Here is a 144,179-nt window from a genome sequence, read left to right as displayed (position 1 = left end):
ATCTACCTCTAGGTCTATAATTATTATAGTTAGTTACTCCATATTGATCTATATCTATCTCCTGAAAAGTTTCTACTTCCCGAAAAACTCCTATCTCTGTACCTATCCCTTGAAAAATCACAATTCCTTTCTCCCAAAATATTTCTAATCTATCCCCTGAAAAGTTCCGACTTCCCGAAAAATTCTTATACCTATCACCTGAATAATTTCTATTATGAATACTATTTCTATTTACAAAATTAAAATTAGGATTCTCTGATGAATCTCTCCTATCATTATAAACATCTCTATAATTACCCCTATAACTATCTCTATTACCCGAAAAATTCCTAACTCTGTCCTCAGTTTTTTCATATCCTGTATCTACACTATTAACATCTTGATAACATAAATAGATGTCTACTGTATGTTCACTTGAAGAGGTATGTTTACTGTTATCCTCAATTCATCGACATAGCTGAATTAAGTGTTCAATAGAATGTATATCAACAAGCCAATTGATTCTGATGAAAAGGTTAAATAACTACAGTTAGTTAGTCTGCCAAATAAGTTGTGCATATATGCTACATATATCGCAATTCTTTCCCTATCACCCTGTGTTCCAGATTTCACTTGTTCCCATATTTTTTAATTATAGTCTCTAGGAAGAATCTTAAAAACACCACATATGGTAATCCAATAATAAATCCTACCTTTCAGAGACCTGTAATATATTAAAGCTTCACCCTCAAAGACGGTACTGAAGAGTGCTACTGAATAATTGTTGGTTTGTTAACCCTCTGTATTATCTGAGTTCATTTACTCTTTCAAGAAAAGCACCAAGTCCTAGTGGATCAGATCCTCCAGTAAATTTCAAACCCCCATCAGAAATTTTAACTTTTGAGACACTATCAGTTAAATCAGTAATCTGATTAGATGTCTGAGGAAATGTATTATTGACAGAAGTAGGAGTGGAAGTATTTAGTTTCTCACCCTGTACTAGACTAGTTTGAAATATAATATCTTGCTTCTTTAAGTCATCCTTGAAACTAATATGTTTTTTCTCAAATCCATCTGAACATTCCAGTGTTAATGACAATGATTTTGAACGTTCTTCAATCTCGAATTGAAGAAATATTCTCTACTCTCCCTAACACATAAGAAAGTCGAGCTCGTAGTTTTTCAAGCAGAGAATGCATAAAATTTCCAATTAAAGCTTGTTTTATGTCAATATAATTTTTATTGTACAATCATCTAGTTCATCCCTTACTTTATAATTTATGTTAATTTAAAACTATGGTCTTAATTTTATAATTCAATCAGCTGTCGGAGTTTAGCAATAAGTTCTTAACAGTACCTTGAGTTTAGCACCCCTTATACTCATTTCATACTCTAGCTCCTCTTTATTGAGCCTATCAGGTATTATTTTGACTAGTGCTATTATTTATTGTTTTTGGAAAGAGGATATGAGATTTCAGGAGAGTGCGAAAATTGCCTCAACTGTGTAAGTTTTGAAATTGAATTAAGAACCCTGAATTAACATTAATAAGTTAAGTATTGAAAAAAGAAATAAATAAAATTAGGAGTTCAGTTACGTTTGTGCGCCAAAAATATGCTACGTCCCTGTGGGTATTATCAAACCTATTAATCTAGAAGACTCTCCGGCTAACTCAATCTCCACAAGGAACGAATATACCTGTATCGAAATATCAATTCAGCAGACCTTTCTATCCTATATTCGGTAACTTAAACAAGGATGGAGATGTCAAGAGTTTCTCACCTTCCCGATTAGGGATGGCTTATGGGGGGAAGAATAAATATCCCACTAGACTACATTTATAGTGAAAATTACCTTACTAGCTGAAAATAAAGTTCTATTGTATGTGCGAGAAGGCCAAAGAAGAATTAAGAAAAACGGCTCAAGTGATAAGAAGTTTATTTGTTACCTAGGCCGGAGCTTGATGGCTTGTCACCATTAAATAAAATTGAAATTTTAATAGTGTACACAAAAATGAACTCAAAAGTTATAAATTGAAAAAAAAGTCGAATCTTGTATCTATACTATACATTACATTACATTAAACTTGACTAGATTCTCAATCCTTTCGTGTGAATTTTGAGATACTCATCCGGTATCTATGTCAATACTAGACTGAGTAGAGACTTTAAGCAATTGCTGAAAGCGTACAGTTAGTCTTGGGGAAAAACTGATATATATTAAACACTCTCTTAATATCCAAGAACAATTGATTGTGAATCACTCTAATGTTGAATACTCCAAATAGGCATATTTAACACTGTAAAAAGGTTACCTTGACAATGGATACTTAGCTAGTTCTCATGATCCCATGCCGATTTTTCTATCTAAATGACTGAAAATGCAATTTTCCATAAAATTTACCTTTTTCCTGTTTGAAAATTGGCGAATGCTACTAATCTTGCAAAAGATTTTTCTAACGCTTAGGAAACGATATTTCACATTTTAATTTTCGAAACTAAGACTGAAATATCCTGAAAAAACCAACGTCTTTCCGTATTTTCTCGATGTTTACTCTGAGTGGGCGGTCCTTGTACTGGAGCTCTCGGAATTCAAAAACAGTTTTATTTTGCGACATAACCTCAATGCGTTTCCGTAAGCACACCTAGGTGTTTACCTGGTCATTTGACATGACTTGCGCTGGATTTCTAGTGATACGCTGTTTGCATCATCTAGGTGACTTAGCCAAAATATTTGAATGGGACGAATCTTTAGCTACTAATCTTCATAATGAATAAAAAAGCTACTGTGGTCAACTACCAGCTCTGAATTTGATATCCTTTCCACACACCATTGTTACTTTGGATGTAAGGGAAATGCAATTACGTGGATTTGCCGATGCAAGTGAGAAAGCGTATGGAGCCTGTATCCACTTACGTACCGTTGATGTAAAGGATAATGTCAGAACAAAAATCTCATGTCGCGCCTATCAAAACCGTAAATATACCAAGCTTAGAACTTTGTGGAGATCAGCTATTGAGTAAACTAATAAAGATCGTGAAGAATGCTCTTCAGGAAGAAATGGAAACTTTCTTTTGAACTGACCATTGTATTACGTTGGATCCAAACTTGCCCGCAATAGTTGAAAACCTTTGTTGCCCACAGAGTAGCCGAAATACAAATTAACTTCCCGATAAAATATTGGCGGAATGTATCGACACACGACAATTCCGCGTACCTTGTATCGAGAGGAGTATCATCACCCATAGACTTCCTAACCTCAAAATTATGAGTAAACGACCTGTTTGGTTGTCTGAACCCATAGCCCTGTGGCCAAGTGATTCACCTGAAGAAAGGGGATCTTTTGAATTACCTGAGCGACGAATACCGTTCACCATATTGCTAAGATTTTCTAGTTTTGAAAGAATGATACGTGCATTACCGTACTGTTTTCGTTTCACAAGACGAACATTTCTAACCAAGTATTTAACCCTAGATAAATTACGTCTGGAAGAAAGTCGCGTAATCGAATGCATACAATTGCAATCCTTCCTTGAAGATATTAAAAATCTACAATCCGGAGATCCACAGCGGACTATTAGATCAAACAATATCCTTTCTTGGAGAAAGAAGGCATATTGAGAGTCGGTTGGTGTCTGAAACTTTCCAATTTGCCGTGTTACGCTGAACACCCTATCACATTTCCAAAAAATAACCATGTAATCAATCATTCATTATATATCTTCATTGAAAAACACTTGCAATCTGGCGTTCAGCAAACTCTGTATACCATACGTCATAAATATTGGATCATTGACGGGCGTCAATAATATCATAAGGCAATGTTGCAAGTGTTTCTGAGCCAATCATCCAGCTACTAATTATATCATCGGTAAACTTCCACATGCTCGTGTTTATATTGCGAAGCTGCTGTCAAAAGTTTTGAAAGACATCAATCAATCAATCAATCAAAATATGCTTTATTATCAAAGAATAACATCTTGTTGACAAATCCTGTATAAATAAAATAAATTAAATTGAATTATATGAATAACATTTAATTATTCACTTAGTATACATAGTATACGTAGTGACTACTTTATAAAATTGAATTGTTAACAAGCAATCAGTCACTCATTTCAAATTTGAAATATAACAAACAATAGTAGGTATGTGATATCAAAATGTAAAGTTTTGGTATATTTATTATTAGTCTATTATATCTGCATAATATTCTTCCAAACTATAATAGGTTCTATTGGAAAGAACTGTTTTTACAGCGTTTCTGAAGCCAGTGTTGGACTGTATATTTTTGATATGATTTGGAAGGTGGTTGTACATCTTGCAGCCGTTATATATAATGGAGTCCTCAACTAGAGTGGAATATGGTAAAGGTAGTTTGATATTGTCACTTTGGCGGGTGACATATCTACTATCTGTAATGATATTTTGTTTATGTTTATAAAGACACACTGTTTTAAGTATAAATATACACACTACCGTTAGAAGGTTATGTTGCTTGAAGTGAACTCTACACGAATCGCGAAATTTTAATTTACAGAGGTATCTCAGTGCTCTTTTATGTAAAACAAAAACACTTTGAAGAACATTTCCACCGCACACTCCCCAGAATGGGATACCATATCGCAAATGTGACTCTATCAAGGAGTAGTATACTGACTTTGCGATTGTGTAACCTAGTTTGTTTGCAGCAATTTTTACAGCGTAACAACCAGAGGACAATTTTTCATTCAGGTTTTTGACATGTTCATTAAATTTGAGACCGTTATCAATGTATAGTCCTAAAAATTTATAAAACACTCTGTTTTCAATGATCTGGTGGTTGATAGAAATATCAGATACTGCGCATTTGAAAGACACTATCTTGGTTTTTATTATATTGAAGGATAAAAGGTTTGAGTCGCACCACTCTTTAACCTTTATTATATCTGAATTGATCACCTGTTGAAGACCGGCTTTCTTATCTTTATGTCATTGTATGGTGGTATCATCGGCGAATAGTGTGAAATTTCCTGAAATGTCAAGCATAGTCAAGTCATTGACATATAGTGAAAACAGAATCGGACCTAAGACTGATCCTTGCGGAACACCACATTGTATATTACGTAAGCTTGACATTGTTTTCGTTTTTACTACTTGTAAATATGTCGTAAACCATAAATGTGCCTTATTTCCAAATCCGTAATGCAGAAGCTTTCGCAGCAGTATCTCATGATTCACACAGTCAAAAGCTTTCGATAAATCACAAAACACAGCCGCCTCAACTTCCCCATCATTGATTCCATTATATATTTCATATAAAAGTGAAAAAATTGCACCATTTGTGTTCTTATTGCACTGAAATCCAAACTGTTTGATGCTCAATATATCACACGCCTGCAAAAAGTCAAACATTCTTTTCTTAACGAGTCTTCCGATGATTTTGGCTAACGTAGGAATGAGTGAAATGGGCCTTAAATTCCTAGGAGAGCTCACTTCACCACCTTTATAGATCGGTATGACAATTGATGTTTTGAGAAACTGTGGAAATATGCCTTCTTTGAAGGATCCATTTATCAGAGATACTAGATGGTTCAGAGCATTATCTGGAAGATTTTCAAAGATCCTAACAGAAATGTCATCAAATCCTGATGCGGTTTTATTTTTAATTGTATGTAACGTTTCTTTCAATTCATCAATATTAGTGTCACACAAGATTACTTTTTCATTAACATTGAAGTTTGCTAGATTTATTAGTGGATCATAAGCTACGGGTATATTTTTTGTCAATTCATCTGCAACTGAAGTATAATACTGATTTAATGTGTTCGGATTCAACTTTAAATCTACTTTCTTTTTGGGTTTTTTTCCTACAAGATCATTTACTATCTTCCATCTCTCCTTTGATTTGTTGGTGGAACTATCAATGCGATTTTCATAATAATAATTTATACAAGGTCGCAAGGCATGAGAGGTTGTTCACATCTGAGTAATTCAATACCTATATTATTGAGATAGAAGGTATATAAATTCTCGACCATTGACCGCTATTTCCTCTGACCCTAACGATCCTATCGCTATTTCTCCTTAGTAGGTGGCTTTTTGACTTGCCGAGTTATGACTATTGGAAAAACCCTATCAACCAACCTATCTCATTGGGAACATCTCGAAAAAGGTTACACAACACTTTTGGACCCGGTGGAGTAATGAATACTGGAATGTATTAATTGTTCGTACTAAATGGAACAAACGCGGGTACAAAATTGTGCAGGACTCTGTCGTTTTATTAGGTGAAGATGATGTACCACTGAATGGGTATTGGGCAGAATCATCGAGTGTTATCTTGGCGTAGATGGTGTTGTGTGTACCGTGTTGGTGAAAACCGCTGAATCCACATTCGTAAGGAATGTCAAACGTATCGCGATATTACCTATGGCAACTCTTCATTGTTCAACAAAAAATTGAAGAAATTGAGTTATTGATCTTAGATTCTCAACGGGGGGAGTATGTTCAAACGTATCAGTCTCTTTTACATAATTTCAAGGATTCTATAATTTTTTTATTTAACATTTTTGACCCTTGGCTCAATTTGGGTGCAACTCAACTCTCAATTAAAAGCCTATATTTCTATAGTAAACTTTCTCAAGGCCGTCCATTGTTAATTTGTTCATGACTATATTATTTGGGTTCAAATATTGAGATTTATAACGTTAACGTGACGTTTTTCTGCATTCATATCTTTTTGAAATTATGGCAACTAATATCTACAATCCTTACTAATTACAATCCTGCCAAATTTCGCCCAAGATGTTCGGGAACTACGTGACTTGACAATAATCCAGCCCATCCTAATAAATAACAAATGAATTTGGGGGATAGGACCAAGTAAAAATAAAAATTCAGTCTGCATCCGAGAGTACTTGTAACAAGGGTATCACAAAATACAGTTCATCGTTTGCAAGTATCGTAGAAACATCTTGTTGCAAGACATACCGTCTCACCAGATACCATTAACAATACCAATCTCGTCTAAGTTTTTCACCACACATTTTTTGTTTTTATACATTGAGGCTTATATAGTGAATAAAATATTGATCAGATATTAATTTATCTGGTCAAAAATTATTGTCAAATTGTAAAATTTGGATAAAATCAATAATTAAAAAACAGTAATTATTATATCATTTCTTGCAATCTTGAAATAAGAGACACTTGGGATGCTATGCTACACATCACTACCAAATTCCTGTAAATGATTTAATTCCATTAATTTTGTGAAGACAGATTTCAAGTATACATCTGGAAAATTCATTTCAGAGATAATTATTTTCAATGAGCCTCAGCTGGCAGTTCAAAACTCCCATGGTCAGTGCTTTCTTGTGAAACAAGTAAATAGCTGTAGAAAATAAGGATTTTCACAGGTAATTCGATAGACCACAAAATTGTTTTTCCAAATAAATGTCCAAATGTTCAACCCTACATGTTATATCGAATTCGTACATGATATTCTCCATTGGCAATGTATTTTCTGATTCTGTATAACGACACATATTTCATTGAATATATTTGTGATTCAGAAATATGATTCTAGGTTTCTATTCAAAATAATTTTTCGTTTATATCACATGTGGAAAACAATGCACTTATTGAAAAAATATGCATCCACGTGTTTTGTTCTATCTGTCGATTTTTTGTGAAAATGGTGTTTTCATTCTCTATTGCACATACCAGACCATCACCAGAGGCAAGATTAACCGAAAGTTCTCGTTTATTGAAAAATTTCAATGAATACACAAAATTATCTCGACATATCCACCTACCTGCCATGCTTCGTAATTTATGGATGTTAGTCACTAGTGGAATGCGATCAACAACAAAACTTATTATACAGTCCACTTTATTCCAGCTAATGTCTGATCAAAGGATGTGCAATCCGTAATACTTTACTCCAGATGACTTGTTTCTAATCGACAGATATCTTTTTTCAGCTCTGTTACGCCAGCGACGCAAAGTAGGAAAATCGCATTTACAAAATGGCAAAATCAGGTACTTTACAGGTGCTTTTTAGGTACTCAAAGTTGCGTTGCTAGCATTATGCGTTGATAGCATTATGTAATGCTAGCAACGCAATGAAAATAATAATGAAATAATAAATGTTGAGGAAACACTATGAGGTGCTTATTAGGTGCTAAACGGTGAGGATCATAACATTTTCTAATTGATAAACAAAAGCTTCCAATTTCGGTTAATAACAGATTTAAGAATCAGGTCTTTTGAAAACGAGGACGAATGCTCAATAAGGTATAAGCGTGGTAATAAAGTGCTAATTAGGTGTTTGCAAGAAATAAAGATGGAAACGACCGTAAATAAGCGAAAAAAAATTCGGGATAACTGATTTGAGAAAAAAATTTAACAATATACAATAATGTCTCAAAATACTCGTGAACTCATACACAGACAATCAGAATAAAGTGCTAATCAAGTGCTCACTAGATATTTATAGTAAACCTAGATTCCATAATGGCTATGGGGCTCATGGCTCTGAAAACCACCATGATTGATTCAAATATTACTTTAGATGAATTCATTGAAGAATTGTCAATTTCATATATTAAGAAAAATGAGAAATTATTGTCAGTTGAGCAAGTTGCATTAATAGAAGCAAAATATGTCAAAATGAACATCTCATTACAGCTGCAATGGATCAGTATTTTTTAAGTTTTTTTCACTATTTATAATTGAAAAAAGTTCTATCACACAAATTTATTGAAAAAAATGTAATTATAACTTTTTGAGTCCTGCAAAAGAAATTGAAAAATTTAAACAAAATTGACATATCTTAGTTCAAATATATTAGGACTCGAGAGTTTGATTCAATTTTTTTCAATCAATTCTGATTCTTAGATCTGTTGTTTAGCGAAATTTGAAGCTTTCGTTTATTAATAAAAAAATGTCACGATTCTCACCGTTCAGCAGTTAATAAGCACCCAATAGTGTTTCCTTAACATTCATTGTTTCATCATTATTTTCATAAGCATTATGTAATGCTAGCAACGCAACTTTGAGTACTGAGTTGCGGTGTAAGTTACAGAGCACCTATTTTGACTTCGGTACCTAAAAAGTACCTAATTTTGGCATTTTGTAAATACGATTTTCGTACTTTGCGTCGCTGGCGTAACAGAGTTGGTTTTTTCAGTGCTACAATAAGCACTTCATAGTGCTAGTAATCCCCACTTCATAGTGGGTACTTATTACTAGGTATCTATGATTCAGATGTGGGATAATCATTTTTCATTATGCATTTTTCAGTTTCATGGAACAATTGTTATCTGGTTATCAAAAACACGTTGGGAAGGAAATGATCATAATATAAAAGCTCGACAAAAATATCAGTGGAACTTTTCTCAGCCAACGTATTTAAAAAGTGGATTTTATTTTATGAGTATCATATTCTGAACCCGTCATTTATACATCCGGATTGGGTTGATAGAGTGTAAGTTACACACATCACCATTTATCAAACCTTTTGAGTTTTATCTTTCTATGGCATTCATTTATCAAAACGAAAACTCGGATTCTCTAGCGAAAGTGGAGATATTTATGATTGACTTTATTAGACCAGAAGAGAACACTTGGGGATTTCGATCGACATTAGATGTGTCAACTAATGATTAACGAGCCTCAGCAGGACTGTATCTTATACGTTTTATGTGGAAATCAAGTATCTGAATCTGGAAATCGATAGTTGCAATGGTGGTTAGAAAATTCCACTAGTATTATTAGCATAATAATGTAACTTTCTTATTAGTCAATGGGCTATGCTTGAAGACTGGCAGTAAACAAATCTGAAGAAATGAACTTTAAACGTTCAAGCCCGTCTCGAATATACCTACACAGTAGGTTGAATTGACTAACGCCTATCAGAAAACAACTATTCCCCTTGCCAATACCACGAAAGGCGTTGGATTATATCCGACAGGCGTCAGTGCAGGAATCTTCACAGAAAATTTCCTGCATATGCAATTGGCAATTCAACTGGAAGAGCCGACCTTCAATTTTGGAATGAGCACACCTGATGCAGACAACTAAGACTGCTACACTACTCACCTCCAAAAATATAATTGAAAAAGAGCTAAAACCGAAATTTGAAGGGACTTTCACGACGTACCTTCAAGCTACTCCATCGGCAACTTCAGATTTAGTCATCTAAAATGGGCTTGATAATGGTGATGAGGTACAAAAGCACATACAAAAGTAACTATCAGGAAATCCTTCATATGATACCATCTTTGGAGTACACAGAACACTGACACAGGAAATTTACAAATGGTGTAGCTGATTTGGAGTTCATCGATGAGAAAATTGTGTTCAAGAAAAATGGTAAAACTATTGCCACTTATCAGGGTACTCCAGAACTATATAAGTTGATATTCATTAAAGTATCATCGGGAAATATCCCCATTTCCGATATGACCACTTATGGTGATATACTCAAATTAACGAAGGCAGCATATAAGTACAATTAGAGAAAACAGGGTCTACTGTCAAATAATTGGAAGAGTTATCGAGAAATAATCCTACCAATGGAAACTCACTGCAGAAATTCAGTAGAGAAGGTGCCGGCATAATCAAAATACCCACTCAGGAAAATATATCAGAAACAAGAACATTTATAGATTATGTTCATTGGAATAAACTCGAAAGACTGAATGATCGCTTTCGATTGCTTTGGAGTTCACGAATGGCTGGACATACCGGGCACGATAATGAAATATTGGCCATATTTGAGGAATTACGTGAAGAAGAATTAGTCTATCGACCGTAATATAATGAACACACGATGTGTGAGCTGACTCAGTTACTCACAGATGATCTAACTATGCATACCACAATTGATAAATTTGGGCATAACTGAAAGTTATGTTGACGATCACATAAAAGGAGGAGTTGACCCTGAAGCATTTCCAAGAATTCATTGCGCCAGCGCTACGATGCGTGAGAAAAAATATTGATACAAAAAATACCGAACTGTCAATCATCATTGACTAGAATCCACTCATCACTTCTGCATTAGCTGATCGATCAGTAATGTGGAAAAGCGAATTGGTGTTATAACCGAATTGGTTAACACTTCTACTGAGCGAGTCATTGGAGTTGAACAGTCAGTTGTTAAACCTGCACGTGAACAGTAGCGAACTGAAACCTCAACTTCATCACTTCGAAGAAGCCATATAGGAGTAATATGAGTGATGCAAAATGACAGGTTGTGAAGGAAATACGTAAGCCGACGCCTCGAAATTTTCCCCGTCGATAGACAATAATAAAGGGTCGGTGAACCTCACTCGTGCGTAAGGGCCGCCGTAAACGCTCCAAGATATGTAACGAATAGGTATATATTCCGGGATCTTCCGGGAAGATTTCTGCATTATTGCTGAATGTATAAAAACCTTAGCTTATTCATTTCAATGTGTACCATCAAACGATACGGACGTATTGAAAGTGATCGTAAAATTAAAAGAGGTTGTGGTTTTGTTAATGATTCAATAAACAACTTCCTTTCGAATTACATATACCCGGAGGTTATCAATACTGTGGACCGGGTACATAACTGAAACAACGTTCAGCTCGCAACGATCCTGGAATCAATGAATTAGATATTGAATGCAAAAACACGATATTCAATAATCTAAGCATCCATTCGATCTTGCAGCAAGACATTTAGCCAACAAAGAACTTGAATAGAGCGCTTGGGATAGGGTTAAATCGAAGGACGCGAGTATTGGGGAAAGAGCAGCTGAATTAATTGTCACCAACATTATGAAAGCAATAAGACATGGGCATGGGTTGTAGCACCAATAGGAAAAAAAGTAAGAGGAAACAAACGAAGAAAAATAAAATTAGAAAAGTTGCATTTGGTGCTGGGATAGTCCATAAAGTGCGAAATGTATTGAAGAGAGCTGGCGGGGATCATTTTGTGACGAATAATAGCAAAAAAGCTATCACTGTGGCATTGCAGGCGGCACGTAAATTCCTCAAAGCTGCCGGTGGAAAGAAGAAAATCGGCACACCACGCATAATTGTTGTTTCCAAGATCGGTGGACTTTTGCCATTGATACCATTGAAACCGCTGCTGGTATTACCAAGGCCGTGAATTCAGCAAAAGCCAGCAAGCAGCTTTATGGAAGCCAATCGCCACCATAAAACCATGGAGACTGTAGCATTAAACGCGGAAGTGGAATATACTTTAAACCGTACCGTAAAGGTTGAGGACTACATTCAAAACCATACAAACCCACAAACAAAACAAAAAACTGATTGATCCCCTACCGCAGATGCCTCTCACCGATATCGATCTCAGTTATTATGTACAAAAAATGAAAATTCCACATTTTCGTGGTGTTTTTATGCGTGACAGATTACTCTATTCAGGTCCAAGACGAAACGAGACAGCTATTGTCAATTTAGATGGAATAAGTGGACCAGGAACACATTGGGTGACATAAAAAAAATGTGGGAAAGAAGTTGCATATTTCGATAGTTTTGGAGATCTACCCCCACCATTGAAATTGACTCGATTCTTTCGAAAATGTTCGAATGTAAAAATCAAATATAACTATGATCGTCAGCAGAAATTTAATACAAGTCTCTGTGCTCACTTGTGCTCTGAATAATTTTCCAAATAGAAATGGATACAACACCAAAACTGGATCGAAATTGGAATGGGGTTTTCACTTAGGATGTTATCAAAATATGGTACCTTGAGAAAAATGGATGAAGTGATGCTTGCAAATATGCACAAGGAAGTGGTACTTGTATGTGTTGTGGTTGTTCCAATATGGCTGCCGTCGGTAGTGGTAGTGGATTAGATAAAGTGAAGGAACTATGCAAATACTGTAAAAAAATGCAAATACTGGCTTAACGTGCGTTGGCTGTGACGCAGTTTACCATAATGCATGTGCTAACAGAACAAAAACTTGTTGTGGAGAGACAATTCAAGAAAAATTCATGTTGGACATCTACATGACAGAAGAAGCCTACCTGACTGAAGAAAATAACCTTCTGAAGCAAATTATCTCGGACAAAAACACCATAACTAATGACAAAGATGAACTCATTTGACTACTAAATGAGAAAATTGCATTTCTAGAAGATAAACTGAAACACATAAAAGTACAAAATCTTGAATCACAACAAACTGAGAGTGCAATAAAAAGTATGGAGCTCATTGATAAAGTAAATGTTACAAAAAATGTCAAGGAAAATGATACGTCCAAAAACATACCAACTAAAACAGTGGATAAGCCAACAGATAAAAACATCGCTGATCTAAAAACTACAAATGAACTTGTTATACAGAGTGATCCACCTCTCAAACTGAAGGAAGTGGCAGATGAAATCTTGAAAGTTCAGAGTCAACTGAAATTTGATGAAGTTATCAAATTGCAAACTGACTCAGAAGCAGGTCCATCAGAATCTTCCCATGGTGGAAACTGCAAAGACACCTCAGCTATCTCAAGAATTTCACTGTGAACTTGCTGCATTATTTTCAAAGAAATTCAATTCACTTTTATTATCTGTATACCGATCACCCTGTAGTAACTCTGATTTTACTAAGTTTCCAAAACTAATGACAAAAGCCCTCATCTATATAGAAAAGCGATTTCAATGTGAATTTCCTAAATCCGGAAAAGAAAACGAACTCAGTCGTTGGCTTGTTTCAGCAGTTTAATATGAACAAAAAAATTCATTCAGTCACCAGAGCGATGGGAAAGTCTAAAGCATGCCCTGATAACATATTCTCAAATATAGAGAGTTCAAATGCAGAAGTTCTTAGTGTTCCACTGGCAGATCATGATCCTCAAATCTTCACATACAAAATCAGGTGTGACAGAAATACTAATAAGAAATATGAGCTAAACTTTTCCAACAAAAATCTAAGTGTATTGAAATCTCGTCTCACTGGAGAATCATGGTCTGACGTGTATAGTAAATACACATCTGAGAAAATGGCGCTGAAATTTCACGAAATATTCATGACACATTTTGAAATTTCTTTTTCTATCATTGAATCAAGATCACTGAAAAAAAACCCACAATGTCGATTATTGGAGAAATAATGCCATTGAACAGCAAAAACTAAATTTCCAATTAGCATATGACATGAGTAAAAAATCTCCCAGCGATTTCAATAAATTGCAATACGAGCTGAGTAAAAAAAATACAATGGAATGCTGCTTGAAGCAAAACAAAATTATAACTCGAATCAAATATTCCTCTCCAGCAATAAAAATAAGACAATCTGGAAAATTATAAACTCTGAAAGAAGCAATGACGTGTTCGATGCATCATCTGTTTATGAATGTGATGTGGATCTTTTTAATGAATTCTTTACTGACAATGCGAAGAGTATTGTTAATAATATTGCGACACCCAAAAATGTTTCAATTACTCTCAACTCCTGTACATCATTTAAATCCTTTTACCTACGTCCCTTCATCGAAGAGGAAATTATCATCATTATTAAGAGTCTGAAAACAAAAAAAAGCAAGATGTATATGTTATCAGCACTTATTTGCTCAAACAATGCGCATCGTTAATGGTTGAACTACTTATCATCATAATAAATAAATGTCTTTCTGATGGTTTTTTTCCATCAGTGTTCAAACCAGCCAAAGTTCTAGCTATATTCAAGAAGGGAGACGAAAAATTACCTGAGAATTACAGACAAATTCACATATTGCCCACCCTATCCAAAGTAATGGAAAAAGCTATTTTAATACAGTTTAGTAACTACATGGAAAGCAATAATTTCTTACATAATTATCAGTTTGGGTTTAGGAAAGGTAAAAGAGCCATAGACGCTATAAACAAATTAGCTAATAACATTATTGAAGCTTTTGAAAATAAACAATCCTGTTTAACTATGTTCACAGATCAGTCAAAGGCCTTCGATTGTGTCAGCCACGATAAACTGTTGGAGAAATTAGAATGGTATGGCATAAGAGGAATTCCCAATAAAATAATTGAATCATATTTAGCTAACAGAACACAAAAAGTTTACAATAACAATATGATAAGTCAAGAACGTATTATCAAAAGAGGAGTCCCACAAGGATCCATACTGGGGCCTTTCCTGTTCCTAATTTATGCTAGTGACTTACCTTCATATATGCATCTCAAACTAGAATCACTGACAATATTATACGCTGACAACACGTCATTTTCTGTACACATAGATAGAACCTGTGATGTTGATAACATATCGGCAAATATTTGTGCTTCTGCTAAACAGTGGTTTGACTCTAATGAACTGTATATGAATGAAACATAAACAGAAATTTGTGTATTTTCAAACTATCGCACTGATGCCATTTCTACATCAGAAAGTATAAAATTTTTGGGAGTTCATCTTGACTCGTCTCTTGCCTGGACCATGCAATCAGTAATCTTTGCAACAAACTAGCAAAACCTGTTTATGCCATTAGGCGAATAGCTACAACAGCTGGTCAGAAAGCAGCTCTAATGACATATTACACCTTGTTCCACTCAGCAATGAGTTATGGGTGCTGTGCTGGGGTAATGCAAGCTACACCCATCTTCAAAGAGTATTTATCTTGCAAAAAGCTGCTGTACGTAGCATTGTTAAAGCTGAATATAATGAACACTGTAAGCATTTGTTTGAGAATACATGAATCATGACTCTATTCTCACAAATTATCTTTGACAATGTTCTGCATGACAAAGAAAATTATCACACACTCACAACATACTTGGATATTCACTCCTACAGAACACGCAATGGAAATAATAGTGTGCCCCTCTTAAGAAGATTGTATAAAAGCAAATCAATTGGCATCACTTGCTTCAATTTACTTCCTGAAAAAATCAAACATCTGCCACACAGACTTTTCAGAAGTACAGTGAAAAAACTTCTCACCAAAATGAGCCTGTATACTCTGAGTGAGTTCAATGTTACTCTTGAGGATTCGCTTGGAGGTACCTAGTGCATCTTTTCCACTTTTTATTCCTGTTTTTTTATATATTAGGAATTTTTAAAATGCATTTTATACTCTACATTTAATTTTATTGTTACATTTACAGCTTTTTTATGTAACTGTGCAATGTAATAGGTGACTTGTCCAAAATATTTGTATTTTTTATGGGCGCAATAAATGTCTTTTCTATTCTATTCTATGAGATTGCATATGTTTGGGAAAAGTTACCCAAACATCTATCTACAAGATGACATCCACATAATGAAATATAGATATTTTTATGAACACCACCCCGATGAAAATTCAGATTCGGATGTGAATGATGGTCCTATACCTCGAAAATCTGTATGTTGTATTTGTGATATTGGGGATATGAATATCGGTATCAATGAAAATGATATTTATTACAATACAACACCTTCGAAAAAGTGTAAATTGTCTCAAATGTGCTGTTGCTGTGCACAACAATAATTCGAAATGTGTTTCAAAATATTCATCAGTCATGTCACGAAAGTTCGAGCTACAAGCTGTCGGGACAAGTGTCTTGTGTGCGGATTTTTTCCACCTACTGAATTGGATAGGAGCAGCCGTTATGGATTAGGACTTTTGGGATTCTATGGATGCAATACAATCAATAATATATGTACATGATATATGTACAGGTTGTTTCATGATAAAAAACCAATTGATACCGTTGCAGATGACATTTTCTATCTACACGCCAATAATAATACATTCAAATGTGAAATGCGATCCAAATATGAAATTGATCTGACACATCCAAATTCTATAGCAGAAATGATGGGGTTCGCTCATGGCATATTTCCACCAAATCAGATACATGAATCCTCATTACTAATAAACATTACAACCGTGAGACTTATCCGCTTAGATTGCAAAATAATATCTGGTTCATATATACATGGTGTAGAATCCAATATTATTTTATCATTCGATATTGATGTTGAACCTGGATACAATCTTACTGAAGAACCACACAGTATTATATATATGCCTGTCAGTCCAGAAGGTCGTCAATTGATTCACAACATTACAGTGCGTATTTTGGATGAAAAAAATAACCGTATCGATTTTGGAAGTGAAGAAGAGATTTTCATTATTTTGGAATTGAAGAAAATCGAATAAGTATTGTTATGGGATTCATTTATGATAGACAAAATCGTATTGAACAATCCCAAACCAAAACGAGCTGCAGCGTTAAAAAGAAAAGTGTGCATAAAAAGAAAAGTGTGCATAAAAAGAAAAGTGTGCATAAAAAGAAAAGTGTGCATAAAAAAAGTGTGCATAAAAAAAAGATGTGTGCATAAAAAGAGGCTCATTCCACAAGTGTATGCTAAACAGTTAGCACATAACGCTCTGTCTGTGAGTGATCTTAAATTTTTCAAATCGATTGGATTGAAAGTGAGAAAATAACAATGGTGCTCGGAATAAACAGTGAAAAGTTGAACATATTCGATGGACCACTGCTTGATCATTCTCTCATAAGCATGAGCATACATATAGGCCCTATGAATCACCGCTATTCAGGAATTCAGATGAAATTAGATTTGCAATCAATAATCAAGATGTTATACTAGATATTGCCGAGAGCTTCATTTACATAGAAGGTAAATTCACTCCCAAAGACGAAGCGAAAGCATGCTATCTCTCGAATGATGCAATTGATTTTCTCTTTGATGAAATTCGTTAAGAAATGGGTGGTGAACAAGTGGCTGGGGACTTTCACAATTAAAACAAGATATCTTGGATATCATGTATTTAGTGGAGAACTACCACTGAAATATTTGATGGGTTTTGCTGACGATTACAACAAAAGTATCTTGAATGCTAAACAGGAGTTGATTTTGGTGATCGCTCGATCATTCAAAAACTCATATATAGGTGAGGTTGAAGCTGATTTGGAAATGAATAAAATCGAATGGAAAATAAGACATATTGTACCCGATGATAAACACACTGTAAAAAGCTCAAGAAATATAGAGTTATAAACAATAGTAAGATGATTGATGTAATTATTGGATGGGAAACAAAAATTTTATTCAAAGAAATACAGTTTTTTGCCCAAATTTTTCCGTTTTACTAATTTTAAGTACCTACTGTCTTTTTTTCCATATTTATATTGTTTTAAATGAACCAGTTTAAAAAAAACACAGCCTTTTAACAAACTGCATTATAAAAGTTTAATGGAATCACCGAGTATTCACAGCGGTCATTTTGACCGCCAGCGATCACTTATGAATGAATTCTTCTAGCGACCATTGAAGGGTTAAGAAAATACTCTATTTTTTCTGACAGGTAATATGGGTTAGACAGGCCAAGTCAACGCAAGATGTAAAAAATACATTCAATGAGAAGAATAAATATGTGGAAGGTAACAAATACCCAAAAAGAAAGGTCGATAAAAAACTGGTTTTTTTCCTCCACAAAAAATGACTTTCGTTGAATAAATATGATGTTATGTTATGGTAAACCGAGTTTATGTATCTTTGTTGACTTGGCCAAAGCATTTGATACAGTTTCCCATAAAAAACTGCTGAGAACTATTGGCTTTTGACTTTAGAGGAATCTCTCATGAACTCAAAAACAGTTTATATTTCCAATTGGTGACAATTTGTAAAAATGAATAGTTCAATGAGCAAGGATAGAATAATTGAATATGGAGTACCACAAGGATCAATTTCGGGTCCAATTGTGTCCAATATATACGTGAATGACCTGTTTAAGGTGACTTCGGAAGGTAATATTGTCTAGCCTGAAAAACAATGCAGCTGCAGACTCCCTCGCAAAGTAGGGTGCTGCAAGCAGCTTCATCGGACCAGAACCTGTCATTAGCATCGCTTCAAGTTTTGCCAAACAAACATTGAACACCTGGATGGCTATAATATCTATGGACTTTTGGCAGAATTTTTCAGGATTGGCTTACTCCAAAGCGTTTATTCACTCTTCGAAGTTTGATACCAAACAGTCGTTGAACTATAGTAATGATGAACTACGATGTCTAACAGGCCTTCTCACAGGTCATTGTCAATTGGATCATCATGTGCAAAGTCTCGAACTATAGAAAGACAGTGTGTGTCGCCTCTGTTTGAAAAATGATGAAACAGCAGAGTACATACTTCGTGCCTGCCCCGCTGGGTACCAAATCAGGTTTTCAGGGTTTGACGGAGCCGTACCCTCACCATCTGACCTGAAAGAGTACTCACCATACATACTAGTCGGTTTCGTTAAAAATCTGGGTTTATTTGGTCGAGTGTAAATAGGTGTGAGCTACAGTGAACCCTTGTGGTTTGCGGTGGAGAATAAAATAGACCTACCCACTTTCAACTTAACCTAACCCAACCTAACCAAAAGGATCAATATTGGGTCCAATTCTATTCAATATATACGTGAATGACCTGTTCAAGATAAGTTCAGAAGGAAATATTGTCAGCTTTGCAGATGATACTGCCATTATATATCAGGAAGATAATTGGAAAGATATTAACCACAAAGCAGAAAGGGACTTTGCTAAAAAAGCATACACTGGTTTGAGAGCGCACTTCTCACAATTAACACCCAGATTAGGAGATTATACTTGACGATTGTTAAAAAAATATGTTCTGTCCGTTAAACAGTTATCGCACCCCTACGAACTATAACCCTCAGAAGTAGAAAATTGAGCGAGCAAAGGACTAACGAGGTCTTACCTTTCAACGTGTGATTTCTAACACGGATTGGACGATAGCAAGTAAAAATCGAACGTTCAGCCTGCGGCTTGAACCATCAATTCATACATCGGTCGATTGACTGAGTGAACAAGACACCCACGTCGAACCGTCCGGCTATCGTCATATCACTTATGGAATAATTGTTCGGGCAGGAATAACTAATAAATACCTCAATACATTAGAATTCACTCAAACATGGCCCATTATAGGCATTAAAAACAAAGAATTCAATTACTCGTCCGAAAATCTTCATGCAGAATTACAAGTTTCAACCTGAAAGCAACTGTAACTACAAAGTCTTCTGATATTTCATTTCGAACTGATAACTGATTTCCCCTTGTCGACCACTCACAGAACACAAGATTCCGTTATAAAACCTCTAAAACACCTAAGGTCAATACAATCAAAAACCAAAGATTTTTTGTCTACCTCTGTCCAGTAGTATATACTACTTCTCCACTTCCGACTTCCCCAAGAAATGAAAGGTTTACTGACATATAAATTCAAGAGGGTTTTGAGAACTTGGCTCTCAACCATTTCAACCGATGATGTGGAAAAATTATTATAAAGAAGAAATCATAGATGATTGTACTACTTTTCTTTCAAATTTTCTAACGTTCCATCAATACATTGAACATTTCTTTGATTTTTCATATTTTCATTATTATACTTTCAATATAATATAATTTCTATTTATATTTTTATAAATCGATCAATTATATCGTTTTCTCACTACATACAAACATCTGATGCTTCCGTGAGCAGCCCCATATTTATTTGTATATATTTCCATTTCTTTATGAATATGTGTTGAATATTTATTGACAAATAAATATATTATCATTATCATATTCATTAAGTTAATTTTGACATACTGAATCTAAACTATGACATGTTTCATCAGATGGTTGATTGGGAATATCCTAAGAAATTTCATTTAGAATATCACCTTAGTATAAATTGAAAGTTCGGAAAGTTGGGAAATATTCTGATGATATATAATTTTTTATGATTTCATATACATGGTTTCTGCCATAAGTTTCGAAATTTCTGTACGAAAATTTCCACTCGCAAATATACAGTAGTCAAATTGGTTTGAAACTGATATTTCAACTTCGAAGGTACTCCGCCAATAGAGAAAAAAAATCAACTTTCTTACTTTTTCGAAAGATTTCGGCATTTTGACATAAAGAAAGCCTAGAAAGTCCAATAATCACCACGTTAGAAATAACTGAGCATAGATTAACAAACAAACAAATATAAAAAATTATTTGAAAGTGATTGACAATGTTTCATGATGAATTTCACTAATTCGGACTTCCATTGTCTACTATATAAAATGATTTGAAATCCCTGAAACATCTAAAAAAAGGAGAATCAAAAACATTTATATTAACAATTATATTAAGCAAAAAAAAAGACTGAAATGAAATAATAGTGAGATAAAATACGAGTAAAATAGAACAATTGAACAAAAATAAATAAAAATAAAGGAATGAAAAAAGAAAATAAAAATAAAAAGTTGAGAGATTCCAAGTCACGTTAGTTCACGACGTTTCGATTGTTGGTATCTACAATCGCCTTCGGGTGATGACTGTCATCACTGTCATTATCAAGTAACACCTTTCATTGAAATAAAGTTGAACGTGTTTGTGCTCATTAGTTACATTAATTCGAGAATAGGTAGCAAAAGTCGGAATACTGAAAAACATGACATTTTCAAAGTGAGTAGGAAAATAGTATGTTCAATGACCACTGATCAGGTTTGACCGGTGTTGCTAATTTTGAGAATAAAAAAACGGAGTTTCAATATGTTTCACCAAGACACTGGTATGAATATGAATGGAATATTTTTTCGAATTTTTAAAAGTCAGTGTTTTACCTGGATGTCGAGATATTCCACGTGAGAAAACCGAGAAGAATAAACAAATTGGGATTTTAATTTTTTCAACCTAGATGCTTGAAACAAATAAATGAAAGAATTCACAGGATAATTCATTGAAGAGTAAACTATTGTAGCTACGTCTTTATCTATAATTTCCAAATATGTGAATTTGAATTTTTTTCCTTCAGAATATTATGCTATTAATTCAGTACCTCAAATTTTGGATTCAATTGGAAAATGTCAGAGTTATAATTTTTGAAAGAACGTACACAGAACATACACAGAACAATTTTCTTCATCGTGAACCCTATGCTTTTGTTATGATATTATTGCTAGTGGAAGAGACTACGATAGTACAAGCTCTTAATTTTTTCAGAAGTCTGAAGTGTGCTATGAACCCACAATAGTAGCGAAAGAACAATTTGAAATCAAAACAAAATGCTGAGATACATTTCTCAGAGGTGCATTGAGTGAACTAGGCACGGATTCAGGGTACCGGAAATCAGTGTAACATTTGTTTTCCCCTGAGGTGGAAGTCCAGAAAGAAAATCAGTGAGGTACAGGTCAGGACGAAGTATATCAAACTAACATAGAATGAAGAGAAAACTATAGCATTAATTCAACGGTTAGCTACATGCGGTATTTTTTCCCAGAACGACGCGACATGCTGTTGAATAGAAAGAGTCAGGATCTAATTGAGGATCCATGCTTTTGCTGAGCTAATGAGAAAAAATTTTTGTTGACGATCGTCAAGATATATGTGGTGTTTGTTTTCGCGATTTTTATTTCCTGTTATGGAATCGAACTGGAGTAATAGGTACTTGCGTTTCCAAAGTATCACAGGAAAAGGAAAGCATTCAACTTTGGTCTTCCTTGTCAGCATAGGTTGAACATATACGAACTATAAAATTTGAAGACCCTCCGATTATGAAAACTATATTTGCATTCGAGTAAGTGAAATCTAAAAATGTATTTCAGAAAGTCATTGAGGTTTTCCGTATTCGAAAATGATATTATTTTAGAATAACCATATACACCTAATTGTAATAAAAAACACTCCTCGATAATACTGATGATAGGAGAAACAATGGTGAATTCATCAAAAATAAACTCAAAAATTTAATGAGTGACAGTCACAATTATATTTGGATTATTAACTGAAAAATATTTGTAAACGACAGTTTCCATAATCACTTGTTATTTGAAAGCTTCCTTAGTCAAATATTTTGAATATTCAGATTGATGTATACGAAAAAAGTGGAAAAACTGCTGAAAAATATCGATTATGTTTCAACATAATGTTTATACATTCCATGTATTATTATTTGTTTGTACTTCAGTTATATACGAGTCTACTAGTTAACGGAATTATTCGTAAATTGTTGTCATCTTTCTACTTTCCTTTCGAATCACAAGTTGTTCAATTTCCATTCCATGTTTTATTAATAAAGTTTCAGTATTTCTTTTCTTGATGAAATTGATTTTTATGATCAATGAAGTACATTTCGGAGTATCAAACACCAAACAATTTCCTGAACTATATTGAACTTCTAACGATCCCTTGATTTAATAACTGTCTTTATTGAGCCCTAAATTCAGTTTCTAAATTCAATTAAACTGAATACTAACCCTTTGATTCGTCTTGAAATACTTTCAGATGATTATTATCGATTTTGCACCACTTGAAGTTTATATGAACTATCATTATAATTAGATAAACTTCTAAACTAGGACTTTGAACATAATAATTGATCAACATATCATCATAACCCTGAGTCTTTTATCAATCCCTTAGAAAAAGTCTTCGTAAGTTGATGTGTCATAATTTTTATTTTTAAATAGGCGAAGGATCATGCATGGCTCTTGTTATTATTATTAGTTGATGATGATGATTTTCTGCACTCATAAACAAGCTCTAACATAATGAAAAAAATGCATCTGGGTACAAAATGCAATTAAAGAAATTGTTGATGAAAAAACTTGATTTCAACTTGTTTGCGAAGCTATAGTGGAAATAACATCTCTCCATTATTTTGTTAACAATTTATGACAATACATAATGAAAAAAACAGTAGTTCACTTGATTGAATGATTGGCAAAGTTCATAATTCTACTTCTCCATCTACATACTCTTTCAAAGAAAGAAAGGAAGTAATTGTTTCCAAAAAAAGTTACTGCATTCAAAGATGTATACATTATATATACAAAGAAGTATTTTTCAGACACACACTGGAAGAAAAAGCCCTCTCTTTCATAACTTATTTGTATAGAGTTAACTTTCTTGAAATCGATTTCTACTTTCCGTTCTTTGAAAGATTCCCACATTTTTTACCAAAAATTTGATTACCCCTAAAGATATACCCCTTTCAATTCATACCAGATTATGTTCCACTTAAAGCTGAAAGGACTGTGTTCTACCTTATAAGAAAATAGAGGACAAAATAAAACAAATAGAAATCAAACTGAATGAGTTTTCTGTTTTCTCATTTGATAATTCCAAGGTTTCAATACCCCCGTTCTGTAAGTAATACAAGTTGCTTTACATAGAACACATTCTTCAGCTGTATTGGGTCACCTGAAGAATGCGATGTTGGTTAACGAATATAATTAGGCCGAAATTAACTGAATCAATTTTATGACCTATTCAGAAACACTCGACGGTGACATTGGAGTGGACGGCCAATGGAAGAAATTTTTTACCCTACATAAATGATGTGACATACCGAATTTGAGTGATACTCAAAAAACATGGAATTAGGCAAATTGTGTTGAAGTTTACCCTGTTAAATCTGAAATGAAACCATTTCTGGAGTAAGGAATTAGTGTTCTTAATCTCCTGGACACTTCAATTGCACGTCGTTAATTCATTAAAATTTTTGAATGTTCCGTTATCCAATACGCTATTTCGTGCGGAGACGGATCCAACAAATCAAAAATCATGAAATTTCGTCCAGTCATCCTTTTCATAATTTGATTTTTATAATTATAAATCGTGATACTGACATGATTTATAGGTTTGGTACACGGAAAGTGTACCGAACCTATCAAAAGCTTGAAGTCGATGTAAGTGGGTTTTTTCACCAAGATTTTGAGGGTCACAAGGCAATGGGGAGGCAGATGTTCTAGCCCATGAAGGCGCATCCAGAGCTATGATTGGCCCAGAACCCTTCTGCGGGGTAGCGAAAGCATGTATAAAGACATCCATAAACTCATGGATGCAAGCTGAATCGATAGATTGGTGGAATAAGCTCCCAGGAATGAGGCAGGCGAAAAAATTCATAAAGAAACCATCGCCCAGATTCACAGAAGACCTGCTAAACCATAACCGTAATGTTGTAAGGGTCTACCAACAGGGCATAGTCGGCTCAGGAAACATATGAGCAACATGGGGCTGACAGAAGAAATCCAATTTAGGTTCTGTCAAGAAAAGGAAGAAACCGCACTGCATGTGCTCTGTGAATGCGAAGCGATAGCAAGGCTGAGACACGCGGAGAATAGAAACCAGAGCCTGCTAGCTATACGGTGTCAAGGCTATGGAGTCTCATCAAAGAGATCAAGCTAGAAATGAGCTCTAACAACCAAGGAGCATCACAATAGATCTATAAAGTCGCAGTGAATCAGGCAATGGGCTAGCTCCCCGACAATCTAATCTAATGTAATCTAAGGTTTTCAAGCGTCGTTATTTCAAGGTTAACTCTCCCGGGTTTTTCATCGGGTAATTTTCACAATGAATCTGGGGATCACAATGGCTTTGTGAGATAGAAGAATGAAATGGAGTTTGATTGAATGATTGATTAGGTGAAAATCAATATATTTTTTTTCTAGAAGAAATTCAAAGAACCCTTTCATTTTTTCATATATATATATATATATATATATATATATATATATATATATATATATATATATATATATACAGGGTCCTGCAACAGTGGCGCGGTGTTCCATATCTCTATATAGGAAACAGATAGGAATCTAATTTTCTATAATATTACCTTATTGCTCGAGCTCGACAAAATAAAAATATTGGCGGTCACACAGGGTGTTCGATTATTTCTGGGCGGATCCCAACTGTGTCTTTTTAAATGGCAACCTATATTTTTTATCGCTTTTTCGGTTTCTTCATAGAAAATAAAATAAACTTTATGTATATCTGCACTTCGAAAATATTGATGGTTTTCGAGATATCTAGCATGACAGGGTTTTTTTCCAATATTCGTCACTCAGAATATTTGAAATTATAAAGTGGTGCCAAGTCCAGTTGAAATTTTTTTTTGGTCGAATATTCTACATTGGTAACTCTCTCAAACGATATATCTGAAATCGACCTGTGATATACAGGGTATGAAAAACCGCTTGCCAAATATTGTAAATGAAAATTTGCAAAATCTTCCTTATATTAAATGGAACACCCTGTATATTATTGATCCATAAGAAGCGCCAACGAAACCTCTACAAATTTCATTAAGTATTCCCTATGGCTAAGTTCAATAGTTTTTCTTAAATGAGCATTTCTTTCGAAAAATGGTCATTTTTTCAAAGCGAAATCCATTTGACGACTGATAAGAATATACAAAAAATACCCTTTCCTTAAAATATCGCCCATTCCTAAAATTACCTGTTGCTAGATAAACAAGTTGCGAATTACACCACAAAATGGACGTTCTTGAATAGTTACAATAATTTCAAAAATCTCGGAATTTGTGCCATATTCTTTCGGTCTAAAACAACCTTTCAGCGAATGAAATATTTATTGGAAATCAAGTAGTCTGGCAAATGACAGAACAAAATATTTGGCTGCAAATGAATATTGAAATTTTTAGTCAATCGTGAAGTTGAACTGTCGGTATAATTTCATCAGAATGTTGTTATCAAAAAGTGATTTGATTGATATGATTTTCATATTAGGTGAATCAGACAGGAATTGTTTATTGGCAAGTAGAATTTATTCTCAACGGTATCCAGATAGAAGGCATCCAGATGAAAGATCTTTCCGAAAGGTCTTGGGACGATTCGTTGAAACTGGATCTATTAATTATTCCAAACATGAGCGCATCAAGCCAGCTACTAATGAAGATAATGAATTGCAAGTTCTTCTTGCTGTTGAAGAAGATCCTAGTAGGAGTCAACGACAAATTGGGGAAATAGTGGATATAAGTGAGAGATCAGGGCAACGAGTATTGAAGAAACATCGCTTGCATCCATACCACGTTCAGTTACATCAAGAACTACTGTATGCTGATTTCGAGAAAAGAGTGAGATTTTGCAATTGGGCCATGAACAAAATTCGTCGAAACGAATATTTTTTCAATAATATTTTATGGTCGGATGAATCGACATTCCATAAAAATGGATTTGTAAATCGACATAATTACCATTATTATGCGACAGAAAATCCTCACTTATTGAGACAGGTGGATTATCAACATAGGTGGTCGATAAATGTCTGGGGAGGCATCATTGGAGAATATGTAATTGGTCCATACTTTTTTGAGGGACATATGAATGGTGCAATGTATCTCAATTTCTTACGAAATGATTTACCAGGTTTGTTAGATGATATTCCTCTTGACCTCCGCAATAGAATGTGGTTACAACATGATGGTGCACCTGCTCACTATTCGGCAGAAGTGAGAGATCATCTAAATGAAGTATTTCCCAATAAATGGATAGGACGGAATGGGCCTGTACGGTGGCCTGTACGGTGGCCCAAATCACCAGATTTGACGAAACTAGATTTTTTCTTATGGGGATACATAAAAAATATGGTTTACGTTGAGCCACCAACTTCTCCCGAAAATATGCGACTTAGAATAACGAATGCTTTTCGCAGCATTACACCAGCTGTCTTGCGCAGGGTAGAACAGTCTTTCAAACATAGACTTCAGCTCTGCATTCAAGAAAATGGAAGACATGTTGAACATATTTTATAAAAGTTTCATTATCAATCTTAATTAAACTCTCCCTTTTGTAGTTTTGTAATTTGCCAGTTGACAAATTTGAATATCTAGAACTCAAGCTCTGAATGAATATAATAACATGAAAAAAATAGTTATTTATAATGTTTTTTTCTTTTAACTTGTTTGGTTTGATATTGCACGATTTATGAGTGAAATTCTGCATCCAATGAAAAAATAATTTTCCATTTAGCAAAAAGTGATAGGTACATACATTTATTTCGTTAAAAAATATTTGTTTGGATACCTTCTAATGTACAAAATTGAAACAAGATATCTTTCGTATATTTTTATCAGTCGTCAAATGGATTTCGCTTTGAAAAAATGACCATTTTTCGAAAGAAATGCTCATTTAAGAAAAACTATTGAACTTAGCCATAGGGAATACTCAATGAAATTTGTAGAGGTTTCGTTGGCGCTTCTTATGGATCAATAATATACAGGGTGTTCCATTTAATATAAGGAAAATTTTGCAAATTTTCATTTACAATATTTGGCAAGCGGTTTTTCATACCCTGTATATCACAGGTCGATTTCAGATATATCGTTTGAGAGAGTTACCAATGTAGAATATTCGACCAAAAAAAAATTTCAACTGGACTTGGCACCACTTTATAATTTCAAATATTCTGAGTGACGAATATTAGAAAAAAAAACCTGTCATGCTAGATATCTCGAAAACCATCAATATTTTCGAAGTGCAGATATACATAAAGTTTATTTTATTTTCTATGAAGAAACCGAAAAAGCGATAAAAAATATAGGTTGCCATTTAAAAAGACACAGTTGGGATCCGCCCAGAAAAAATCGAACACCCTGTGTGACCGCCAATATTTTTATTTTGTCGAGCTCGAGCAATAAGGTAATATTATAGAAAATTAGATTCCTATCTGCTTCCTATATAGAGATATGGAACACCGCGCCACTGTTGCAGGACCCTGTATATATATATATATATATATATATATATATATATATACGGTTATACGGTTGAAGTGAGAAAGTGAGGTCCGCAACAAAGTGAGGACCAATATACGGACCTCACTTTGTTTAGTGAATCAAATATTTCTAATGATTGTCTCACGACAAGATATTGTCATTTAACAAAAAAAAATTGGACCTCATTTGGTATGAAAACCCGTTCACCGCATATATTTCAGTTCAGTGGTTGGGCGCTTGAGGTCGCTGTTCCTCCCGTATATTTTCATTCGTGTATTCCAGTAGGAGATTTGAGCCGGTTCTAAGCCTCCCCCCACCACTATGACGTATTAATTGCTTTTTTATTGGTTGTTGTTTGGTGAAGTCACTGTGATGTGACCTTGAAGGGTGTGGTGTATGGATCGTTCAGAAATTTTTTCCCGGTTCTAATCCTCCCCCCACCAATATGACGTGTTATTTGCTTTTTTTTGTTGTGCAGTGAAGTCAAGGCGTTGTGACCTTGAAGTGTCTGGTGCATGGATCGTTCAGATTTTTTTTTTCATATGAGATTTTGTGTGTGTATGTGTGTGTGTGTGTTAGAGAATGCACGGTACAGGGTTTCATCATGTGCTTGTTTGTCTATGTACAAACATACGTCTGCATACTTCGAAGATCCTCCAAGTAATGAATGCTCCATCGGTGTGAGGGCACCAAGTTAGTAGTGGAGTGACGTCACAGCAATAACCGTTCAACGGCTAGAGAGCGACATGTTCACTCCACGACGTGTGGCAGAGTAATGCGTATTCATCGGTCTGCTCTCACCTCCCTCGATGTAGTGAAGGATGTGACGTAACGCCCCAGACTCGCCATCAATGGTGACACGCAGGCGGGCGAGGACTGTGCTAACGTCTGTCTTCTCCGAGAGCGCAACGACAATTGCTTGTTCGGCTATCGCTCTCGAAGCAGTGAATGATGTGACGTAACGCATCACCCTACCCTCGCTATTGATGGTGACACGCAGGCGGGCGAGGACTGTGCAAACGTCTGCCCTCTCCGAGAGCGCAACGATCACTGCTTGCTCGTGCCGGCAACTGTTATCGCATCAAATTGGGAGATGGGCTTGGCTGTGACGTCAGGCATCTCTAGCGGATGCATCGATGTGTCCTTACCTACCCTCACTCTCTACGGTGATGCGCAGGCGACGTGGATTATGGTATTTAAGAAGCGGGCGAGTGTTGGTTATGTCAGTTTCCATCGAGTGAGTTAGTGAGAACATATCATAGAAAATGTATTCTTGTGAATGTGGTAAATCTTTTACCCGTAGTGACAACCTTCGTCGTCATCAGCTCCAGAGTTGCCAAGGAGGGCCATCAGTGAAACGAGTGAGATTAGATGACGCTGCAGCACCTATGTACACATGTAATTGTTGTAATGTGATGATTCCATTGACTCAAGTGAATTCTCACAATAGAACTCTACAACATAAGAATAATACATGTGTTCAATTCAGTGATGGTGTTCAAATTATAAAGAGCGCCTTCAAACGTCGGATTGCGACATACAGGGTGCAGAGTTCCATTGTTTCCACCGATTACATGTTATTCTTTAATGAAATCAGGCAGAAAGTTATAGAATTATTGGAATCGGCCATCAGGGTTCACAAAATCATCAAAGTGAATATGGAAGTATTTGGGAGTTATATTCTACAAACACAAGACCTGAAGGAAACCAAATCATTTAATTCACAGAATAGAACAGTTGATCAATCTACTGATTTGAATTCCTTATTTGATGGATTTCGAAATGGGATTATCGCTCAAACTACAGAATTCCAGGAACGTGATTCAGGTAAACATTTCTACCAAGTTCCAATTGGATGGATTAGTAATATTGTTCTGTATTTGAGGTTGGACTTGTGAAAAAATCATGTTTCTGGAGTTGAACATTAATAAATACAGCCCGCTCAGTGGATGTTCATATGTGAAGCTGCCTGAATGTATTGAGCGTAGGAAGGCCGTGGTTAATGTCCGTAATGAAGATCAGCATTGTTTTGCATGGGCTATCACTTCAGCACTACATCCTGCAATCGATAGAACATCAGAAGTTTCATCGTATCCACATTTCAGTACAGTCATAGATGTAACAGGTATGAATTTTCCGGTAAAGTTGAAAGATATTGTGAAATTTGAAGACAAGAATGATATTTCAGTTAATGTGTACGGTTTAGAAAGTAAATTCGAGAAGGGTAAAATAATGTATGAAATAATTGGACCATTACGTTACTCTCAGAGAAGACTTAGAAGACATGTCAATTTGTTACTTATCACAGATGATTTCGGTAATAATCATTATTGTTGGATCAAAGATCTTTCAAGATTAGTTTCAAGCCAATTATCGGCTCATGAACATAAGAAATATTTTTGTGATGGCTGTTTATTATATTTTTCTAATGAACAATTACTATTACGTCATGAGATAAATGATTGTAATCACTTGAGTACTACAACACCATCAACTAATTTCAAAGTCAATAAATATGGGAAAACGGTACCTGAAAATATACTAACTTTCGAAAACTTTGAGAAACAAATGAAGGTACCATTTGTAGTGTATGCAGATTTTGAATCAGTACTGAAGCCGATTCAAACCACTAAACCAAATCCTGAATACTCGTATTCGATCAAGACATTCAAACATGAGCCTTATTCATTTGCTTATTTGATTAAATGTTCATACAATGATGATTTATCAAAATTTGTTTCGTATAGGGGTGTGGATGCAGCCCAAAAATTCGTTAGCAAAATCGAAGATGATTTGAAAAATATTTATGAAAATCATCTCAGGTTTCCTATTCCTATGGATGTACAAACTCCTGAGGAAGAGGAACAGTTTGCTTCTGCCACAAATTGTGGCATTTGTTCCAAACAATTTAATGATGGCGAAGTCAAAGTGAGGGATCATTGTCACCTCACAGGAAAAAAAAGGTCCCCTGCTGCTCATTCATCTTGTAATTTGAATTTTAAATTGCCAAATTTCATTCCTATAATTTTTCACAATCTCAGTGGATATGATTGTCATTTATTCATAAAGGAATTGTATAAAAACAAAGATAAAGTGGATGTCATCCCACAAACTAATGAAAAATATATATCTTTCACAAAACATCTCTTTACACACTCCTATACGGATAAAGATGGTAGGGTGAAGAAGAATTATTTGAAAATGAGATTCATTGATAGTTTCAGATTCATGCCTAGTTCTTTGGAGAATTTAGGTGCAAATTTAACATCTGATCAGTGTATCGAGATGCGCAAACATTTCCCACAAATTGAAAATTTCAATTTGATGAGAAAAAAAGGTGTATTTCCCTATAGTTTTGTTGATGACATCGAAAAACTGAATCATCCAAGACTTCCAACCAAAAATCAATTTTATGATAAACTCAATTGTGAACATATATCAGATAATGATTATGGGAGAGCTCAACTTGTTTGGAATTTATTCGAATGTCAGGATTTGGGTGAATACTCTGATTTATATTTAAAGTCAGATGTGTTACTATTATGTGACATTTTTGAAAACTTTAGAAATATATCTGTTGATAAATATAAATTGGATCCGGCACAATACTTCACTGCACCCGGATTATCGTGGGATGCCATGTTGAAATATACTAATATTGAATTGGAATTACTAACTGATATTGATATGGTTCACTTCTTTCAAAAAGGTATTCGTGGTGGAATAAGTCAATGTAGTGAAAGGAAACATAAAGCAAACAATACATTTTTACCGGATTATAATCCAAATGAACCATCTTCATTCATTTCATATTCGGATGCAACAAATCTATATGGTCACAGCATGTCGCAACCATTACCAACAGGTGAATTTTCATGGTTAGCACCTCATGAAATTCTCAATCTTGATATAATGAATGTGGATATTGATAGTCCTTATGGATATGTATTGGAAGTGGATATACATTATCCCCAAGAACTTCATGATAAACATTCCGATTTACCATTCTTAGTTGAACGTTTGATACCTCCATATGCAAAATCGAAAGTTCCCAAATTAATTCCAAATTTAAACGACAAAAGAAAATATATTGTTCACTATAGAAACTTACAGCAAGCTGTCAATCATGGTTTGATAGTGATGAACACACATAGAGTATTGAGGTTTAAGCAATCATGTTGGATGAAGCCTTATATAGATTTGAATACTGAAATGCGTAATAGGTCTAATAACAAATCTGAAAAAGATTTCTACAAACTAATGAATAATGCAGTCTATGGAGAAACAATGGTAAACGTAGACAATAGAATTGATGTTAGACTCATTACACATTGGGAAAATATAAAAAGAACTATAGGTGCTAGTTGTCTCATATCTCGACCAAATTTTAAAAAATGCTCTATTTTTACAGAAAATTTTGTTGCCATTCAATTGGCTAGAGTAAAAGTTCATTATGATAAACCACTATATTTAGGATTTTCCATTCTAGAATTATCTAAAACAGTTATGTATGATTTTTTCTATGGATGTATCAAACAACAGTTTGGAGAAGATGCGTCCTTACTCTACACTGATACCGACTCCCTTATTCTCAAAGTAAATACAGACAATTTCTATGAATTTATCAAAAATAATATAAATTAGTTCGATACATCTAATTATAAAATAGGAAACCAATTCAATATTCCAGTGACAAAGTCAGTTCTGAGTAATTTCAAAGATGAATTTCCAAATGATCCAATAATCAGCTTTTACGGTACAGGTGCTAAAGCGTATTACGTGAAATCTGTTGATGGTGAACTGAAGAAGGCCAAAGGTGTGAAACGATCTGTTATAAAGAATGAATTGACATGTGAAGACTATGAAAAAATCATTGAAGAGGGAGGTATGATATTCAGGAAGATGAACTCGTTCAGAAGCGTATTGCATGATATTTACACTGAATTGAAAAATAAAGTCGCTTTATCGTATCATGACGACAAGAGATTCATCATTCCGAATACCACTCGAACTCTTCCATGGGGTCATAGCGATATAGAATTTTATCGAAATGATCCTAATGATAACATTCGTTGGGTGTCTGAAATCGTTCATTCTTTTTCTCAAGAGAGCGCCTTAGACCAACTAATCAATTTGTTGACTGTAGAGATGAATAATTGAATTATAATTCGAAGTATTATTGCTTATTCCTTCAAACCGGAACATTCTTATTTGTGATTATTTGTGATTATTGTATTATGTATTGTATATGTATCACTTTTACCAAGTTACTTAGATGAATAAAAAATGATAAAAATATTATTTGTTTCATTTCTATTTTCCTAACCAATTACTGTAAAGTATATAGCATAATGTAAATGAAAGAAATATCAGTTTGAAAAGAATCATCGTAGAGTGCACAATGTCTAAAACAATCGATAAGTTTGGTAGAAAAAGAAAATTGGGTGGTAATGTCATTCGAGGTCCTCCCGGGATTGGTTTTAAATTAACAAAAGATGGTCATTATGACATGCAAAGAAAAATATTGAAAAATATAAGCGAACCAATTGACAAGAGTGATTGTGTAACTGTATCATATCTTGAGGGGGAAATTAACGGAACAAAGGAGGTTATACTTCTAGCCCTACAAGCTGCAATACAATCCACAATAGGTAATATTGCTCGCGATGCCCGTCAAGCATTTGACGATAAAATTGCAGAGGCTCGGATAACTTTCACTCGTAAATTTGACAAACTTACAAATGATGTGGCCATAAAAATGTCTGACATAACAGCGTCTACAAATAAAAAATTTGATGCTATGTCAAACATAACAGGGACTACAATGAAAAAGTATGATGTACTAGAAGAGAGAGTTGAAGTTTTGGAGAAAAGCCATAAAGTCAGGCCATCAGGTGGACTGGGATATCCAGGACTGGACATTGATCCAAATGTTAGAATAATAGAACCAAAACCAAAACCAACAGATGACGTATTAATTGAACCAACATGGTGAATTTACTCCCGCGTTAGGTTAGATTAGATTAATACATACTGTAGGTTAGGGTCATGCATACGTTAGGTTAGGTTAATACTTACGATAGGTTAGGTTAGATTAGGTTAGGTTAGGTTATTACATACTGTAGGTTAGGGTCATACATACGTTAAGTTAGGTGTTAGGTTAGGTTAGGTTTCACGGCGCGCGAAGCGCGCGGGTGGGGGTGGGGGGCCACCACGCCGGCGCGCGAAGCGCGCTGGCGCGGTGGCCCCATTACGTAGCGTAGCGAATTGGGGCGTAAGCCGCGTGGAGCGCGGCCCGCTTTCTTCCCACCATTGCTCACTCCGCCCACTTCCTACCATTTCTCGCCCCACCATATTCCAACTATTGCGCATGCACGCCCCCACCTCATTCCCTCCACTCCCAATGATGTTGATACCCCGAGGAGCACGTTCTTCTACATTCAGTACGACAACTCCAGTCATCCAGAGCAGTCCAGCCATACTCAACCAGAAGCAGTGTACTATACGACGAGGAGCTAAGTTTGAGTAAGTTAACAATGTACTTTAATTTTTTACATCTACTAACTTTGTATTATTTTACATTTTCAGAATGGCATCCAACACTCAGGAATTAAATAACGCTGTGGCATCCATCATGCCTATGACAGAGCAGGAGAAGGCATCCACTTCGCGAGTTAGGTGCAGATCTACCAGCCCTGACTTATTCGAGGAGGAGGAGGAGGAAGTCAGGCCTGTAAAGAAGGTTTGCCAACGACCTGCAGCGAAGGTTGGTCTTATTTCTAAGTACCGAGCTACTTGCAATAGGACTAATCCTTATGCAGGTAGTTGGTCGACCGCTCCAAACAGCTCAAGGCCCTCCACACCACCCGCAGCAGTAGTGGAACAACCTAGGGCGTCTTCTCCGGAGGAGCCACCAGTTGTATTGTCCCCATCGGAGGAGGTTCCCATCGTATTCACTCCGTCGGTGGTGCCGCTTTCGCCGATGCTGGCAACACCGGTGACGAATCCTGAAGTGTTAGTGCCACAAGTGCGACAGCCTATCGGAGAGGTTAGTGAAATGTTGGACAGTTTTCTACAGAGATGTAAGGAAGCAGAACATGCTTCTCGAGCTAGTGAGGCCGCGTTGGTTAAAAGGAAGCGCGAAATGGCTGAAATTGTTAACCGACGGAGGGAAGCAGAAAAAGAAATAGCCGAACTAGATCGGAAGTATGCATCTCTGGAGAAAAAGTGTGAAGCAGATACCTCTTCGATAGAGACTTATAAAAAGTTAGTGACTTTTATAAAAACTTTCCCATAGATTAAGTGTAAGTGTAGTAAGATTAGTTTTAGGTTAGTTAGGAATATTTAATTAAGATAGTTTTAAGTTTATGTTTGTAATTTTAGGAAATAAAAATAAAATAAAAAAAAAAAGAAGTGAAATTAAGGGTGTACATTGTTTTGGTTTGGTACACATTGAACAATGCGATGGTTGGAGCATTTTTCTTCACTTCGTCTCATTATTATTTCCTTTTTTTTATTTCAATTACAAGTTCTTCTATGCAAATACCTCACATCAATTTTTGTGTTCTCTAATCTATTGTAAATAATCTCTTGGGAAGAAAATATGTTTCATAATGAAATCAATAAGTATATTTCATATAATTCATATAGTATTTTCAATTTTCTCTTTCATGGAATATAGCTCATGTCATTTTTGAAATTCATTCCCACTTAATCCCCTCTCCTCCCCACTCCTCCCCCACTCCCTTTCAAAAGTATAAAAGTAGGAATTATCTGTTGGAATATTCAGTTGATCAGCCACCTTCAACATGGAACCTGATTCAACTACTGAGCCGTACAGTGACCCAGCGCATCAACATCCTTACTGGGCTTCTATCCATGAAGGTTTCGTTACCTCCACGACGGCACCTCACTCGATGAATTATGATGACATAATTTATGATGATCGGATACAAGTGCTTCACGTTACTGGAACCGATCAAGCGGACCTGTCTGATGGGGATTATCCAGATCCCTATGATTGGCGGAATGATTACGAATGGGATACACAGTCCGGAAACACAGACGACGACGACAGCGATGACGATGATGACGGTGACGCTGACAATGAGTCCGATGATAGTCCTCCACCATCCCCTATCCTGATTGATGAAGTCCTGAATTCAGACGATGATATGTAATCGTTTCCTCGTTTCTCCCATCCTTTCTATTCCTTTCCTTTCCTCCCACGGAGTACACACTTTTTGGTTGGTGTACACGAGGCACTGCGAGGTTGGGGCAGTGTCTTTTTCCCTCTCCCTTATTAGTTTTTTTTATAATAATCACTCAGAGTTTCTCATAATAATAATCACTTAGAATTTCAAGAAAATTTTCATTCTTATTGCTTTCGGATTTCAAACACTGAATTGTTCTACATTTACACTTCACCCCCTCCTTTTTTTTCCAATATAAATAAAGCATCAATCCCAGTTCTATATCATTCTTCCACAATGTCGAGTGCTGATTCCACCACCGAACCGATGAGTGTACCAGAGTATTCTATGACGAGTACAGGCCCCATCCAGGTACATGGAATAGATTCAACGTTCGATCATTTCAGTACAAATTTTGCACAAATGCTGCAACGTATCTATGATCTACCTGATGATTTCCCGGCACGTATGGAAGAAGGTATGCAAGAGGAAGTAGAGGCAGAGTTAGAGATGGATGTCAATGAGTTAGACGATCTAGAGGATAACGAGCTAGATAATTATGCTAATGATGATGCCATTAGTATATCGTCTGATTCAGATGATTATGAGGATGACATCATCAGTATATCATCAGATACAGATGATGATACAATCATCATTGTTTCTGATGATGATGAGGAGCGTTAGTCCATACCATTGCATGGAATAATAAAAAAAACAGCCCTTTTCAGGGCTATCATTATACTTTCAAACAGAAACAGGTTCATACCATTGTTAACATTATAGTCTCAAACAAAATGTATGTATGTAAAAGTATTCATCATTATATGCATACAATGATTGACAAAATGCCAACTTCAACTTTCATTTAAAGTAGTACTCATCATATGCATAGATATGACTATCAAATTCCAAATATCGACTTTTCAGTCAAAGTAGTAATTTATTTGTCATATAATGTATAGATATTCAAAGACTAACAAATTTCCAACTTAGACTTTTTATTAGTCAAAGTATTCATTTGTCAAATAATCTATGAATACTAATACAACTAACTACTGTTTGTGTGAATAATGTAGCCCTGAAAAGGGCTGTTGTTTTTTTTTTGACCAATAGGTCCAGGGTTATTCTGCCACAGGTTTCACATTATTGCATATTACGCAAGCTGATACTCTCGTGAAATTCGTAAGCGGTCTTTCACATGCCTCACACCAATATTGACCCATCTCCATCATAGAGACCGTATCGTGGATATTAACGTGTTGATACCAGCCACCGTTATTGTTCCTTATTGAATAAAATCGGAAACAGCACCAACATAACTTTTTTATGCTGCCATCAATCGTTTCGATCTGCACATGCGCATTCATCACGCAATATAAATCGGCAGGATCTTCTAAGGTATCGGTGATGTTGAGCATTCGGTGACCGATTCTCAAAGCGCTATCACCTTCAGATGAGTCTGCTACAACCCCTTCATCTTCACCTTCACCATCCACGACTAGCTCAACGACCATGTCTTCATCTTCATCGCTCTCAGCCTCAATTTCAACTTCGTTGACTTCAAGGTCAATCTCCACTTCATCGACTCCAACACCTTCTTCAACTCCAACACCTTCTTCAAGTATCACTTCCTCTAGCGGAATGTTGACATCCTCATCATCTGTCTCTTCTATCCAATTATTTGTATCAATAGCAGATATTCTGTTTAATGCAGCAACTATTTTTTGAGTATTCATCTTAACGTTTTCTCACAGTTGCAGAGTGAATGAATGAACTCTAGGTTTGCAAGTCGACTTATATAGGTAGTGATGCGACTCCCACTTGACTCGTTTAGGGTGGAAGAGTAGGAGAAGTTATCCCACTATACTTTCACATGATGTTGATTTGTATAAATAGAGATCGTAGGTATAGGAGAGAGCATTCAGAGTTTCTGTAAGTCATCTCTTAATATTTCTAATCGAATTAGTAAAATGCCGTTTCCAAAAGAGTGGAATGAAAAACCAAAAGTGTGTGTCTACCCAATGATGATTGCAGGGGCTATTGTGTGCTACTTTTGTCAAATAAGTAGACCTAAGGATTCAATCAATCCATGTACTGGTATGTGTAGTGATTGCGTGTTGCGGATTCAACTATCGCCTCCTTCTCATCCACCGAAGCGAACAAAATCGGATTATCGTCAACAACAGTTACAGTGTCTGAAGTGTTCCGAACCTATAATATTTAACAATATAGGTATCTGTAGAAATATTTGTGGTACCTGTGCTGCCGTTCCAACTCCACTGCAACGTTGTTTGCGTTGTGATACATATTCCATGAATTGTTGGAATCATGTATGCAATGCATGTAGAAGTACTTGGGATCTGTGTGAGAAGGTTGGTCAACTCTACCCCAATAGGAGAATCCATTTTTTTCAATGTTGGTGTTTGACGCACGAGCAACAACTATTGAGGAAAGAGTCAAAGAACGTTCCACATCCACAGAGACATATTAACATTTTTCATTTTATATTTTTTATTATCGTTATTGTCCTCTATTATTAATAAATATATATGTATTTTGAATTTATTTGTATTATTTTCTAACATTAAAAAATACATGCATGCAACACAAAGTTTTCCTCTTAAATGACAAAGATTGTTACATGCGTGAATAGTTTAGTGAGAGAGCGCATGTGCTAGTTGATGAAAGAGCGCATGCGCTAGTTTATTTTCTTCTATAAATGGTGAGGTCTCAGTAACAGCATCACCTTTCCTATCCACATTCTATTGCTATCACATATCATTCCTCAGACCTTAATAATCATGAGCTCTATGCCGCTATTGATTGCTGAAGATGGTTCACCACTTGTTGATATCGATCAGACTGATTTTGAAAATATTCCAGTATTACATTTATCGAGTCAAGATTCGATAAATGATTTTGATATTAACGACTTCGTTAACTTTGCAGATGTGCCAGAACCAAATGAGCAAATTATTATTGAAAATCCGATCGTTTCGCAATTATCATCACTCAAACACTCTTCATCTACCCTTCCTCTTGGTGTTGATAAGAAATCTAGAACAATCAAGAGGAAGGTTACTAAGGCATCTTCATCGATTGTCACTGACTTTAAAGAAAAGAAAGAATCCAAAAGTGTTGTGCGACAGAAAAAACCCGCAACGAAAAGTGACAAATCGAAGAGGAAGCCAAAAGGTACTCCTAAAGAAATGAAGAGTGATTTGAAAGCTGAACCGCTATCTTCTTTCAGTCCCCTCCATCGGTTTGGGGAAATGAAAAGGAAAGCAAAATGCCGTCTTGTAAAGGCACAGATGACTATTGCTGAACTTGAAAAGAGTAAGCGAGCTATTAATGCTAATAATAAAACTCTTGAAGCATTAGATGCCAAGATTGCATTAGCGAAGGTTGAATTGGCTAGAATGTCTAAAGATGCTGATGAACTCCGTTCAAAAATTGGTAAAGATAAGCAATTCCATCAACGTTCGAGAATGCAAGCTCAGGCTGAGCTTGAGGAGTCGACTAAGCTTTATGAGACGGCATTATCAGTGAGAGATAATTGGCAAAAAGAGTTGGATACTGCATTTCAAAGTGACGGCGATTAGTTTTGGGAATGATAATGTGTTTTCAATATCGTGAGTTGAAAAATATAAGCGGGAATGGAGTATACAATTAATTTGGTTTGGTATACACAGAACATTGCGAATGGCTGGGGCAATGTTTACCGCTGCAATATTTTGCAATTCACATACTTATAATTGAAATGAAAACAATAATGAACTTTAATATTACTTTATTCATAAAAGTCACTATTAGATACATTTAAACCATATTTGATTCATCAATCCAAGAATTTTGTTCGCTAGGATGACCTAACCACTTTACATATACTTTATTTTTTCTTCTCTTCAACACCTTCTCAATCAGATATACGTCAGGATTCTCGGTTCGTAATAACTCTTCTTCGTAAAAACATCCTCTAATCGGCTGTTCATTCATATCTTCAAGATTATAAGTCGTTGGGATGGTTTTATTAATTTTAACAATCTTGAATAGCTCCGTGGTAAAATTCGCAGTGTAAGACTTTTCAAAAATATTTTTGTATTTACTTATACGTACAATATCATTCAATTGGAATTTGGGTTAACTTTGTCTTCCTCCAATTCCATTGATACCCTTGAATTTCAATTTTGTTGTTGAATCAACATTGATGGGTGCCATACCTATTGTACGATGAACTTTATTATTATATCTACTAGTTATAATTGGAAGAATATCAAGCCATTTGTGGTGACCTCTCATCGAAAATTCCTTGTAGAGCCATGCCTTTATTGTACGAATCACTCTTTCTGCTATAGCTGCCTTCTTTGTGCTGAATGTTGAATAATGATTGATATTATATTCTCGCATGAGAGATGAGAAGCTTCTATTAAAAAATTCTTTCCCTTGATCGCTTTGTATATGTTTAGGGGAAAATTTGGCTTTCTTCAGTACATATTTCATTGCATTAGTTATTGTACTACCTGTTTTATCTTTAACTGGCACAGTCCATAGATATTTTGAGTAACAATCAATTACTACAAGTATATATCGGTATCCTTCATTACTTTTTGCATAAGGTTGTAGTTCAGCTAGATCTATTTGCCATAGATCTTCAAAAACTTTGATGGTAGTTATTCTTCTACGAAAATTACGTCTTGCAGGTCTATGTAATTCATTAACAACTTGTCGTTTGATATCACTTACTTCATTAGTCATTCTATTTCAATATGATTAAAGAGAAAAAAAGTGATAATGTTACTGCATTGAATGATGATGTGACAGTGATCATTACTTGTGGATATATATTAATATATTATACCTTCTTCACGTAATTCTTCAATTATTGAAATTATTTCATTATCATGTCCGGTATGTCCAGCTGACTTTGATGCTACCAATAGTCGTAGGCGAGCAACTAACTCTTTCGGTGAATTCCAGTACACATAATTCGCAGGTTTAGAATTATATGTTTTCTCCATTTTCACCCGTTTGAGTGCTCCACCAATTTTACTTCTACTCCTAATTGGATATTGTCGTGAGTCTAATAGTGGTTTGATGACTTCACGAAATTTTTTAGAATTTGTATTTTTAAAACCATTCTTCAGATGATATTGTTTATATGGAGCATTCGTTATTTTCAATATTTTGGAATATACTTGACGAGTTTCTTCATTATCAACATCATGTGGATTCTTCAAAAAGATCATATCATATTATTCTGGACTACCTGCGCATTCATATTTTTTCACTTTACTAGCATCCCAAAATGAAATGTTTCCATCTTTGAAATGTACCACTAGACTTCCCATTTTCAGCTTTTGTGTAATTGGATCCATACGTACGCCAAATGTTCCATCATATGCTGGATTTCTAGATTTTACATTATTCAAATGTTTCATCAAAACATCTTCACCACTTTCATTCATAACAGGTGAGATGTCAGGATCCGAGGAATCGATGTGGGACGATGATGGTGTTTCGAATAGAGTTGTTCTCATATCGTCTTGAAGTGTGCTCGTGTCACTATTCACAGATGATACACCATCAAAAGATTGTTTTCTTCCTATTGGAGTACTCATGGGATAATTTGAAGTAGATTGAACAGATCCACGATTTGCTGATAACACTGCTGATTTAGAAGTAGCGTTTGATGATAAAACATTCAATGGTTTCATTATGGGCTCATACAATCTTTCAAGTGTCGAACGATTTTCAATATTATCATTTTTGATAGAGTTGAATTTCTGTCTGACAGCTTCTGTTGTCTCTACTAGTTGACGTTTCAAATTCATTTCATTGTTTTTATGTTCAGAATCGTTTTTTGTATCCATAATGCCCTTTTTAAATTATAGCTCAATTCGTTGATGAAGTGACCTCTACAATATTCAGTGATCGAATAAGTTTCAAAAACAAGATCATGGGTATATAAAACTATCGAATCCTTTGCGATATCTACCTTCATCTATTTTTCTATCCTTATCAATTACTAAAAATCCATATTGATCCTCCCAGCATTTAACACACATCAATTGGAATTGTTTGAATGTTACATCGGGTGAAACATGATCTGAATAAATGTGATGTAAATTCGTCTCATCTTGTTTGAACATTATAATGAAATTGGTATTGTCACGCACTAACTGTTTGGGTACCCGTGAATATGTCTGTGCTAGATAAAAACAATCAACATCCTTATGACGTCCCATACAGATATATGATCTAATAATATCTTGCTTTTCACATATCACATCATCGAAAATGAAAACAGAATTAGGCTTAGCGTCGGAGGGTTCCACTATTTCTGCATTATTGCTGAATGTATAAAAACCTAATTTTTTTATAGGTTCCAAAACACTTCGCAAGTACTGATATTTAGGTTGATTGAGTGATTTCGAATAGAGATACACATTTCTAAATCTCAATCCTTGTGGATGTGTTAATAGTGATATCATTGCATTCGTCTTTCCACAATTTGAAGGTCCTATAATGAGTCCTCGAACTGATGATGGAAGTAGTGGACCATGTCTGAATACTCTTTGTCCATTCAATCCACACCCAAATTTCCCATCTAGATTATCAACAGCAAACTTTTCTTTCTGTTTTACAATGCGCATCGTGCCGTGGTTGGAGACTATATAAATGTTATTAGCTTATTCATTTCAATGTGTACCATCAAACGATACGGACGTATTGAAAGTGATCGTAAAATTAAAAGAGGTTGTGGTTTTGTTAATGATTTAATAAACAAACTTCCTTTCGAATTACATCTACCCGGAGGATATCAATACTGTGGACCGGGTACAAAATTGAAACAACGTTTAGCTCGTAACGATCCTGGAATCAATAAATTAGATATTGAATGCAAAAAACACGATATTCAATATTCTAAGCATCCATCTGATCTTGTAGCAAGACATTTAGCCGACAAAGAACTTGAATGCAGCGCTTGGGATAGGGTTAAATCAAAGGACGCGAGTATTGGGGAAAGAGCAGCTGCATTACTTGTCACCAACATTATGAAAGCGAAAAGACATATGGGCATGGGTTGTAGTACCAATAAGAAAAAATGTAAGAGGAAACAATCGAAGAAAAATAATATTAAAAAAGTTGCATTTGGTGCTGGGATAGTCCATAAAGTAAGAAATGTATTGAAGAAAGCTGGTGGGAATCAATTTGTGACGAATAATAGCAAAAAAGCTATCACTGTGGCATTGCAGGCGGCACGTAAATACCTTAAAGCTGCCGGTGGAAAGAAGAAAATCCGCACACCACGCATAATTCCTGTTCCCAAGATCGGTGGACTTTTACCATTGATACCAATTTTTGCTGGACTATCCGCACTAGGAACTTTGGCGGGAGCCGCTGCTGGTATTGCCAAGGCCGTGAATTCGGCAAAAGCCAGCAGAGCGGCTTTAATGGAAGCCAATCGTCACAATAAAACCATGGAGGCTGTAGCATTAGGCGAACGCGGAAGTGGAATATATCTCAAACCATACCGTAAAGGTTTAGGACTATATTTGAAACCATACAAAGCCACAAACAAAACAAAAAACTGATTGAACCCCTACCTCAGAGGCCTCTTACTGATCTCGATCTCAGTTATTATGCACAAAAAATGAAAATTCCACATTTTCGTGGTGTTTTTATGCGTGATAGATTACCATCTTCAGGTCCAAAACAAAACGAGACAGCTATTGTTAATTTAGATGGAATAAGTGGACCAGGAACACATTGGGTGGCATATAAAAAATGTGGGAAAGAAGTCACATATTTCGATAGTTTTGGAGATCTACCCCCACCATTGGAATTGACTCGATTCTTTCGAAAATGTTCGAATGTAAAAATCAAATATAACTATGATCGACAACAGAAATTTAATACAGTTCTCTGTGGTCACTTGTGCTTGCAGTTTCTCTCTAAATAATTTTCCAAATAAAAATGGATTCAACACCGAGACTGGATCGGGAGGCTATCAAGGGAATGGGGTTTTCACTTAGAATGTTTTCAAAATATGGTACCTTGAAAAAAATGGATAAAGTGATGCTTGCAAATATGCCTAAGGAAGTGATACTTGCATGTGTTGCACATGAGATTGCATATGTTTGGGAAAAGTTGCCTAAGCATCTGCAAGATGACATCGATATAATGAAACATAGATATTGTTATGAGCACCACCACGATCAAAATTCAGATTCGGATGTTAATGATGGTCCTATACCTCGAAAATCTATGTGTTGTATTTGTAATATAGAGGATGTGAATATTGGTATCAATAAAAATGATACTTATTACAATACAACACCTTCCAAAAAGTGTAAATTGTCTCAAATGTGCTGTTGCTGTGTACAATAATAAATTGAAATGTGTTTCAAAATATTCATCAGTCATGTCACGAAAGTTCGAGCTACAAGCTGTCGGGACAAGTGTCTTGAGTGCGGATTTTTTTCCACCAATTGAATTGGATAGGAACAGTCGTTATGGATTAGGACTTTTGGGATTCTATGGATGCAATACAATCAATAATATAACTGAAGCTAATAACTTAGTTAGTTTTAGAATCAGTAATGACAACTCATCGATACCCCAAAAGTTGACAATTGAAATTCCATGTGGTGCTTACGAAATAGAAGAGATCAATGCCGTCATACAGAAACATATCATGTTCAGATTGTTTCATGATAAAAAACCAAATGATGTCGTTGCAGATGATATTTTCTATCTACACGCCGATAATAATACATTCAAATGTGAAATGCGATCCAAATATGAAATTGATCTGACACATCCAAATTCTATAGCAGAAATGATGGGGTTCGCTCATGGAATATTTCCACCAAATCAGATACATGAATCATCATTACCAATAAACATTACAACTGTGAGACTTATCCGCTTAGATTGCAATATAATATCAGGTTCATATATAAATGGTGAAGAATCTCACATTTTTTGGGAAAGAAAGTTTTTGGCTTTCTACTACTCCATCTGATACAAAAAAATGGATGAGAGAATCTTCCAAAGAAAGGAAGGATTAATCAATTTGAAAATAAGTAACTTTATACATGGATGTGTAGATCATGCAAAGAAGTAACTTTCAGACACAAATTGAAAGAAAGTTCTCCTGAAACAGCTACTTTCATATAAACATTGAATTACACGAAAGAAAAAATTCTTTCGAAACAAATACTTCTATATGAACACTGAATTATACAGAAGATACTTTTCTCTATTCAGTTTGTATATCGAACATTCGTGGAGGAATAAGAATCAGATATCATTCACATGAGTTCTACTTTGAATGAATGGTAATAAATTGTACTCACATGGAACACTGTCACCCTAACTGGTATACACGTGTTTCGCCTTAAGACACTTGCCCTAAGTACTCTTCTGTATACCAGTTAGGGTGACAGTGTTCCATGTGAGTACAATTTATTACCATTCATTCAAAGTAGAACTCATGTGAATGATATCTGATTCTTATTCCTCCACGAATGTTCGATATACAAACTGAATAGAGAAAAGTATCTTCTGTATAATTCAGTGTTCATATAGAAGTATTTGTTTCGAAAGAATTTTTTCTTTCGTGTAATTCAATGTTTATATGAAAGTAGCTGTTTCAGGAGAACTTTCTTTCAATTTGTGTCTGAAAGTTACTTCTTTGCATGATCTACACATCCATGTATAAAGTTACTTATTTTCAAATTGATTAATCCTTCCTTTCTTTGGAAGATTCTCTCATCCATTTTTTTGTATCAGATGGAGTAGTAGAAAGCCAAAAACTTTCTTTCCCAAAAAATTAATCACTCCTAAAAATATAACCCTTTCAAATCAATCTCACATTCTTTTCTCATTCGATATTGATGTTGAACCTGGCTACAATCTTACTAAAGAACCACACAGTATTATATATATGCCTGTCAGTCCAGAAGGTCGTCAATTGATTCACAACATTACAGTGCGTATTTTGGATGAAAAAAATAACCTTATCGATTTTGGAAGTGAAGAAGAGATTTTCATTATTTTGGAATTGAAGAAAATCGAATAACTGTTGTTATGGGTTTCATTTACAATAGACAAAATCGCATTGAACAATCCCAAACGAGTTGCACTATCAAAAAGAAAGGTGTGCATAAAAAGAAAAGTGTGCATAAAAAAAAGATCATTCCACAAGTGTATGCTAAACAGTTAGCACATAACGCTCTGTCTGTGAGTGATCTTAAATTTTTGAAATCGATTGGATTGAAAGTGAGAAAATAACAATGGTGCTCGAAACAAACAGTGAAAAGTTGAATATATTCAATGAACCAGTGCTCGATCATTCTCTCATAAGTTCACATGAGCACACATATAAGCCCTATGGATCACCGCTATTCAGGAATTCGGATGAAATCAGAATTGCAATCAATAATCAAGATGTTATACTAGATATTGTCGACAGCTTCATTTACATAGAAGGTAAATTCACCCCCAAAGATGTAGCGAAAACATGCTATCTCTCGAATAATGCAATTGCATTTCTCTTTGACGAAATTCGTTATGAAATGGGTGGTGAACAAGTGGCTGTTGTTAGAAAACCTGGGATAACATCTACAATGAAAACCATGATATCATTTGGACAATCTCATGCTAACACATTATTGACATCTGGTTGGGGACTTTCACAATTGAAGCAAGATATCTTGGATACAAACAGTCATGTTTTTAGTGGAAAACTACCACTGAAATATTTGATGGGTTTTGCTGAAGATTACAACAAAAGTATCTTGAATGCCAAACAGGAATTGATTTTGATTATCGCTCGATCATTCAAAAACTCGTATATAGGTGAGGTTGATGCTGATTTGGAAATAAATAAAATCGAATGGAAAATAAGACATATTGTACCAGATGATAAACACAAGCTAAAACTTTTGAGTAGAATAAACAAAAGCGGTCTGAATGCCAAAATCAAGTTGGCGTATCGTATGTGGGACCTCTATGAACTACCATCATTACGTGGGACTTCTTCAGACATATGGGCCATCAAAACAACTAATGCATTGGAAACTCCTCGTTTTGTCATCATCGCATTCCAAAGTACTACCACATCTGAAGATAGAACACAGGATATTACAAAATTCACAACTGCTGATATCAATAGTATTCGAGTATACTTGAATTCTGAAGTTTATCCATATGAGCGTTGGAATTTGAATTTCGATAAAAAACTTGATGCTCCTGCTTATTATGCTTCTGAGAGTTCCCAGCGAAGTTATTATGATAAAGATATGAGTGAACCTCTGATGGACATTGGGCAATTTAGAGAGAATCCACTATTCGTCATCGATTGTTCCCATCAACCGAATGCAACAAAATCATCAACTATTGATATAAAGATTGAGTTTGAGACGAGGAAGACCAAGTTTCCAGACAACACTAAAGTATATGCATTAATTTTGCATGATACAGTTTTAACATACAATGCATTGGATGGTTCAGTTCATAGCAGATATTGACACTTTTTTTCACTCTATCATATACTGTTTTATGATCTTTTTTTTATTTGTAACTGACTTATATCATGTATTGTATTTTATATCATATTTATTGTTTTGTAATCATTTTCTATTGTATTTCATGAGATTCAAATAAATAAAACATGAAAATAATACAAAGTTTTTAATTTGACATTATTTATGATTTACAGGAACATACAGACTATCTAAAATAACTTCTTCCTCATAATCATCATTTTCGCGACCATCTTCAATTTCCTCTCGATTTTCATCATTCAATTCAAAGTGATGAATACTCCATTCTGGCAAGTATGGTTGGAGGCTATACAGGAATCTTCTTAGGTTCAGTTCAATCATAACCTCACAAAGTTGCCACAATTCCAATTCATTATCCAAAAATTTGTTACAAACTTCTGCACCACTCCAATAGTTCTCAGCATCACGAAGGCATAATTCGATTTGTTTTTCATCATAGCATACACTCATATCATAATTGCTTGCATGTTCGGCTCCATCACCCAACACCTTCAATTTAGACGACAAATGTTGAACCGATGATTTGAGATCTACAACATCGACCCAATCTTGACTTGCGTACTGCATCCACATCTTTAAATGGTGGAACTGAAATCGAATAAAAAAAAACAATAAGCAACCTCCAATTTTTCAGTGATATAATACTCACATTCCCATTTTACTTGTAGTTACAAAGTGGGTGTATTCAACTAAGTTAGTAATGTTTATATTCCCATATAATTATCATCTAATATATGAATATTAATAAAACAATAAGAAATTCATTATAATTACTATTATTATTCAATCATATTGAATTTGACTAGAGTTAGCGTTTTCACACCAAAAAACTTTGTAAGCTATGACCTAAAGAAATTCGCTATAAATTATTACAATTATTATTCAATCATATTGAATTTAACTAGAGATCGTGTTTTCATGCCAGCAAAACTTTGTTGGCTCTGTCCTAAATACACCATCGAATATTTACCACCTGATGAGTTGATACAAGATATATCGTCATCACTGAATTGCAACGAAATACGTTTTGGTAGCCATGTTTTAAATAATTTATCATTGCTCACATCTTGCAAAGTTAATAAAATTGATTTACCAAATCGTGTAGAATAAGTTGACACATTTTTAATTATGTACACTTCATCAATTGGCAATGATGATAAGGCCTTTTGCTCTAGTATTTCAACCTCCTGTACAATCAAATTATTAATTTTATTCAAGTCTACTTTTGAAACGGACATGATGATAATATATATGAAAATATAAACAATTTCCAACAGACAAATACACTCACCGTCTTCTTTCTATTACGAACTGAATAACACTCTACCAATTGCTAACTGCTGCAGATATATTCGTCTACTGATTTCATAGTGTGCCAGGCATTTCTTTTATATTAAACAGTGCGAGTCACCCCCACCATGAAACCGTGAAAGGTTCACATTGCTAGTTGCTATCGACTAGAGATGCCTGACGTCACAGCCAAGCCCATCTCCCAATTTGATGTGATAACAGTTGCCGGCACGAGCAAGCAGTGATCGTTGCGCTCTCGGAGAGGGCAGACGTTTGCACAGTCCTCGCCCGCCTGCGTGTCACCATCAATAGCGAGGGTAGGGTGATGCGTTACGTCACATCCTTCACTACATCGAGGGAGGTGAGAGCAGACCGATGAATACGCATTACTCTGCCACACGTCGTGGAGTGAACATGTCGCTCTCTAGCCGTTGAACGGTTATTGCTGTGACGTCACTCCACTACTAACTTGGTGCCCTCACACCGATGGAGCATTCATTACTTGGAGGATCTTCGAAGTATGCAGACGTATGTTTGTACATAGACAAACAAGCACATGATGAAACCCTGTACCGTGCATTCTCTAACACACACACACACATACACACACAAAATCTCATATGAAAAAAAAAATCTGAACGATCCATGCACCAGACACTTCAAGGTCACAACGCCTTGACTTCACTGCACAACAAAAAAAAGCAAATAACACGTCATATTGGTGGGGGGAGGATTAGAACCGGGAAAAAATTTCTGAACGATCCATACACCACACCCTTCAAGGTCACATCACAGTGACTTCACCAAACAACAACCAATAAAAAAGCAATTAATACGTCATAGTGGTGGGGGGAGGTTTAGAACCGGCTCAAATCTCCTACTTATTCCAAAGGTGCCTTCGATTTAATTGCTGCGTGCAAAGTGAGACCCGAAGATGTCGCAACATAGCGCTGTCCTCTCTTTGTCGGTGACTTTGTTAGTATATGAGTTCACAAATTCAGAAATACATTTGTATGAATTAGTCTGGGCTTTAAGTTTAGATTTGTGTTGAATAGACATACTTTTTGTAAAATTGAGTGGTTAGGCTCATTCGATCCGGAATATTGTCTATATCATTGTGGAAAAAGTAAATTTGTTCATACAAAATTCTGAAAGTTATAAATAATTAAAGACCCTAGAAAGCAGTGTTCGGTTTTGTTGTTTATAGTTCGTAAACTATAAATATTTTTGAATTTTGGAAAAAGATCCTTGAATAGAAGGAAATTTACTAAAAAAGAGTTTCGACTCACGAAACGGTATCTCCATTACATATAATTTTGATTTAACGCTGAAAATAGCCGCCCGCATGCCACTTTCAGGTTGCGCGCATGGCCTCTAAGCGAGTTCGTGACTTGAAAATAATTTTTTGAGGTACTTGAAGTAAATAGAAAAATTTTAAAAATTCATGATATGATCTAAACACCTAAGAGAACTGATTCCCGTTGGAATTTTTCATCGAAGTTAATTTTTCAATAATCTAGACAATTGTTAATTAACAAAATACTTCGTTTATAATAACTTTTTGAAGTTATTATAAACGAAGAAGAAACAATAATAGAAAAAACACTATAATGTTGTAAAAAAATGTATCTTCATTCATCATTATTTTATCGTTTTTATTTCAATAACAGATATTTATAAACTGAAACAAATAATTTCTATCTCCATTTGTTTATAATTTTAACTGTCAATTATGATTGAAAAAAATTCTCAATAATAATATTTTTTTGTTTATTATAGTTTTTTAATTATTTATGAATTGAATTATTAGTTAAGACATTTTTTTCTTTTCTGTTTAAAAAAAATCTGTTTTCCGGTAACCAGCTGTCGCACACCTACGAACGACAACCCTCAGAAGTCGAAACTTGTGCGAGCTAAGGATCAACGAGGTCTTACCTTTTAAATTGTGATTCCTAACACTGGAACCTAAATTCATAATTAATAGTTCTCTATAAAATAACAGAATGAAATTCATTAACAATTCCATTGTTTATTGACTTAACAATTAGTACCTCTTAGCTCAATTTTTTTCTTGAAAGTTATATAAATTACAAAAACAACTACGAGCATAAAAATGCCGAAAACAATTTTTTTTTCCATTATATATTCAATTTTGAAAATACACTTGCTGCAAAAGTTGCAGCAGCTGATTTGTTGACTTCAATACTCGTATAACTTTTGAACTATTAGAGATACGACAATAAACATTCAGATCATTTTTGTAGATAATTGAATCATCTTTTCTTGCATATATTTTTTTGTTATTGTTTATTTGTTGTTTCAGGCATTTGTTTATGAAAATTAACGATTTCCTCGAGTTTTTTCAACTTTTCAGGCTTACAGCTCAGTAAATAATGCGAATTCGGATATTGAAATCCAAAGCAATTTCGTTAAACTATAAATTATTTCACAGTTGCAGTTGATTATCTGTTTATTTGTTCATTTTTTCATAAGCTATTAATGAATTTCGATAAATTTTGGGAGTAGATATGATATTTATATAACTGAAAGCAGTTTATTTCTTTCAAATACAGAATTCCAATCGTTATTTCACAATTAGCGTCGAAAATAGACGTTATTATCATATCAAGAATAATAAAGCAGTCAATTTATTTTATTAATTTCGTCTTTTCCTCTGTTTTTTGGGGGGGAAGTTTTTGAAGTATGTACTTGCAATATCTAGGTTTGGAAGTGAACGTGCTATTCTTTTTCATTTGTTACTCGGGAGTTTTTCGATTTTTTGCTCTTCTTTCTCTTTTGCTTCATCTTCTGAATCGTCTGAATCTGCTCCGAAGATTCCGTTAATAATTTTTTGATAAGCTGACTTTTTTCGTTTTGTTGATCAGTGACCATGCCGTATTCGAAATCCTCATCTCCATCATCAGAGTCATTATTTTCATCTTCATCTCGATAACAAAATTGCTCTGAAGTTCAATATCCGAATTTGCATTATTTACTGAGCTGTGAGCCTGAAAATTTGTAGAAAAATGTTTATAAACGAATGCCTAAAACAACAAGTTAACAATTACTAAAAAATATATGCAAGATGGCTTTTGAAAGATAATTTAATTATCTACAAAAATGATCGGATGGTTTATTGTCGTATCTCTAATAGTTTAAAAGTTATATAAGCATTAAAGTCAACAAATGGATCAGCTGGTGCAACTTTTGCAGCACGTGTATTTTCAAAATTGAATAAATAATGGAAAAAAATTGTCTTAGATTTCTGTATGCTCTTGGTTGTTTTTATAATTTTTATAACTTTTGTAAAAAAAAGCCAAGTTGCGTATTTGTTTACAACAAATTATTGAGTAGATAAACAATGAAATTGTTAATCGAATGTTTTTTGTTATTTTGTAGAGAACTGTTAATTATGATTTTAAAAAAAAGTCTCAACTAATAATTTGAACAGTAGATATATATAAAAAAACGATTAAAGCAATTATTATTACTATTAATTGACAATTCTCTATATAGTTACAATTTGTTTTTCAAATATTGAAATAGGCCATTTTTTTATAAAAAATTTATAAACAAATTATTTATTTCAGTTTATAAACGTCTTTTATCGACATAAGAACGATAAAATAATGATAAATGGAAAAAAAATTCACAACATTATTGTGGTTTTTCTTCCTTTGTTTATTAAAAAAAATCATTATAAACAAAGTATTAAAATTTTCAGAACTTTTATCATGCAATCTTCTTTTGTATGGATCTAAGAAGATCTCCACGGAGCGAAATAATTGCACGGTAATTATTTGAATATTTATTTCACTTTGAACAATAAAGGAAGTTCTAAAAAATTTTGTATTAACAAATTTTTGTCCAAATTATTGAAAAATTAACTTCAATAAAAAATTCCATCGTGAATCATTTCTCTATTTGGATTGTATCATAAATATTTTTGAATTTTTCTATTCACTTAAGTACCTCAAAAAAAATATTTTCAAGTTACGTACTCGCTTAGAGGCCGTGCGCGCAACCTAAAAATGGCGGGCGGACGGCTATTTTCAGCGTTAAATTAAAATTATAAATTTTGGAGATACCGTTTCGGAAGTCGCTACTTTTTTTCAGTAAATTTCCTCCTCTTCAAGGATCTTTTTTCAAAATTCAAAAATATTGATAGCTTACGAATTATAAACAACAAAACCGAACACTGCTTTGTAGAGTATTCATTTGTTTATAACTTTTAGAATTTGTATGAACTAATTTCTTTTCATTTCACGATGATCTAGACAATATTCCGGATCGAATGAGCCTAACCACTTAATTTTACTGAAAGTATGTCCATTCAATACGAATCTAAACTTAAAGCCCAGACTAAATAATTGATTACAGTTGATACCAATGGTTGTGAAATTAAAGAGACAACAAAATGGTCCTGTATTCGAATGTGAAATTACTGATTCAACTCATTCTATTCCATTTGTTGTTTTCGTTTTGGCATCAGCGACGTTCGAGAAAAATATGTAGTCATAGGCAGATACGAATTCAAGATCTGCTGGCACACTATTGCTGTGCCGTTTCATCACTTGTATTAGCTGTCATTTTTGATAATCACATCAGTTGAGTATGTTGAATTTCCCACTTCAAAGAACGGTTGAGTTTTGAATAAGTAATCGAATATATTTTTACTGGTTTTATCGCTCTTGATGAAGAGCTAAATGAAATTAAAATCTCCTTCGACTTTTACATTGATTTTTGAAAATATTCAATTTCATCCACAAAACTGTTTCTCACACAAAGAAATATTGTCAAACTCGATGTAGGATGTTAACGTCGGAGTACGGAAGCGCAGAAAGGCCACATATTTTTATAATTTGTTTCTTGGAAATTACGACTTCAATCTCGAAATTTCGACTTTAATCTCAAAATTTCAACTCTCTCTCTCTCTCTCTCGAAATTTCGAGAAATCTCGTAATTTCGAAATTACGACTTCAAACACGAAATTTCGACTTTCGAGATTCAAAGTCGTAATTTCCAAGAAATACGCTTCCGTATCAAAGTTTGCTTGGTTTTTGAATGAAAGTTTGAAAATTCAAGTTTTTAACTCACACACGTATTTTTTATCAATTTTTTTTAAACGCCATTGTTAACATCATTTATCTCGAAAATCTAAATAGAAATTAGTAGTTTTTGAACTTTGACTTCGAAATAACTCTCTTATACTATAAAAACCTGTCGCAGATAATAATCTGTTTATTTTTCTCTGCCAATAAAAAAGTGGAAGTGTCAAAGCTCTCATTCATAAAAATGACACTTTTCATTGGTACAGATAAATGTACAGCACAGTATCATTTTTTTATAGTAAAAAAGGTACATTTCGATGTCGAAGTTAAGAAAATACCACTTCTTATTTAGATTTTTGATATCAATGAAGTGAAAATTGACATATAATAAAAGTCAGTGAAGAGTGAAAAATTTCAATTATTTACTTTCATTTAGAAACTGAAAAAATTTCGTCATTAGTTTCTCTTTATATAGAGTTGTTTGACGTCCTAGTACCACCATATTCAAATGAAAATGTCCATATGTGCTATATCGTTGAAAAGAAAATTTTATCTATTTTATTTATTCCAGTCCTATTGGAAATTCTTGACTTGTGAAGATTTTCACGAGGTTTATTATAAAAAATATCAGCTTCGAAGAACTCCGAATTTCAAATTTTTTACTACATACACAATTGAATGGCGCCGTGTGTAATGATTTCGTTGTCAACTGGTATAGCAACTTCACAAGGGAAATCGACACGCCCACTTTCTATTCATAGTCTAGTTCACATGTACCTTTTCTTTTAAAATAGGAAAATTAAAATTGTGCATTGAAAAGAAAAGGATTTTTTTCAATAACAACAATAAAAATGAATAATAAAGCTAGAACTCAAATGAAAAGGTGAAATTGTTAATGAATAAATAATAAATAAAAAAGACTTGGAGCATTATTGTCATATCTGTAATACTTTAAAGAGTTATTATGGTTTTATATACAAAAAAGCGGATGAAAAAGACAAATTCCAAGGAAAATTATATTAAAAGCAATAAAAAAAATAGAAAAAACATTTTAAAAATAAAACATATATGGCTACTTCTAGTGCGCAATTGAGTATCAAAAAAAAATAAATGGAAAAGGTTTTTAGTTAGTTATTTAACAGTTATTTATCAACTAACAAATGCATAATTGATGAAAAAATTGGGATGCAATTTTTTTTATCGCGAATTATTGTTCATTGATGTATTCCAAAAATACATGAATTTTTTCATTCCTTAATTTTCATATTCATTATCTTGAAAATAATTTTGTTGCTGTGTCAGATTGACGCCCCGCGCGCGAAAGCCAGGCTACCCATTTTTTGCTCTAGTTTCAGGGCTCTGTAAAAATGGCAACTAGTAGAGGTACTGCTCCGGGAGTCAAAACTTTTTTTTCAACATATTCAATGATCTTTTTCATCTATCTGTTTTTAAAATTCGAAAATTTTGAGTTCTGTTCGAGATATTCAGAAAAAACCAAACCTCAATTTTTTTAACTAATTTGTTTATGACTTTCGTAATTTATTTCAGTGCCTTTTCAAACTTATCCTCAAACTTTCTGCGTGACAATGTGAATCGAATGACACCTTGATCGTAATTTTCGGAGACTATATAAAAATTTCAGAAGAAAATGGTACATGTGGACTGAACTAGGCCTCTTAAGCCTCTAAGCCTCCTCCCGCCACTATGACGGATCATTTACTTTTTTTTGTTGTTGCTTAGTGAAGTCAAGGCGATGTGACCTTGAAGTGTCTGGTGCATGGATCGTTCAGATTTTTATTCATATTAGATTTTGTGTGTGTGTGTGTATATCTCATCATGTGCTTGTCTATGTACAAACATACGTCTGCATACTTCGAAGATCCTCCAAGTAATGGATGCTCCATTGGTGTGAGTCTACCAAGTTAGTAGTGGTGTGACGTCACAGCAGCAGCAACCGTTCAACGGTAAGCGAGCAAGATGTTCACTCCACGACGTGTGGTTGAGTAATGCGTATTCATCGGTCTGCCCTCACCTCTCTCGATGTGGTGAAGGCTGTGACGTAACGCATCGCTCTATCCCCAGCAGCAACGGTAGGAGAGCAAGATGTGCACTCCACGGCGTTTGGCTGAGTGATGCGTATTCATCGATGTGCCCTTACCTTCCTCGATGTGGCAATAGCTATGACGTAACGCATGGCTCTACCCTCACTCTCGATGGTGACGTGCAGGTGGCAGTGAAACGAGTGAGATTAGATGACGCTGCAACACCTATGTTTACATGTAATTGTTGTAATGTGATGATTCCATTGACTCAAGTGAATTCTCACAATAGAAGTCTGCAACATAAGAATAATGCATGTGTACAATTGAGTGATGGTGTTCAAATTATAAAGAGTGCCTTCAAGCGTCGGATTGCTACATAAAGGGTGCAGAGTTACATTGTTTTCACCGATTACATGCTATTTTTAATAAAATCAGCCAGAAAGTTATAGAATTATTGGAATCAGCCATCAGGGTTCACAAAATCATCAAAGTGAATATGAAAGTATTTGGGAGTTATATTCTGCAAACACAAGACCTGAAATAAACCAACTCATTTAACTCTCAGAATAGAACAGTTGACCAATCTACCGATTTGAATTCCTTATTTGCTGGATTTCGAAATGGGATTATCGCTCAAACTACAGAATTCCAGGAACGTGATTCAGGTAAGCATTTCTACCAAGTTTTAATTGGATGGATCAGTAATTTTGATTCGTATTTAAGGTTGGACTTGTGAAAAAATCATGTTTCTGGAGGTGAACATCAATAAATACAGCCCGCTCAGTGGATGTTCATATGTGAAGCTGCCTGAATGTATAGAGCGTAGGAAGGCCGTGGTTAATGTCCGTAATGAAGATCAGCATTGTTTTGTATGGGCTATCACTTCAGCATTAGTTCCTGCAATCAATAGAACGTCGGAAGTTTCATCATATCCACATTTCAATACAGTCATAGATGTAACAGATATGAATTTTTCGGTAAATTTGAAGAATATTGTGAAATTTGAAGACAAAAATGATATTTCAGTTAATGTGTACGGTTCAGAAAGTAAATTCGAGAAGGGTAGAATAATGTATGGAATAATTGGACCATTACGTTACTCTCAGAGAAGACTTAGGAGACATGTCAATTTGTTGTTTGAAGGTGATTGACAATGTTTCGTGATGAATTTCACTAGTTCGGACTTCCATTGTCTACTATATAAAATGATTTGAAATCCCTGAAACAAGTAAAAAATGTCAATTTGTTATTTATCACAGATGATTTCGGTAGTAGTCATTATTGTTGAATCAAAGATCTTTCAAGATTAGTTTCAAGCCAATTATCGGCTCATGAACATAAGAAATATTTTTGTGATGGCTGTTTATTATATTTTTCTGATGAAAAATTATCATCACGTCATAAGATAAATGATTGTAATCACTTGAGTACTACAACACCATCAACCAATTTCAAAGTCGATAAATATGGGAAAATGGTGCCTGAAAATATACTTACTTTTGAAAACTTTGAGAAACAAATGAAGTTACCATCTTTAGTGTATGCCGATTTTGAATCAGTACTTAAGTCGATTCAAACCACTAAACCAAATCCAGAATACTCGTACTCGATCAAGACATTTAAACATGAGCCTTATTCATTTGCTTATTTGATTAAATGTTCATAAAATGATGATTTGTTAAAATTTGTTCCGTATAGGGGTGTAGATGCAGCCCAGAAATTCGTCAGCAGAATCGAAGATGATTTGAAAAATATTTATGAAAATCATCACAGGTTTCCTATTCCTATGGATGCACAAACTCCTGAGGAAGAGGAACAGTTTGCTTCTGCCACAAATTGTGGCATTTTCTCTAAACAATTCTATGATGGTGAATTTGAAGTGAAAGATCATTGTCATCGATTCCCGCTTCGACCAGATCTTTTTCTCGAGAGAATTTATCTGGTTGAAGCTGGAATGATTCTGCAACCGTGTTAGGAATCACACGTTGAAAGGTAAGACCTCGTTAGTCCTTAGCTCGCACAAGTTTCTCAACTTCTGAGAGTTGACGTTCGTATGGGGGCGACAGCTGATTAACGGAAAAACAGATTTTAAAAAGATTTTTTTTTTAAACAGATCTCACAGGAAAAAAAAGTCCCCTGCTGCTCATTCATCATGTAATTTGAATTTTAAACTACCAAATTTCATTCCTATAATTTTTCACAATCTGAGTATATATGATTGTCACTTATTCATAAAGGAATTGTATAAAAACAAAGATGAAGTGGATGTTATCCCACAAACTGATAAGAAATATATATCTTCCACAGAACATCCCTTCACACACTCCTATACGGATAAAGATGGTAGAGTAAAGAAGAATTATTTGAAAATGAGATTCACTGATAGTTTCAGATTGATGCCTAATTCTTTGGAGAATTTAGTTGCAAATTAAATATCTGATCAGTGTATCGAGATGCGCAAACATTTCTCACATATTGAAAATTTCAATTTGATGGGAAAGAAAGGTGTATTTCCCTATAGTTTTGTTGATGACATCGATAAACTGAATCATCCAAGACTTCCAACAAAAAATCAATTTTACGATAAACTCAATCGTGAACATATATCAGATAATGATTATGGGAGAGCTGAACTTGTTTGGAATTCGTTCGAATGTCAGGATTTGTGTGGATAGTCTGATTTATATTTGAAGTCAAATGTGTTACTATTATGTGACATTTTTGAAAACTTTAGAAATATATCTGTTGATAAATATAAATTGGATCCGGCACAATACTTCACTGCACCCGGATTATCGTGGGATGCCATGTTGAAATATACTAATATTGAATTGGAATTACTAACTGACATTGATATGGTTCACTTCTTTCAAAAAGATATTCCTGGTGGAATCAGTCAATGTAGTGAAAGGAAACATAAAGCAAACAATAAATTTTTATCGAATTATTATTCAAATGAACCATCTTCATTCATTCCATATTTGGATGCAACAAATCTATCTACATGGTCACAGCATGTCACAACCATTACCAACAGGTGAATTTTCATTGTTAGCACCTCATGAAATTCTCAATCTTGATATAATGAATGTGGATGTGGATAGTCCTTATGGATATACATTATCCCCAAGAAGTGGATATACATTATCCCCAAGAACTTCACGATAAACATTTCGATTTTCCATTCTTAGTTGAACGTTCGATACCTCCATATGCAAAATCGAAAGTTCCGAAATCAATTCCAAATTTAAACGATGAAACAAAATATATTGTAAACTATAAAAACTTACAGCAAGCTGTCATACATGGTTTGAGAGTGATGAACACATATAGAGTATTGAGGTTCAAACAATCATGTTGGATGGAGCCCTTTATAGATTTGAATACTGAAATGCGTGATAACTCCAATAACAAATCTGAAAAAGATTTCTACAAACTAATGAATAATGCAGTCTATGGAAAAACAATGGAAAACTTAGACAATAGAATTGATGCTAGACTCATTACACATTGGGAAAATATAAAAAGAACTATAGGTGCTAGTTGTCTCATTTCGCGACTGAATTTAAAAAAATGCTCCATTTTTACAGAAAATTTTGTTGCCATTCAATTGGCTAGAGTAGAAGTTTATTATGATAAACCACTATATTTGGGATTTTCCATTCTGGAATTATCTAAAACAGTTATGTATGATTTCTTCTATCGATGTATCAAACAAATGTTTGGAGAAGATGCGTCCTTACTCTACACTGATACCGACTCCCTCATTCTCAAAGTAAATACAGAAAATTTCTATGAATTTATCAAAAATAATATGAATGAGTTCGATACATCTAATTATAAAATAGGAAACCAATTCAATATTCCAGTGACGAAGTCAGTTCTGGGTAATTTCAAGGATGAATTCCCAAATGATCCAATAATCAGCTTTTACGGTACAGGTGCTAAAGCGTATTATGTGAAATCTGTTGATGGTGAACTGAAGAAAGCCAAAGGTGTCAAACGATCTGTTATAAAGAATGAATTGACATGTGAAGACTGTCAAAAAATCATCGAAGAGGGAGGTATGATATTCAGGAAGATGAACTCAGTCAGAAGCGTATTGCATGATATTTACACTGAATTGATAAATAAAGACGCGTTATCATATCAAGACGATAAAAGATTCATCATTCCGAATACCACTCGAACTCTTCCATGGGGTCATAGCGATATATAGAAATGATCCTAATGACAACATTCGTTGGGTGTCTGAAATCGATCATTCTTTTTCTCAGGAGTGTGCCTTAGACCAACTAATCAATTTGTTGACTGTTGAGATGAATAACTGAATCATCATTCGGAGTGTTGTTGCTTATTCCTTCAAACCGGAACATTTATTATTTGTGATTATTGTATTATATATGTATCACTTTCACCAAGTTACTTTGATGAATAGAAAAAAATTATAAAAATTTTATTTGCTTCATTTCTATTTTCCTAACCAATTACTGCAAAGTTCATAGCATAATGTGAATGAAAGAAATGTCAGTTTGAAAAGAATCACCGTAGAGTGCACAATGTCTAAAACAATCGATACGTTCGGTAGAAAAAGAAAACCACTGAAAAATACAAGTGAACCAATTGACAAGAGTGATTGTGTAACTGTATCATATCTTGAGGGGGATATTAATGGAACAAAGGAAGTTATACTTCTAGCCCTACAAGCTGCAATACAATCCACAATAGGCAATATTGCTCGGGACGCCCGGCAAGCATTTGACGATAAAATTGCAGAGGCTCGGATAACTTTCACTCGTAAATTTGACAAACTTACAAGTGATGTAGACATAAAAATGTCTGACATAACAGCGTCTACAATGAAAAAAAATGATGCTATGTCTGACATAACAGCGTCTACAATGAAAAAATATGATGCTTTGGAACAGAGAGTTGTAGTTTTGGAGAAGAAACATAAACTCAGGCCATCAGGTGGACTGGGATATCCAGGACTGGACATTAATCTAAATGTTAGAATAATAGAACCAAAACCGAAACCAACAGATGACGTATTATTTGAACGAATATGGTGAATCCTCACTCCTCCCCACTCCTCTCCCACTCCCTTTCAAAAGTATATGATTAGGAATTATCTGTTGGAATATTCAGTTGATCAGTCACCTCCAACATGGAACCTGATTCAACTAGCGAACCATACAGCCTCCAGGAGCCTCAGACAACTTTCTATGCGCCGATTCAACACCGCGTAGTAATAGAGCTATAGGAGTTCTGGCTCAAAATCCCATGTATTTTCTTATGGAGCTTAATTCTGGACCTTTTTGGACCTCAGGCCCACTTCACACGAAAGGAGTAAAGGTCAGCCCCTCGTCTCTACCAGACGTCCATTATGTGTAAACTGAGCCTTAGTCTTCAAAGCCCACTTCAGACCACCTCCACTTTTCCACTTTTACCGTCATTCAGTCAACCAATCAGCTATCAGGCATAGAGCGGGAAATTCAAACCAGTAGATGAACAAGGCGGGTTCTGGCGCAATTCAAGGTCGAGCGTCGCTGGAAAGTATTTCGGAGATAAACTTTAGTGAGTGGAAGAGAGAAACGTGTGACGTCATCGACGCAGGAAGGTACGAGTATTGTAGCGATTCAAGCGTGGAACTCGACCCCCTTGGAACTCCGCATCACCGTTCAGGCCCTCTTGCGACTCTTCCTCACCCCTCGGCCCCCTTAGGATTCCGCATCAGCGCTCAGACCTCCTTGTCACGTGATTTTAATTAAAAAAAGTTTATAGTTATGAGATTCGAACCTGGGTCGTCCGCGCCGTAGACATTGTCCTTAGCCTCTAAACCATCGTAAGATATTGAAGTTAACTGCGAATGTTGGGTATTTATAGCGTTAGTTTTGTCGGGACCGATATTGACTCATTCATTATACTTGACAGCATTTTTATTTTTATTTCCATAGAATGTAATCGTCATTATCATATTGAAGATAGGAAAATATACTTAGATTTGGGAAATAATTAATATTTCATGTAAAGATGTGTATGTGTGTGTAAGAGCGAGAGGCGCGTGTGACGTAATCGATGCAAAGAGTGGTGGAGATCGAGGTTTTACTGGTTGCTAGTGCAAGCAGGTGTTGCCAGTTGTACAATAAATCAATGTTTATGGAGTAATGTAGCGTTGCCGGTTTGAAAATTAAGTTATAGAACACACAGAGTCATCTATGAGTCACTAGCTGAACTATCTATTGGTTGAAGAAGGACACTGTAAACACTAGACTCATAAGACTGCATCTGTCAAATGTCAATACATGCCAGCATGGCAGGTTCGGCGTTGCCAGTTGTACAATAAATCAATGTGTATGGAGTAATGTAGCGTTGCCGGTTTTGGAATTAATCGTGAACTACTCGACGAAAATTGGAAGCGCGAAAGTGATATATTTTATAATAATGAATCAGATTTAAGAAAAAATATGACAACCTGCGATCCGTCATTGTATACGGGGTATCTCATTGAAAACAAACATGGCGTCGAAGTGTACAGGGTGCGTCAAAATACATCATTTAAGAAAAAACATAACAGTTCCACGAAGCTTTAAGTTTTCAACGTGCGATCCCTCAATGTGTACAAGGTATCTCAAAATACATCATTGAAAAACAAATATGACGTCGAAGTGTACAGGGTGCGTCAAAATATATCATTTAAGGAATAAAACATGTCGGTTTAAAATATGATATTAATGTGTATACAGGGCGTTTCAAAATACATCATTAAAGATAAAAACATGTCGATTCAACAGAAATCTAGCGTTCCAACATGTCGGAAGTCTCGTATCTTTGTTAACAAAGTTAGCATCATCAGGAGAAGAAGGAGATGGCACCAAAGGTGTCGAGGAGTTACGTATTGTGGAATTAACATTCGGAAATGGGGAAAGCGATATGTTTTCTCCATTTTCACTCGTTTGAGTGCTCCACCAATTTTACTTCTACTTCTTATTGGATATTGTCGTGAGTCTAATAAAGGTTTGATAACTTCACGAAATTTTTAAAATTTGTATTTTTAAAACCTTTCTTCAGATGATATTGTTTATATGGAGCATTCGTTATTTTCAATATTTTGGAATATAATTTTTTCATTATCAACATCTTGCGGATTCTTCAAAAAGATCATATCATACAAGTCTGGACTACCTGCGCATTCATATTTCTTCACTTTATTAGCATCCCAAAATAAAATGTTTCCATCTTTAAAATGTACCAATAAACTTCCCATTTTCAGCTTTTGTGTAATAGGATCCATACGTACACCAAATGTTCCATCATATGCTGGATTTCCAGATTTTACATTATTCAAATGTTTCAACAAAACATCTTCACGACTTCCATTCATATTAGGTGAGGTGTCAGGATCCGAGGAATCGATGTGGGACGATGATGGTGTTTCGAATAGAGTTGTTCTCACATCGTCATGAAGTGTGCTCGTGTCACTATCCACAGATGATATACTACCAAAAGATTGTTTACTTCCTATTGGAGTACTGTAACGAATATTTCGTTACATTCATATATTCTTAATGTTACCTATAATATCAATAATTTAATCACCACAATTTCAATCATATTATTCTCCGTAAACGGTATAATAGTCACTGCCGGCTGGATCTGCGAAAACAAAAAACGCAAAGACCAAGGGCATTCGTTTTCGACGGAAACGATAGAAAGATCTCTTCCTTCCCAGCGTTTGATGAGAACGGTTGATATCTGGTACGTGCTGACCTTTTGTTTGAAATTATCTTTATTCATAGTAAATTTGTGGAGATCTATTTAAGTATATCTTTTGCCTTTCCTGGATTTTCTATTCAGTCATAGAAATCAGTTTAATTCTGTAATTAGTGATAATTACACTGCATGTGATTGAAGGTTATTTTTCAAATTTACCTTATACTGGCTTTTATCCAGTCATCGATGAAATTTAGAGTCTTGCAAAGATTGCTAATTCACTAAATTATCTATTCCTCCATATATTTTTGGCTAGAATTGTTTTAAGAAGAAATTCTGCATCGTGGTATTTTTTTTTAGGTTAGAGGATTCATTTCTTTTTATTTTAATATTTTCAAGTCATCCTCTAAATACAGTGAGATCACAGAGTTTCTTCTAGAGAACATCAGATTACCTTGGTGATATTTTTTTAAAAATTGAATTGCTCTAAAATTTTATAAAAAAAATACAGTTAGTGAAGTATCTGCTTTGCACACCTCCTTCATCGTTGAATTGCTTAAGGAAATCAGTATCTACGCTTTATAAAATTTCAGATACTGAATACTTGGCATGTTATTCTCGAGCTACCTGTTGCTGCAGTGACGTTATCATTATTACTAGGACATTTGGAAGTGGACAGGAGAGTTGAAGTTGATTGCTTGGTGACATTCAGGCAGTACCTTTCCAGGACAATTCCTCAGGTAAGCATTTATTTTCTATATGACCTACTTTTGGTCCAATTAATTTCTCTTTGAGAAATAAATGCAAACTTGAGAGAATTTGTTTTCTGGCCTGATTTGTTCTGTAGTAGTTGACTGATACCATTCTATCTTTATCTTCCGATTTATCTTATCAAGGATACTTAAGCAGTCCATTTTATCTGAATTAACTTTATTCTATAAGGTCAACCAGATATCCTCCCTTCTGTATATATGCACTTTGCTTGTTATTTCCGTGGCAATAGCTTAGTACCTTATCTTTAATATTTCCTTGGATCAGTTGTCAATTTGTTTGATGATTTTCAGTATAGTATGAAAATAGTTAATGATTGCCAAACTATTATTTCCTTTCTTTTTTTAGTTTAAGATACATTACCCTTTGATATAACTGAATTCCATTGGAATTAATCTTTTTAATTCAGAATATAGTAGTAAAATTCTGAGGATATCTGTGTGTCCCATCATAGTAGAATTGTATCTGATTCATTTCATTGTTTCGCATGATATCGAGAAACTGTATACTGGGTGAAGGACTGATACAGGCAGGAGGTTCCTACTAAATAACTTAATCGAAGAGGCACTCCAACGTGAGCTCTAAATCCATCTCCAGCCAGAGCAGGTGGTTACAAGTCTCTGCAGCCCTCTTCAAGACTCCTCAGCCACCCCAGGTATTCCAACCAGTGAAATTGAATCAGACAACCATCGACACTGTAAATATTCTGAATTTTTTTATTTTATATTTTTAATATTATATTACCATCTTTATATATATATATATTTCCGGCTTGGAGCCATTTTGTAAAAAAGGAAATAAAGTTGTTAATTTTTTTATATTTATTTTGCCTTTCAATCCAAGCTAGGTACAAGTCATATCTTTCTCTTTGGTTTTGCCTTTTGCAACCTGGCGCCCAAATATTAGAATTAGTCAAGTAAACTCATGGTTTATTTGATTAATAGTAAACTAATCTGTTATAGCTATTAATCCGACCTGTGTTGAACTTACTCACACCCTCCCGTATCAAACTGAGCAGCCTATCAGCAAAAGGTGTTGGCATCCCAAATTTTGGATTATTAAATTTGCCTTTTCAAGTTTTCAAGTTTTCAAGTTTTCAAGTTTTCCGGGGCCCCACGTTGGGCGCCAAAATGTGTAACCCCCCAAATTTTGAAAAGGCAAATTTAATAATCCAAAATTTGGGATGCCAACACCTTTTGCTGATAGGCTGCTCAGTTTGATACGGGAGGGTGTGAGTAAGTTCAACACAGGTCGGATTAATAGCTATAACAGATTAGTTTACTATTAATCAAATAAACCATGAGTTTACTTGACTAATTCTAATATTTTGGCGCACGTAACGTGGGGCTCCGGAAAACTTGACTATTCACTTTTCCTTACCTATACTAGCTTGGTGGAAGACTCAATAAATTTTTATCTATTTGAACAACATTGACATATCTGATGATATAATATATATCTATATCTTTCGTATCCATCTTTGATATTTTGTTATTTTCTTGCATTGCTTATATCATATATATCATATCTTATTGCATATACCTTTATTGAACTGAAAGTTGATTTTGAAGTATTCCGAGTACCATCTTAGTGACTTTATCTTGTATCTTACATTCAATATGGATCCGAATCACTTGAAGATTAATGAATTGTCTTATGAGCTTCGCATTCGAGGTATCGAACCAACTGGTAATGTAGACTCGAAACGGAAAATTTTGAGAGGATTGTTAAGTCAAGAAAATGCTAATCGAAGTTTTCAGAGTGGTTTTGTAGCTCCTACTTCGAATGATATTGAGGTAACTCAAATGAGAGAAACCATTGATGACTTGAAAACCATTATCTCTTCATTTAGTGGATCAAAGGAAGATCCTACTTTCAAAAGAATTTCTAGTCGATTGGCTCATTTGTCAAATCGTTTTCACTTGTTCAAAGCTGCCGATGAAGCAGAGGAAGCTGCTAGAAAAGTGATACAGTTTCTAATATTGGAATTAGAAGCTGATTTTGATTTGAAAGTATCTCCCAGTACCTCTACCCCCACTCAACTAGGTAGTTTTTCTCAAACACCTTCTTGTGTACATACATTTTCTCATAAATCAGTATCTCCATATAAATGGAATCTATTTTTTACTGGATCAAATAAGAAAGAATCAGTTAATTCCTTTCTTGAAAAAGTTGAATTGTTACGTGAAGCTCGAGGAGTTTCGAAGCAAGAACTTTTCCAGTCTGCCTGTGATCTTTTCAAAGGTTCTGCCTGGACATGGTTTGTGAACAAGAAAAGTAATTTCAATAATTGGGATGATCTTGTACAAGAATTAAAAAAAGATTTTCTACCTTACTTTTATGAAGAAGATCTAGAAAGAGAAATAAATTCTAGGACCCAAGGTGCTAACGAAAGAGTATCCTTATATATTTCCTCCATGGAAGGTCTCTTCAACAGGTTGACTACCAAACCTGATGAGGAAACCCGTGTAAAAAAAATTCGTAGGAATTTATTACCATTTTTTATCTCTCACTTAGCTTTACAAGATCCCAAAAGTGTTGCTGAACTTTCTGATTTATGTAAAAAATTAGAAGAATCTTGTTTGTGGGCTGATCGTTATAAAGCACCACCCAGTCGCAGTTCTGGGTTACTAGAGCCTGATTTGAGTAGTCCCTACAGTGGAGCAAGTGCTTCCTTTCCTTCAACTTCTCATAAATCGTTTCGTGAAAATCTTTCTTCTAGTAATATCTCTACCTTGGTGAACTATCGATGTTGGAATTGTGATTTGGCTGATCATACCTATAACCAGTGTCGCAAACCCAGAACCATGTTTTGTTATGGTTGTGGTTTAAAAAATACTATTAAAAGTAGGTGTCTTAACTGCCGTTCAAAAAATGGGAAAGTAGGTGGCGAAAACCTGGACGTCGTTACCAGTCAAACCAAAAGTCCAGAAACCAAGTCAGTCAACTCCCAATCCAAAAAGTCGAACAAAAAGCAAAGCAAACAGGGTCATTAAAAACGTCTTTATTGGAATGGCAAAATTGGTTATCATTTGTGAAAAATTTCTTATCTCCTGTAAATATTAATCCTATATTTGTGAAGAAACCCAATGACAATCGTCCTTACCTTAATGTTGAAATTTTTGGTCAGAAAATTCTTGCTCTTGCTGATACCGGTAGTACATCTTCTATCATAGGTTCTACAGGTTTTCATCTCTTGCAGAAATTCAATCTCTCTATTCGGTATGAATCTATCGTTCATGTTACCACTGCTGATGGTAAGCCTCAAGATTTTCTTGGATATATTTTAGTTCCTATTTCTCTCAATGGTGTTTCAAAAGAATTGAAAATTCTTATTATACCTTCAGTAACTCACACTCTTATCTTAGGAATGGATTTTTTTGAGCTTTTTTGTATTAACGCTAACTTCAGAAGCTTATCTTATTCGGTCCAATCCTCTATCTGTACAGTGAATATTATCCAACCATTCTCTGAACTATCTAATTCCCAAAAAACCGAACTTCAGGAAGTAATTGAATGTTTTAAAACCATAGCTCCCAAAGATAGACTTGGTCGCACTCATCTGTTGACTCACCATATAGATACTGGTGATTCTAAACCAATTGTTCAACGTCAGTATCCTTTATCTCCTACAATGCAGGAACACTTGAACAAGGAAATTGAGGAGATGCTTAAGCTTAAGGTTATTCAACCTTCTCAATCTCCCTGGTGTAGTCCATTATGGTTGGTTCCTAAACGTTCAGGAGATTTTCGTGTGTGTTTTGATGGTAGGAAATTGAATGAAGTTACGGTCAATGATAATTATCCTATGCCTCTTATTGATAGTATTCTTAATAAATTACGAGATGCTAGATATCTTTCCTCAATTGATTTGACCAAAGCTTTTTTCCAAATTCCCTTAGACGAATCTTCTAGACAGAAAACAGCTTTTGCAGTATATGGTAAAGGTCTTTTTGAATTTACAGTTTCTCCTTTCGGTCTGAGAAATAGTCCGAAACTAATGGCACGATTGATGGATATCGTTATTGGACCTTCTTTGGCTCCATTTTGTTTCGTTTATCTCGATGACATCATTGTGGCCACCCCTACTTTTGATCTTCATATTAAAATTTTGAAGGAAGTATTTCTAAGACTCAAAAATGCCAATCTTACCATTAATTTAGATAAGTGTGAGTTCTGTCGGCCTTCTCTTGTTTATTTGGGTTTTGTTGTGGATCAACAAGGTTTGAGAACAGACCCTGAGAAAGTTTCAGCAATTGTTAATTACCCAACCCCGAAAAACACCACGGAAATCAAACGTTTGATCGGTCTTGTTAGTTGGTATCGTCGCTTTATTAAAGATTTTTCGTCAATATGCTCTCCTATATCAGATCTTCTTCATGGTCGTAAAAAAGGCCAACAAATAACTTGGACTCCTGAGGCAGAGGCTGCTTTTACGGAGATTAAGTCTCGCCTAACGTCTGCTCCAGTACTTGCTAGCCCTGACTTCACAAAACCATTTGTGATTCAGTGTGACGCTTCTGATACAGGTGTAGGAAGTATTTTGTATCAAGAATGTGACGGTATTGAACATCCCGTAGCTTACGCCAGTAAGACTCTCACTGCATGTCAGCGAAAATATACAGTTACTGAAAAGGAGCTGTTAGCTATCATTTTTGGTATAGAAAAATTTCGTAGCTATATCGAAGGCACCAAGTTCACTATTGAGACTGATCATGCTTCCCTTATTTATCTTTATAATTTATCTAACCCTTCTGGACGTTTGACTAGATGGGCAGTGAAACTTTCACAGTTTGATTTTACTATTAAACATCGAAAAGGTTCCTTGAATGTAGTTGCTGATGCTTTATCTCGTTCCATTGCTGAGGTTTCTGTTATCGATATTTCTACTTTTCAGCCTGATGCCTGGTATACGTCTTTGATAGAAAAGATCAAGACCAAACCAGAAGACTATCCTTCTTTCCGTGTCGAAAATGGTGTTATCTATAAACATATCTTTTCTTATCACAATATAGTTAGTAATCTTACCGACTGGAAAATTGTGGTACCTACTGCCAATCGACAGGAAATACTGCAATTCTACCATGATAAAGAAACTGCCGCTCATTTAGGAATATCTAAAACCCTTTCTCGTATTCTAGAACTATATTATTGGCCTCAAGTAAGAAAAGATGTATATAAATATGTTAGGAAATGTCCGGTTTGTGCTGCTTGTAAGAGTTCTAATTTACCTAAAGCAGGTCATATGGGATCTTACAAAAACGTTAATTTTCCCTTTCAATGTATTTCTGCAGATTTGTTAGGTCCTTATCCTAGGTCCAAAAGTGGTAATCAGTATGTGTTAGTTGTTGTCGATTGGTTTACCAAATATGTCTTAGTTTATCCTATGTCTAAAGCAACCTCAAAAGGTATTATCAAGTTCATAGAGAACAATGTTTTCTTAATTTATGGAGTACCTCAAATTTTTGTCGTGGACAATGGAAGTCAATTCATTAGTAAGGAATTTAAGAAACTAATGGAAGACTATAGAGTTCAGAAAATTTGGTATAATGCTAAATATCATCCACAAGCTAATTTTGCTGAAAGAGCTAACAAAGTTATAGTTACCTCAATTCGCTGTTATATTCATGAGAATCATAAAACGTGGGATTCTTCTATCTATAAAGTTGCCCAAGCTATTAGATTAGCAAAACACGATGTGACTGAGTATTCTCCTGCTTTCTTAAATTTTGCAAGGAACATTCCTGTTACTGGAGATTTTTATGGCAAAATCTCAGAAAATGAAACTAACATCCCTATAGTCTCTGATAAGTCTCAACGAATTGATGATATTCAAGAGTTACCTAAATTATTTATTGATGTTCGCAGGAAATTACATCAAGCCTATCTTAGGAATGCTCGTCAGTATAACTTGAGAAAGCGGGAACTCACATTTCATGTTGGTGACAGACTTTGGAAGCGAAATGTAACTCTGTCTGCAGCGGGTAATAATTATTCTGCTAAACTGGCTCCTAAATTTATACCTTGTATTGTTTCTAAGGTTATATCTAATTTGGTATATGAACTAAAAGACATGGATGGTAAAGACCTCGGACGTTGGCATGTTAAGGATCTGAAATCTTCCTTTGTAGACAATGATTCAAACTTGACTGAAGAGGAGTACTTCAGTGCTGATTCTGATGATTTAGATCACTAATTATCTTTATCTTTACTTATCTTATCTATTTATCTTTCCTTGGTTTTTTTTTCCTATGTAGCTTTTGCTCTGTGGACGGGGGCATTAGAATTTCTCCACCATGGCATTACCAGATGTTAGGTACAAGTCCTATGACTGGCCACTTTTAGCATTTTATAACCTTCCGCTTTTGCTCTGTGGACGGGGGCATTAGAATTTCTCCACCATGGCATTACCAGATGTTAGGTACAAGTCCTATGACTGGCCACTTTTAGCATTTTATAACCTTCCGCTTTTGCTCTGTGGATGGGGGCATTAGAATTTCTCCACCATGGTATTACCAGATGTTAGGTACAAGTCCTACGACTGGCCACTTTTAGCATTTGATATCTTTTACATGCTTTATTTGCCATTGATAATTACTTGAAACAATTTTGGGTAATGTAGGTCATGAAGTAGCTACCTCACTTTTTCCTTAGAATGGAAATTCTATATCTTTGTGCTCAAGTGGCATTTTCACGGTGATGTAGTAGTACTAATGCATTTATCCTGAATGTATACTGGTGTTGTCATTGGTATTTTCGTTATATCCTGATTATCTTCTCTTTTATGTTCTTTGTCTATAATTTGGTCTCTTTACCTAATTATCTAACGTTACATTATCTTAGATTATCTTATACCTTATCTTATCTCTTTGTCGGTTCCTTGAGGGAAAAGTCGATGTTGAATGTAACTGATTGTTGATTGTTAATGAGTTATATTTGTTTTTGGAAGTATTTATCATTTGGTAATTCCATATGGAAAATTAGAGTTTCCAGAAGAATAACTTATTCAACAAATTTGAGAGATAGATTACCTATCACTTTTGTGATTTTTTCTAGATTAATATTTTGGAAATAAATCAACTAATCTTTCAAAAATTTGAGTTACAATTCACATTATTACCTTGCTCTTTTTCAATGATTTACATTGAGATTGCTGTGTCACTGAAATACAGTTTCATTGATATTATCTTTCCTTAAGGTATTTCTTTATTGAAATTTCCTTACTATGATTTCCTGGATCGTATTTCTAGGAAGTATTGATGGCTTTTGACAAGTTTTTACTTTCTTATGTCTGTAGATTTTGCTGTTGCAATGTGTGATTAGTGGATGGAGTTTTCTGCTAAGATACCAAACTTAGGCGGTTTGGATTATGCATTTTAATGCCTTTCCCTTTTTGTTTGTAGGAGCCTGAGTGTGTTGGGTGCAAACATGGCACAGAACGGCAACCTGACATATTTCATGTATCTGCGGAGGTTTCTCCAATATTGTCAGGTAGGGTCCATGGAAGGGTGAACTTTGGGGGGTATTGTCAGGCTAACGTGGAGGTCTAGGCTGGTCAACGTGTGAAGCTCGCCAAAGGGCGGTCGGGCAATACTACTGGGTGATCCTGAGCTCCATGGATTCGTCGTGTCTGGGGATTTGGTTGCAGTGCCACACATAGGAATATCTCCGAATTTGTCGGGAACTTATGGCTTAGCCATTTTAAGTTTGGTGGAGCTATATATCACCCCAATTGGAGTGGACAATTGGCTATTTCCTTTAATTGAAATAATTTAATTTTTTTGTTTCCACAAGGGTTTTCTTGTAGGTTGTCTCTAGTCCTAATGTACTGATGGGTAGGGTTGTCCATTTTTGAATTAGGAGACGAGTAGTATCGGGTGTATCTGCGGCGCAGCATTACCATCCAGCAGCGAAAAGATTACCTGATCCTGGTTCAGGGATGAACTTCCTTCCTTGTCTTTGCTTTCGGCGGAGAGTTCCAGCGACGACTCCCTAGCACCAGTTTAACTATTGTTGTTGACTGTTTTATCTTTAGATCAAATTTTTATCGTTTGGTACTGTATCTTTGATTTTTTCATATCTATATATAAAAAAAAAACTCAAACATCATTGGTTTTCGTTTTTTTTTTTCCGGGGAGAGGTGGTGTGTAACGAATATTTCGTTACATTCATATATTCTTAATGTTACCTATAATATCAATAATTTAATCACCACAATTTCAATCATATTATTCTCCGTAAACGGTATAATAGTCACTGCCGGCTGGATCTGCGAAAACAAAAAACGCAAAGACCAAGGGCATTCGTTTTCGACGGAAACGATAGAAAGATCTCTTCCTTCCCAGCGTTTGATGAGAACGGTTGATATCTGGTACGTGCTGACCTTTTGTTTGAAATTATCTTTATTCATAGTAAATTTGTGGAGATCTATTTAAGTATATCTTTTGCCTTTCCTGGATTTTCTATTCAGTCATAGAAATCAGTTTAATTCTGTAATTAGTGATAATTACACTGCATGTGATTGAAGGTTATTTTTCAAATTTACCTTATACTGGCTTTTATCCAGTCATCGATGAAATTTAGAGTCTTGCAAAGATTGCTAATTCACTAAATTATCTATTCCTCCATATATTTTTGGCTAGAATTGTTTTAAGAAGAAATTCTGCATCGTGGTATTTTTTTTTAGGTTAGAGGATTCATTTCTTTTTATTTTAATATTTTCAAGTCATCCTCTAAATACAGTGAGATCACAGAGTTTCTTCTAGAGAACATCAGATTACCTTGGTGATATTTTTTTAAAAATTGAATTGCTCTAAAATTTTATAAAAAAAATACAGTTAGTGAAGTATCTGCTTTGCACACCTCCTTCATCGTTGAATTGCTTAAGGAAATCAGTATCTACGCTTTATAAAATTTCAGATACTGAATACTTGGCATGTTATTCTCGAGCTACCTGTTGCTGCAGTGACGTTATCATTATTACTAGGACATTTGGAAGTGGACAGGAGAGTTGAAGTTGATTGCTTGGTGACATTCAGGCAGTACCTTTCCAGGACAATTCCTCAGGTAAGCATTTATTTTCTATATGACCTACTTTTGGTCCAATTAATTTCTCTTTGAGAAATAAATGCAAACTTGAGAGAATTTGTTTTCTGGCCTGATTTGTTCTGTAGTAGTTGACTGATACCATTCTATCTTTATCTTCCGATTTATCTTATCAAGGATACTTAAGCAGTCCATTTTATCTGAATTAACTTTATTCTATAAGGTCAACCAGATATCCTCCCTTCTGTATATATGCACTTTGCTTGTTATTTCCGTGGCAATAGCTTAGTACCTTATCTTTAATATTTCCTTGGATCAGTTGTCAATTTGTTTGATGATTTTCAGTATAGTATGAAAATAGTTAATGATTGCCAAACTATTATTTCCTTTCTTTTTTTAGTTTAAGATACATTACCCTTTGATATAACTGAATTCCATTGGAATTAATCTTTTTAATTCAGAATATAGTAGTAAAATTCTGAGGATATCTGTGTGTCCCATCATAGTAGAATTGTATCTGATTCATTTCATTGTTTCGCATGATATCGAGAAACTGTATACTGGGTGAAGGACTGATACAGGCAGGAGGTTCCTACTAAATAACTTAATCGAAGAGGCACTCCAACGTGAGCTCTAAATCCATCTCCAGCCAGAGCAGGTGGTTACAAGTCTCTGCAGCCCTCTTCAAGACTCCTCAGCCACCCCAGGTATTCCAACCAGTGAAATTGAATCAGACAACCATCGACACTGTAAATATTCTGAATTTTTTTATTTTATATTTTTAATATTATATTACCATCTTTATATATATATATATTTCCGGCTTGGAGCCATTTTGTAAAAAAGGAAATAAAGTTGTTAATTTTTTTATATTTATTTTGCCTTTCAATCCAAGCTAGGTACAAGTCATATCTTTCTCTTTGGTTTTGCCTTTTGCAACCTGGCGCCCAAATATTAGAATTAGTCAAGTAAACTCATGGTTTATTTGATTAATAGTAAACTAATCTGTTATAGCTATTAATCCGACCTGTGTTGAACTTACTCACACCCTCCCGTATCAAACTGAGCAGCCTATCAGCAAAAGGTGTTGGCATCCCAAATTTTGGATTATTAAATTTGCCTTTTCAAAATTTGGGGGGTTACAGTACTCATGGGATAGTTTGAAAAAGATTGAACATTTCCACGGTTTGACGATAACACTGTTGATTTAGAAGTAGCGTTTGATGATGAAACATTCAATGGTTTCGTTATGGGCTCATACAGTATTTCAAGTGTCGTACATTTTTCAATATTATCATTCTTGATAGAGTTGAATTTCTGCCTGACAGCTTCTGTTGTCTCTACTAGTTGACGTTTCAAATTCATTTTATTGTTTTTATTCTCAGAATCATTTTTTGTATTCATAGGTAGCTCAATTCGCTGATGAAGTGACCTCTACAATATTCAGTGATCGAATAAGTTTCAATAACAAGATCATGGATATATAAAACTATCGATTTTTTTGCGATATCTACCTCCATCTATTTTTCTGTCGTTATCAATGACTAGAAATCCATATTGGTCCTCTCTGCATCCAACACACATCATTGGAATTGTTTGAATGTTACATCGCGTGATACATGATCTGAATAAATGTGGTGTAAATTCGTCTCATCTTGTTGGAACATTATGATGAAATTGGTATTGTCACGCACTAATTGTTTGGGTACCCGTGAATACGTCTGTGCGAGATAAAAACAATCAACATCCTTATGACGTCCCATACAGAAATATGATCTAATAATATCCTGCTTTTCACATATCACATCATCGAAAATGAAAACAGAATTAGGCTTAGCGTCGAAGGGTTCTACTATTACTGCATTATTGCTGAATGTATAAAAACCTAATCCTTTTATAGGTTCCAAAACATTTCGCAAGTACTGATATTTAGGTTGATTGAGTGATTTCGAATAGAGATACACATTTCTGAATCTCAATCCTTGTGGCTGTGTTAATAGCGATATCATTGCATTCGTTTTCCCACAATTTGAAGGTCCTATAATGAGTCCTCGAACTGATGATGGAAGTAGTGGATCATGTCTGAATACCCTTTGTCCATTCAATCCACACCAAAATTTCTCATCTAGATTATCTACAGCAAACTTCTCTTTCTGATTTACAATGCGCATCGTGTCGTAGTTGGAGACTATATAAATGTTATTAGCTTAATCATTTCAATGTGTACCATCAAACGATACGGACGTATTGAAAGTGATAGTAAAATTAAAAGAGGTTGTGGTTTTGTTAATGATTCAATAAACAAACTCCCTTTCGAATTACATCTACCCGGAGGTTATCAATACTGTGGACCGGGTACAAAACTGAAACAATGTTTTGCTCGCAACGATCCTGGAATCAATAAATTAGATATTGAATACAAAAAACACGATATTCAATGTTCTAAGCATCCATCCGATCTTGCAGCAAGACATTTAGCCGACAAAGAACTTGAATACAGCGCTTGGGATAGGGTTAAATCGAATGACCCGAGTATTGGGGAAAGAGCAGCTGCATTACTTGTCACCAACATCATGAGAGCAAAAAAGCATATGGGCATGGGTTGTAGCACCAATAAGAATAAAAGTAAGAGGAAACGAAGAAAAATAAAATCAGAAAAGTTGCATTTTGTGCTGGGATAGTCCATAAAGTGCGAAATGTATTGAAGAAAGCTGGTGGGGATCAATTTGTGACACTATGGCATTGCAGGCGGCACGTAAATACCTCAAAGCAGCCGGTGGAAAGAAGTAAATCCGTACACCACGCATAATTTCTGTTCCCGGAATTGGTGGACTTTTGCTATTGATACCAATTTTGGCTGGACTATCCGCACTAGGGAGTTTAGGGGGATCCGCTGCTGGTATCACCAAGGCCGTCAATTCAGCAAAAGCCAGCAGAGCGGCTTTAATAGAAGCCAATCGCCACAATAAAACCATGAAGGCTGTAGCATTGGGTAAACGCGGAAGTGGAATAAACATCAAACCGTATCGTAAAGGTTTAGGACTATATTTAAAACCATACAAAACAAAAAACTTATTGAACCCTTACCTCAGAGGCCTCTTAATGATCTCGATCTCAGTTATTATGCACAAAAAAATGAAAATACCACATTTTCGTGGTATTTTTATGCGTGACAGATTACCCCCTTCAGGTCCAAGAAAAAACGAGACAGCTATTGTTAATTTAGATGGAATAAGTGGACCAGGAACACATTGGGTGGCATATAAAAAATGTGGGGAAGAAGTCGCATATTTCGATAGTTTTGGAGATCTGCCCCCACCATTAGAATTGACTCGATTCTTTCGAAAATGTTCGAATGTAAAAATCAAATATAACTATGATCGTCAATAGTAATTCAATACAGTTATCTGTGATCACTTGTGCTTACAATTTTTCTCTAAATAATTTTCCGAATAAAAATGGATACAACACCAAAACTGGATCGGGAGGCTATCAAGGGAATGAAATTTTTACTTAGAATGTTTTCAAAATATGTTACCTTGAAAAAAATGGATGAAGTGATGCTTGCAAATATGCCCAAGGAAGTGATACTTGCATGTGTTGCACATGAGATTGCATATGTTTGGGAAAAGTTACCTAAACATCTACAAGATGACATCGATATAATGAAACATAGATATTGTTATGAACACCACCCCGATGAAAATTCAGATTCGAATGTTAATGATGGTCCTATACCTCGAAAATCTATGTGTTGTATTTGCATTATAGAGTATGTGAATATTGGTATCAATAAAAATTATATTTATTACAATACAACAATACAAAAAGTGAAAATTGTCTCAAATGTGCTGTTGCTGTGTACAACAATAAATTGGAATGTGTTTCAAAATATTCATCAGTCATGTCACGAAAGTTCGAGCTACAAGTTGTCGGGACAAGTTTCTTGAGTGCGGATTTTTTTCCACCAGTTGAATTGGACAGAAAGAGCCATTATGAATTAGGACTTTTGAGACTCTATGGATGCAATACAATCAATAATATAACTGAAGTTAATAATTTAGTGAGTTTTAGAATCAGTAATGACAACTCATCGATACCCCAAAAGTTTACAATTGAAATTCCATGTGTTGCTTACGAAATAGAAGAGATCAATGCCGTCATACAGGAACATATCATATTCAGATTGTTTCATGATAAAAAACCAATTGATGTTGCAGATGATATTTACTATTTTCACGCCAATAATAATACATTCAAATGTGAAATGCGATCCAAATATGAAATTGATCTGACACATCCAAATTCTATAGCAGAAATGATGGGGTTCGCTCATGGAATACTTATACCAAATCAGATACATGAATCCTCATTACCAATAAACATTATAACTGTGAGACTTATTCGCTAAGATTGCAATATAATATCTGGTTCATATGTAAATGGTGAAGAATCCCACATTATTTTCTCATTCGATATTGATGTTGAACCTGGATACAAACTTACTAAAGAACAACACAGTATTATATATATATGCCTGTCAGTCCAGAAGGTCGTCAATTGATAAACAACATCACAGTGCGTATTTAGGATGAAAAAAATAATCTGATCGATTTTGGAAGTGGAGGAGAGATTTTCATTATTTTGGAATTGAAGAAGATCGAATGAGTATTGTTATGAGTTTCATTTATAATGGACAAAATCGTATTGAACAATCCCAAACGAGCTGCACCATCAAAAAGAAAAATGTGCATAAAAAAAGCTTATTCCACGAGTGTATGCTAAACAGTTAGCACATAACGCTCTTTCTGTGAGTGATCTTAAATTTTTGAAATCGATTGGATTGGAAGTGAGAAAATAACAATGGTGCTCAAAACAAACAGTGAAAAGTTGAATATATTCGATGAACCAGTGCTTGATCATTTTCTCATAAGTTCTCATGAGCACACATATAAGCCCTATGAATCACCGCTATTCAGGAATTCGGATGAAATTAGAATTGCAATCAATAAACAAGATGTTATGTCAGATATTGCCGAGAGCTTCATTTACATTAAAGGTAAATTCACCCCCAAAGATGTAGCGAAAACATTTCTCTTTGATGAAATTCGTTACGAAATGGGTGGTGAACAAGTGGCTGTTGTTAGAAAACCTGGGATAACATCTACAATGGAAACCATCATTTGACAATCACATGCTAACACATTATTGACATCTGGCTGGGGACTTTCACAATTGACACAAGATATCTTGGATAAAACAGTCATGTCTTTAGTGAAAAACTACCACTGAAATTTTGATTTGATGGGTTTTGCTGAAGATTACAACAAAACCATCTTGAATACTAAAAGAGAAATTGATTTTCATTATCGCTCGATCATTCAAAAACTCATATATAGGTGAGGTTGATGCTGATTTGGAAATGGATAAAATCGAATGGAAAATAAGACATATTGTACCAGATGATAAACACAAGCTCAAACTTTTGAGTAGAATAAACAGAAGCGGTCTGAATGCCAAAATCAAGTTGGCTTATCGTATGTGCGACATCTATGAACTACCATCATTACGTTGGACTTCTTCAGACATATAGGCCATCAAAACAACTAACGCTCTGGAAACTCCTCGTTTTGTCATCATCGCATTCCAAAGTACTACCACATCTGAAGATAGAACACAGGATATTACAAAATTCACAACTGCTGGTAACAATAGTATTCGAGTATACTTGAATTCTGAAGTTCATCCATATGAGCGTTGGAATTTGAATTTCAATAAAAAACTTGATGCTCCCGCTTATTATGCTTTTGAGAGTTCCCAGCGAAGTTATTATGATGGAGATATGAGAGAACCTCTGATGGACATTGGACAATTCAGAGAGAATCCACTATCCGTCATCGATTGTTCCCATCAACCGAATGCAAAAAAATCATCAACTATTGATATAAAGAATGAGTTTGAGACGAGGAAGACCAAGTTTCCAGACAACACTGAAGTATATGCATTAATTTGGCATGATACAGTTTCAACATACAATAAATTGGATGCATTGTATGTATGCAATAGCAGATATTGACACTTTTCAAATCATTGATACTATTTTTTTTACTCTATCATGTACTGTTTCATGATCTTTTTTTTTTAACTGACTCATATCATGTATTGTATTCTTTTTCTAATTCATATATATCATATTCATTGTTTTGTGATCATTTTCTATTGTATATAATGGGATTCAAATAAATAAAACATGAAAATGATACAAAGTTTTTTATTTGACATTATTTATGTTTCACAGAAACATACAGACTATCTTAAATAACATCTTCCTCATAGTCATCATTTTCGTGACCATCTTCAATTTTCTCTCGATTTTCATCATTCAATTCAAAGTGATGAATAATCCATTCTGGCAAGTATGGTTGGAGGCTATACAGGAATCTTCTCAGGTTCAGTTCAATCATAACCTCACAAAGTTGCCACAATTCCAATTAATTATCCAAAAATTCGTTACAAACTTCTGCACCACTCCGATAGTTCTCAGAATCACGAAGACATAATTCGATTTGTTTTTCATCATAGAAAACACACCCATATCATAATTGCTTGCATCTTCAGCTCCATCACCCAACACTTTCAATTCAGACGACAAATGTTGAACCGATGATTTGAGATCTACGACAACGATTCAATCTTGACTTGTATACTGCATCCACATCTTTGAATGGTGGAACTGAAATCGAATAAAAAAAACAATAAGCAACCTCCAACTTGTTTCCATGATATAATACTCACATTCCCATTTCATTTGTAGTTACAAAGTGAGTGTATTCAACTAAGTAAGTAATGTTTATATTTCCATATAATTATCATCTAATATATAAATATTATCAAAACAAAAAGAAATTCACTATAATTACTATTAATATTCAATTATATTGAATTTGACTAGAGTTCGCGTTTTCACACCAGCAAAACTTTGTAGGCTATGACTTAAAAAAATTCACTATGAATTATTACTCTTATTATTCAATCATATTGAATTTGACTAGAGATCGCGTTTTCATGCCAGCAAAACTTTTGGGCTCTGTCGCCAATACGTCATCGTATATTTACCATCCGATGAGTTGACACAAGTTATATCATCATCACTGAATTGCAAGAAATACGTTGTGGTAGCCATGTTTCAAATAATTTACCATTGCTTACATCTTCCAAAGTTAATAACATTTATTTACCAAATCGTGTAGAATAAGTTGACATATTTTTAATTATGTACACTTCATCAATTGGCAATGATGATAAGGCTTTCTGCTCTAGTATTTCAACCTCCTGTACAATCAAATTGATAATTTTATTCAAGTCTTCTTTTGAAATGGACATGATGAAAATATATATGAAAATATAAACAATTTCCAACAGACACTCACCGTCTTCCTTCTATTACGAACTAAATAACACTCTACTAATTGCTAACTGCTGCAGATATATTCGTCTACTGATTTCATAGTGTGCCAGGCATTTCTTTTATATTAAGCAGTGCGAGTCACCCCCACCATGAAATCGTAAAAGGTTCACATTGCTAGTTGCTACCCACTAGAGATACCTGACGTCACAGCCAAGCCCACCTCCCAACTGGATGCGATAACAGATGTCGATACGAACAGGCAGTGATCGTTGCGCTCTCGGAGAGGGCAGACGTTAACACAGTTCACGACCGCCTGCGTATCACCATCGATAGCGAGGCTAGAGCGATGCGTTACGTCACAGCCTTCACCACACCGAGAGAGGTGAGGGCAGACCGATGAATACGCATTACTCAACCACACGTCGTGGAGTGAACATCTCGCTCGCTTATCGTTGAACGGTTGCTGCTGCTGTGACGTCACACCACTACTAACTTGGTGGCCTCACATCGATGGAGCATTCATTACTTGGAGGATTTTCGGAGTATGCAGACGTATGTTTTTACATAGACAAGCACATGATGAGACCCTGTACCGTGCATTCACAAATACACACACACAAAATCTAATATGAAAAAAATTCTTAACGATCCATGCACCAGACACTTCAAGGTCACAGCGCCTTGACTTCACTAACAACAACAACAAAAAAGCAATTATTGCGTCATAGTGGTGGGAGGAGGCTTAGAACCGGCTCAAATCACATATCATTATTGAAGTTGGTTGAATTTGATGTTTATATCATCTCAGAGTCAACAAAGTCCATCTTCAAGCCCATATGCTCTAACACATAAATCAACGCCATGTGTCATCATTTAAGATCAAGGCCAAGTGTTGGGGATGTGATATCATGGATTGAAGGATGGGGGTATCAAGGTCAAGTGGTGGGGACTAAAGTCAACACCCAGATGACGTCATCAGGGTCGAGTGGTGAGGTCGAAGGGTGGGGGTTCCCAGTGGTTGGGGTGTCCGGTGGTGTGGGTGTTCAGTGGTGGGGGTGTGTAGTGGTGGGGTGTTAAGTGGTGGGGGCCGCATCGAGAGAGGTAAGGACACACCGATAAATACGCATTACTTAGCCACACGCCGTGGAGTGCACATCTCACTCTCATACCGTTGAACGGTTGACATGATAAATCCTGTACCGTGCATTTTACCGTGTATGCAATCTATTCTTCAATGAAGGATATCTGTGCCAATGTGTACTTTGTACAAGTAAGTTTGTACTCAGTACACATGAAGGATAATCTGACCCAAGGTCAGATTATCTATCCCCACTCTAATTACACCATTACGTCGTTAATGACGTCATAGGGGTGGGGGAGGCATGAGTTGGACATGTCGTTCAAGGTCATCCTAATTACACCATTACGTCGTTAATGACGTCATAGTGGTAGGGGGATGCTTAGAACCGGCTCAAGTCTCCTACTTTCCAGCGAAAATTATCGATTGAAATATCAATTCAACTTATCAATAATTTGTTTCCAAAGAAATATTCGTCATAGTCAGAAAACTCAACAACAAAAACATTTCAAATATGTACGTACGTATCGAGAGAGAAATGAATTCTCACTCTTTTCAGGAAATAAGTAGAATTATTTATTAATTTCCCAATTGATATCGCTGAAAAGTTTCCTGCATCATCAAATTATTCCAGGTTCAGAATTTAATCCTCTCATTAGAGGATTCTACCAGCTGCGTCAGCATTCATTCAATTGATGTGGATATCAGGTCGTTATTTCTGTTCGCTATTTCTGATTCCAATCACTATTTGGAATGCTAGTATTTAATCATCAACGGAAAAAATATAAATATCATTCAGACTTCATCAATGACGTCACTAGGAATTGGATAGTAACTGATATCATTAAAAGGATTTCCTTGCAAAGTTGCACTTATTCGAAAATGAGATGAATAATGAATCCAGTGAAATGTTAATGCCTGACATGGTTCATTCAATGAAATTCTGGAATGCACGTAACGAATTCAATGGGCAGCTGATGTGATTTTTTATTACTTCGATAACTTTTTTGACTTCATAAAAGAATAAATATCATTTAATTATATTTCTACGAGAATCTAACTTATTTTTACTCGACATTAGAAATTATGGATGTTGCTGAAATCATTGAATTGATAACTCCAATCTCAGAATTCGGGATGATTCAAGAATGAACATGAACAAAAACCAAATCATCAATTCGAAATAGAAGAATATGATAGAGAGAAGAGAATATCTGGAACATTATTCATTCACATTAACTGTACTTAAATTTTCAAAACATCTCATTTCTCATTCAATTAATGCACAATCTAGTTTCAGGACAGTCATTTGGCCTCCCAACGGTACCGTCTTAATACTTTTATGTGGCCACCGAAGCTTCTCAGGACTCCACAGCAAACTCTTCATTATGAGCGGAGCTTCGCCCTCAGTGGACCTCTTAGGGTTTCGCCCTAATGAAGCCCACTCGTCTTCTGCGACTTATCGATATGTCGGTATATTCAAATGTTAACAAATCAGGGCTACTAATGTTTGACACTTGTCAATTTTCACTTGTTAACTGTCAGTGCCAAATTTGAAAATACTTTTATACTGACGCAGTTTGCGCTGGAAGTGGAAATTGTTTGAAAAACATCGAGAAGAATGGATATTCTGGAGAGAGTTGAAGCGTTCAATCAGTGAGACTGAAAAAAAATTTCAGAGTCACGAACATTTCTACAACGCAAGACACGATTTGAATCACACTGCCATCTGTGGGTTGAGATGGGTAAGCACCACGTGAAGAAATAAAAAATAATGTGCCGAGTAACAAGTCGTGAATTCTCGGTGTAATGTCATACGACAGATCCATATCTATTTTGATCTTGAATTTTGAATTTTTCACATTCCTGAGAAAATATTCAAATTATTTTCAGGATATACTGAAATAGTTTCCACGAGCCCTTCAGATGAAATTCCAAACGACATCATAACAAAATGAAAGGATTTGTTCACGACCGGTCACTTGTAATCCGTCAAGACATTTATTGACCCTTAGTTTCCCACAAACTTGTTTCACTTCACTAGTGGCAATGAAAAGTAAAGAGGTGTCTTGTATTCAAAAATTTTCGAAAATATGATAAATTATTATTCTTTGTATAATAGTTATTCTGAATTATTTTAAATCTCTTCGAAATGTCCATTTCTACCAATTCTCACATTGAAAACCCATCCTCAACGCCACTTCCACTCTCTATTCTCACCCGCTCTCAAACCTCACACCACCCTAAGCCATCAATACTTACTCTGATCTTGATAAAACGATAAAAGGAATTTATTGGTGAATGCATTACCATTATCCACCCCTACTCCTCATCCACAGCTCAGAATTTACCTATAGAAATAACTGGTGACTTCAGACCTAATTGCATTACTGTTTTTCCCGAATCATATCAAGTTGAAAGTATACTTAGTGTTTTCAAAAGTATGGCATTCACATCTCCCAGACCAGGCAGTAATATTGAAATCCTTTCATATATATTTATATTTTATATAATGAATTCTCAGGGAAAACGCATTTAATATTAGAAGCTACATACGGAATAGACAATACATATACCACCAATGCTACTGAAAAACAATTCAACAAAAGCAGTGAAACAAAAGATATACAGGACTGAAGCCAAACCCAAAATCATTCTTATAAAAACAAAACATACTTGAAGTATTTCCTACCATAGCAAACCTTCTCATATCTTTGGTTCACCTGAAGTGAACAACAAAATAGTTTACCTAGACTAACCGGACTTACGTATCACAAATTTGTTAATTTTTTTTCCAAATCTGGAAAAATCCTTCTAAAAATGAAAAGAGTCACAAAAGTGATGTCTGGTACTATTGAAGAATGAAAAATGGTTTACAAATCCGGAAAATGGATTCCCCAGTTATTTTTGGTGTTGTGAGTTTGTTCACCAATGTTCTCATTCATAAAATCCCAGCAATTTCAAAAATAAAATTAGAGAAGTAGAACTGGATAATGAAACACAGTTCACAATGAAGCTTTTCTGGAGCCCCTGATATTATGTACCATCAAAACATGTTTCCTCAAGATTCAATCGATAAACTTCGTTCAATAAAAACTTTGAAGGTGACTCACCTCATGATGAAAGAGCAAAAATGTTTTCGAAAGAAAAAAAATTGTTATTTAGCAATATCCTGAGAGCAACAACGAATCAACAGCACGAGTAATTCCATCTACTGCTGGTTACTCGATTAATATTGCTCGAAAATGAAAAGTTTGATTTTAAAAAATTGACATTCATCTGAGAAAATTTTCAGATCCGTTGGTGTTCGTAAAAATGATTACCGGGAATATTCTCAGCTACATGCATTTATATAAAAAAATTGAATTTCGTCAATGACACATAGATGGTGTCAGGTTCATCGCTATCAATTTAATTATTTTGAATGAAGCGTTTCATCGCTCTGAAGCTCTATTTTGACAGCCTTGCCTTAAATTTTTCATCATTTCATCGCTCTTAAGAAAATCAATAACTAGAATTTGGAATGGTACATTATCATCATCAATTCCGAGATAAGTTTCGTGGAATATTTTGAGTAGACATATATCAAGACCTATTGCAACAAACCCAAAACTATATTCTCGAAAATATTCCCTCTGTCGTGTCCTCTGACTGTCATTCATGAATGATTGTATGATTTGATGCCCACATAGCGTGGACCTCTTTCTGTATTTCTAATTTTATGTTTAGAAAAAATGGGGTTCGAGTTGTGCCTAGCAGAGTACTCGTAGATGTTTAGATGTTTTCATGAATGATAATTTTTATTTGTTGTCATACACAAGAATAATACAAACATGAATAGTACTCCCATAAGTAGTAGGTAAGTGAATTAGTACTTTTGAAAATATTACAAGAGTCTCTCAAGTTTATGTTCAGTCTTCATTATACGGTTTTTCATAATGACAATGCAATCCAAACGAGTACTTCTACCCCACAATATAACTTTGTATTCAAGAAAAAGATGGATAGTTCCATAATATGCTGTTTTTGGTGCAGCTGTATGACTTCTTAAAACTCGAATTGCTCAACATTTGCTATCAAGTTTTTCTGCAAGATGCTCAATGTGCTCGTCAAATAACGATGAGATTGGAACCTTCGGTGTGAAAGTTGAATAACTTTGCCCTAAACCAAACTGATATTTTTGCACTCGAAGCGCGTTTCGCCAACAGAGTAAGCAATCCTCAGGATCAATTTTCTTCACCTGAGGATGCTAACTTTGTTGGCGAAACGCGCGTCGAGTGCAAAAATATCAATTTGGTGTTAGGCAATTGATCTCGAAAAAAGTTATTCGTACTCGACAGAGTTCAATTTGTCCTCTGGATAAAGTGTTTAATACGAACTTTCTATTTTCTGTTGCTGAAATACGATTTCATGAGATCTAAAGCTTTATCAGATTCCATGATCGGACAGCTTTTGTACTGAAAAAAATGTTCCACACTGTCAAACGATTCAATTAGATTGAGGAAAACATCACAAGCATTAGAGTCTTGTTCAAATGAAGAATGAATTTAATCTATGTTCCATAACGACGAATGCCCTATATACCACATAATGACTGTTTTGAAGAATACAGAGACGCGCGCGCTCAGCAAGTTAACTTTGTTATTTCTGGAGATACAACGACGTTTCGGATTCATGCTGTGCCGCTTCTTGGACCAAATCAATTGCGTGTAGATGTGTAAGATAGTGATCTGACACTACACGGGGTGAAATTATGAAGTCGGACCATCACTTGAGCACAACAAATGAAATATACTGGGATACTGACAAAGAAAATAACAATCACTGATGCATGTCAAAAAGGCATGTCAAAAGTATTTCATCAGTTGACGTGAGTGAGAGTGAGACAAACGGCAATCTACGTGGATATGAGTTAGAAAGGGATGACGTCAGGTGTAGAGAAACAACAAACATGGCGGTAAACTAAAAAGTACTAAGTCATATATTCGTTATACGTGCAGCACGTCAAATGGTTGGTTGACGAATTCGTTGAGAGAGAAATAAAAGATAGCGATATGTTGCCTACTTTTCATCTGCTATGTCACATGGAAATGTTGAAAATGTTGCGTGCGTCGAAGGGGTGAATGAGGGATGCTGAATAAAATGAAATTTTGCCAGATGTAGAGGAAAATGTCATTGCTTAGACCCATCTTCTAACCCCTCGCATCGTCTCCATCGTCTCACAGTAGAGGCGATGCGTATTGGCTAACCGTTTCGCGTAAAGTTATCATGATAACTTCCAAACGATTTGTCCAAATTACGTAGTGTAAAAAATAAAGTTTATCTGAGTATTTGAGTATATACTCAAAACGACAATTGTATCATTTCTTATAAGAATTTGACAGTTATTCACAAACATGCATTGAAAAAAAAAATAAAATTCAATTGTATTTATGTCACAGTATTTTGCAGATAGTGTCTACCACATAAGATGTGGATATATACTATCGCGGACTTTCAATTGGGAATATTCAACATAAACAATCTTACGATACATATTCATGTAACGCCAACGGTATAGGCAGCGCACGTCAATATTACTGTAGTGCCCTTTAGATAATTGTACTTATTTTTTATTTATGTATATACACCCTGTACATTATTCATTTTCATTTATAACTAGACGCACTCTCACTTCTCAATATAAATTCTGAGGGGCCATGAGGCAAATGCCGTGGCTTACGTAAAAACTAAACTAAGTGGTAGAGCTAGAGACTTGATTACCGACAATGATACGACTTTGCTTCAGATCATATACAAACTTAAAAACGGTATAAAAACAGAAAGCTCAAAATCAGTTACCTCTAAACTTCTTAATTTGAAACAAACAAACAAAAATAATTCCGAATATGCCAATGAAATTGAAATTTTCATAGGAAATCTTAAAAGGGCCTATATAAGTGAGGGAGTACCCGCGGATAGAGCAGAAACCTATTGCACCGATACGGTTGTCACAACCATCAAATCTAACACTAATTCTGAAAAAGTCAGGCTAATAATGGAAGCAGGCACTTTCTCTAATACTCGAGAAGCACTAACTAAATTTGTGGAAATAGATGTTCCAAATAACGCCAATGTTCTATACACTGAAGGGCAAAATTTCAGGGGTAATTTTTCAGGATACTATAACAATAACCGACGGGCCTATAGGGCTTCGCATAACAATCGTTTTCGTGGCAATCAAAATAGACAACCTCACGCTCAATCGCACAATCAATACCGGTACCAATACAATAAAAATTTTGGGGGAAATAGATTTAACTATGGTTATCCTAGAGCCAGGGAAGCAGGCGGTAGATATGTTAGAGCATATGAAGGAGAACTCAAAGACTTTGGGCATCAGCCGGAAAACATAGAGTTTTCCCAAAAGGGTCCCTTGAGGAATCAATAAATATTTTGAACGTAGACCTTTCTCTTTCTAATTTCGTAATTATTCAAACCCAAATGACAGGTAATCGAATTGTTACCTTGCTTATTGACACAGGGGCGGACATATCTCTCTTTAAAAGAGACAAAATCAAACCTGAACAAATAGTCAACAGGGCAAATAACGTCCAAATAAAAGGGGTCACAAAAGGTAGTACAAGTTCCATTGCATCTACCGTCACAAAAATTTTCCTCGCCGACTCCTATGTATATCACACCTTTCAAGTAGTGGAAAGTGATTTTCCGATCCCAGTAGATGGTATATTAGGAAGGGACTCCATTATTAAGCATAAGTGTAAATTAGATTACGATGACTGGACTATTTCTATGCAGATTTGTAATAACGAAGTAATTTTGCTAATTTTTAATAGCCCATATAATAATACACTTATTATTCTACCTCGTTGCGAAGTTATAAGAAAAGCAGAGCAATTATGTAATATAAAATCTGACGTAGTTATCTTAAACCAAGAATTGGCTCCAGGAGTTTTTATAGCCAGCAGTATTGCATCTCCGAATAGCTCATTTGTTAAAGTCTTAAATATGACAATGGAAAGTGTGACAATTCAAAATTTTAAAATAAAAACCGAAAACCTACAAAATTTCAATATATTGCATATATCAGAAAAGCGTGCCGATGACCAGCGTAAAATCATTTAGATTTACTAGATTACCTTTTGGGCTGAAGGTTTCTCCCAACTCATTCGCTCGTATGATGAGCATAGCATTTTCGGGAATAACCCCAGAAAAAGCCTTCCTATACATGGACGATCTCATCGTTATAGGCTGTTCTAGAAGTCACCACCTTTCTAATTCAAAAAATGTTTTTGACTTATGCAGAAAATTTTGTCTTAAACTTAACCCTAATAAATGCATTTTATTTTAAATAACGTTGTGTATCTAGGTCATACTATTACAAGCGATGGAATTTTACCTGACAAGTCAAAGTACGAAATTATAAACAAATACCCGGTGCCTACAAACGCTGATGAGGTAAAAAGGTTTGTTGCTTTTTTAAATTATTATCGTTGCTTCATTAAAAATTTCGCGGAACTGACAGTCCCACTCAACAAATTAACAAAGAGAAATCAAAATTTATTTGGACCGAAGAGTGCCAAAACTCCTTCTTAAAGTTAAAACAATACCTTTTGGAACCTCAAATATTACAATACCCCGATTTCGAAAAACAATTCATAGTGACTACCGATGCCTCTCAACAAGTTTGCGGAGCAATTCTTCCACAGAATTTTAATTGAATTGAATTGCCAATTGCTTATGCTTCGAGGGCCTTTACAAAAGGCGAAATAAACAAGGCCACAATTGGAAAAGAGTTAGCTGCCATACATTGGGCAATCAAGTATTTTAGGCCATATCTTTTTGGTTATAAATTTTTAGTAAAATCTGACCACAAACCGCTTGTCTATTTATTTGCTATGAAAGATCCTTCCTCCAAATTAACGCGTATGCGTTTAGATCTAGAGAAATATGACTTTGAGGTAGAATACATTAAGGGCAAATATAATGTTGGCGCAGATGCTTTATCTCGTATTCACATAAAAGACCTTAAAAACATCCCTACCACATCTACACAAATTTTCGCTATAACACGTTCAATGACAAAACAATTTCAAAATACAAATACGACCAATACGACAAATACTAGCCCAAAAAATAAAAAACCAAAAGTTTTTCAAACCACTGATAACAGTACAACTATAAATATCCCTCATTTAAAATTTGCGATTAAGCCAGATTATCTTCGGATAATCCTGGGTCAAAATAACAAGATCAGCGATATGGAAACAATACATTTTGCTAATGACAACTTTTCTTTAGAGAAAGTGTTGTTTCAGCTTGAAACTTCAGCTAGCAAAAATAATATTGATGAATTAAAATTGAAAACTAAGGATCCTATATTCACAATATGTACAATAAATGAGTTCAAAGAAAAGGGTATAAACACATTGAAAAATTTAAATATAATACTATATGATGAACCCACAATTATCACAAATAGAAGCGAAAAAGAAAGACTTATAACAGAGTACCACGATCATCCACTTTTTGGTGGTCACTGTGGACAGAAGCGGCTCTTGAAGAAAATCAGGACCAAGTTTCGTTGGAAAAATATGTCTAAGGACGTAGCCAACTATGTAAGATCTTGTCAAAAATGCCAAATAAATAAAGGTAAAATTGGTCATAGGGAACCATTGGTGATTACACCAACGCCTCAACGGCCATTAGATATTACGTGTATAGACACCATAGGACCATTTCCTAAAACATCAGACGGTAATTGTTATGCGGTTATAGCTCAGTGCGAATTAACAAAATACGTTGTTATAGCGCCTGTAACTAATAAAGACGCCTCAACTATCGCAAGGGCCATAGTTGATAACTTCATTTTGGTTTATGGTCCTATGCGCGAAATACGGACTGATATGGGAACTGAATATAAAAACGAGGTATTAGAACAAGTTTGTAAACTACTAGATATCCAACAAAAATTCTCCACTGCCTACCATCATCAGAGTATAGGTGGCTGTGAGAGAAATCATCGGGTACTTAACGAGTATGTTGGAATGTACGTTAACGATACACACACAGACTGGGACAAATGGATAAAATTTTATAGTTTTTGTTACAATACGACCCCCAGTATATATAATAACTGTACACCCTTCGAACTAGTTTTTGGAAAAAGACCCGAACTGACAAACGCACTGACTGACAAAATAGACCCAGTATATAACCCTGACACCTATTATTTAGAGCTCAAATACCGCTTGCAAATTTCTCACCAGAGGGCTAGAGATTTTTTAATCAGGGAAAAGGAGAAACGTAAAATTGAATATGATCAAACTTCAAAATCCCTTAATTTAAATCCTGGAGACTTGGTTACGATAACAAACGAAAATAGATCAAAGTTTGATCATTGGTATAAAGGCCCATACTCAATCGTTAGTTGTGAAAATGTCAATTGTGATCTAAAAAACCTTAAAGACAATAAAATTACGACAGTGCATAAAAACAGAGTGCAGTTATATACAGGGTTTCCCTGGACTTCCTCTTTTCCTCTCGGGAATGTATAGATGGGGTCAAAATATCACCAGTACTTCATATAACTTTTTTTCCTAAAAGTTTTCGTAACCAAGTTACGGGCCCTCGAAGTTACAAAATGAAAAATGTTTTTCTTTGATAACTTTTCAAGTGGATATTCAAAATCATCCAAATTTTGGTAATTGACTAAACAAATGAATTCCGTCGATGACCTTTCATGCAGAAGTCAGTTGTTTTGCTACAAAGTCAGGAACCGACTACCCCCGATGGTCCACACCCCAAAACTTTGAAATGACAGATATTTTTCAATATTTTTCAACAAAATAAGGTTACTTGGACAATTTTATGAATAAAAGTACTCGTGTGGAAAGTCGATCGGAGCAACGAGTCTTGATAAAAATGTAGTTTCACTCGACGACATCAAACCCGTTCGTCCACCATTATTTGAAATGAATAATTATCAAAGCAGAAATAATAATGATAACGTTAATTCAACAACATTTATAACAGGAATAATACAAAATATGCTGAAATGAAGTCGTAAACAAAAAGTACAGTACTTATATGGAAGTTTAAGTCACAATTGTGATAGCAGATATTTTTTCAAAAGAAATATCAAGTTCTGTAGATTCGTGGTGTTTTTGAACTAACAAGCTACTCTACTATGAAATATCGAATTCATTCCATATTTTGTATGTACATAATACGTATGGAATAATCACGTTTCGTGTTGATCAGTTATTTGAATTTCATGAAACTCAACATTCGAACAAATTCTTCTTCACAGCTAAACTGTTGAGGAGTTTCACTGATAATTATAATTTTATGGGAAAAATTCTTTAACACGAATCTAAATTTAGCTGAAAAAACGCACATCGGAAAAAATATCTGCTATACTAATAAAAAGCAAACGAATGAACTACAAAAACGGCTGCACATGATCAGGTGAAAAATATCCAGGGAATAATTATGTTCCATTTCTTTCACAGATGTTGACAAAAAAACCTTTTAGAAAGTTTTGATAAAAAATGAGAAACTGGAATGCGATTTTGTTTTGTTGAGTGGTTCGTTGTCATATGACTATCATTGTATTGTCAATATTCTATAGGATATTTTGGATTTTTTTGATATGACCGAACAGTTTACATTCAATGAATATGCAGATATGCATGTATTTTATGGACGAGCATTTTGTAATGCTGCAGAAGCTCGTCGTCTGTATTCCGAGCATTTTCCCAATCGAACGGTACCGTCAAGAGAAACATTCGAGCGTGTCGATCGCAGCTTGAGGGAGACAGGTATGTAATAATTGATAATTAATTTGAGCACGTTGTTTTATTTCGATATTATTGTAGGTACAGTTTTGCCAAAACGAGGTGGTGAGGACGCTCCTAGGACTGTACGTACCGTTGTATTGGAGGAAAATATGTTGGAAGCCGTCGCTGATGATCCTTCAATGAGCATCAGAAATCTATCAGAACAGTTCCATACATCCAAGTCTACTATTCATAGAATAATTAGGGAACAACTGCTCCACCCATTTCACATCCAGAAGGTACATGCCATGACACCTCAAGATTTTCCAGCACGACTGGAATATGCCAATTGGTTCATGGATAGGCAAAGAGAGGATATGACTTTTATTAATCGAGTTTTATTCACTGATGAAGCAGGTTTCAGTAGAGATGGAGTTATCAACTCTCATAATCTCCATATATGGGCCGAAGAAAATCCCCATGGGATATTGCAAACCAAACACCAACGGAAATTCAACGTGAATGTTTGGGCTGGTATCATAGGAAACCATCTTATAGGACCATTCGTTCTACAGGACCGATTGAATGGAGAACCTTATTTGGAGTTCATTCAGAACGATTTGAATGGACTTTTGGAACATGTTCCATTGCAAACCCGAAGAGATATGTGGCTTATGCATGATGGCGCTCCTCCTCATTTTAGTTTGATTGTGCGTGACCATCTGAACCATATTTTCCACAATAGATGGATTGGTAGAGGTGGGCCATATTCATGGCCATCGCGGTCTCCGGATTTAAATCCATTGGATTTCTTTCTGTGGGGGCATCTAAAAAGCCTTGTTTACGCTACACCTATTTACACAAGAGATGCATTGTTGAATAGAATAACATTACATTGTGAAGCCATATGAAACGACCCTGGAATAAGAAAATGTATAGAGAGAGAAGGTGGTCATATCGAGCAGTTTTTGTAGCGGATTTTTCATTTCTGTTTGCTCTTGAGGCTCTTGAGTTTCGTTAGTTAAACGTGTTTGCATTATAAAAATTCGTTATGAACATTTTACCTATCATTTCCATTTTCCTTAAAAACTAATATTTTCGAATAATGGTAGACATCTCAGGATAAATGTTGTTGAATAGACGTTATCATTATTATTTCTGCTTTGATAATTATTCATTTCAAATAATGGTGGACGAGCGGGTTTGATGTCGTCGAGTGAAACTACATTTTTATCAAGACTCGTTGCTCCGATCGACTTTCCACACGAGTACTTTTATTCATAAAATTGTCCAAGTAACCTTAATTTGTTGAAAAATATTGAAAAATATCTGTCATTTCAAAGTTTTGGGGTGTGGACCATCAGGGGTAGTCCGTTCCTGACTTTGTAGCAAAACAACTGACTCCTGCATGAAAGCTCATCGAAGGAATTCATTTGTTTAGTCAATTACCAAAATTTGGATGATTTTGAATATTCACTTGAAAAGTTATCAAAGAAAAACATTTTTCATTTTGCAACTTCGAGGGTCCGTTACTTAGTAACGAAGGATTTTAGGAAAAAAAGTTATATGAAGTACTGGTGATATTTTGACCCCATCTATACATTCCCGAGAGGAAAAGAGGAAGTCCAGGGACACCCTGTATATAGTGAGAAATAAAATAAATAAATAATGCGTGGTTCAGACTATTAAATTATTGTAGACTTATCTGTAATTTGAGTAAGAATTACTAATAAGTATGGATAATGAAATAATTTCGGGTAGTATCTATTTTTGGTAGTTTTAGGAGAAGGGGATAAAAAAAAGAGCTTTTCATTTCGTTTATACTGAATAATAGATCAGGTTGTTCAATTTTTATGTGTAATTCTAAAATGGTCGGCAATATATGGCCCCTATTTTCTTTTGTAGCTGTAAGAATGAATGACTTTCATTTTCGGCCGGAATGAAGTTCATTCTTCTAAAAGGGGGAGATGTATTGCCCTTTAGATAATTCTACTTATTCTTTCAAATAGTTATTTATGTATATACACCCTGTACATTAATCATTTTCATTTATAAGTAGGTCAACTACGTTTTGCTAATATTACAAATATATTTATGTAGGATATGCAAACTGTATCGATAATGAACGATTTGTCAATTGGAAATGAGAATGAGAAGTAAAACAATAGACTGAAGTGAAAACTCCATAAGCTTTTTAATTTTCACGTCCTTCCTTATGAAACAACCTTTTTACATTACTTCTGTAAATTGTAGCCTATATATTATTCTGATGTATAAGATGTATTCCAGAAGTATTTCATTCATAATTTATTGTGTGTGGGTAATGTCAAATTGGGAAAAGATCCACCAACACTTTGAGATCTCTCACGGGATGGAAGGTGTCAGGTCCGCTCACATTGATGAGACACAAAAGTACTGTTCGATGACCCTGATTGACATACATTCTCAGTTGAAAATGTTTTGGGGGGTAGATTCTACCCCTAATCCTAAACCTGTCTTTTCGAGAGAAGACCGGTACTGTCAAGACAACTTTTGTGATACCACTAGAAGGGGAGAAGATAGTAAGTTTATTGTTCAGATACCAATCGAACGATCTACTGTGCAAAAGCACAGCCAATCTATGGCTCTGAAAAAAAGATTGCAAAGAATCCCGTGAATGCGGGATATGTATGCAGATTTCATAAAGAAGTATTCTGGAATAGGACATATGTCAGAATGTGAAGGATTACTTAGTGAATTATTCTTTCACCCATCTCAGCTTGGAGTACTCATTGCGAGTAGCTTAACTACAAAACTGCGAGTAGTCTTCAATGGTTCTTCAAAAACATCTTATGGACTTTCTTTGAACGATATTCAAAACACTGGTCCAAAGTTACAAGATGATTTGTTCATAATTTCATTGAGGTTCAGTGTTGGTTTGGTAAGAAAATCACAAACATCTAAAAGTTGGGTATTTCCTTTTGAAGATCTAGAAAACGGGCCCATCAGATCTACGGATATTATCTGCCATGGAAACTGGGCATATTTTTTGCCACCCATCAGATCTATACTAGAGGAAGGCGAGTCTGTTTGAGCTGCACACACTTCGCATTTACGGACATACTTGGGAACATTTTGTGACATTTTTAGCCAATAGTATTGTTCTTCTATCCTTGCTAGCGTTTTTCGAAAACCAAAATTACTCAAAGTAACTGAATCATGACACATATTCAATACAGTTTGCCTCGAGTTTTTGGGTACAAGTACTTTTCAATCGGAAAAATTGGTGTGTACTGGAAGAAGGCAAGAGACAAATTTATAGAATAAACCATTGTCGACTTTTCCTTGAGGATAAATATCTGGGGACCTGGGGACCGAAGAAATTTAAACCAAGAATCTAGATTATCAAGAGGTAATTCCAAAGTGGCTATATCTTGCGTTTGGTAAGGTATCCTTGTCAAGGCATCAGGCACTATGTTAAGCACACCTTTTTGATGGATCACTTGGAAGTTATGCTGACGCAAACGTACATCGAGCCAATTTTTCTGTAGGACCACTACCCTTTAGGTCAGTGAGAATACTTTTCAATACAAAAGATCACCGCATAGCATTCCTTTTCTGTAACGGAATAATTTTTTTCTGAACGACTGAGTGCTTGTCTGGCATAGGCAATTACCTTCTCATCCCCGTCAAATGGTGTTAGAACACTACCAATACCAGTGTCGCAAGCGTCACTCTGAATCGTAAATGCGTTTTTGATGCTAATGAATGCTGATTCGGCTTCTAAAGTTCAAGAAATTGATTGCTTCTTTTTCTTGCTCTTCAATAAGGTATTCAAGGGGGCCACTAAACTAGAAAACCCACTTATGAATCGTCGGTACCACGAGCACATGCCTATGAATCTTTTGATTTCTGTCGAATTGGTTGATCTAGGGTAATTCAACATAACTGAAACCTTATCTGGATCCGTATGAAAACCATCGCCACCGACTACATAGCCTGAAAATGTCAAGTGAGTTTTGTAGAACTCACACTTCTTCAAATTTATGGTCAGGTTGGTTCTTCCAGAATATTTTTCACTTGAAATAATAATTCCAGATGATCCAGATATGCAAATATCTTTGGCTCGAACTTGGATCTAAATAATGCATCTACCAGCATCTGTTGCGTCTGTGCAGAATTACAAAGTCTAAAAAGAACCACCGTTAACTGGAAAAGTCAATGGCCTGCTACGCTGAATGCGGTTTTTTCCTTATACTGTTTATCGAGAGGAATCCGCCTGAAAGCTTTTCTGAGATCGATTGAGAAAATATATTTAGCGTCTTGAAGCTTATTTGAAATCCTGTCTATATGGGGCAAAGGATAAGAGTCATGTTTAGTTACCTCATTCAAGGACCAACCATCGAAACAAAACCGGTACTCACCACCTTTCTTCTCTACCAATAAGATGCGGATGACCAAGAACTTTTCGACGGTTCAACTATCTTGAGTTTGATCATATCATCTAATTCAGAATTAAGAATTTTTTGCATGTAGGGGGATAGTAAGATAGTAAGTAAGTAAGTAAATGATTCAATAATTTCATCAGCCAGAATTATATCGTCTAAACTTGAATTTTCTATAGATAAACTCTGACTGAAATCACTAGTTATTTTTTCAACGTCTAAAATCAAACTCATTTCTTGTGAATCACTAGATTTTGTTTGAAAATGACATGCATTATTTTTAGAATCTATCAAGAGTTGGAATTGTTTAGCAGAATCACTTCCAGCAATCAATGTGTGTTGAAGGGAGGGAACAACTTGACATACAGTACCAATACAAATTGCAATTCTACAATTCCTTGAGCTTGTTGATCTTTTCCATCTGCGGTACAAATATTTTGAAAAACCAGAGGGGATATTTTCAAACCATACTGTTTGATTGTTCCTATTCCATTTGATCCCACAATAGATGTAGTTGAATCAGAATCTAACAGAATTGAAATATCTTGATCAAATAATTTCACCTAATGTAAGGTTATCAAATTTACGCTCAACAAAAAGAGGAGCAGTTTGTTCCGTATCAATAGAGTTACAGGAAACTATAGAAGGGGAGTTATGTTTGGCCTTTACTAGAGACTGCATACGTCTGCCATTTTGACGTGCCCAGCATGTGATATGCCATTTTGACGTGCATTTCACATAATTCTATCATGTGATAGTTTCTGAAGTAGCAGGCGATTTAGTACCTGTAGTAGAAGGTTGGAGAGGTCATTTTTTACCTCACTATCATCAGCCTCTTCATTGGGAGAGAGTTGTACTTCATTTCGCGTGTGATTTTTCCTTTCTGAAATTTTTATCATTTTCACTCTTTGCAAATGACTTACTAGAGTTATTACGGAAATTAACAGCTACTTTTCTCTCTGATTTCGCGAGTACTGCTGAAAGAATTAACCTTGTTCAGTATTACTGAATTTGCATCTTCCAGCTTTCTAACTAAATCCTGTAAATTGGTTACTGTATCAATTTCAATCAACACTAGATGGCTCATATATGCGAAAAGTAAATTATTTCTAATATATTCAACTTTTGCTACTTTATTAGGAGGTCGACTTGATCTGCTGAATAAATTTTTAATATGAGCTATAAAATTTGTAACTTTATCAATTTTTCGTTGTTTGAGAGATTTTATTTGATCCCAAATATCATCATCTACGTTTGGAGAAAGAATTTATTTTCAATTGTGAAATTATTGAGTCCCAATCTTTAACTTTAGCTTGTACCCCTCTAAACCATATAAACGCATCACCAACGAATAGTTCTACAGCGGAATCAAAGAGAGTTTTTTTTCAACTTTTCTTGATTCAGCTAATCCAGTAACATGCTCAATAAAGGAATAAACAATTTTAGAATTTCCATCGAAATGAACACCCCATTCTGAAAGTGGTATAGAGCTCGAAGGATAGGAAATAACGGAAACGGCAATATTCATAACAGGAATAACCATACTATTACATGCGTCAAAATTAATTGATTCTTGCTTCATTGCTTTTTCATGCAAGTCATTTTCTAATACCAAACAAGTTGCATAAGTCTCATCCTTATATAATTTTGCCGTGGTCTTTATACTATCATTGTTCGGATTATTTGGATCATCTGGCAAAACCATACATTTGATTCTTTTCCCTAGATGATTCAACCTTGACTTAAGTAGCAAAAACAATGACTCGCTAGTACTGCCTTCAGAATCATCATTAAGAGAATTGATAGATACTAATATACCTTCACTAGCAATTTTTTCGTCTTCAAAATCAATCGTATATGTCATATCGATCATTTTCCCCGGAATGCTTCTTTTTTTCTAATAATCTAGACATAATCTTTCTTTTATCACTTTGATTTTCATAAGATACGATACCTCTAATTGATAATTCATAATCGAGCTCCTTAGCTAACAAATGATTCACACTAAAAAGATCCTGTTACGGACTAGCTCTGCACTAGCTCCCGATCGACTTCGAAATGCGAAACATCCTCAAAATGTATTTATCTGACTCAAAGTCGACTTGATTTTCGTAGATCAATATACAATAAATATATAAATATATAAATATATATATATATATATATATATATATATATATATATATATATATATATATATATGAAAGTTATTGAGTATCTTGATATAGAAACAAAAGTTAATATCGGACATAGCACTCATGAAAGTGACAAACCATAGACACGTGTTTCGGACTTTTGGCCCATCATCAGTATAGTGCAGTCAAGTGTAAGGATGGGCAACACTTGGTTACCAAAAGATAGAAATACAAATGCACGGAGCCACCAACAGGAGTCAACCGCACATTTGTGGTTTCAGTTGATAGATCTCGTGTTCACAAGAAAACTATCAAAATCACCACGGAGGCAGCTATAGCTACCTGCGTGACATCCGGGTCCAGGAAAATATACAAATATGGAAGTTATTGAGTGTCTTGATATAGAAACAGGAGTTAATATCGGACATAGCACTCATGAAAGTGGCAAACCATAGACACGTGTTTCGGGCTTTTGGCCCATCATCACTCAGAAAACTCGATATTCTTTGCAAGAATTGGAATCACGCACTCAAGTGTGATGAAAACTAACGAACTAAAAAAAGAACTAGAGTCTCTTGAAATTAAGTTCAAGAAAAATCAATTACCGATAGAAATTAGTTTAGAAAATATACCTTTCATTGAAAAATTAATTAAAATTGATTGTTACATACTCAAAACCAAGAAAACCTATATTCTCCTTGTGTCAATAACCTATTTCTCTGAACTGAACCTTCACCATCTTTATTTGACTCCTATTTATACGGGGGGTCAATACCGCGAAATAAATATTGACTAAAAAATGAATTGTATTACGCATTCATGAGCGACGCTTGCATGAAAATCTGAAGTTATACATCTGTGAACAAGCTGACCTCTTCGAAGCAAAAGAAACCAACCCTTGTGAAATCCAGCTTATAGACATCAAGGATCCATCCAGCTGCCAGCAAATCGATATCCATGTAACCCAATCAATATTCAAACGTCTCGAAGAATACAATCAATGGATTGGTCTCCTACCAATTGAAGAAACCATTGAAATGAAATGTCATCAACAAAAATAAATGACCAAACTGATTGGTTCATTCTTAATCGAGATCCCAAACGGTTGCCAATTGACGACATTCCAAGAGGTCATTTCCAATGGAATTCGTTTATCCACGCACAGTTAGCCGATTTTATTCCCTGAAGTAAATATACCCAAGCAAACATCAGCAACAAAACTGAACCAGAGTTTTCATCTGGACCAAATCGAATTAGGCGAGCTACACGACATCATGTCGAGAATAATTGATAAACCGTCCTCTATTAAGAACAGACTTTTGATCCCATTCACCCCCTGTGCATGGACTGTCATATACTGTATTCTGGTATTCTTCCTGGCTTACCTCATATACCAAAGAGTGCAACGAACCAGATCGAAGTCTAAGGAACCTTTGGAAGCACCAATAGAACTTCGAACCGTTCAACTTCCCCAGTAACCCTCCGAAGTTGAATCTGCGAAGGGAGGAATTATATCATGCCGCCACCAGAGAAGAAGCCAACTCAGCACTATCTCCTGACTTTGCAGAATTTACTTGTTTGCTCATTTGTTTTATTCAAGCAGTCAGTAACTAGCATTCATATTGTTAACATCGTTTTTTTGAGCTAAAGTTGTATTTCCATCACTCGTTGATGTTTTTCACGGAAAAAAGTATTTGCATTGTATTCCGAAAGCATTGAAACCATTTCTGAAGAGTGATCAAAAAACACCGAACGAATTTCTTAATACCTGTTGATCTTGACCTCCCTCAATATTTATTAACATTCATATGCTGAGGTTTTCACGTTGCCCCGGTCACCGTACTATGACAAAATTCTTGATGTGCATTCATGCAACATTTTAAGATAGTTGTATATTTCTATATATATATATATATATATATATATATATATATATATATATATATATATATATATATATATATATATATATATTATAATCGAATCAATTTTGATGACTATCAACATGGGAAAATAAAAGATGGAATTGTGAATGCTGAGTGTTTTTGTTTCAGAATATGGAAGTTGAGGTCAAAACAATTTTCATTTCATGTATTTACTTTCATGGATTTGAATTATATTATGACGATTTTTCATATTTGTCTGTATCATTATTTTATGTTCATATGTGAAAGAACTCATCTCATGCCCTGTTATAATGGACAAGTCACTACACCTATTGACATCGATTTGTCGTACAAATAAAACTCAGGTTATCTACACATAGTGGACTCGTCCGGTGTCTACATCAAAGGATACTATTTTGAATGGAAATTACTAAAACACTTCATCACGAAATGAATTTCCAAATATCGTAATTTAATTTAATATCAATCATCCATAATAATTTCCTGAATGGAATTCAAGATATAAAATACAGCTTTTGTTATATATACCCAACTAATCAGAATTTAAATCGATAGTCAAACTATTTTTTTCCATTTCTACAATGTCCTATTTATGTTATTGTGTATCTTTCAACATGATGTTTATTCATCACTATAAACCCTCGTATATGATTTTTTGTTTTTGCATATTTTCGACTACTTTCCCTGCATAAAATTTGTTTTCATTTTCAAAAAAAGATGTGTGTGACATGGATTTTATCCATTTTGGTAGTATATTATAAAGCCATTCATATAAAATATCAACGTTATTGAGACTGCAGCTGAATGAATTTCGTTTGGAATGATCCATACAGAACGGCGTGTTTTTCTTCAGTTTTGGAACACACTACCATGTATCTTCAAAGTCTTCCAATTTTACTACGTTTGTATATATATTGAATAGGTGCAGTCTGTCATCCATAAATGCTTTCTTCTGATGATCACGCACATAAATGATACCAACATCATGTAGATATTCCTTGAGGATGCTTTCCACACACGCAACGCCTATTCTATCGTCTTTGCTCAAGGAGGAGAATGCATTCGGCGGAAAAAGCAGAAAAGTGTTGCATTGATTACTGACTGATCTTGATGACGATCTCGTTGTGGTGGAATTGTTGCTCAATAATAAATCCCTGAATATCTACGACTGCTAGTCTCAAAATGTGCAACTATAGACTAAAAAATGGAAACTGCAAAGATTTGAAACTGATTCTGAAAAGGTTGCTCAGTTGGTTTTGACTGCTGTTGTTGAGATGACTCTGAACTGATACTGCACACGTTAATGTAGTTCTGTGCAGAAACTAGTTCTGTGGAGACTGTTGAGATGGTCCTGGAAGCTGTGGAGAGTAGAAGTTCGTTCTGGAAAGGTTGCTAAGAAGGTTTTGGAAGTAGCTGTTGAGTTTACTCTGAACTGATACTACACATGTAGTGTTCTGAAATGAATTCGATCTTCAATACAAGCATACACCAAAGAAAAATAATATTCAATTGTGAGGGTAATGTCTTGTCTTTCATGAAGTGTTTGCTACACTTATAATTGAAATAAAAAATCAACTGTCATTCACAACAAGGAATTCAAAACAAATATTCTGCACGTACTGAACGAAGAAAAAATATTGTATGAAAACACCACTTTATGCGGATCATATCTATGAATGAGAATTTTCGAGCCGAACAAAAAATATTGTATACAACCACAAACTCTATGCATATTGAACAGAGAAAAACTGAGAAACAATATGAACCTTAATTTCATACAATTTCAAATGAAACTACACGATTCGATTTTCCAATGTCCATCGACCCTTCGAACACAACAGCGTATTTTCCTGATGAAAATTCTTCTGAATGAGGCGATACTCCTCCGTCACTCGGTGTGGCAAAAATTGCACTTTCTTACCCAAATTTACCTTTCTCTATTTTGGCGGTGAATATCTCCAGCGGTGTCTCCACAGGCATACTTTGATAATTGGCTTCCTCTTCACGACTGAACTTGCATTCTATTTTTGTAAATCAATTTGCGAAAAATCGAAAAATCAAAACTGAAAAAAAGTTTGTTTTGGTTAGCGAAATGCGTTGAGTGATAGTGATGTAACGACGAAACGATAACGAATAAACGAACGTAGAACGGTCGACACGCCCGCAAAATGTTCGAAACGCAAGCAAAACGGTCGAAACATACGCAAAACAACGTATTTTGAAATGTTGTTACGATTAGTTGTAAATATTTGAACGCTAATTATTAAATTAGGTCAACTCTATTTGTGAAACACCCGATATATAGTTCCAGCCGACTCAATAAGTTTTTTTTAGAAGGAAAAAAAAAGAAGGTTTTTTTTTCGTCCGTCCGCTCTGGGGCATTCGTGAGTGAAACTGAATGATAACGTTCGGAAGATTTGATTTCAGGCAAATTCTGGTTTTTTGAATATAAAATTACGTCTTTTGACGTGCCTTGTTGTGATATTGTGATTGGGTAATTCTGCTGTGGAGCGATCTTGCAATATCCTTATAATCGATTGGGATGAATTTTATCGAATGAATTATTTCTTCCTGACCGTTAAAAAACATCTCCGGCAATGTTAGGACAGTCGAGCATTGGGGGGTAAGCGTATAGTTTTGTCACTCATTATTTTATTATATTATTTATTATATTATTTATTGCCTTGTACGTAGCGACTAAACCGCAAATTTTCCCAAGTCATATGGATGGTAGTGTTTCCATTTCAACCGTGTGGACGTGGAATTGAGAGCTTTTCACGAATTTGCGTAGTAGCGGGCCATAGGAATCTATACATCACTAGCAGCTAGATAAGTACCGATTAGAAGTTTTATTAATGGTGTTGTTTTTGCGGGATTCTGACATTATTCTTTACGAAAGCAATGAACCTCGCTGAATAGGTGTTTCCGAATAGTTTTGTCTCCACCTTTATATAAGCGTTTAGGTTATAGTATAAGTGAAGAATAAATCTGTTGAACAGGCGTATTTTGAATTTGGGAAAGCAACATTCAACGTTTTTATTCTTGTTCCTTTGTCATATTGCACCTTATTTGTTTTCGCGTATCTGGATTGTTTAGTAGTTCATTTCAGGTTTAGGCTAGTCGGTGCACAAGAAACTACTTGGCGCCCTTGTTATCATTTTTTTGTACATATTTATACTCATCTGTCTGATTTAACTCACGGCACATACGAGTAGCACATTACTTGCCGTACACAAAAAAAAACAGAAGTGTTATTCCCCAATGTTTCAGAAATAAATGTCTCTGATAGTTACATTTTCTTATTATTGAATTTGATGTAATAATGTCATTGTCAAATATTTCGCTTTTCCCATTTTCGAACGTTAACTCCACAATACGTAACACCTCGACATCTTTGGTGACATATTCTCCTCCTCCTTATGATGCTAACAACGATACGACTCAATGTCCTTCTAACATGTTGGAACGCTAGACTTCCGTTAAACCGACATTTTTTCTTGAATGATGTATTTTAAAAAGGCTCTGTATATGCATTGGTATCATGTGTTTTTCTCAAATGATGTATTTTGAGACACCCTGTACACATTGACGACATGTTTTTTCTAAATGTAGACCCTGTTTACTTCAATGAATGCCCCTTCAATCTGATTCATCACACATTATTATCAATATATCACTTTCGTGCTACCAATATACAATTTTCATCGAGTCGTATTCCTAACCGTTCATGTCTGATTTTGAAACCGACAACGCTACATTGCCCCATGAACAACGATTTATTTTACAACCGACAACACACGCTTGCGCTAGCAACATATAACCTCGATACCATCTCCGTCTCCGTCTCTGGATTACGTCACACAAGTCTCTCTCGCCCTCTTACAAATACACATCTTCATATAAAACATCAATTCTTCTCCAAATCGAAGGATATTTCCCAATCTTCTACGTGGAAATGACGTTACAATTTCCATATAAATCTACGGAAATAAAAAAATGTGGTCAAGTATAGAAATGAGTCAACAAAACAACCGCAATAAATATCAACAATTGGTAATTACCCTCAATATTCCACATTAGTGTCAAGGCTGAGGACAACGTCTACCACGCCGACGACCTGCATTCAAATCTCATAACGATAGGTTTTTTTGTTTTAATTTCACTCAGCTGCCGATGACCACTAGGACCACGTGACTGATGCGCGAGATGGGGACTTATGGGCGAGGGCCTGAGCGGTAAGAAGGAGTCTCAAGAGGGGCCCACGCTCTTTGAATCTCTTCCATACTCATTCCACCCTACATCGATTACGTCACACATTTCACTTTTTCACTCACAAAAGTCTCTCTATGAAAAAAAAACCAAACTACATACAAAATTTCAGTCTTCTAAAATATAGCGGTACGGATGAAAACTCACTTCATTTTATGAACGCGCCATTTGTCCTGCGGCCACAGTTGAAATATTTTTCAAAGTATTCTCTCATTGCATTTCTACATCATGAAACGAACCTACACACAAAATTTCAGCTTTTGAAAATATAGTAGTACAAAGAAATAGTGATGAAATGTAATTTTCATATGTCTCAAGAGGGGCTCTTCAGTTGGAATATTTGAAAATCATTTTTTCATTATCATTATAAAACAAACCTTCATACAAAATGTAAATCTACGAAAATATAGCGGTATGGAGAAACAATGATGAATAGGTAATTTGTATATGTAAACGCGCTCCTTTTACCCCTACGGAATATTTGAAAATCCTCCTTTGGTGCGCATCTGAGACTTAAGAATCACCTATACAGGGTGTCCCTGGACTTCCTCTTTTCCTCTCGGGAATGTATAGATGGGGTCAAAATATCACCAGTACTTCATATAATTTTTTTTCCTAAAAGTCTTCGTAACCAAGTTACGGGCCCTCGAAGTTACAAAATGAAAAATGTTTTTCTTTGATAACTTTTCAAGTGAATATTCAAAATCATCCAAATTTTGGTAATTGACTAAACAAATGAATTCCGTCGATGAGCTTTCATGCAGGAGTCAGTTGTTTTGCTACAAAGTCAGGAACGGACTACCCCGATGGTCCACACCCCAAAACTTTGAAATGACAGATATTTTTCAATATTTTTCAACAAAATAAGGTTACTTGGACAATTTTATGAATAAAAGTACTCGTGTGGAAAGTCGATTGGAGCAACGAGTGTTGATAAAAATGTAGTTCTACTCGACGACATCAAACCCGCTCGTCCACCATTATTTGAAATGAATAATTATCAAAGCAGAAATAATAATGATAACGTTAATTCAACAACATTTATAACGGGAATAATACAAAGTATGCTAAAATGAAGTCGTAAACAAAAAGTACAGTACCTATATGGAAGTTTAAGTCACAATTGTGATAGCAGATATTTTTTCAAAAGAAATATCAAGTTCTGTAGATTCGTGGTATTTTTAAACTAACAAGCTACTCTACTATGAAATATCGAATTCATTCCATATTTTGTATGTACATAATACGTGTGGAATAATCACGTTTCGTGTTGATCAGTTATCTGAATCTCATGAAACTCAACATTCGAATGTTTCAAATTCTTCTTCACAGCTAAACTGTTGAGGAGTTTCACTGATAATTATAATTTTATGGAAGAAATTCTTTAACACGAATCTAAATTTAGCTGAAAAAACACACATCGGAAAAAATATTTACTATACTAATAAAAAGCAAACGAATGGACTACAAAAACGGCTGCACATGATCAGGTGAAAAATATCCAGGGAATAATTATGTTCCATTTCTTTCACAGATGTTGACAAAAAAAACCTTTTAGAAAGTTTTGATAAAAAATGAGACACTGGAATGCGATTTTGTTTGTGGTGCGTTGTCATATGACTATCATTGTATTGTCAATATTCTATAGGATATTTTGAATTTTTTTGATATGGCCGAACAGTTTACATTCAATGAATATGCAGATATGCATGTATTTTATGGACGAGCATTTTGTAATGCTGCAGAAGCTCGTCGTCTGTATTCCGAGCATTTTCCCAATCGAACGGTACCGTCAAGAGAAACATTCGAGCGTGTCGATCGCAGCTTGAGGGAGACAGGTATGTAATAATTGATAATTAATTTGAGCACGTTGTTTTATTTCGATATTATTGTAGGTACAGTTTTGCCAAAACGAGGTGGTGAGGGCGCTCCTAGGCCTGTACGTACCGTTGTATTGGAGGAAAATATTTTGGAAGCCGTCGCTGATGATCCTTCAATGAGCATCAGAAATCTATCAGAACAGTTCCATACATCCAAGTCCACTATTCATAGAATAATTAGGGAACAACTGCTCCACCCATTTCACATCCAGAAGGTACATGCCATGACACCTCAAGATTTTCCAGCACGACTGGAATATGCCAATTGGTTCATGGATAGGCAAAGAGAGGATATGAGTTTTATTAATCGAGTTTTAGTCACTGATGAAGCAGGTTTCAGTAGAGATGGAGTTATCAACTCTCATAATCTCCATATATGGGCCGAAGAAAATTCCCATGGGATATTGCAAACCAAACACCAACGGAAATTCAACGTGAATGTTTGGGCTGGTATCATAGGAAACCATCTTATAGGACCATTCGTTCTACAGGACCGATTGAATGGAGAACGTTATTTGGAGTTCATTCAGAACGATTTGAATGGACTTTTGGAACATGTTCCATTGCAAACACGAAGAGATATGTGGTTTATGCATGATGGCGCTCCTCCTCATTTTAGTTTGATTGTGCGTGACCATCTGAACCATATTTTCCACAATAGATGGATTGGTAGAGGTGGGCCATTTTCATGGCCATCGCGGTCTCCGGATTTAAATCCATTGGATATCTTTCTGTGGGGGGCATCTAAAAAGCCTTGTTCACGCTACACCTATTCACACAAGAGATGCATTGTTGAATAGAATAACATTACATTGTGAAGCCATACGAAACGACCCTGGAATGCTATTTCAAGTACAGAGAGGGTGTCTTCGCAGACTAAGAAAATGTTTCTGTAGCGGATTTTTCATTTCTGTTTGCTCTTGAGGCTCTTGAGTTTCGTTAGTCAAACGTGTTTGCATTATAAAAATTCGTTATGAACATTTTACCTATCATTTCCATTTTCCTTAAAAACTAATATTTTCGAATAATGGTAGACATCTCAGGATAAATGTTGTTGAATTAACGTTATCATTATTATTTCTGCTTTGATAATTATTCATTTCAAATAATGGTGGACGAGCGGGTTTGATGTCGTCGAGTGAAACTACATTTTTATCAAGACTCGTTGCTCCGATCGACTTTCCACACGAATACTTTTATTCATAAAATTATCCAAGTAACCGTAATTTGTTGAAAAATATTGAAAAATATCTGTCATTTCAAAGTTTTGGGGTGTGGACTATCGGGGGTAGTCCGTTCCTGACTTTGTAGCAAAACAACTGACTCCTGCATGAAAGCTCATCGAAGGAATTCATTTGTTTAGTCAATTACCAAAATTTGGATGATTTTGAATATTCACTTGAAAAGTTATCAAAGAAAAACATTTTTCATTTTGTAACTTCGAGGGCCCGTTACTTGATAACGAAGGATTTTAGGAAAAAAAGTTATATGAAGTACTGGTGATATTTTGACCCCATCTATACATTCCCGAGAGGAAAAGAGGAAGTCCAGGGACACCGTGTATATAAAATTTTAGCTTACTGGGACTCATCAATACGAAGAACAGAAATAAATTAGTGTCAAGTGAGTAACTTCCGCATTTATAAGTACAGATCATTTCTCAAACAGAGCATACTTATATAAATTCGATAAATTGATGGATGTAGCCGTTGTTACTACCTGGTAGGAAACCATAATGAAGAAAAGAGAATTGAAACTTTTTATGTTTTCACCACTTTTATTTGTAACTAACGTTACTGCAGTTTCGTCCTATAAGGACATTTCAAACCTATACATTACACTCATGTTTAATGTAGTTATAGGACGAAACTGCAGAAACTTCATTTACAAATGAAAGTGGTAAAGAACAGAAAGTTTCAATTCTCTTTTCTTCATATAAATTCAATTTTGATTATATTATAACTTGAAGTTATAACGCACTGAGAAAACATGATCACAATTCAGTAAAACATAATAGTACGAAATGATAAAATCTGAACCTGTATCGCTGTGCTGAAAACAAATACAACTCTCAGAAACTCTCACACCACATTTACACTTCATATTTTGAGGTATTTTGAAGTTTGGATGTTATCAAAATTATGCACAAGTATTCACACATATGTTGACGACACTAACCCACACAACCTCTCTGACACCTCTTCTCAAAGTAATTGAATAATCAATCATTCGTCAAATACAATGACCACCGTGTAGGAAATCCTTTATATACTGAATTCAATTTGTAAATGGTTTTCAGAATTGAAACTGAATTGCAGGACATCAATTGAACGTATTGTTTTTCAATCAAATATTCGACTAATAAAAGTCAGACTTGTTGACAGAACAATTTTTACACCTTTCTTATCCCAAATCTACCCTAATACCATCAAGAAAAGTAATTTTTCCTGCACGGTTTCATTCATCATTCACGCCTATGTCAAAATCACCAATCCATCATCATTTACTTTCATTTTGCTGAGTGTACCCGACATGTTAGTTATCACGTAGATACATGGATTTCGATTTTTCAGGAACTCTAAAATGTAAAGTTAGATTAGGAGCTTTCAAGCACAAGACTTCTTTTCTAATTTCACACTCACCAACTTTCCAATTATGTAGCGAGATGAGAACTTGTTGAAATGGTTTTTAATCCTTCTAGTGAATGGATATCCTATACGTAGTTTCAACAGTTTCAATAATTGAGTATTCATATCACTTTCCATATATATATTGAGGGTACATCATGTTCATATTTGAGATAAACTATTTTGGGTTCGAAGAATTAAAAATGAATAGCTGAAAATAACAAATATAGGTATTAAGCAAAAATAACTTGAAAGGAAATTATAGTGAAATAAAATACAAGTAAAAATTGAACGATTGAAAAAAAATTTGGAATTAAAGGAATAAAAATGAAAATGAAAATGAAAAAGTTAAGAGATTCCAAGCCACGTTAGTTCACGACGTTTCGATTGTTAGTATCTACAATCGTTTTCGAGTGATGACTGGACTGATTCCTACGAGAGATGACTATTTGTGTCGTTCAAGTACTTTCACTTACCCCCGCTTTCCATTTTTTTCCGCTTCACTGGTTCAGTGGGAGATGACCGTTTGGCGGGAGTTGGTCATTTTTCGCTTGATGATGGGTTTCCGTATGTTGCGTATCTCTACCCTAGCTTGGCTGAATACGTTGTTGGACAACATGTATGCGGCTTCCTTGAATTTTCTCCTAAACCAATGTTCCTCTCTGTGTATGATCTTAGCTTGGGACGACTCGATGTTGTGTTGATGGATCCAAACATGGTCTGCTATTCCCGATATGCTGGTTTCCCCCCGTTGTGTGTGTTTCTTGTGCTAGGCAATGCGAACATTCAATGGCCTCTTAGTTTCACCAATATAGGATTTTCCGCACTCACAGGCTATCCGGTAAATGAAATTCTTGGAATCATAGTCTGCGTTTGGTGGCCTGGTTTTCGTGAGGCTGCTATGGATAGTGTTACCGGATCTGAAGCAGGTTCTGATGTTGTAATTGGAACCAATTCTTCCTCTCGATAATCCTCTGATGTAGGGAAGTGCAAGCACTGGTTGTAACGGCTTCTCTTCCTTGCGAGGCTCCTGCTCTCTTTCAGCCAGTTTCTTCTACCATCGCATCGGAATAGTCATTCCGTTGAAGATCATTTTTGATGATGTCTAGTTCCTTCTCGAGACCCTCCTTCGTATTACAGAGCCCGAAAGCACGGTCCAATAGAGTCTTGATGATTTCTCTTTTAGTCGATTGATGGTGGTTGGATTCGTGGTTCAGATACTGTCCCGTGTGAGTGGGTTTTCGGTATACACATCACGCTGTTGATGTGTTTTAGGAAGGCGTCAAGTTCAGTATTCCCATGGTTCCATATTGTGAAGCTGTCGTCAACATATCTCAACCAGACTCGAGGTTTCTTGTGGGCTTCTTCAACATTGTCAATCACCTTCAAACAAACTGAGGAAACAGTTTCAGATAGAAATACCCTATTATTTTTGTGAGATTTATTCTTTCTGAAAGACATGCCATTCATCGTTTCAACCTCCAGCATTTCATTTGAGTAATAACATACATGATATAATGGAAATAGTGAAAGTTGTCTGAGCTTTTTTTGCTACAAGTTACTCTAAAGTGATGAAAAATTGAGCTCTATATTCAGCTGTGGAAACAATGCAGATAACAAGATTGATGATATTGCTTTCATGAAAGAATTCTTGAGAATATATTGAAAAGGAAGTGAATTACACTGTGGGATGAGAATAAATATCATGTTTTGGTTTTGAATTTCATTTTTCAAATGATAAGGATATCTAAAAGATTTACAATATATAGGATCGTCGTCAGTAGTCCTTATGTTATGTTTGATAGCATTCGTAAAAGTTAATTGAGAATCACTGTTATAAAATATTTCATTATATCACAATTATTCAAGACTAGTTTTGTATTCTTCTAGATTGAAGTGTTCTGTTCTGATATTCTTTTTAAAATCAAAGTTCTGTTTTATTCTCATAGGTTTTCTAATTTTCATATCGACAATTTTCATTTCTGGACCATGGAAGTAAAACTGGACCATTTTCAATATTAATCGGGAATTTTAAGTGATTTTCCATTTTTTTAGTATGAGGTATGAAATTGTCAGGATTTATTTCCATAAAGAATGGAATTTCATTTCCTGCAATGTCAAGGGTTTGGTTTTCGTAATTTATTTTTGCTGTAAGCATTTGAAAATCATGTCTTCCTAATAAATCATCGAATCTATCGTGCCATTGAATCACATGAAAGTTCATCTTGTTATTTATTCCGTATTTTTTCAAAATTGAATATGAGATATTATTGTTGTCTTTTATTTTAGAAAAGAAAAAAATGTCTTGAATAATAATTTAAAGAGTAGGTATATAAGAAAACGATTATAAACAATTGAATATTATTATTAGGATTTTTTTCAAATCATAATTGACAGTTCTCCATAAAGTCGTTGAATTTTTTTTTCAAATATTGAAATGGTCCATTTGTTTATAAAAAAATTACTTTCGTTGAATATTTATAAAAAAATTATAAACAAATAGAGATAAAAACTATTCATTTCAGTTTATAAATGTCTTTTATTGACATGGGAACGATAAAATAATGATGAATGAAGATGAAATTTTTTTTTTAAATATTATTTTTTGTTTTTTCTATTTTTGTTCATTTAAAAAAAATATTTCAAATAAAGTATTGAAATTTTTAGAACTTTCATCATGAAATCTTCTTTTGTATGTATTCAAAAAGGGCTCCACGGAGCGAAAATATTTTACGGTGATTATTCAAATATTTATTTTACTTTGAACGATAAAGAAAATTTTTGTTAATTAACAATTGTCTAGATTGATAAATTCACTTTAATGAAAAATCAGTTCTCTGTGGTGTTGATATCAATATACTGATTTCTTTATATTTTTCTATTTACTTTAAGTACCTGAAAAAAAATATTTTCAAGTTACGTACTCGCTTAGAGGCCATGCGCGCGACCTAGAAATGGCGCGCGGACGGCTATTTTCAGCTCTGTCTGCAGGTGGCGCAGTGGATATCCCACTGAAGCGCGGCATTAGCTGGGTGGGTTGTTTGTTTTTCCGTTGGTTATTTGCCACACGTACCTACAAAGTCGTAGTTCTGCATGAGAGGAAAGTGGCAACCCTGAACATGATTGGGGTTGGCCAAAGTGATATACACTGTCCGCCACTCGCGATGGAACACCCCATTTTTACGGTAAAACATATTAGGGGGCAAAATAGGTTCGAAATTCCTTCAGATTCGTGATCAGGACTACCAAATCACTACGATTACAATTTTCTACTGAAAAAATTTCAGTCCTGAAAAATCCGAATTTGTGTCACTTCTCATGGAAACACCCCCGTATCTTCCGTAATAATTGAAGTAGGTTTTTTTTTTGTTTCGACATCAAAACATGAACGAAATTGTTCAAGAGAAACTCGACTTTTGTTTCCACATGAATAATTTATTTTTTATTTTGTTGTCAGCTATAATATCCCAAGGACATTGATAACTAACGAAATAATTTTATCACAGTTTTCGAAAGCACGTTATTTGGTAACATCCCGACGCCGAAGGCGGAGGGATGTTACCTAAAATAACGTGCTTGAGGAAGTTGTGATAAAATTATGAGTTATTTATCAATGTTCGAGGGATATTCGGTGAGAAAATTTTTTGCAATTCGAACAAAATTATTTATTGAACACACAGTTATCAAAAGAACAATTCGTATAATGATATTTCGTTGATCTTGCTGTATTTGCCTCGGTTACTGCATAGGTGTTTCCACGCATACTATTGATTATTTGGTTATGATGTTCCTGATCAATATTCAAATAAGGTTTTATGGAATTTCCATTATTGTGCCCAGTAATTTTCAAAAATTGCTGTTCTTGAACTCTTAGCTAGTTGACTGACTGCAGTTGCTCTATTAGAGTGATTGGTTATTTTTCTCTGTTTCGTATCCAAGCCAATTGCTTCAGCAGAAGATTTCGTCCATCCGTTGATTATATTTCTACCCAGAGGCATATTGTCATACCAGTTATCGCTTCCTGTCTTCCAGTGACGATTTGGCCTTAAAAATAGTCTATTTGTCTTGATATTTGTGCCTCGTTTTGATAATAATTTAATGAATAATCTGACAGGACAAGCATTGTTATCACTATTTTGAACTAACCATTTGCTAGAGGCGCAGTTCTTTGAACCCCCTTGGCAGGTTTTACTGAAAATTAGATTATATTCTATCCTATTAGTTGGAGATCCATTGTTGTCCTTTTCGATATGAAAATAATCAACTAAGCAAGCAGCACCTTCACCACCTCTCCAAGCCAATTCCACCGCTGCTATGTGATAAAATTTGCGTAGGAGTCCTATAGGGGTATTTTCATCCCAAAAGTTTATAATTTTACTCATTTCATTTGAAGTTGATGGTGCTGAGCTTGTTTTGCGTTTAGTGGGATCTGTTTGTAAATTTCTTCGCGCTGCGTCGCGTGCATTCCGCGCTTGTTTGAATGCAACACTTTTAAAGGGGTCTAGCATAATATTATACTCCTTGTAATACTTTTCTTGTAATAATTTGCTTGTTATATTCCATACGGTTTTAACAGTAGCCTCCTTAAACTCTGTGCTATCCTTTTTTCTCATATTAATCGCCCAATCCTTGAGTATTAATGCAAGCTCTTCGAGAGTACGATTTCCATCCAATTCATATTTTCTGGCGTCACAAAACTCCATAAATATTTTCCAAGTGTATTTTTTACTATTGACAGTATTTTTTGGTGTATTTTCTTCAATGATTTTGTCAATTGCCGCATCATTTTGAACACCAAAGCGAGGAAGTGACATTTTCGAAATAAATTGAATTACTGAAATGTCAAACAACGTTATTGTGTTGGTTGCTTAGCAATGTCATGACATAAGTGATAACTACCCGTGAAAACTATCCATGGGTAGTTATCAGTGTAATAATGGTTTCATTGGTTATTTCGACACACATGACTAGAAATAGACAAATTTGATAGGATAATTTTTTTGGCAAAAAATTTTCAGGAAAATTATTTCTTCTCAATAAGAGAGAAAATTGTAATTTTTTTTAAGGAACGGAAACATGAAATCAGTGAGGTTTTAGTATGGTTAATGTTAGTCCATATTCTCATTTTCCCATTATTAAAAAAAAAAACAAGGATATTTTGTGGTGAAAAATGTTATGTAGTTCAAAATTCTTTCGAAGTACTACTTTCAAAATCACATTTTCAATTAAAAACCAAAACAATCAATTCAAATGATTTAACTGTTGACCATTTTATATTATCGTACCTTCTATGAAATTTTCCTCCAATCGAACACATTTTTCTATGCGTCTTCTATTATTTCCTGTAACTCTTCTCAGTTCTTCAGGTGTGATTTCTCTACACGCTTGTATAATTCTTGCACGGAGATATTCTTTATCTGTTGGCCTATCCTTATAAACTCCATTTTTCAAGTTTTCTCATAAATAAAAATCCAGTGGAGTTAAATCTGGGGATCATGGTGGCCATACTAGGAAAGGGCTATTGGGTCCTATCCATTTCATAGGTAGATTCCTATTCAACCAAGCCCTTGTTATGCCACTATTGTGAACTGGTGAACCATCTAACTGAAAAATCATGCTGTATCTCACATCCAAAGGTAGATCTTCCAACACATCGGAAAATGCCTCGAAGAAAACCAACGAATAGTCGTCCGTTTGAGTTTTGATCGAGAAAAAATGGCCCGATAATATTTTCGTTCAGGATACCACACCACACATTAACTTTCTGAGATATTTGGTCTCTACAATTCACCACCCAATTTGGATTTTGTTCAGCTCAAAACCTCTTGTTCTGGGAAGAAACAACACCATTCGTGGTGAAGATATACTTTAAAAAAATTCCTGTTATTGAGATGATTTCCCTGCATCCATAAACGATACTCCATACGGCGGATTTGAACTCCTTCGTGCAAAGTATGTAAAAATTTGGGTTTGAACGCATACATTTTATGCCTCTTCAAACACCTCCATATTTTACTGTGGCTCATATTGAGTTGGAGCGATAAGTTTCTCAAACTAATTCTAGGATCAGCTTGATGAGCCGCCAATATCGTATCATCATCGATATGATGTTTTACAATTTTTCTGCCGTTTGTTACTTGGCCGGTGCTCACGAATAGATGATATATTTTATGTACAGTTCCAGGGTGTACAGCTACCTGTAGCGGGTGTCTTCTATTAAATTCAGCGGCTGCTTCACGATAAGACCTCACCCCTTCACCAACAATTAAAACAATTTCAATTTTTGCTTGAAATGACAGACGTGCCAGACGTGTTGAACTTTGTCAATCAAAATGAGCTGATATCAGTTAAAATGGAAACTTCAGAAATATTAAAATATGAACAGGAACTCACGAACAGAAAACAACTGGAACACAGGAACAATATCACACACAAATACAGGAACAATAAACACAGTGGGAACAAAAACACGGCAGAAACTACAGGAACAACGGTGATCCAACGAACAACGAAACTAGAAACAACAAATGCAATGAAAACTGGTCTGGGGGTTAATACAAGATCTTTCAACAATATTGTCAGGTTGACAGTAAATATCAATGAGCAACTGCTTTCCATGGTGATTTCAGGACACCGCATGATTCAATGAAACTGATGTAATTCAAAGTAGGTAAAATAATATAAATTCTACCTGTTCACCGAGTGCGATTTTTTCTTTAAAAATCAACAGTTGTTTCGGTGTTGCAATGAGTATGAAGATTAATTTTGTTTCGGATGGTAAAATGTTTCCTCAATATTCTGATAGGACCCCGCACATTTCTTATGAGAAATGGCTTGCCTTGAATTTTGCCGAAATTTTGATATGTTGTAGTTCTTGATGTGCTGATTGAAAGTGTCCACAGCCAAATCTCAGAATTGTACAGTTATCGAGATGTGAACCTTTGAATATAATTTTTTCCCCAATTTTCGCTCATCAATAGAGAGCTCTCACTTCTGGTTGGTATAGAATTTGGATGTTCAACAACCAGAATTAGTTTTACGAATAATCTTTTTCAGTTATAATAGATGCCGCCATCGATAATTTTTCATATACTGCTCCACACTATCTCGATAATCTGAGAATGTGATGCTGTGACATTTTCCTCAGATAGGCTCAAAATGGATGATAGCATCTTACAGTATCTGTATCTTCCATACCGGAAAGTACTCTCTAGATAGAATGAAGGGGTTCAGGTATTGGAAGCGAACTATTTTGCGCCGTAATATGTTTTACCTAAAAATAGGGTGTTCCATCGCGAGTGGCGGACAGTGTATATCACTTTGGTCAACCCCATTCAGGTGGTAGGTGCATTTTGAGCATTTCCATCAGTACTGAGAGTTCCATCGTCCCACCTCGTATATTACTGAAGATACGGGGGTGTTACCATAAAAAGTGAGACAAATTCGGATTTTTCAGGGCTGAAATATTCTCAGGAAAAAAGTGTATTCATAGTAAGTTGGGAGTCCTGATCACGAATCTGAAGGAATTTTGAGCCTATTTTGCTCCCTAATATGTTTTACCGTAAAAATGGGGTGTTCCATCGCGAGTGGCGGACAGTGTATATCACTTTGGCCAACCCCATTCAGTTGGTAGGTGCATTTTGAGCATTTTCATCAGTCCTGATAATAACTTCGGTCTTTCAAGAGATAGCTGTACAAAATACAAAATATAAATACATTTTAAATTAATTATTAAATCAATAAGACAGTAAAAAAAACGATAAGTACCCAATTACTTGTTTCATTATAGCAATAAAACATACATGTAATTAATTTTAAATAGGTCTGTAAGGAATATAATGAATTTTCAATGAAGTCATATAATAAAAGGACAGGTAGGTATATAAACATTATAATAAAATTTCAATGTAGTAATATGAGAAAAAAATGAAATGAATAAAGAGAATTTCATCTGCGGAAGATGCGTTAATTTCAGTCGTTAAAGTTGTATCAAGTCCTGGTAAGTATTTGAAGTCTTAGTTCAGCATTTGTACAAAATATCTCCCACGTTCGAGTATATATACCCCCAGCTGAACAAATGCTTATTATTAATTTCTTTTATTGTTTCAGGTACCGAATTATGAAATTTCAACGAAACATATGAAAAGGCTCGTTGAGAAATTGATTTCTTTTGATATGGGTAGGTGAGTACATTTCGATTTCGTGTATTATACAGCGTGACTCACGGTCGATGGTAGGTTAGACGTTTCTGGAAAACGCAAAGCATGATTTTTCTGGAAATTTCACCTCTCACATTTCCTTACCTGTTCTATAGATCTGAAATATTTTCAGCATTTCGGCGTTGCCACTTCCTTAAAAAGTCCTAGCAACTTTATTTTTTCAAATGGAACACCCCATATATTAATACATAACCAAAACATAGCTTTAATTGGAATTGAGTACATCAGTACTCTCAATTCATGAAAAGTTGATATTTTGATGATAGTTTGGACAAACTCGAAATATTCAAATAACTCCAAGAAATCGACTCCATATCATACAGAGCGTGCTAAACTTAGTATCATTTCCATTGTGCATAAAAGTAGTCAAAAGTTCATTTTTTCAAATGAAACCCCCTGTATATCACTCGGAAACTTGAAAGATTGTGAAAAATTCTTCAAGAAGATATATCATATCCCTATACCTAAATCGTCAAGTTTTCTCAATAAAGTCGCTTCTTCTAGAAACATTTTTTTTTTAGAATTTGGATTTAGGTAGCAGTGGAATAATCAAGCTTATAGCAGTTCGGTTACTTTTATAAGTAATTTACAAAGAGTTATCGACGGTGTTTCGAATCATCTTCCAAAATGAATGCAAATATCGATTATTCAAACGAAGTTCTTATGAAATTATTCATTATACACATGAACAAAGTGATCAAATCATTGTCAGAACGTGTAAAAAATTCAACCAAATGTATCCTGAATCAAAACCAATGAACGAGAGGAAGTTTGTAAGGTTACAAAATAATTTCCTTAACTATGGCTCAAAGTTTCCAGGGATCAACTGTACCAAATATCAGTCATTTCTAGGTGAAAAGTAAGATTTTGTGGGCTAAAACATGTGAAAGTACAGACAATAATAGAATAGGATGATTCAAAATAACAAAATTATAAACAAAATATCACATTTTCACAATAAATGCTGAAAACGCCATTACATTCTAAACACTTTAAAATGTTTTTTGTACGCGACTTGTGGTTGCTTTTTCAATTTCCTGGGGATCCAGATCTTCAATACTCCGCACTATTCGCCGTCGCAATTCTTCTTTGGCGTGGCGTGAGATCGGGTGATCTCGGTGGTCAATCCCACGGCCCTGAACGCCTTAACCAACGATCGTCGAAGAGTTCGTCAAGTTTCCTGGAAACTTCCTGGGTGGAATGAGCTGGCGCTCCTTCCAGTTGAAACCACGAATTCCTATATTCCTCCGAAGGCAAATTTTCAAGAAAATCGGTTACAGTCGTCCTTAATATTTGGAGATATCTCTCTGCATTCAGTGTGTCCTCGTAAATAAAAAAGCTGATTTTATTGTTCTTCAGAATACAGAAAACATTCAGGTCAAATTTTTCTTGAAAACCCATTTCTTTTATAACATGAGGTTTATGATCAGCCCAAAAATGTTCATTTCTTTTATTGAAAATACCATCCCTCGTAAATTTTGATTCGTCGCTCCAAATTATTTTTGACAAAAATTCCCGAGCTTCCTGTGTATGAATCAAAAGGGATTCACAAAAATGCATTCTACGTTCGAAGTCTTCTGCTTTTAGAGCTTGAACTTTGGTAAATTTATACGGATGCATTCCGTGATTTTTCAAAATTCGTTGTACTGAAGCATGTGATACACCTAAATCTTTTCCTGCACTGCGAATGGAAGCTTCTGGATATGCATAAAAATATGTTTTAACGCAGTATTGTCCTCATTTGAAGTAACAGGTTTTGGTAATTTTGAAGGCGCTTTTAACATGGAGCCATAGTTAAGGAAATTATTTTGTAATCTTACAAACTTCCTCTCGTTCATTGGTGTTAATTCAGGATACATTTGGTTGAATTTTCTACAAGTTCTGGCAATGATTTGATCACACTGTCCGTGTATATTAAATAATTTCATAAGAACTTCGTTTGAATAATCAATATTTGCATTCATTTTTGGCGATTTTTAGAAACATCGTCAATAACCATTTATCAATTACTTATAAGAGTCACCAAACTGTCATAAGCTTGATTTTTCCACGGCTACCTAGAAATCAAATTCTTTAAAAATTATATTTTGTATGATTTGAAAGGGTTATATTTTTAGGAGTGATTAATTTTTTGGGAAAGAAAGTTTTTGGCTTTCTACTACTCCATCTGATACAAAAAAATGGATGAGAGAATCTTCCAAAGAAAGGAAGGAATAATCAATTTGATAATAAATAACTCTATACATGGATGTGTAGATCATGCAAAGAAGTAACTTTCAGACACAAACTGAAAGAAAGTCCTCCTGAAACAGCTACTTTCATATAAACATTGAATTACACGAAAGAAAAAATTCTTTCGAAACAAATACTTCTATATGAACACTGAATTATACAGAAGATACTTTCCTCTATTCAGTTTGATTATCGAACATTCGTGGAGGAATAAGAATCAGATATTATTCACATGAGTTCTACTTTCAATGAATGGTAATAAATTGTACTCACATGGAACACTGTCACCCTAACTGGTATACACGTGTTTCGCCTTAAGACACTTGCCCCAAGGCTCTTCAGTACCAAATTGGATAACATTATAGAAAATACACACACTTCATTCATGAATTACGATTTTGAATGCCACGGAATAAGCTTGATCTGCTTATGTCATCGATGACATCGTAATGACATTCATTCACCTATTTGATTTAATCCCAGCCATGAGGAATCTTATTTGATTTGAAAGGGTTATATTTTTAGGAGTGATTAATTTTTTGGGAAAGATAGTTTTTGGTTTTCTACTACTCCATCTGATACAAAAAAATGGATGAGAGAATCTTCCTTCCTTTCTTTGGAAGATTCTCTCATCCATTTTTTGTATCAGATGGAGTAGTAGAAAGCCAAAAACTTTCTTTCCCAAAAAATTAATCACTCCTAAAAATATAACCCTTTCAAATCAAATAAGATTCCTCATGGCTGGGATTAAATCAAATAGGTGAATGAATGTCATTACGATGTCATCGATGACATAAGCAGATCAAGCTTATTCCGTGACATTCAAAATCGTAATTCATGAATGAAGTGTGTGTATTTTCTATAATGTTATCCAATTTGGTACTGAAGAGCCTTGGGGCAAGTGTCTTAAGGCGAAACACGTGTATACCAGTTAGGGTGACAGTGTTCCATGTGAGTACAATTTATTACCATTCATTCAAAGTAGAACTCATGTGAATGATATCTGATTCCTATTCCTCCACGAATGTTCGATAATCAAACTGAATAGAGGAAAGTATCTTCTGTATAATTCAGTGTTCATATAGAAGTATTTGTTTCGAAAGAATTTTTTCTTTCGTGTAATTCAATATTTATATGAAAGTAGCTGTTTCAGGAGGACTTTCTTTCAGTTTGTGTCTGAAAGTTACTTCTTTGCATGATCTACACATCCATGTATAGAGTTATTTATTTTCAAATTGATTATTCCTTCCTTTCTTTGGAAGATTCTCTCATCCATTTTTTTGTATCAGATGGAGTAGTAGAAAGCCAAAACTTTCTTTCCAAAAAAATATATTTTGTACAACTGTTATTGAAAATCTCTTTGATAGAAACACTCCAATCAGAACACCTACCAAAAAATCATTTGGAAAAGGTCACACATGCAGTTCGTGCTATTGGTAATATTAAATCCCTGTGAAGTTACTGACCATGACGAAGTACTATTCAGTCCAACTGTAGAAAGTCCTTCATGACTAACCAATAATCCTCCTTAAAATAACGTGAGTTGGCGTATGTAGTTGTAACATATGCCTTGTAATCCAAAAATCGTGTATTCAAATCCCCTGGACCCTATATTTTTTTTATTATCAGCCGTAACGTTATACAAAAAAATTTGTATGATACATTTGTTAAAAGTGATTTTATTTTGCTCGTGAGTTTGCTTCACTTGCTGACGCTCGTTTTGCAATAATCCCCACTCATAAAATAAAATGCCACTTTCAACATTTGTAGGTAAAACGTGAATAACTATTTTTCCACAAAAACGGCTTTATTAAGAAAACTTGACGATTCAGGTATAGGGACATGTATATCATCTTGGAGCATTTTTCACCATCTTTCAATTTATCGAGTAATGTACAGGGGGTTTCACTTGAAAAAATGAACTTTCGACTACTTTTATGCACAATGGAAATAATAGTAATTTCAGCACGCCCTGTATGATATAGAGTCGATTTTGGTGTCATTTGAATATTTCGAGTTTGTCCAAACTATCATCAAAATATCAACTTTTCATGAATTGAGAGTACTGATGTACTTAATTTCAATTAAGGCTATGTTCTGGACCATATTTAGCACAATTTATTTTTTATCTCGAAAACAGATAGAGAAGGTATAGGACATTATCAACGAAAAAGTATTAAAATACTAGAGCAATTCCAAAAATGTAATAATATACGAGGTGTTCCATTTAAAAACATAAAGTTGCTAGGACCTTTTGATAGAAGTGGCAACGCAGCAATGCTTAAAATATTTTAAATCGATAGAACAGGTAAGGAAATGTGAGAGGTGAAATTTTCAGACCAATCATGCTTTGCGTTTTCCAGAAACGTCTAACCTACCATCGATCGTGAATCACGCTGTATTCGTGTTCTGGCTTAGCTGGTTCTCAGTTACAGAAATGAAATCTTGTTACGGTTCCCAAAATGCAAGAGTGGATTTATAAGATAACAGAAAAGTAATGTACTGAAATCATATATTTATGCACAGCATCCACCCTGTATAACAGTCAAAACAATTCAGTTCAGTTTTTTGTGCCTAAAGACAATCAGAATAATTCGACCTTAAATAACGTTGATAGGGAAAAAAAGGAAAGGAAAAAGAAAAGGGTTTTTTCTATGGGAATGACAGTTGAGTTTGGTTATCTTCTCTGGAGCAAGAATTATGAGCTCATCACTTTGTGGATTTGAAGAAACCAAAATATTCAATACGGGAATGACTATACTTGAGATATCTAAAGGAATAACTCGCCCACAGTATTGGGGATTTTTATTAAGTACCCGTTCTCTTGTCAAATTCCAATCTTCAGGCCACACAACAACTACGGTAAGAACCCACTTTACGAAGATACCCTAAAGGGTTTATCCTTCTAAACCTTAACCTTATTTTAGGCCTTCTTATTACCATCTCAAGTCGATATTGTGAACTATATCCTGGTGTATCTCTCGCAAGGCTAGACCACTACACCCCTTATATCTCTGATTACGGTCTTCCGGGGAGCAAGTTATCTGCATGGAAAAGATCATTGCCTGAGTGGACTGCGTATATGGGTTGGATCGTGCTGCTGGAGACTATTCTCCCATATTCCATGCATGTAAGGTCTTTCCTGTTATGTATTACACCCTCCCGCACGACCTCAAATCAACATTGCGGCACAAATTGCGAATTCTAGAATAAACCAAGTATTTACCACACCTAAAGTTTAATCATAAGTTGCTTACATTTATGTCTGTGAACCCAAAAGTATACTTCTGGGCCATAAGCCTGTAATCACCATAAGCTTGGCGTGTTTAAAGAAACAATACACTTATTCTCCAAGTATTTACCCACCATCCCTCTCCGCTGAGCCCATAACGTGTGTTATTCCAGGTTTCATGTTTAGGTTGTTTCTGACAATGGTTCCTATTGATTAATGTAGATTGTTTACATTCATCCCATATATAAATTCAACATTGTGGTTAGTTATAATTGTCACTGTCGCTGTTGTCATTTTCAAAGATTCTTCTTCTTTTGAATATGTATTTCTTCATCCAAGGTAGAAAATTTCACGAGGCAAATTTTTGCGAAGAGCTTAAGGTCGGTTCACAGGTTATTTGCTCTAAGGTGTAATTCACTTTAGCATCACACATAAGTTAAGTGAAACGCTTTGCACAGTTATTTTCAACAAACCTTTTATTGAAATATCAATAACTAAGTAACGGAACATTTCTTTTAAGGTTTAATTTAGTTAATATTAGTTATTATAGTGATTGACTTATACCCACAATCTTAATTTTGGGGTTTGCTACTACAGAGTGGCTTCTCCATTCATTTTTTTCTCGAATGATTGGTATTGAAGTCAATTTTGTACAGGGTGGCCCCAAGTTTATTACATTTTTCAGTTGCTTGTTTATGAAGCGAATTTTGTACAGGATGGCCCCAAATTCATTAAATTTTTTTTTGTTACTTGTTTATGAAGTGGATTTTGTACAGGGTGGTCCCAAATTGATCTCATTTTTTTTAGGTAATCTTTCAGTTGATCTGGATCAACGTAAATTTTGTACAAGGTGATACTTGACTAATTTAATTTTTTTTCAATTCATCAGTTTGGATGTAAGTTTGTGCAGGGTGTACCGCTATTTTTTTTTGTTTTTTGAAAAGGTAGAATTTATATTCCAGTTTATTGAAATAGCATAACATAAAAATATTTGACTATTTATAAATGACCATGGAAGTCAACCGTTTACTTAGCGATTAATTGGCCTATGAACTATATGTAAGGGGTATGCCTTTTGGAAATACTGTTGCTGAGAAAAGGTCCTGCTGCTCTAGGGAATTGAAAAGGCCAGGAGGATTTGTATCCAGCAGGAGGAAGCGGCTTCCAATGGCGAGATATTTCACGATGAAGTATACGATACAATGGCAGGACCAGCGTGAACGACTTTCTCGAACGAGTAGAGGAACTGCGTGTGTCACGAGGAGTGTCGAAGACGCAACTTCTACGCGCTGCACCGGAGATATTCGTACAAGATGCTCTCCCGTGGTATAGGACGGGAATATTTACATCGTGGGATGACCTGACGGAAGAGCTTAGACAAGCAGTTAGGCCTTACGATCATGAATATAGCCTTTGGGATGAGATAAGACGGCGTACGCAGGGTTCCCAGGAAAAGGTTCTGAACTTCATTATGGCGATGGGGAACTTGTTTCGCAAATTAGACCACCCACCCGATGAACAAGCTAAAGTAAGTCTCATCAGAAGGAATTTACTGCCATACCTGCAAACCCAGCTTGCCCTTCAAAAGATGTCTACTATCTCTGACCTGACTCGTCTCTGTCGTATGATTGAAGAAACGGAAATGCAAACACGAAAATTTGTACCACCACCAACCAGTTACCGGAATCTTCTAGAACCCGAGTTAGCCTATAAAAAACCACAGAACCACTCAAATGTAGCTGCAGTGACCATCCGAAGAGAGGACCGGAACGAGACCTCAGAAACGCCCCCAACAAGCACAAAAATCTGTTCCTCAGCAATATGTTGGAATTGCGGGAGCACCGAACATAAATTCAGGTCTTGTTCACAGCCAAGAAAAAAAATCTATTTTAGATGTGGAAAGGATAATGTTATCGCCAGTTCTTGCCCACATTGTATAAAAAACGGGAGACGGGGTCAACAGTAGGCCGACTGTTGCCGATAAAATCCCCTGAGGCCGAACACCCAAAAATACTCTTGGACTACGTACTTGCGCACGCTAAAGATGACACCAGACCCTACCTGAAGGTTTTAATTTTCGGAGGTTCTTTTCTTGGGTTATTGGACAGCGGCTGCATAGGCACAATAATAGGGGGTCCCGGTTGGAACATCCTGAAGTCTATTTGCGCATTAAAGAAATCGACCCAATCAACGTGTACTGTTGCAAATGGACTGTCGTGCTCAATATCAGGAACTGTTTCCGTTCCGTTCAAGTTATATGATCGGGTCAAGGTTCTGGATGTATTTGTGGTACCATCGTTACCTCATTCACTGATACTAGGGATGGATTTCTGGAGAGCTATGAAGATTGTCCCCGATATGATTTCGGGTGAATGGTGTTTCAGGAATGATAAACATGTGCTACAACCTTCCACTATGGCACTAGCCTCAAACGATTACCTCACTATGGAACAGCTACAGACTTTGAATGAAGTTATTGAAGAGACTTTTCAGAAGATGGGGGATAGATTAGGGTGCACGAATCTGGTCGAACATGTTATTCGCACGGATCATCCACCTATCCGCCAGCGATATTACCCCTTCTCCGGCATTCCCTGCATCAACAAGGTAATCAGGAGCTTGAAAAGATGCTTCGGGACGGAGTAATTGAGCCTTTCCAATCACCATGGGCGTTCCCTATATTACTCATCAAGAAGAAAGATGGGAGCTATAGGTACTATATCTCCCATCCCAACAGCTCCCATCCCAACATTGCGGCACAAATTGCGAATTATAGAATAAACCAAGTATTTACCACACCTTAAGTTTAATCATAAGTTGCTTACATTCATATCTGTGAACCCAAAGCCATAAAGCCATAAGCCTGTAATCACCATAAGCCTGGCGTGTTTAAAGAAACAATACACTCATCCTCCAAGTGGACTTATATTTACCCACCATCCCTCTCCGCTGAGTTCCGGCAACCCATAATTTAGTTCCTAAGTAACAAAGTAACCCGTTTCAATCTACGACAACGGAAGTTACAATCTAACGTGTACACATAGAAAATATAGCTGTCCAATATAAAAAAATTGACTCTTTATACAGGTATTGAAAGAAAATCTGAGGGGTTTATTGAGAATTAACCGAATTGATCTCTCTTGGATTATTTCCAAAGGATTCATATATATCCTAGATGCGTTTCCCCAAACCGTAATAGCGTATCTCAAATGACTCTCAACAAGAGAATAGTACAGTTTTTTCAATTCGGTGATGGGCAAAAATTTTTTAAGAGTTTTGAATTGATAAATAATTTCACGCAGTTTTTCGATACCAAAGTTCCACCTCAAGTTTTTATCGATAAACACGCTTAGACATTTAATGCTTCTTACAGATTCAATATATAATGTTTTTTCAGGTGAGTTTACAATTTGCTGGAAAAGTGCAGCTCCGGATTTATTGCAAATGAAGGTGATGAGTTTAGTTTTTCCGGATTGATAGTTAACAGTTTTTGGTTTTATGAGAATAAAAGCTTTTTCCACTATGTTTTTTAATTCGTCCCAAGTATCCCCTCTATAAAATATTGTAGTATTATCGGCGTATCTAATAACTCTTTCTGCACTGTTCAGTTCAAACACATTGTTGATATAAACGTTGAAAAGAACAGGACCAAGAACAGTAACTTGAGGTACACCACATTCTACATATGGCAGTCCACTCAGGTCATCACATATTTTCACTACTTGTTTTCTTTTTTCCAAATAACTACTCAGAATATTGAGAAATTCTCCTCGAATTCCTTTCCTTCCTAATGTTTGTACTAATAAAAAGTGGTCAATGAAGAGACATAAACAATGCTTTCCATTTTCTAGGGCTTCATGAATTTCATTTGTTAACTCCAATAGAGCATCTTATGTGGAAGTTCTTTCTTTGAAACCAAATTGTTTTTCAGAAATCAAATGATATTTGTTAATAAAGTTTGCTAATCTTGCTTTTATGAATTTTTCCAAGATTTCTGATAAATGGTTGATCAGAGCTATTGGTCTATAATAAGTCATAGAGGTTTCGTCCCCATTTATATATATTGTCACACTATTGACTACTTGAACACATCATGCCAAACTTCCTCCCTAAGGCAGGTGTTAATTATATATTTCACAGGTTCAAGTATATAATTTGCATTTGACTTGTTCAATTCGGCCCCGATTCCATCGGCTCCCGGTGACTTGTTATTTTTCAGTTGATGGACGATATTCAAAATTTTCTCATTATCACCTTCTCTCAATATAATTGAATTTGGTATCGTCACTGATTTGAATTTTGAATTTGAAAATTAAGATTTTTTTATTATTTTTTTCTGATAAAACCTTACTCATTTCAATAAGTTTAGAAATGAACTCATTGGCAATTTCGGTTTGGTTAGTTGAATTCTGGAACTTTGATTTTGAAATATTTACTGAAAGGGCTTAAAAAAATCTGTTTGAAATCTGTTTTTCTGCTAACCAGCTGTCGCATCCCTACGAACGACAACCCTCAGAAGTCGAAACTTGTGCGACCTAATGATTAACGAGTTCTCACCTTTTAACGTGTGACGATAGCAAGTGAAAATCGATCATTCAGATTAGGGCTTGAACCATCGACCAACACGGCAGTCAATTTGACTGAGTAAACAAAGCACCCACGTCGAACCGCTTGGCTATATTCGTTGATGTTCATTTCAATAAACACAACTTTTTCCAGGTCAAATCCAAAACACTTCCTCAAAGATACCTTTAGAAGTTCAGTTCATATCTAAAAGTAACTCTTCCGCATAATCTACACATTTTTGCGAAGAGAACATTCTGAAATTATTGCCTTCTCTCTTTCTCTATAGAGTTTTTGACATTACTGTTCAGAATATTATACCTTTTTGTATTTTGTGTAGACGTTCAAGATCTGGCATCATTTGCTGCCTTGGGTGTCTAGGTATATTTCTGACCCTTGCCACATGTTGGGTTTTTAGATATTTTCAATTGTTGGTAACAATAACATTTGTACGATTCAAGGAGAGTAAAATAGCAAACAGTCCACGGAGGTTGTGTCGTAGTAGTCTAAGAAAGTGAACAATAAATACAGACAGCAAACACTGGTTTTAGAATAATTGGAGTTCGAATTCATGGGAATAAACCCCAACATAGTGGTCCATACGAGCCTGGATATATATTTGGAGATTGAAATACATTCGCGAAAAGTTTATCAGTTTTACAAATTCAGTTGTTTGCTGTCGATCGGTATTGAACTATTTCAAGTGGAGAATTAATTGGACGGTGAAAAGTACGGACGTACATGTAACACGTAGTTCATCTCTATGGAAGTCATTGGAGTGGAGTCGAGTCATTGAAGGCGGTATCGAGTGTGGTTACGATACCTGGTGAAGCATAGCCGCCGTGAAACTGTGGCGGAGATAACAATTTATACTGAATTGGTAGTACATGTCAGAAGATCAATTGAAAGTTCTAAATCGCAAAAGAGGTATTGTTAAGGGGAAAATTAACAAATTTCATTAAGTTTCTGGAAGATTTTACTCAAAACCAAAACTCAATTAATGATGAATCGATAGTGGAACTAGATACACGATTAGAAAGAGCTTTTTGTTTGCTTGACGAATTCGAGCAAATCCAAAGTGAGATGGATCTAGTTGTTACTGATGAGGATTATCAGATTGAAGCTGAGAGTAGATTGAATTTTGAAGATATGTTTTATGAAAACACTAAGAGAGGAAAAAAAATTCTGGCTGGTTTTGGGAAAATCACAAACAATTGTGTGCCTAATGAACAATGGCATGATTCAGGTGGTAGAATAGTGTTAGCCCACTGGGGTCTACACATGGTATGGTTTCTCTTACTACAAGACCTAGGTTACCGTCGATTCCGATATCTTCTTATAGTGGTGATTTGGAAAACTGGTTAGAGTTTAGAGACACTTTTGAATCTCTGGTACACAGTAATTCTTCCATATCGAATATAGAGAAATTCCATTTTCTGAAACATGCTCTTCAAGGAGAAGCACAAAAGGTGTGTGAAATGGTGAATGTTTCAGCGGAAAATTATGAAGTTGTTTGGAAACTATTGGGAGAAATATTTAATGATACGCCAAAGTTGGTCAACTTTCATTTGAAATCTTTGGTGAAATTCCAGAAAATTTATAAAGAATCTGCATTGAACTTACGAAATATGCATTATACTATAACAAAAACATTATATTTGCTGGGACATTGAAACTAATTCATGGGATCCACTCATCATATATCGTATGATAGACAAATTTGATTGTATAACCTTTCGGGTTTGGGAGGAACAAAAACCAAAAGGAAAAGTTCCATCGTTTAAAGAATTTCTGAAGAATAGGATAGACATGTTGCAAAACATTGAAAGAAATTAATATAAAGATGGAAAAAATTTGTCTAGATACCAAAGTAAATCTAAGGTTAATAAAACTTTTCTGGGTACATCAGGACAATGTCCTGATGTTACCAACATCAAGCATAAGGGCACCGTCATGTTTAAATCTTGTTATAATGACTTTTAAAAATAAATTTCATGTTTGATTGTTCCTACAATTAGTGATTCGATCCCAAGTCAGGTGCATTTGGATATGCCAACCAATATTAAATTGGCTGATCACGGATTTGCCTACCCAGGAAAAATTGAGATGCTCCTTGATGCAGAAGTATTTTAAAATTTGTTATGTGTGGGTCAGTTCAAGTTGGGAAGAGGTCAAACAACTCTTCAGAAAATCCACATGGGATGGGTGGTGTTAGGTCCGCTCACATTGATAAGATACAAAAGTACTGTTCGATGTAACATGACCCTGAATGACATACACTCTCAGTTAGAGAAGTTTTGGGAGATAGATTCTATCCCTAATCCTGAACCAGTTATTTCGAGAGAAGACCGGAAGTGTGAAGACTTCTTCTGTAAAACCACTAAAAGGAGAGAAGATGGTAAGTTTATTGTTCAGATTCCATTCGAACGATCTCCTCTTGAACTGGGCGAATCAAAACACTAGGCTGACAACCGATTCATGGCTCTAGAAAGAAGACTGCAAAAAAGTCCGCGAATGCGAGAAATGTATGTAGAATTCATGGAGGAGTATTTTAAAATGGGACGTATGTCAGAAAGTGAAGGATTAGTAGGTGACATCCTTCTACTTACCTCATCATGGAGTACTCAATGACTCTCATTGAGTATCTCAACTACAAAACTTTGAGTAGTCTTCAATGGTTCCTCGAAAACATCTTCTGGACTTTCTCTGAACGATACTCAATTTACAGAGTCGAAGTTGCAAGATGATTTGTTTATGGTTTAATTGAGGTTCAGAAAACATTCAGTGGTGTTATGCGCGGACATTGCAAAAATGTACCGCATGGTATGGATTGATGCAAAGCATCGAGTATATCAAAAAATAGTTTGTAGAGCAAATCCTGCTGATGAGTTGAAGGAGTACACTCTGAATACCGTAACGTATGGAACGCGGCAGCCCTGTTCCTAGCAATACGATGCTTGAAACAACTAGGCATTGATCATTCATCTTTCAGCCGCCGCTGAGGTCATTTCAAAAGACTTCTATGTTGATGAAATGTTAACTGGTGCGGAATCGGCAGACAGCTCTTGCCTTATGACATTTCCTTCGTCCTCCGAGTGGGCGAAATGAACTTGAGAAAATGGGTTTCAAACCACGATCCTTCAACAAATCAGTAGTACTCTGGTTGACGACAATGTTGTTCATTTCGGAGAAAAGGATCAAAGTAAAACTTTGGGATTACATTGGCAGTTCAAACAGGATGTCTTGAAAATTTCAATAGATTTTCCAATAAATAGGAACAAACATACAGAAAGAACAATACTATCTGATATTTGATCCACTCGGTTTGGTAGCACCTTGTGTTATGATAGCAAAGATACTGATGCAAAAACTGTGGTGTGAAAAATTATCTTAGGATGAAACGTTGCCATTGGATTTGGATTACCAATGGAAAAAATTGCAATCTCAATGAATCTCAATGCAATCTGAATGAATCGAGCATCCCCAGACATACTCTAATGTTGAACTATGTTCAAGTGGATATCCATGGATTTTCAGACGCATCATCGCAAGATATGGTGCTTGTGTATATTTAAGAAGTATCGAAACAGATGGCAGTATCAAAGTATCCCTTCTCTGTTCTAAGGTCAAGGTTGCACCTCAAAAGACCATCACGATCCCGAAATTAGAACTACGTGGAGCTCTTCTGCACGTAAGACTGGTTATAACAGTCAAAGAATCTTCATCGATAGAATTTAATAACACCTACTTGTGGACAGATTCAACTGTTGTTCTTGGTTGGATAAAGATATCTCCTCATCCACTACAGACATTTGTGAGTTATAGAGTAGCTCAAGTACAGAATCTTTCCACCTCACAAGAATGGTACTATGTTAGTTCAGAACATAATCCAACAGACATTATATCAAGAGGTATGTCCTGCTGAAATAAAAAATTCACATATGTGGTGAAATGGCCTGAGTGGCTTTCATTAGAAAGGTCTGAATGGCCCGGTGGAATGGCATCTATCAGCGAAGACTTGCCGGAATTAAAGAAGTTGGTCAAAATGAGTCAGGTGACTTCAACCATAACTTTTTCATTTCAAAACTACAGTTGCTTGATTCGACTGAAAAAAGTAATCGCTAGATGCTTGAGGTAGACTCACAATGTGAGTTCTAACTATTCAACTGCGGAAAAACTAGATAAAGCTATGAAGGTACTAATAAAGATTGCGCAGCATGAATTATTTTTTAGAGAGATATCTGACTTAACTGGAAATAAAGGTCTGTCAAATGAAAATTTGCATAAATTGAACCCCTTTATTGATGAAGAAGGGATACTCAAGGTGAGGGGATGACAATTATCGATGCTGGATTATTCGACAAAGCATACTATGTTATTCTCGGGCAAACATAGGTTGTCTTTGTTGCTTTTTGAGTTCGAACATAAAAAATTACTTCACGGTGGACCAAATTTGGTATTGAGTTCAATTCGCGAAAACTGTTGAGTTTTAGTTGGTAGGAATTTGGAATAGGAGGTTTACACAACAATGCGTAACATGTTCCAGGGTTAATCCGAAACCACTTCAGCAAGTTATGGTTGTACTTTAAAAGGAGAGAGTAACCCACAATTTTCCATTTCATATAACTGGTATAGACTATGCTGGTCCTTTTGTTATAAAACATATCCAAGGTAGAGGTGCCAAAGTTATTAAATGCTCTATTTGCCTATTCATTCGTTTTTCTACCAAAGCAATCCACTTAGAGATTGTATCGGACTTGACAACTGAGGCATTTCTTGCAACATTTAGGCAATTTGTATCTATGCGAGGTAAACCATCGAAATGGTTTCTTTATTGAAGTTGATGCTGAACTTAAGCAACTAGGTGCGTTTTTCGAAAACCAGGCAGATTTTTTGAAGAATAATATTGAAAATGAAGGAATAACTTGAAATTTCATTCCAGCAAATTCCCCGAATTTTGGAGGTTTATCCCATAAACCTCCAAAATTCGGTCTTGTAAAGTCTTGTAAACATCATTCGAAGAGAATATTGGGTAAAGGTTGGTTAACATATGGAGGTTCACAACTCTAATCACCCAAATTGAGACAATCCTCAATTGACGTCCGCTATTCCCTTTATCATCCAGCTCTAATGAGGTGAATGCCCTTACTCCTTTCCATTTTCTCATTGTACGACGTTTGACTTCGTTACCAGACCCAGATGTTCGGGAAGTTTCAACCAGACTGTCCAAGTTTCAACATCTCCATATGCTTCTTCAACATTTCTGGCCCCGCTGGTCATCTGAATACATCACTGAACTGCAACAACGATGTAATTGGCAACTCTTCCTCATCAAGGATGATAATCTGGCCCCGTTGTATTGGCGGATGGGGAGAGTTAACAACGTTTTTTCTGGTCCGGATGCAAAGGTCCGAGTCGCCACTGTAAAAACGTCAAATGGTGAAGTGGAGCGTGTCGTGACAAAACTATGTCCACTTCCTGAAGTCAAGTGGTTGCGGTAGAGTAAAGATATGCGTTCCACAAGTTGTTATGTAGAATATATTGTAGCTTAGTTCATTCATATATAGTGCATTCCTCTAGTATTTTCTGTTGAAAGGCACCCTTTCAAGGCGGGGGGTATGTTCAGAATATTATAACTTTTTGTATTTTGTGTAGACGTTCAAGATCTGGCAACATTTGCTGTCTTGGGTGTGTAGGTATATTTCTGACCCTTGTCACATGTTGGGTTTTTAGATATTTTCAAGTGTTGGTAACAATAACATTTGTGCGATTCAAGGAGAGTAAAATAGCATACAGTCCACGAAGGTTGTGTCGTAATGATCTAAGAAAGTGAACAATAAATACAGACAGCAAACACTGGAGTTTTTCTTGGTTTACAGTAGGGGATAAACCCCAACAATCACAATAGTGTAATAATATATTGAGTGACATGAAAATACATTCTGGAAATATGTTGAAAATAAGACGTGAACATAACTACAGTTCCAACATAGCAGATGAACAACACCGATTCTGGCTCAAAATCCCATGTATTTTTTTATGGAGCCAAACTTTTTGCAATTTTTGGTTCAAACAGGAGTGGGGAAACGTGTGACGTCATCAACGCAGGATGGAACGAGTATCGTAGCGATTCAAGCGTGGAACTCCGCCCCTTGGCCCCCTTGGTACTCCGCCTCACCTATCAACTCCCTTAATACCCCGCCCTCGGCCCCCTTGGGATTCCGCATCAGCGCTCAGGCCCCCTTGTCACGTGATTTTAATTAAAAAAAGTTTATAGTTATGAGATTCGAACCTGGATCGTCCGCGTGGTAGACATTGTCCTTAGCCTCTACACCAACGTAAGATATTGAAGTTAACTGCGGATGTTGGGTATTTACAGCGTTAGTTTTGTCGGGACAGAAATTGACTCATTCATTATACTTGACAGCATTTTTTTTATTTCCGTAGAATGTAATCGTCATTATCATATTGAAGATAGAAAAATATACTTAGATTTGGGAAATAATTATTATTTCATGTAAAGATGTGTATGTGTGTGTAAGAGCGAGAGACGCGTGTGACGTAATCGATGCAAAGAGAGATGGAGATAGTATCGAGATTTACCGGTTGCTAGTGCAAGCAGGTGTTGCCAGTTGTACAATAAATCAATGTTTATGGAGTAATGTAGCGTTGCTGGTTCGAAAATTAACCGTGAACTACTCGACGAAAATTGGAAGCGCGAAAATGATATATTTTATAATAATGAATCAGATTTAAAAAAAATATGACAACTCAACCTGCGATCCGTCATTGTATACAGGGTGTCTCAAAATACATCATTGAAAACAAACATGACGTCGAAGTGTACAGGGTGCGTCAAAATATATTTAAGAAAAAACATGTCGGTTCAACAGAAGTCTAGCATTCCAACATGCCAAAGGGGCACTACGTCTCGTATCTTTGTTAACCAAGTTAGCATCATCAGGAGAAAAAGGAGATCCAAAAGTGTCGAGAAGTTAAGCGTTGTAGACTCAACGTGAGGGCAATGGGGGAGCGAAGTATTCGACAATGACATTTCAAAATACGTTATTTTGCATAAGTTTCGAAGGAAAACGATGTTCCATACGTCGTTGGTACGGTAATAGTAATATAATGGCATTCAGAGAATAGAGATGTAAAGTAGAGGAATTTGGGAGACGTGTCCAACAAATAAGTAATGATATTCAATTATATGAGGAAAAGAAAATGGTTCTCAAACAGTTGAATAATTTACACATTCAAGACAAAGTTTTCCAGCCTCAGAGTATAGAATATGTCGTCAACGATGCTGAAAAACAAATTTTGTACTTCCGACTACAATAATTACTGTTCAATATGTGAACGTACCGAATGTGAGTGAAATTCCAAGAAAATAAGCGTGAAGGCTAGTATAAACAATGGAAATTGATTCGTTCGACATCAGTCAATGAGGGTCAGCTAGCAGTATTTGCGCAGGCGCAATTCCAAAGAATACACCATTCAAATGTGAATTGAAAAAATATTTCAAGATCTTCGTCATTTAAAAAAAAACTGTTGAATTTGTTCCAGAATACGCAACAAGGCTAGAGAAAAAATTTTGATTAGAGTTGTACAACAATTATGAAATTTAATGAAAAAATGAATATTTTTATTGAATAAATGTTGTTTCATTTCGAATTGATAAAAATATATAATATAGGTATGCAGAATTATCGCTAACACTTATCGGTAAAGCCGAAACAAAGGCTCTTTGTTTGATTTTGAAATATGTCATCACTTATTTTCCTATAAATACCTCCTGCGAGGCGAAATGATGAGTTACTTGTATCAGTGATACTAGTGACAAGTGCAACGATTTTATCTGAAAGTAAGAGTTTTTCATGTTCACTTTATGAATTTTTATTGCAAGATTTTTTATACGTTTTTGACTTATTCACAAAAGAATTTATTCAAATTTAATTCAATTCAAAGGTCGTGAGAGTTGTTGTTGAATTATTATTATTTTTCCAGATTTTTTCTAGGATTGATATACTTGAGTGTTTTTCTATACATAGTTTTTGATGATTAACGTTTTTTTTTTTAATTATTTTGTAATACAAAACGGTTCAGAGGTATTTACGAATTCCTCAAGCTAGCCCTGGACAACTATTTTTATCCTACATACATCAGAAGATAAGAAATAACAATTACTGATATTTCTCAATCTTTAATAATGAATAAAAGATAAGAATCGGTAATTGCTGACATCCATTTTTCTCGAATACAATCTCTTACAGTAATTATTGTATCGTACAAATTGTTTTGATGTTTGATGGCAGCCTCATAACCGGAAAACGTGATTATGAATTTTACTCGAGAATCATCCGAGCTGAATAATAGGTTTTTTCGTATTTTATCTATTTGCCTTTGACAATGCCATATCTTGTCTATATACACATTTATTATGTAGTAAACAGAAGCTCATTTTGTGAGCAGCTTTCTAGTTGAATAAAAAGCATAGTAAGTTACGAATAACTTTCTTTCATGTTGTCGTTTATTGAGAGAGTGTTCGTATAATTTTTTAGCTATGAAAAAAATTAAATTTTCGGTTGGAGAAAAAAATAAAATAATTACAATAATTGGGGAATTGAAACGCTTCAAAGTGATTGTCAAAATGATGAATAATAAACATACAGGCTCGGGTTTGAAGCGACGAAGCTCCAGGGTGAAGTGGCAAACTGTTAACAATGTTTTCAATCGTAGAGTAACAACGGGGGTAATCATCAATTCAACTCATAAAGATCCTGAAAAGTTTCTAGGCGATGCTTTTTCATTATTCAAACGTGAGATTTTCAAAATTTTAAAACAAATATCATGTCTCAAAGTTAATTTTACATTTTCACGAGACTTTATTAAAAAGTCGAATGATGGGGAAATTGTTGATCGTAAATATTTCAGTACACCAAATAAAGTTATCGATTCAGGTACGGACTTGACTGCTTGGTACAATGAAAACGCTGTGGATGTTATATTGAATGAGTTAGGCGAATTTGAAGAACAATTGTCGGGGTGGGGTTCGAGTAAAATTCTTTTGTTGGAAGTAGCAATAAATAAATATGTGATTGGTAACGGTTCTTCTCTCATTCCACTGCCGCAAGGAATCGCAATGAAAAAGGCACGCATTAATGTACAAAACGATGACGAAATGTGCTTCTTTTGGAGTATTATTAGCGCCTTGTATCCTGTAGCAAAAAATTCTAATAGAGTGCCAAAATATCCACACTATTCTACAGTTTTGAATACTACAGGGCTAAATACATCAAATTTCCAAATTTGAAAAACTTAATGATATTTCTATGAATGTTTACACTTTGGAATTGAATCAAGTGAAGGAAAAATCATTTTATGTAGTAGTACCTGTCAGACTCACGACAACGAAACAAGACAGACATGTAAATTTATCAATTATTCAAGACAAATACTTTCCAAAATTGAACGATTATGAGGCTCCCCCCATTAATGACGATGACGAGACTGAAATTAAATTCCACTATTGTTGGATCAAAGACATGTCCCGATTATTAAGTAAACAATTGAACAGAGAGGAAAAAAAATTCTTTTGTGGTAGATGCCTCAATTATTTTTCAAGTCAGAAAAATCAAATGATCATACTATTTTGTGCGAAAAAGTGAATGATTGTAAAATTTCCTTTCCTACATACGATTATGTGGAATTTCGAAATTATGTTTATAAACAGAAATGTCCGTTTATAATTTTTGCTGATTTCGAGTCACTGTTGGAAAAATGTAACGAAAGCATATCTAACAAAACTACAAAATACCAAAAACATTTACCTTTCAGTGCAGGCTACTACTACAAGTGTTCCTATGATGACAGTCTCTCTCATTTCAAAAGCTATCGAGGTGAGGACTGTATGAAATGGTTTGCCGATGAGTTGTCTGATATTGCAAAATTTGTTGAATCCAAAATTGAGAATATTGAGCCGATGACAGTGCCTTTAAATAATATCGGTGCTACAACGACTTGTCATATTTGCGAAAAACCGTTCGCCCCCAAAGATGTTATCGTGTACGATCACGATCACTATACGGGGGCGTTCCGCGGATTTGCGCAACAAGCCCCCTATAATGTCAACTTTCGAAAATTATTCGTGGTACCCATTACTTTTCATAATCTTTCAGGATACGACAGTCACTTCATCATCAGAGATATCGCAAAAAAAGGCTGTGTGAGCATACTTCTCTCAAATGAAATAAAATACATTTCCTTTACACAGAAGGATGCTGAAACTAAAACTAAATTTCGATTTATAGATTCTTTTCGATTCATGGGAACATCGTTGGATGCATTAGTATCCACATTGGATAAAAATGATTTGGAAATTTCAAAGAAAGAATTTAGTCATTTAGATGATGAGAAATTCGCTCTTCTCACCAGGAAGGGGGTATTTCCATATGATTATATAGAAATCATGGAAAAATTGAACATCACCGAGTTACCATCACGAGAAGAATTCTATAATAAATTAAATGATGAAAACATAACAGAAGAGATATATGCTCACGCACAAAATGTTTGGGAATCATTCAAAATTACAAATTTGGGATCGTATGCGGACCTATATTTGAAAACAGATATTTCATTACTGGCAGACGTTTTTGAGAATTTTCGTCAAAAAAGCATGGCAACTTATGGGTTGGACCACGCATGGTATTATACTATGCCTGGGTACACGTGGGATGCCATGTTGAAGTATACGAAGTGTAAATTACAAATTTCAAAAGACATTGACATGATTATGTTTGTAGAAAAGGGGATAAGGGGCGGAATATCGGTTTGTTCGAATAGATATTCTGAAGCAAATAATAAATATATGGAAGCATACAATCTCGAAAACCTTCAAAATATCTTTTATATTTAGACGTTAATAATTTATACGGGTGGGCAATGTCAGAATTTCTTCCTTACGACGGTTTTCAGTGGGTGGGAAATTTTGACAAAGATGTGAGTGAAATTCCTGACAATGCTTCAGAAGGCTACATTTCGGAAGTTGATTTGGGATACCCTGAGAGATTACATGATTCACACGAAGATTTTCCGTTTTGTCCAGAGCATCAACCACGACCAAATTCCAAACAAAAAAAATTAATTGGTACCCTGTATAATAAAGACAAATATATTTTGCATTATCGCAATTCGAAACAAACATTAAGAAACGGTTTGATTCTAACCAAAATTCATCGGGTTGTGAAATTCAAACAATCTGCATGGCTGCGTCCCTACATCGAGTTGAATACTCGTCTAAGGGCTGCAGCCACCAGTTCTCTTGGCAAAAATCTATATAAACTAATGGTTAATGCTATTTTTGGAAAAACGATGGGAAACATCCGATTACACAGGGTGGTCAAACTTGTAAATTCTTGGAACGGTCGTTATGGCGCCAAAAATTTAATTGCGAGCCCTCGATTTCAGAGTCGAACCGTTTTCGATACAGACTTGGTGGCTATTGAATTGGAAAAGACTGAACTTGTTTTCAATAAACCTATGTACATCGGAATGGCAATTTTACATATTTCTAAAACATGCCTGTTTGATTTCCATAACGATTTCATGGTGTCCACTCTAGGTATAGAAAATTGCAAATTAATGTATACAGATACATATAGCTTCATCTACGAAATAACGTGTGAAGATGTCTATTCAGAAATCATCAAAAATTACCCATCGAAATTTGATACTTCCGATTATTCGTCCGATAATAAGTTTCAAATTCCACTTGTGAATAAAAAAATTCCTGGGTTAATGAAAGATGAAGCAAATGGTGAAATCATCACGCACTTTGCAGATTTACGTTCCAAAATGTACACCTACAAAGTGCAGGGTGGAAAAGTTATCAAAAAATCAAAGGGAATACGATATAATGTAGTGAAAAATAAAATTGATTTCAAAGATTATATCGATTGTCTCAGAAATTTTGAAGGAAAAATATGTGAGCAGTTCACTATTCGATCATACGCTCACAACGTTTTCAGTATCAAGCAGGTGAAAACGTGAAAACGACGACAAACGAAAATTAATCCCCAAATCATCCGACACTTTACCTTGGGGGCACTTTAGCTTGAAATGAGGTTATCATTTGGATTTTATTTCTATTGATGTGATTTATAGAAAATTTTTGTCCTTGTTTGAATATGACTGATAGGTGTTATTCTGAGAATTTTCAACAGCGGTAGGAGACCACCAACTTCTCAAGAATTGACTGCAAACAGAAATATGTTTGAGTATTTCAGTTTTTGTATTTATTATTGTACATGTACACGTTGATATAATTTGAATGAAATATATTGAAATTTTGTATACTTATTTATTGTTGTACACACACGTTGATGAAATTTGAATGAAATATATATTGAAATTTTGGTGTTTTATTCTATCAAATAACTTTTTAAAGCTGAATTTTTTTTCACCTTATACATTAAATGAAACAAATGTTACAACATTTTCTCATTTATTACATAAATCATACACTATTTTCTGTTTATAATAAAATAAATATTCACGTAAGGCATTAGCATACAGACTATCTAGAGCTGAGGCTTGACAAAAACATTCTATGATTTCTTCCAAAGTTAGATTAGTTTTATTCTCACGTAACCATGATTTTATTATATTGAAAACACCTCAATAATAATCACAAAAGTTCAAAGCATCCAGCATAGCGATACGATCAGATAGCACACCAAGGTGAGTATTCAGGATCTTGTTTACATCTCGTTGAAACAGCTCCATGTTCGTGGTGTCCTTGGAAATGAAAACTTGTTTGGTATTACTTTCGATGTACTGTGTGACGTAAATGTAATCCCCGCAACGTGTTGTAATTGGATCATATTCGTCAACATATCCATCGATTTGTGATTCAATGAAATTTTCCTTTATTTGTTGCAGCATGTCAATGAGGGTCGCCCATTCATAACTTGTTGAATTGATGGAACGAATGGAGAACTGCTGCTTCAAAATTATGCATGGGCTGAAGTCTCTGCATGGACTTAGGCCACATCGAATTTCACAAGATGACCTGGGGAATGCCATCAACAGCAATTGATATTCGTTTCAAGCAGCCATTTCGTATTGCTCCAACGCTCTGTCTACTGCATTTAGAGTTCCATTGTAATCTTCACCATCACTGTCGAACATTACTTCAACTTCACTACCGTAACCACTATCGAGAGACATTTTCAAACTGAATATCCATCTGTGTTTGCATGCGCTCTTATAGCTTCAGATCACGTGGTCCGTTTCAGATATTGTGCGTTTGTTAAACACACAAATATTTCTTCACAAAAGGCCCTCCCAATACATTGTCAGTGTGCTTGTTTTCCATAAGATTCTATACAAAATCGACATTCTCGATCCAACTGTTGTGTTTGTTATCCAAACCCAGCCATTTTACGTACATTTTTTTATCTTCCTTCCTCAAGACTTCAAGATATATATCAGGATTTGCAGTTTTTTGTAATTATTCTCCATAAAAAGCATCCCTAATAGGTGCACCCTGCATATCTTCTAGCATGAAGGTGGCGGGGTTGGTAATATTGACTTTGATAATTTTGAATAATTCCGTAGTCCAATTGGGCGTATAGCCTTTTTCAAAAACGTGTTTCGCCTTACTGATTCGTACAACATCACCGACTTTGAATTTTCTCGGTCCAGCTATTATCAGATGGGTGTATGTTGATTTGAGAATTTGTTTTTCGTTAGTTTTGGTGATTTTCGAAGGTTGTATGCCCGTCTTCGAGTGTCGCGTATCATTGTAGGATTTTGTGATTTCAGGCAAGACATTCAACCATTTGTAGGTGCCATTCGGACTGAAATATTTGAAAATTCTTTCCTTCAACGTTCTAATGATACGTTCAGCCATAGAAGCCTTAGTGATGCTGTACGTATTGTAGTGATTTATTCCATGTTTTTTCATCAAAGTTTGAAACTTATTGTTGTAAAATTCTTTACCTTGATCGGTTTGTAAATTTTTTGGACAACGTTTCGTATGTGTCAAGATATCTGTAAACGTTTTCGTAATTTCCTCTCCCGTTTTCGATTTCAGTGGTCGAGACCACACAAATTTCGAAAAACAATCTATGACGACTAGAATCAGTTTAAAATTTCGATTTTGGTGAGCGAACGATCTCATCTCAGCCAAGTCCATCTGCCATAAGTCATCTATTCCTTTGATAGCTGTACGGCGTCGAGGATAATTTTTTCTAGTTGGTTTATGTAGTTCATTGACAAGTTAGTTGAATCTTGTCTTTGGAAGTCATGACGACTGATGGTGAAGATGTGTGAACCCCGCTCTTTTATTATGGTTATGCTTGAACTTTATTTTGTATCTTTTTGATTTCCTTGATGGTAGATTGTACCTTCGAATTCATTTCGGTAATTTGTTTGGAGATATCACCAGATATCACCTTGAAATTTGGTTGATTTTTCATTTACTTGGATCATTTTTTTTTCGTGTTTCTTAGCTAGTTGATATATAAATGAAGCAAGTTCATTATCGGTTCCATCCACATACATCGTACATCGATTACAACATCGTAATCAGTGGTGGAGCTCTTCACATGACACAATTTCACATCACCACAATGAATATTACCATCTGAGGTATAATGTAACAAACATCCTCCAGAGGGCGTTGGCAATTTTCGCTTTCTGTTGCTGTCGCTACGTCCAAACTTATCGATAACCATTTTGAAAATGATAATGTATTGGGGAACGTAATGTATCTTATAGAATTATTTTGGCCTCTTTGAGTTCATTCAAAATGGCAATGATTTCATTGTTGTGTGAAGTATTTTCTGCATCTCGAGAAGCTAGCAATAATTTGAGACGTTTGTTTGAAGGTGATTGACAATGTTTCGTGATGAATTTCACTAGTTCGGACTTCCATTGTCTTCTATATAAAATGATTTGAAATCCCTGAAACAAGTAAAAAAGAATAATTAAAAAAGAATAGTTGAAAATAACAATTATATTAAGCAACAATAAACCTGAAATGAAATGATAATGAAATAACCTACAAGTAAAAATATAATAATTAAATAAATAAAATTAAAGGAATGCAAAAAAGAAAATGATAAAAATAAAGTATAGAGATTCCAAGTCACGTTAGTTCACTAATATATACCGGGTGTTCTTTTCCAGTGATAACCAGCCAATTTTTTTTATGTATCCGCTACGCTTGTCAAAATCGATTTCCTTCTGGCCTAGGAACCATTTTGAAGATACCCCAT

The 144,179-nt window shown here is 35.1% G+C and overlaps 1 long non-coding RNA gene across 1 annotated transcript; it reads left to right on the top strand.

Moving 5' to 3' along the window:
• The first annotated feature begins 28,749 nt into the window (after positions 1-28,749).
• On the top strand, positions 28,750-30,554 carry LOC141483969 (uncharacterized). The gene is made up of 2 exons (XR_012466393.1): positions 28,750-30,287; positions 30,346-30,554. It is a non-coding gene; the product is annotated as an uncharacterized lncRNA (long non-coding RNA).
• Positions 30,555-144,179: the final 113,625 nt, after the last annotated feature.

This window comes from Leptinotarsa decemlineata, unplaced genomic scaffold (assembly GCF_025532065.1).
Source record: "Leptinotarsa decemlineata unplaced genomic scaffold, Ldec_3_MD MMD2_tig00004307_RagTag_RagTag, whole genome shotgun sequence".
NCBI lineage: Eukaryota > Metazoa > Arthropoda > Insecta > Coleoptera > Chrysomelidae > Leptinotarsa > Leptinotarsa decemlineata.
This window is presented reverse-complemented; position numbering and strand designations above follow the sequence as displayed.